The sequence below is a fragment of the Salmo salar genome, chromosome ssa09 (genome assembly GCF_905237065.1).
Source record: "Salmo salar chromosome ssa09, Ssal_v3.1, whole genome shotgun sequence".
NCBI classification, from domain to species: Eukaryota; Metazoa; Chordata; class Actinopteri; order Salmoniformes; family Salmonidae; genus Salmo; species Salmo salar.
Window position 1 is genome coordinate 41777362 of NC_059450.1, and position 144179 is coordinate 41921540.

The 144179-nt window shown below is 46.1% G+C and overlaps 2 protein-coding genes across 2 annotated transcripts; both read right to left on the reverse strand.

The window, feature by feature from the left end:
* Positions 1-4193: 4193 nt before the first annotated feature.
* Positions 4194-5386, reverse strand: LOC123724127 (cilia- and flagella-associated protein 251). The gene is made up of 2 exons (XM_045687069.1): positions 5181-5386; positions 4194-4776 (listed from the first exon to the last, which is right to left on the reverse strand). Exons 1-2 carry the CDS (start codon positions 5194-5196, stop codon positions 4262-4264), a joined length of 531 nt encoding a protein of 176 aa, XP_045543025.1. The 5' UTR covers positions 5197-5386; the 3' UTR covers positions 4194-4261.
* Positions 5387-36905: 31519 nt separating this feature from the next.
* On the reverse strand, positions 36906-73609 carry LOC106575145 (thyrotropin receptor). The gene is made up of 11 exons (XM_045723680.1): positions 72963-73609; positions 72225-72296; positions 71918-71992; positions 67055-67129; positions 61315-61389; positions 54783-54860; positions 54361-54429; positions 53608-53685; positions 52083-52271; positions 38115-39408; positions 36906-37634 (listed from the first exon to the last, which is right to left on the reverse strand). Exons 1-11 carry the CDS (start codon positions 73169-73171, stop codon positions 37494-37496), a joined length of 2355 nt encoding a protein of 784 aa, XP_045579636.1. The 5' UTR covers positions 73172-73609; the 3' UTR covers positions 36906-37493.
* Positions 73610-144179: the final 70570 nt, after the last annotated feature.

Genomic DNA, 144179 nt, shown 5'->3' on the forward strand with positions numbered 1-144179 from the left:
GAGAGAGAGAAAGCAGAGAGGGAGAGAGAGAGGGAGCAAGCAGAGAGAGAGAGAGAGAGAGAGAAAGCAAGCTGGAGTCAGAGTGAGATAGAGAGAGGGCAAGCTGGAGTCAGAGAGAGGCAAGCTGGAGTCAGAGAGAAAAAGAGAGGGAGGGCAAGCTGGAGTCAGAGAGAGGGCAAGCTGGAGTCAGAGAGAGGGCAAGCTGAAGTCAGAGAGAGGCAAGCTGGAGTCAGAGAGAGAGCAAGCTGAGCGAGAGAACAAGCTGGAGTCAGAGAGAGAGAGAGAGAGAGGGCAAGCTAGAGTCAGAGAGAGAGAGGGCAAGCTGGAGTCACAGAGAGAGAGAGAGAGAGAGAGAGAGGGAGAGAGAGAGAGCAAGCTGGAGTCACAGAGAGCAAGTTGGAGTCAGAGAGAGAGCAAGCAGAGAGAGAGAGAGCAAGCAGAGAGAGCGAGAGAGCAAGCTGCAGTCAGAGTGAGATAGAGAGTGGGCAAGCTGTAGACAGAGAGAGGGCAAGCTGGAATCAGAGAGAGGGCAAGCTGGAGTCAGAGAGAGGCAAGCTGGAGTCAGAGAGATGGCAAGCTGGAGTCAGAGAGAGAGAAAGCAGAGAGGGAGAGAGAGAGGGAGCAAGCAGAGAGAGAGAGAGAGAAAGCAAGCTGGAGTCAGAGTGAGATAGAGAGAGGGCAAGCTGGAGTCAGAGAGAGAAAGAGAGAGAGGGCAAGCTGGAGTCAGAGAGAGGGCAAGCTGGAGTCAGAGAGAGAAAGAGAGAGAGGGCAAGCTGGAGTCAGAGAGAGGGCAAGCTGGAGTCAGAGAGAGAAAGAGAGAGAGGGCAAGCTGGAGTCAGAGAGAGGGCAAGCTGGAGTCAGAGAGAGGGCAAGCTGGAGTCAGAGAGAGGGCAAGCTGGAATTAGAGAAAGGGAAAGCTGGAGTACGAGAGAGACAAGCTGGAGTCACTGAGAGGCCAAGCTGGATTCAGAGAGATGCCAAGCTGTAGTCAGAGAGAGGGCAAAATGGAATCAGAGAGAGGGCAAGCTGGAGTCAGAAAGAGGGCAAGCTGGAGTCAGAGAGAGAGTAAGCTTCTGTCAGAGAGAGAGAGGACAAGTGGAAGTCAGAGAGAGGGCAAGCTGGAGTCAGAGAGAGGGCAAGCTGGAGTCAGAGAGAGCGTAAGATGGAGTCAGAGAGAGAGAGAGAGGGCAAGCTGGAGTCAAAGAGAGAGAGAGAGAGAGAGAGAGAGAGAGGGAGAGAGAGAGAGAGAGAGCAAGCTGGAGTCATAGAGAGCAAGTTGGAGTCAGAGAGAGAGCAAGCAGAGAGAGAGAGAGCAAGCAGAGAGAGCGAGAGAGCAAGCTGCAGTCAGAGTGAGATAGAGAGTGGGCAAGCTGTAGACAGAGAGAGGGCAAGCTGGAATCAGAGAGAGGGCAAGCTGGAGTCAGAGAGAGGCAAGCTGGAGTCAGAGAGATGGCAAGCTGGAGTCAGAGAGAGAGAAAGCAGAGAGGGAGAGAGAGAGGGAGCAAGCAGAGAGAGAGAGAGAGAAAGCAAGCTGGAGTCAGAGTGAGATAGAGAGAGGGCAAGCTGGAGTCAGAGAGAGGCAAGCTGGAGTCAGAGAGAGAAAGAGAGGGAGGGCAAGCTGGAGTCAGAGAGAGGGCAAGCTGGAGTCAGAGAGAGGGCAAGCTGGAGTCAGAGAGAGGCAAGCTGGAGTCAGAGAGAGAGCAAGCTGAGCGAGAGAACAAGCTGGAGTCAGAGAGAGAGAGAGAGAAGGCAACCTGGAGTCAGAGAGAAGGAGAGAGGGCAAGCTGGAGTCCAAGAGAGAGTAAGCTGGAGTCAGAGAGAGAGCGAGGGCAAGCTGGAATCAGTTAGAGAGAGAGAGGGGCAAGCCGGAGTCACAGAGAGATGGCAAGCTGGAGTCCGAGAGAGAGAGAGAGGGCAAGCTGGAGTCAGAGAGAGAGAGAGAGAGAGAGAGAGAGAGGGCAAGCTGGAGTCACAGAGAGCAGGTTGGAGTCAGAGAGAGAGCAAGCAGAGAGAGAGAGAGAGCAAGCAGAGAGAGAGCAAGCAGAGAGAGAGAGAGAGAGAGAGAGAGAGAGAGAGAGAGAGAGAGAGAGAGAGAGAGAGATCAAGCTGGAGTCAGAGAGAGAGAGAGAGGGCAAGCTGGAGCCCAAGAGAGAGTAAGCTGGAGTCAGAGAGAGAGGACAAGCTGGAGTCAGAGAGAGAGCGGGCAAGCTGGAGTCACAGAGAGAGTATGATGGAGTCAGAGAGAGAGAGGTCAAGCTGGAGTCACAGAGAGCAAGTTGGAGCCAGAGAGAGAGCAAGCAAAGAGAGAGAGAGCAAGCAGAGAGTGTGAGAGAGCAAGATGCAGTCAGAGTGAGGGCAAGCTGGAGTCCAAGAGAGAGTAAGCTGGAGTCAGAGAGAGAGAGAGGGCAAGCTGGAGTCAGAGAGAGAGAGAGAGAGAGAGAGAGAGAGAGAGAGAGGAGGGAGAGAGAGGGCAAGCTGGAGTCAGAGAGATAGAGAGAGAGGGCAAGCTGGAGTCACAGAGAGGGCAAGCTGGAGTCAGAGAGCGAGAGGGCAAGCTGGAGTCACAGAGAGAGCAATCTGGAGTCACAGAGATTTGGCAAGCTGGAGAGAGAGGGCAAGCTGGAGTCACAGAGAGAGCAAGCTGGAATCAGAGAGAGAGCAAGCAGAGAGAGAGAGAGAGAGAGCAAGCTGGAGTCAGAGAGAGAGAGAGAGAGAGGGCAACATGGAGTCAGAGAGAAAGAGAGAGGACATGCTGGAGTCAGAGAAATAGAGAGAGAGAGAGAGAGAGAGAGAGAGAGAGAGAGAGAGAGAGAGAGAGAGAGAGAGAGAGAAAGCTGTGTAATAGATGATTTATTCATAGCAGATGAATAGGTTCTATAGAAAGACAGTGTGTACTAGATGGTTAATTTATTACAGATGATTAGTGTTTATAGAAAGACAGCGTGTACTAGATGGTTAATTTATTACAGATGAATAGTGTTTATAGAAAGACAGTGTGTCTGCTAGATGGTTAATTTATTACAGATGAATGGTGTTTATAGAAAGACAGTGTGTACTAGATGGTTAATTTATTACAGATGAACAGTGTTTATAGAAAGACAGTGTGTACTAGATGGTTAATTTATGAGCGACTCTCCTTTATTTTTTTAAGTGTTCCACTCTGCTAGCCAGCACCTCACCTAAATAGGTGTGCGTTTCTTTCGCCTCTAGATGGTTTATTTATAACAGATGTGAACAGGAGCTTGTGGAAGTCAAGCCCCTTCTCAGAGCTCCTCCAGGGTGGAGCCGTTAGACCCTCCCCCTCAGCAGAGTGCCTGGGCCCTATTTGAGGAGAAGCCCTTTTCTCTCCCAATCCTCAGTTAAAAGGTAATGGCACCCACTGTCACTCACTAGCAATTTACTGTATATTGCACAGCAAGCGGCACCGGAGCGCCAAGTCTAGATCCATGAGGCTCCTTAACGGTTTCTACCCCCAAGCTATAAGACTGCTGAACCATTCATCAAATTATTATTATCTATGCATAGTCACTTTACCCCTACAAACATGTACAAATGACCTGGACTAACCTGTACCCCTGCAAATGACTCGTTACCGGTACCCCCTGTATAAAGCCTCGCTATTGTTATTTTATGTTATTGTTACTTTTTAATTGATTACATTTTTTACTTTAGTTTATTTAGTAAATATTTTCTTAACTTTTCAAATAAGCATTTACCAGTAAGGTTGTATTCGGCGCATGTGACAAATACAATTTCAATTGATATTGAAAAAGGGACTATCACTGTCACTCACTAGCATTGTGCTGTATATTGTTAAAGGGACTATCACTGTCACTCACTAGCATTGTGCTGTATATTGTTAAAGGGACTATTGCACACTCACTAGCATTGTGCTGTATATTGTTAAAGGGACTATTGCACACTCACTAGCATTGTGCTGTATATTGTTAAAGGGACTATCACTGTCACTCACTAGCATTGTGCTGTATATTGTTAAAGGGACTATCACTGTCACTCACTAGCATTGTGCTGTATATTGTTAAAGGGACTATTGCACACTCACTAGCATTGTGCTGTATATTGTTAAAGGGACTATTGCACACTCACTAGCATTGTGCTGTATATTGTTAAACGGACTATTGCACACTCACTGTGTAGACTTGCAAAAATAACATTTATTAGAAGTGCACAGGTTTTGGTCACAGGTTCTCCGTATCATGATGACTTAGTCACCTCCTCCTGTTTCTCTTCTTCCTCTTCCCTAACATCCCTCTCTTCTCTCTCCATCACTTTCTTCTCCTCCGTTGTTTTGCTTTGTTCTACCAATCACCTCAACACCACCGTCCTCTTCCCTCTCTCTGTCCATTCTTCCCTCTCCTTTGTCTCTATTGCTACCTTTCTCCATCTCACTCACGTCTTTCTCCTCCTCCACCTCCACCTCCTCCTCACTCCTCTCTCTTTTTACTCTTCTTTGTCCTCTGTCTTTATCGCTACCTTCCTCTTTCTTTCCCTCTTCCCCCTCTTCTCTTTCTTCCTCCTGTTTCCCTCTGGCATCTCCCTTGACAATGACAGACAGAGACAAGTGACGGTTGACATCTATCCAGTGCAGTAGAGGATGCTGGGTAACGGCGCCCTGTTCGACGGCAGCCACCCAGGAGTGTGTGTGTTGTTCTCTCTGCTTGTCTCTGAAGCGGTGCACTAACACGCATGACACAGTCAGCACCAACACACACACCGTAAGGGCCGAGAAGTAGCCGATGTACCACACATACCCACCTGGAGGGAGAGGAAAGAGTTTTAAGGATCACGGTACTTGATCTTTGATACATATCTCAAAAGATCTTCTCTTTAGAAAAATGAAAAAACATTGTTTATTGCTGGAGTGGCTGTATACGTAGTCTATATGACCAATGTTAAACTCACAGAATTGTCTTTTTGGTTATTTATAGACAACATTCTTGCTTACCAAAACTGCATTTAAACTAACAGACACTCTTGCTTACCAAAACTGCATTTAAACTAACAGACGTTTCATTGTTATTGGGTGTATCAGTGGCCCATACTAGTTTGCAAAGGTCTCGGGTAACGTTAGTGGATAGTCACTAGAACACAATACATCTCTGACTTTGTTGTCATTGTTTAGAAACATATAGTTGCTTTACTTTTACTTTTCAACTTACTCTTATGAAGTGTCATTGGATGGAGCTTCTGTACAGGTTCCAGCTGGCTCTAGACTGCAGCTCTCTGTTTCTGCAGTGAGATTGCACCTATCAAGGATCCAAGGATGGTTTGGTTGCTAAGGGACACAAACATTCTCAGCACAGAATGTGCATGTTTTGAAATACCCTTTAAATTGCATTCTGTTAGAACTATTCTATTTCTGGGACGCGGGCTGATGTTCTGATTCTCTCGTTAATAATCGTGGTGAAATGGCGTAATGGATTTATGAAAGGGAGTCATATATCTAAAAATCTGAGGCTGGTGTTACTAGACTTGGTTGAGTATTGTGATCTATTGGATAACTTCACTGTTATCTTATTTTTTGATTTTCAGAAAGCTTTTGATACCATAGTCACAATTTTATCTTTGATTGTCTTAACTTAAGCATTTGAAGTTTGGTCATTTTTGTTGTTGATGCTATTAGAACTCTGTATAATGGTGGCAATAGCTGTATCAAACTCTGTCATGGAACATCCTCAAGGTTGAACATATACAAAGGAAAACGACAAGGTTGTCCAATCTCACCTTTTTATTTTTGTTAGTATCTCAAATCTTATGCTCAATAGTTCATCAAAGTGAATTTGAAGGCATTACATTCCAGGCCAGAGAGATCAAGATATCCCAACTGGTGGATGAAACCTCGCTTTAAAAAAAAAAATGTTAGCTAGATTAGCATTGGATATTGTGAAGCAGTTCTCCATAATCTCGGGTTTGATATTAAATCTTTCCAAATGTGAAATGTATGTTCTGAAAGGAGCTGTTAATCCAGCAGTTTGTAACATCTCTGAAAAAGATACTGTAACCTACCTCGGTGTAAAGATCACCAAAATTCTTTAGGCTGTGAATTATCTTAATTTGAACCCTGTAACTGAATCTGTCAAAAAAAGATTCTCCTCATGGTTAGGGAGGGATTTAAGTCTTCAAGGAAGGGTGCTTTTATCCAAAGCAGAGGGGCTTTCTCGTGCATCCCATCTTTTTTCATCTATTGACATTCCCAAATCCACTTGCTGTACCTTAGATAGGCTTTTGTACAACTTCATATGGAAAAACAAGCCACATAAGATAAAAAGAGATGTTATCACCAACAGGGTTAATGGAGGGGGGGTCTATATCAACCAGCCCAGAGGAACAGGACATGGAGGGGGGGGGTCTATATCAACCAGCCTAGAGGACCAGGACATGGAGGGGGGGGGGTCTATATAAACCAGCCTAGAGGCACAGGACAAGGGGGGGGGCTTGGGTCTATATCAACCAGCCCAGAGGAACAGGACATGGAGGGGGGTCTATATCAACCAGCCCAGAGGAACAGGACATGGAGGGGGGGGGTCTATATCAACCAGCCTAGAGGAACAGGACATGGAGGGGGGGTCTATATCAACCAGCCCAGAGGAACAGGACATGGAGGGGGGGTCTATATCAACCAGCCCAGAGGAACAGGACATGGAGGGGGGGTCTATATCAACCAGCCCAGAGGAACAGGACATGGAGGGGGGGGTCTATATCAACCAGCCTAGAGGACCAGGACATGGAGGGGGGGGGTCTATATCAACCAGCCTAGACAAACAGGACATGGAGGGGGGGTCTATATCAACCAGCCCAGAGGAACAGGACATGGAGGGGGGGTCTATATCAACCAGCCCAGAGGAACAGGACATGGAGGGGGGGGTCTATATCAACCAGCCCAGAGGAACAGGACATGGAGGGGGGGTCTATATCAACCAGCCCAGAGGAACAGGACATGGAGGGGGGGTGTCTATATCAACCAGCCTAGAGGAACAGGACATGGAGGGGGGGGTCTATATCAACCAGCCCAGAGGAACAGGACATGGAGGGGGGGTCTATATCAACCAGCCCAGAGGAACAGGACATGGAGGGGGGGGGGTCTATATCAACCAGCCCAAAGGAACAGGACATGGAGGGGGGGTCTATATCAACCAGCCCAGAGGAACAGGACATGGAGGGGGGGTCTATATCAACCAGCCCAGAGGAACAGGACATGGAGGGGGGGGGGGTCTATATCAACCAGCCTAGAGGACCAGGACACGGGGGGGGTCTATATCAACCAGCCTAGAGGAACAGGACATGGAGGGGGGGGTCTATATCAACCAGCCCAGAGGAACAGGACATGGAGGGGGGGGGTCTATATCAACCAGCCTAGAGGACCAGGACATGGAGGGGGGGAGGTCTATATCAACCAGCCTAGAGGAACAGGACATGGAGGGGGGGGGTCTATATCAACCAGCCCAGAGGAACAGGACATGGAGGGGGGGTCTATATCAACCAGCCCAGAGGAACAGGACATGGAGGGGGGGGTCTATATCAACCAGCCCAGAGGAACAGGACATGGAGGGGGGGTCTATATCAACCAGCCCAGAGGAACAGGACATGGAGGGGGGGTCTATATCAACCAGCCCAGAGGAACAGGACATGGAGGGGGGGGTCTATATCAACCAGCCCAGAGGAGCAGGGCATGGAGGGGGGGTCTATATTAACCAGCCCAGAGGAACAGGACATGGAGGGGGGGGTCTATATCAACCAGCCCAGAGGAACAGGACATGGAGAGGGGGGGGTCTATATCAACCAGCCTAGAGGAACAGGACATGGAGGGGGGGGTCTATATCAACCAGCCCAGAGGACAGGACATGGAGGGGGGGGTCTATATTAACCAGCCCAGAGGAACAGGACATGGAGGGGGGGGTCTATATCAACCAGCCCAGAGGAACAGGACATGGAGAGGGGGGGGGGTCTATATCAACCAGCCCAGAGGAACAGGACATGGAGGGGGGGTCTATATCAACCAGCCCAGAGGAACAGGACATGGAGGGGGGGTCTATATCAACCAGCCCAGAGGAACAGGACATGGAGGGGGGGTCTATATCAACCAGCCCAGAGGAACAGGAAATGGAGGGGGGGGTCTATATCAACCAGCCCAGAGGAGCAGGGCATGGAGGGGGGGTCTATATCAAAAAGCCTAGAGGAACAGGACATGGAGAGGGGGGGGGTCTATATCAACCAGCCCAGAGGAACAGGACATGGAGGGGGGGGTCTATATCAACCAGCCTAGAGGACCAGGACATGGAGGGGGGGGGTCTATATCAACCAGCCTAGAGGAACAGGACATGGGGGGGGGTCTATATCAACCAGCCCAGAGGAACAGGACATGGAGGGGGGTGTATATCAACCAGCCCAGAGGAACAGGACATGGAGGGGGGGGGTCTATATCAACCAGCCTAGAGGACCAGGACATGGAGGGGGGAGGTCTATATCAACCAGCCTAGAGGAACAGGACATGGAGGGGGGGGTCTATATCAACCAGCCCAGAGGAACAGGACATGGAGGGGGGGTCTATATCAACCAGCCCAGAGGAACAGGACATGGAGGGGGGGTGTATATCAACCAGCCCAGAGGAACAGGACATGGAGGGGGGGGGGTCTATATCAACCAGCCTAGAGGACCAGGACATGGAGGGGGGGTCTATATCAACCAGCCCAGAGGAGCAGGGCATGGAGGGGGGGTCTATATCAACCAGCCTAGAGGAACAGGACATGGAGGGGGGGGTCTATATCAACCAGCCCAGAGGAACAGGACATGGAGGGGGGGTCTATATTAACCAGCCCAGAGGAACAGGACATGGAGGGGGGGGGTCTATATCAACCAGCCCAGAGGAACAGGACATGGAGGGGGGGTCTATATCAACCAGCCCAGAGGACCAGGACATGGAGGGGGGGTCTATATCAACCAGCCCAGAGGAACAGGACATGGAGGGGGAGGGGTCTATATCAACCAGCCTAGAGGACCAGGACATGGAGGGGGGGGTCTATATCAACCAGCCCAGAGGAGCAGGGCAAGGAGGGGGGGTCTATATTAACCAGCCCAGAGGAACAGGACATGGAGGGGGGGGTCTATATCAACCAGCCTAGAGGACCAGGACATGGAGGGGGGGGGGTCTATATCAACCAGCCCAGAGGACAGGACATGGAGGGGGGGTCTATATTAACCAGCCCAGAGGAGCAGGGCATGGAGGGGGGGGGTCTATATCAACCAGCCCAGAGGACAGGACATGGAGGGGGGGTCTATATCAACCAGCCCAGAGGAGCAGGGCATGGCGGGGGGTCTATATTAACCAGCCCAGAGGAACAGGACATGGAGGGGGGGGGGTCTATATCAACCAGCCCAGAGGAACAGGACATGGAGAGGGGGGGGTCTATATCAACCAGCCTAGAGGAACAGGACATGGAGGGGGGGGGTCTATATCAACCAGCCCAGAGGACAGGACATGGAGGGGGGGGTCTATATTAACCAGCCCAGAGGAACAGGACATGGAGGGGGGGGTCTATATCAACCAGCCCAGAGGAACAGGACATGGAGAGGGGGGGGTCTATATCAACCAGCCCAGAGGAACAGGACATGGAGGGGGGGTCTATATCAACCAGCCCAGAGGAACAGGACATGGAGGGGGGGTCTATATCAACCAGCCCAGAGGAACAGGACATGGAGGGGGGGGTCTATATCAACCAGCCCAGAGGAACAGGACATGGAGGGGGGGGTCTATATCAACCAGCCTAGAGGAGCAGGGCATGGAGGGGGGGGGTCTATATCAACCAGCCTAGAGGACCAGGACATGGAGGGGGGGGGTCTATATCAACCAGCCTAGAGGAACAGGACATGGAGGGGGGTCTATATCAACCAGCCCAGAGAAACAGGACATGGAGGGGGGGGTCTATATCAACCAGCCTAGAGGACCAGGACATGGAGGGGGGGGTCTATATCAACCAGCCTAGAGGAACAGGACATGGAGGGGGGTCTATATCAACCAGCCCAGAGAAACAGGACATGGAGGGGGGGGGTCTATATCAACCAGCCTAGAGGACCAGGACATGGAGGGGGGATCTATATCAACCAGCCCAGAGGAACAGGACTTGGAGGGGGGGGTCTACATCAACCAGCCCAGAGGTACAGGACATGGAGGGGGGGGTCTATATCAACCAGCCTAGAGGAACAGGACATGGAGGGGGGGGGTCTATATCAACCAGCCCAGAGGAACAGGACATGGAGGGGGGGTCTATATCAACCAGCCCAGATGAACAGGACATGGAGGGGGGGGGTCTATATCAACCAGCCTAGAGGACCAGGACATGGAGGGGGGGGTCTATATCAACAAGCCTAGAGGAACAGGACATGGAGGGGGGGGCCTATATCAACCAGCCCAGAGGAACAGGACATGGAGGGGGGGGGATCTATATCAACCAGCCTAGAGGAACAGGACATGGAGGGGGGGGGGTCTATATCAACCAGCCCAGAGGAACAGGACATGGAGGGGGGGGGTCTATATCAACCAGCCTAGAGGACCAGGACATGGAGGGGGGGGTCTATATCAACCAGCCCAGAGGAACAGGACATGGAGGGGGGGTCTATATCAACCAGCCTAGAGGACCACGACATGGAGGGGGGGTCTATATCAACCAGCCCAGAGGAACAGGACATGGAGGGGGGTCTATATCAACCAGCCCAGAGGAACAGGACATGGAGGGGGGGTCTATATCAACCAGCCCAGAGGAACAGGACATGGAGGGGGGGTCTATATCAACCGCCCGAGGAACAGGACATGGAGGGGGGGTGTATATCAAGCAGCCCAGAGGACCAGGACATGGAGGGGGGGGGTCTATATCAACCAGCCTAGAGGACCAGGACATGGAGGGGGGGGTCTATATCAACCAGCCTAGAGGAACAGGACATGGAGGGGGGGTCTATATCAACCAGCCCAGAGGAACAGGACATGGAGGGGGGGTCTATATCAACCAGCCCAGAGGAACAGGACATGGAGGGGGGGTGTATATCAACCAGCCCAGAGGACCAGGACATGGAGGGGGGGGTCTATATCAACCAGCCTAGAGGACCAGGACATGGAGGGGGGGTCTATATCAACCAGCCTAGAGGAACAGGACATGGAGGGGGGGTCTATATCAACCAGCCCAGAGGTACAGGACATGGAGGGGGGGTCTATATCGACCAGCCCAGAGGAACAGGACATGGAGGGGGGGGGTCTATATCGACCAGCCCAGAGGAACAGGACATGGAGGGGGGGTCTATATCAACCAGCCCAGAGGAACAGGACATGGAGGGGGGGTCTATATTAACCAGCCCAGAGGAACAGGACATGGAGGGGGGTGTATATCAACCAGCCCAGAGGAACAGGACATGGAGGGGGGGTCTATATCAACCAGCCCAGAGGAACAGGACATGGAGGGGGGGGTCTATATCAACCAGCCTAGAGGACCAGGACATGGAGGGGGGGGTCTATATCAACCAGCCCAGAGGAGCAGGGCATGGAGGGGGGTCTATATTAACCAGCCCAGAGGAACAGGACATGGAGGGGGGGGTCTATATCAACCAGCCCAGAGGACAGGACATGGAGGGGGGGTCTATATTAACCAGCCCAGAGGAGCAGGGCATGGAGGGGGGGTCTATATCAACCAGCCCAGAGGACAGGACATGGAGGGGGGGTCTATATCAACCAGCCCAGAGGAGCAGGGCATGGAGGGGGGGTCTATATTAACCAGCCCAGAGGAACAGGACATGGAGGGGGGGGTCTATATCAACCAGCCCTAGAGGAACAGGACATGGAGAGGGGGGGGTCTATATCAACCAGCCTAGAGGAACAGGACATGGAGGGGGGGGTCTATATCAACCAGCCCAGAGGACAGGACATGGAGGGGGGGTCTATATTAACCAGCCCAGAGGAACAGGACATGGAGGGGGGGGTCTATATCAACCAGCCCAGAGGAACAGGACATGGAGAGGGGGGGGGTCTATATCAACCAGCCCAGAGGAACAGGACATGGAGGGGGGGTCTATATCAACCAGCCCAGAGGAACAGGACATGGAGGGGGGGTCTATATCAACCAGCCCAGAGGAACAGGACATGGAGGGGGGGGTCTATATCAACCAGCCTAGAGGAGCAGGGCATGGAGGGGGGGGGTCTATATCAACCAGCCTAGAGGACCAGGACATGGAGGGGGGGTCTATATCAACCAGCCTAGAGGAACAGGACATGGAGGGGGGGTCTATATCAACCAGCCCAGAGAAACAGGACATGGAGGGGGGGGTCTATATCAACCAGCCTAGAGGACCAGGACATGGAGGGGGGGGGTCTATATCAACCAGCCTAGAGGAACAGGACATGGAGGGGGGGGTCTATATCAACCAGCCCAGAGGAACAGGACATGGAGGGGGGGTCTATATCAACCAGCCCAGATGAACAGGACATGGAGGGGGGGGGGGTCTATATCAACCAGCCTAGAGGAACAGGACATGGAGGGGGGGGCCTATATCAACCAGCCCAGAGGAACAGGACATGGAGGGGGGGGGGTCTATATCAACCAGCCTAGAGGAACAGGACATGGAGGGGGGGGTCTATATCAACCAGCCCAGAGGAACAGGACATGGAGGGGGGGGGTCTATATCAACCAGCCTAGAGGACCAGGACATGGAGGGGGGGTCTATATCAACCAGCCCAGAGTAACAGGACATGGAGGGGGGGGGTCTATATCAACCAGCCTAGAGGACCAGGACATGGAGGGGGGGGTCTATATCAACCAGCCTAGAGGAACAGGACATGGAGGGGGGGTCTATATCAACCAGCCCAGAGGAACAGGACATGGAGGGGGGTCTATATCAACCAGCCCAGAGGAACAGGACATGGAGGGGGGGTCTATATCAACCAGCCCAGAGGAACAGGACATGGAGGGGGGTGTATATCAACCAGCCCAGAGGACCAGGACATGGAGGGGGGGGGTCTATATCAACCAGCCTAGAGGACCAGGACATGGAGGGGGGGGTCTATATCAACCAGCCTAGAGGAACAGGACATGGAGGGGGGGGTCTATATCAACCAGCCCAGAGGAACAGGACATGGAGGGGGGGTCTATATCAACCAGCCCAGAGGAACAGGACATGGAGGGGGGGTCTATATCAACCAGCCCAGAGGAACAGGACATGGAGGGGGGGTCTATATCAACCAGCCCAGAGGAACAGGACATGGAGGGGGGGGGGTCTATATCAACCAGCCCAGAGGAACAGGACATGGAGGGGGGGGGTCTATATCAACCAGCCCAGAGGAACAGGACATGGAGGGGGGTCTATATCAACAAGCCCAGAGGAGCAGGGCATGGGGGGGGTCTATATCAACCAGCCCAGAGGAACAGGACATGGAGGGGGGGTCTATATCAACCAGCCCAGAGGAGCAGGGCATGGGGGGGGTCTATATCAACCAGCCCAGAGGAACAGGACATGGAGGGGGGGTCTATATCAACCAGCCCAGAGGAACAGGACATGGAGGGGGGGGTCTATATCAACCAGCCCAGAGGAACAGGACATGGAGGGGGGGGGGGGTCTATATCAACCAGCCTAGAGGACCAGGACATGGAGGGGGGGGTCTATATCAACCAGCCTAGAGGAACAGGACATGGAGGGGGGGGCCTATATCAACCAGCCCAGAGGAACAGGACATGGAGGGGGGGGGGTCTATATCAACCAGCCTAGAGGAACAGGACATGGAGGGGGGGGGGTTCTATATCAACCAGCCCAGAGGAACAGGACATGGAGGGGGGGGGTCTATATCAACCAGCCTAGAGGACCAGGACATGGAGGGGGGGTCTATATCAACCAGCCCAGAGGAACAGGACATGGAGGGGGGGTCTATATCAACCAGCCTAGAGGACCAGGACATGGAGGGGGGGGTCTATATCAACCAGCCTAGAGGAACAGGACATGGAGGGGGGGTCTATATCAACCAGCCCAGAGGAACAGGACATGGAGGGGGGTCTATATCAACCAGCCCAGAGGAACAGGACATGGAGGGGGGGTCTATATCAACCAGCCCAGAGGAACAGGACATGGAGGGGGGTGTATATCAACCAGCCCAGAGGACCAGGACATGGAGGGGGGGGTCTATATCAACCAGCCTAGAGGACCAGGACATGGAGGGGGGGTCTATATCAACCAGCCTAGAGGAACAGGACATGGAGGGGGGGGTCTATATCAACCAGCCCAGAGGAACAGGACATGGAGGGGGGGTCTATATCAACCAGCCTAGAGGAACAGGACATGGAGGGGGGGTCTATATCAACCAGCCCAGAGGAACAGGACATGGAGGGGGGGGTCTATATCAACCAGCCTAGAGGACCAGGACATGGAGGGGGGGTCTATATCAACCAGCCCAGAGGAACAGGACATGGAGGGGGGGGTCTATATCAACCAGCCTAGAGGACCAGGACATGGAGGGGGGGGTCTATATCAACCAGCCTAGAGGAACAGGACATGGAGGGGGGGTCTATATCAACCAGCCCAGAGGAACAGGACATGGAGGGGGGTCTATATCAACCAGCCCAGAGGAACAGGACATGGAGGGGGGGTCTATATCAACCAGCCCAGAGGAACAGGACATGGAGGGGGGTGTATATCAACCAGCCCAGAGGACCAGGACATGGAGGGGGGGGGTCTATATCAACCAGCCTAGAGGACCAGGACATGGAGGGGGGGTCTATATCAACCAGCCTAGAGGAACAGGACATGGAGGGGGGGGTCTATATCAACCAGCCCAGAGGAACAGGACATGGAGGGGGGGTCTATATCAACCAGCCCAGAGGAACAGGACATGGAGGGGGGGTCTATATCAACCAGCCCAGAGGAACAGGACATGGAGGGGGGGTCTATATCAACCAGCCCAGAGGAACAGGACATGGAGGGGGGGGGTCTATATCAACCAGCCCAGAGGAACAGGACATGGAGGGGGGGGTCTATATCAACCAGCCCAGAGGAACAGGACATGGAGGGGGGGTCTATATCAACCAGCCCAGAGGAACAGGACATGGAGGGGGGGTCTATATCAACCAGCCCAGAGGAACAGGACATGGAGGGGGGTCTATATCAACCAGCCCAGAGGAGCAGGGCATGGGGGGGGGTCTATATCAACCAGCCCAGAGGAACAGGACATGGAGGGGGGGTCTATATCAACCAGCCCAGAGGAGCAGGGCATGGGGGGGGGTCTATATCAACCAGCCCAGAGGAACAGGACATGGAGGGGGGTCTATATCAACCAGCCCAGAGGAACAGGACATGGAGGGGGGGGGTCTATATCAACCAGCCCAGAGGAACAGGACATGGAGGGGGGGGGTCTATATCAACCAGCCTAGAGGACCAGGACATGGAGGGGGGGTCTATATCAACCAGCCTAGAGGAACAGGACATGGAGGGGGGGCCTATATCAACCAGCCCAGAGGAACAGGACATGGAGGGGGGGTCTATATCAACCAGCCTAGAGGAACAGGACATGGAGGGGGGGGGTTCTATATCAACCAGCCCAGAGGAACAGGACATGGAGGGGGGGGTCTATATCAACCAGCCTAGAGGACCAGGACATGGAGGGGGGGTCTATATCAACCAGCCCAGAGGAACAGGACATGGAGGGGGGGGTCTATATCAACCAGCCTAGAGGACCAGGACATGGAGGGGGGGGTCTATATCAACCAGCCTAGAGGAACAGGACATGGAGGGGGGGTCTATATCAACCAGCCCAGAAGAACAGGACATGGAGGGGGGGTCTATATCAACCAGCCCAGAGGAACAGGACATGGAGGGGGGGTCTATATCAACCAGCCCAGAGGAACAGGACATGGAGGGGGGTGTATATCAACCAGCCCAGAGGACCAGGACATGGAGGGGGGGGGTCTATATCAACCAGCCTAGAGGACCAGGACATGGAGGGGGGGTCTATATCAACCAGCCTAGAGGAACAGGACATGGAGGGGGGGGTCTATATCAACCAGCCCAGAGGAACAGGACATGGAGGGGGGGTCTATATCAACCAGCCTAGAGGAACAGGACATGGAGGGGGGTCTATATCAACCAGCCCAGAGGAACAGGACATGGAGGGGGGGGGTCTATATCAACCAGCCTAGAGGACCAGGACATGGAGGGGGGGGGTCTATATCAACCAGCCCAGAGGAACAGGACATGGAGGGGGGGTCTATATCAACCAGCCTAGAGGACCAGGACATGGAGGGGGGGGTCTATATCAACCAGCCTAGAGGAACAGGACATGGAGGGGGGGTCTATATCAACCAGCCCAGAGGAACAGGACATGGAGGGGGGGTCTATATCAACCAGCCCAGAGGAACAGGACATGGAGGGGGGGTCTATATCAACCAGCCCAGAGGAACAGGACATGGAGGGGGGGTGTATATCAACCAGCCCAGAGGACCAGGACATGGAGGGGGGGGTCTATATCAACCAGCCCAGAGGAACAGGACATGGAGGGGGGGGGGTCTATATCAACCAGCCCAGAGGAACAGGACATGGAGGGGGGTCTATATCAACCAGCCCAGAGGACCAGGACATGGAGGGGGGGTCTATATCAACCAGCCCAGAGGAACAGGACATGGAGGGGGGGGTCTATATCAACCAGCCCAGAGGAACAGGACATGGAGGGGGGGTCTATATCAACCAGCCCAGAGGAACAGGACATGGAGGGGGGGTCTATATCAACCAGCCCAGAGGAACAGGACATGGAGGGGGGTCTATATCAACCAGCCCAGAGGAGCAGGGCATGGGGGGGGGGTCTATATCAACCAGCCCAGAGGAACAGGACATGGAGGGGGGGTCTATATCAACCAGCCCAGAGGAGCAGGGCATGGGGGGGGGTCTATATCAACCAGCCCAGAGGAACAGGACATGGAGGGGGGGTCTATATCAACCAGCCCAGAGGAACAGGACATGGAGGGGGGGTCTATATCAACCAGCCCAGAGGAACAGGACATGGAGGGGGGGGGTCTATATCAACCAGCCTAGAGGACCAGGACATGGAGGGGGGGGTCTATATCAACCAGCCTAGAGGAACAGGACATGGAGGGGGGGGCCTATATCAACCAGCCCAGAGGAACAGGACATGGAGGGGGGGGTCTATATCAACCAGCCTAGAGGAACAGGACATGGAGGGGGGGGTTCTATATCAACCAGCCCAGAGGAACAGGACATGGAGGGGGGGGTCTATATCAACCAGCCTAGAGGACCAGGACATGGAGGGGGGGGTCTATATCAACCAGCCCAGAGGAACAGGACATGGAGGGGGGGTCTATATCAACCAGCCTAGAGGACCAGGACATGGAGGGGGGGGTCTATATCAACCAGCCTATAGGAACAGGACATGGAGGGGGGGTCTATATCAACCAGCCCAGAGGAACAGGACATGGAGGGGGGGTCTATATCAACCAGCCCAGAGGAACAGGACATGGAGGGGGGTCTATATCAACCAGCCCAGAGGAACAGGACATGGAGGGGGGTGTATATCAACCAGCCCAGAGGACCAGGACATGGAGGGGGGGTCTATATCAACCAGCCTAGAGGACCAGGACATGGAGGGGGGGTCTATATCAACCAGCCTAGAGGAACAGGACATGGAGGGGGGGGTCTATATCAACCAGCCCAGAGGAACAGGACATGGAGGGGGGGGTCTATATCAACCAGCCTAGAGGAACAGGACATGGAGGGGGGGTCTATATCAACCAGCCCAGAGGAACAGGACATGGAGGGGGGGGTCTATATCAACCAGCCTAGAGGACCAGGACATGGAGGGGGGGGTCTATATCAACCAGCCCAGAGGAACAGGACATGGAGGGGGGGTCTATATCAACCAGCCTAGAGGACCAGGACATGGAGGGGGGGGGTCTATATCAACCAGCCTAGAGGAACAGGACATGGAGGGGGGTCTATATCAACCAGCCCAGAGGAACAGGACATGGAGGGGGGGTCTATATCAACCAGCCCAGAGGAACAGGACATGGAGGGGGGGTCTATATCAACCAGCCCAGAGGAACAGGACATGGAGGGGGGTGTATATCAACCAGCCCAGAGGACCAGGACATGGAGGGGGGGGTCTATATCAACCAGCCTAGAGGACCAGGACATGGAGGGGGGGGTCTATATCAACCAGCCTAGAGGAACAGGACATGGAGGGGGGGGGTCTATATCAACCAGCCCAGAGGAACAGGACATGGAGGGGGGGTCTATATCAACCAGCCCAGAGGAACAGGACATGGAGGGGGGTCTATATCAACCAGCCCAGAGGAACAGGACATGGAGGGGGGTGGGGGTGGTCTATATCAACCAGCCTAGAGGACCAGGACATGGAGGGGGGGTCTATATCAACCAGCCCAGAGGAGCAGGGCATGGAGGGGGGGGTCTATATCAACCAGCCTAGAGGCACAGGACATGGAGGGGGGGGGGTCTACATCAACCAGCCCAGAGGTACAGGACATGGAGGGGGGGGGGTCTATATCAACCAGCCTAGAGGAACAGGACATGGAGGGGGGGTCTATATCAACCAGCCCAGAGGAACAGGACATGGAGGGGGGGTCTATATCAACCAGCCCAGAGGAACAGGACATGGAGGGGGGTCTATATCAACCAGCCCAGAGGAACAGGACATGGAGGGGGGGTGTATATCAACCAGCCCAGAGGGCCAGGACATGGAGGGGGGGGGTCTATATCAACCAGCCTAGAGGACCAGGACATGGAGGGGGGGGTCTATATCAACCAGCCTAGAGGAACAGGACATGGAGGGGGGGGTCTATATCAACCAGCCCAGAGGAACAGGACATGGAGGGGGGGTCTATATCAACCAGCCTAGAGGAACAGGACATGGAGGGGGGGTCTATATCAACCAGCCCAGAGGAACAGGACATGGAGGGGGGGGGTCTATATCAACCAGCCTAGAGGACCAGGACATGGAGGGGGGGGTCTATATCAACCAGCCCAGAGGAACAGGACATGGAGGGGGGGTCTATATCAACCAGCCTAGAGGACCAGGACATGGAGGGGGGGTCTATATCAACCAGCCTAGAGGAACAGGACATGGAGGGGGGTCTATATCAACCAGCCCAGAGGAACAGGACATGGAGGGGGGGTCTATATCAACCAGCCCAGAGGAACAGGACATGGAGGGGGGGTCTATATCAACCAGCCCAGAGGAACAGGACATGGAGGGGGGGTGTATATCAACCAGCCCAGAGGACCAGGACATGGAGGGGGGGGTCTATATCAACCAGCCTAGAGGACCAGGACATGGAGGGGGGGTCTATATCAACCAGCCTAGAGGAACAGGACATGGAGGGGGGGGGTCTATATCAACCAGCCCAGAGGAACAGGACATGGAGGGGGGTCTATATCAACCAGCCCAGAGGAACAGGACATGGAGGGGGGGTCTATATCAACCAGCCCAGAGGAACAGGACATGGAGGGGGGGTCTATATCAACCAGCCCAGAGGAACAGGACATGGAGGGGGGGGGGTGGTCTATATCAACCAGCCTAGAGGACCAGGACATGGAGGGGGGGGTCTATATCAACCAGCCCAGAGGAGCAGGGCATGGAGGGGGGGGGTCTATATCAACCAGCCTAGAGGCACAGGACATGGAGGGGGGGGTCTACATCAACCAGCCCAGAGGTACAGGACATGGAGGGGGGGGGTCTATATCAACCAGCCCAGAGGAACAGGACATGGAGGGGGGTCTATATCAACCAGCCCAGATGAACAGGACATGGAGGGGGAGGGGGGGTCTATATCAACCAGCCTAGAGGACCAGGACATGGAGAGGGGGGGGTCTATATCAACCAGCCCAGAGGAGCAGGGCATGGAGGGGGGGGGGGTCTATATCAACCAGCCTAGAGGAACAGGACATGGAGGGGGGTCTATATCAACCAGCCCAGAGGTACAGGACATGGAGGGGGGGGTCTATATCAACCAGCCTAGAGGACCAGGACATGGAGAGGGGGGGTCTATATCAACCAGCCCAGAGGAGCAGGGCATGGAGGGGGGGGGGTCTATATCAACCAGCCTAGAGGAACAGGACATGGAGGGGGGGGCCTATATCAACCAGCCCAGAGGAACAGGACATGGAGGGGGGGTCTATATCAACCAGCCTAGAGGACCAGGACATGGAGGGGGGGGTCTATATCAACCAGCCTAGAGGAACAGGACATGGAGGGGGGGCCTATATCAACCAGCCCAGAGGAACAGGACATGGAGGGGGGGTCTATATCAACCAGCCCAGAGGAACAGGACATGGAGGGGGGGTCTATATCAACCAGCCTAGAGGACCAGGACATGGAGGGGGGGGGTCTATATCAACCAGCCTAGAGGACCAGGACATGGAGGGGGGGGGTCTATATCAACCAGCCTAGAGGAACAGGACATGGAGGGGGGGGCCTATATCAACCAGCCCAGAGGAACAGGACATGGAGGGGGTGGGTCTATATCAACCAGCCTAGAGGAACAGGACATGGAGGGGGGGGGGTCTATATCAACCAGCCCAGAGGAACAGGACATGGAGGGGGGGGTCTATATCAACCAGCCCAGAGGAACAGGACATGGAGGGGGGGGTCTATATCAACCAGCCCAGAGGAACAGGACATGGAGGGGGGTCTATATCAACCAGCCCAGAGGAACAGGACATGGAGGGGGGTCTATATCAACCAGCCCAGAGGAACAGGACATGGAGGGGGGGGTGGTCTATATCAACCAGCCTAGAGGACCAGGACATGGAGGGGGGTCTATATCAACCAGCCCAGAGGAGCAGGGCATGGAGGGGGGGGTCTATATCAACCAGCCTAGAGGAACAGGACATGGAGGGGGGGTCTATATCAACCAGCCCAGAGGAACAGGACATGGAGGGGGGGGTCTATATCAACCAGCCCAGAGGTACAGGACATGGAGGGGGGGGTCTATATCAACCAGCCCAGAGGAACAGGACATGGAGGGGGGGTCTATATCAACCAGCCCAGATGAACAGGACATGGAGGGGGAGGGGGGGTCTATATCAACCAGCCTAGAGGACCAGGACATGGAGAGGGGGGGTCTATATCAACCAGCCCAGAGGAGCAGGGCATGGAGGGGGGGGGTCTATATCAACCAGCCTAGAGGAACAGGACATGGAGGGGGGGTCTATATCAACCAGCCCAGAGGTACAGGACATGGAGGGGGGGGGTCTATATCAACCAGCCTAGAGGACCAGGACATGGAGAGGGGGGGGTCTATATCAACCAGCCCAGAGGAGCAGGGCATGGAGGGGGGGGGGTCTATATCAACCAGCCTAGAGGAACAGGACATGGAGGGGGGGGCCTATATCAACCAGCCCAGAGGAACAGGACATGGAGGGGGGTCTATATCAACCAGCCTAGAGGACCAGGACATGGAGGGGGGGGGTCTATATCAACCAGCCTAGAGGAACAGGACATGGAGGGGGGGCCTATATCAACCAGCCCAGAGGAACAGGACATGGAGGGGGGGTCTATATCAACCAGCCCAGAGGAACAGGACATGGAGGGGGGGTCTATATCAACCAGCCTAGAGGACCAGGACATGGAGGGGGGGGTCTATATCAACCAGCCTAGAGGACCAGGACATGGAGGGGGGGGTCTATATCAACCAGCCTAGAGGAACAGGACATGGAGGGGGGGGGCCTATATCAACCAGCCCAGAGGAACAGGACATGGAGGGGTGGGTCTATATCAACCAGCCTAGAGGAACAGGACATGGAGGGGGGGGGTCTATATCAACCAGCCCAGAGGAACAGGACATGGAGGGGGGGTCTATATCAACCAGCCTAGAGGAACAGGACATGGAGGGGGGGGGTCTATATCAACCAGCCCAGAGGAACAGGACATGGAGGGGGGTCTATATCAACCAGCCCAGATGAACAGGACATGGAAGGGGGGGGGGTCTATATCAACCAGCCTAGAGGACCAGGACATGGAGGGGGGGGGTCTATATCAACCAGCCTAGAGGAACAGGACATGGAGAGGGGGGTGCCTATATCAACCAGCCCAGAGGAACAGGACATGGTGGGGGGTCTATATCAACCAGCCCAGAGGAGCAGGGCATGGAGGGGGGGGGGGTCTATATCAACCAGCCTAGAGGAACAGGACATGGAGAGGGGGGGGCCTATATCAACCAGCCCAGAGGAACAGGACATGGAGGGGGGGTCTATATCAACCAGCCCAGAGGAACAGGACATGGAGGGGGGGGTCTATATCAACCAGCCCAGAGGAACAGGACATGGAGGGGGGGGGGGTCTATATCAACCAGCCTAGAGGACCAGGACATGGAGGGGGGGTCTATATCAACCAGCCCAGAGGAACAGGACATGGAGGGGGGGTCTATATCAACCAGCCCAGAGGAACAGGACATGGAGGGGGGGTCTATATCAACCAGCCCAGAGGAACAGGACATGGAGGGGGGGTCTATATCAACCAGCCCAGAGGAACAGGACATGGAGGGGGGGGGTCTATATCAACCAGCCTAGAGGACCAAGACATGGAGGGGGGGTCTATATCAACCAGCCCAGAGGAACAGGACATGGAGGGGGGGTCTATATCAACCAGCCCAGAGGAACAGGACATGGAGGGGGGGGTCTATATCAACCAGCCTAGAGGACCAGGACATGGAGGGGGGGGGTCTATATCAACCAGCCCAGAGGAGCAGGGCATGGAGGGGGGGGGTCTATATCAACCAGCCTAGAGGACCAGGACATGGAGGGGGGGGTCTATATCAACCAGCCTAGAGGACCAGGACATGGAGGGGGGGGGGGTCTATATCAACCAGCCTAGAGGAACAGGACATGGAGGGGGGGGGGATCTATATCAACCAGCTGTGAGGAGCAGAATGAAAGTTACCTGACAAGTACATCATGCTTTGTGACATTATGTTTGCTAGCTATCCCCAGTTAGATAATTAGATAATGCGTTTCATTCTCCCTGTGCACTCATCTGTTTCGGTAGTTGGCTGCTCCTTCTAAATGGCATATTCTAATCTGTTCAAAACTGTGGCAGCATGTGCAGCAGTGGTCATTCGTTTTTTTACATGCAAAAGTGAAATAGGTGGATTTACATAGCCATGGGAAGATGTGTGGGAACCTGCGCTACAGACGGCTATATCGGTCAGCTAATACAGGACTAGTGAAGGCCCAGTGCACTACTTTTGTGAATGTATTAAACATATTGTTAAGTTGCGCCAATTCGAATCTGGTATCAGAACAAAATAGTCAGCACATAGTAACTACTGCTTTCTTTGTACTTTAATTAATGCAAACACTTGAATGGTAAATGTGTGGCTCGAATATACGGGATCCCTATAACACCACGCAGGGCAGACAGAGAACTAGTAATGACATCACAAGTTCTTCCTTAAATACTGGACAGACTTAGTTTCCTCTCCATGAGGGCCTGTCATAGTAGAGGCTAGAATATGGTTTAGACTTATTCCAGCCTTTCGTTGGAGTGCAGGTTGGTCCCAACCTCTAGACGCACTCCTGTTTCCTGGCGTAGCTGTTGTCTCTGGCGGATGTCTCATCTTGTGACTGCACAATGCACAGTTCTCTAAAACCCTTACACCCCCCTGCATATACCTTTCACCCATATCCTGTTATTGCTATTATTCTACAGACAATCCTGTTTCTACAGCATCAGCATTCTTTCCACATGACCCACCATCACATGAGCCACTTCCTCTATCGTATAGCAGTACTCAATTATCTATAGTTTATATACTCATTATTATAGCATCTGTGTTATATTATATATGTTATGCAAACAAATTGTTATATTATATAGGATATGAACTCAAATAGTTGGTCAAACCCTAACAATATTGTTTATTAATTTTTTTATTCCGATTTTTCAGGGGGTGCTGCAGCACCCTCAGGACCGCTACTTCCTGAAGCTATGTTGTCTCTCCTGTCCCCCCAGGCCTACCTGACCATGCTGTCCCTCCTGTCCCCCCAGGCCTGTCTGACCATGCTGTCTCTCATGCATGACTCATTCATGTTGATTAAGACAAAAATAAAAATGCGTCACTAAATCGTCCCGTCGGATTGAAGGTTCAGTATTGTCTCAATTAATAGTTTGGCGTTCGACTCGCCATGTGCAGCATGTATGCACAGTTACAAGCCTGCTAGTTAGTGGCAGGTGGACGAGCAATATCCACCGTCATAGTACGGATGAAGACTGAGCTGGAATGTGAAGCTAACTGAAGCTGGTTAAAGTTAGAAAACCCTGAGTAGATGTAGCTTGCTTCGTAGAATACCACTCTGGGCTTTGAGATTATTGAAGTAAGTGCCCTTAGTAGAACAGTCACTACAGTCTGAGCCATAGAGTGGATTTCATGCACTGTATGGCTCATGATAGCTAACGTGCTTCTACAGTATGTGTTTGCTTCAGTGATCATTTGCCATCCACACAATTCTCAATAGATTTAAAAGGGGCTGATATTAGTTTGCATAATAGAGCTTTGAGGATCTTTTATCAAAGTGTTATATTGAAGAGCCCAGGCGGGGCTCCTTTCATGCAGAGTAGACCTTGAAACCTCAGGGGCGGAAATCCCGGGGGGGACGGGGGGGACACGACCCCCCCATCCTGGGAAAAATATGATTTGTCCCCCCCAATATATCACTGAAACATAACTATGTAATTTAAATAATATTAATAATACGCAATGAAAGCAATTGTGCTGATTATAGACACTTAATAGCGCGTTTTTAAGTTTCAAAAGATTGCGACCCCCCACCCTTTGCCTCACAATGGTTTGATCCACTGCCAGTTCCTTAGTTGGCAAGGTAACAGAGGGGTTGTATCTACAGTCTGAAAGGCACTCAATGAACGTAACTGACGTGAGGTTAATCTAGTCAATCGCGCACACACACTAGCTGAATATGCAGAGCTAGCGCGCAAATATTAACTATTAACCCCTGTGCGGCCTCCGTCCCATACGGGACGGACATCCAGCGAAAAATCCTATCACCATTAGCATAACAAAATTAAATATTTTTTTTTTTCAATTTATTTTTCAAATTATAGCGTTTTATAGATACACCTCTCCTGAATCGAACCACGTTGTCCGATTTCAAAAAGGCTTTACAGCAAAAGCAAAACATTAGATTATGTTAGAGGAGTATATCGTAAAAGTAGCCACATAGCCATTTTCCGACCAACCACATGCATCACAAATAACCAAAAAACAGCTAAATGCAGCACTAACCTTTGACAATCTTCATCAGATGACACACCTAGGACATCATGTTACACAATACATGCATTCTTTTGTTCGATAAAGTTCATATTTATATATAAAAACAGCATTTTACATCGGTGCGTAACGTTGACTAACTATTTTCCCTCAAATGCATCCGATGAAACAGCGCTACAATTTACTAAATTACTATTCGAAAACATTTTTAAAATGTAATATTGTCATTCTAAGATTTATAGATGAATATCTCTTGAAAGCACCTGTAATGCCAGATTTAAAAATAACTTTACTGGGTAATCACACTTTGCGATAAAAGGGGATGCGATACTCAGAACAATAGGCTAGCAATAGCAATAGGCTAGCCATCTTGGAACATTCGCATATGAAATCTAGTCATGTATACTATTGTCAATAATCCCTTACCTTTGATTATCTTCATCCTTAGGCACTTCCAGAAATCCCAGGTCCACAACAAATGTATTTTCGTTCGAAAAAGTTCAGCCTTTATGTTCCATTAGCTTGTTGTTGTTAGCGCGTTCTGAAGGCTGCACCAAAAGTTCCGACGTGCGCGGGGCTACTCTTTCAACAAAATGCATTTTTTTCTTATTTACGTTCGTTCAAACATGTCAAACGTTGTATAACATAAATCTTTAGGGCGTTTTTCAACCAGAGCTCCAATAAGATTCGAGGAGGACGATTGCATTGTGTTTCAAAACGTTTCGAAAGGGGAGGGTAACCAGGGGCGCCGGCGTCATAATGGTGATGACCCTCTCCGTGTGACCACGTTCCACAACGTGTCATTCTGTCAGTTTTCACAGTAGGAGACTCAAATCACTTTGTAAAGACTGGGGACATCTAGTGGAAGCAATAGGAGGTGCTCAATGAACCATAGCTCACGGTGTGATTAATAGGCAACGTGATGAAGTTGAGTTCGCAATTCAGAATTCCACTTCCTGTTTCGATCTGTCTCGGGGTTTTGACTGCCATATGAGTTCTGTTATACTCACAGACACCATTCAAACAGTTTTAGAAACTTTATGGTGTTTTCTATCGACAAGTATTAATTATATGCATATCCTAGCCTCTGAGTTTGAGTAGTAGGCCGTTTAAAATGGGCACTAATTTTTTTGAAAATGCGCTGTGGCGCCCCCTATCCTAGGCGACCGTCAAGAGGTTAAGCTAGCTAGTACCTATTCCATTTATGTGGCATCGTCAAAGATGGAATCTTTGCTATCGTCAATTTATTCCAAGATCAGCATGCAGATGATGTAAGTTAGTGCTTCAAAGTCCCTGTGATAAGGTTGGCGATAAACTGAAGTCCAAACTGAACAGAACTACACTCTCTTCTACCATTGTCTTAAATATATTTCATGGTCTCGTTGCAAAAGCTAAATTGTCGCAAGGGAACTTTTATTTATTTATTTTATTTCACCTTTATTTAACCCGGGTAGCAAAGATTATAGCAAACACAACTGAAACTGAATTGGTGCTCGCTAGCTTTGCAAATTCAGCTATTGTTGGAAGCCAGCCAATATGAAGGTGCCCCCCCTTCTCTACATGCAGATGAGCTTCCCTGAGACTGTTTCTGACAGTTCGTGCAGAAATTCTTTGGTTGTGCAAACACACAGTTTCATCAGCTGTCTGGGTGGCTGGTCTCAGACAATCCTGCAGATGTGGAGGTCCTGGGCTGGCATGGTTACATGATCTGCGGATGTGAGGCCGGTTGGACGTACTGAAAAATTCACTAAAACGATGATGGAGGTGGCTTGTGGTACAGAAATTAACATTAAATTATCTGATAACAGCTCTGGTGGACATTCCTGTAGTCATCATTCCAATTGGAACGCTCCCTCAACTTGAGACATCTGTAGCATTGTGTTGTGTGACAAAACTGCACATTTTAGTGTCTTTTTATTGTCTCCAGCACAAGGTGCACCTGAGTAATGATCATGCTGTTTAATCAGCTTCTTGATATGCCACACCTGTCAGGTGGATGGATTATCTTGGCAAATGAGAAATGCTCACTAACAGGGATGTAAATAAATGTGTGCACAACATTTGAGGGAAAAGCTTTTTGTGCTAATGGAAAATATATGCAATCTTTAATTTCAGCTCTTGAAACATGGGACCAACACTTTACATGTTGCGTCTATATTTTTGTTTAGTGTAGCTTTAAAAATGATAAATTCTCTCAGCCTCATTGCAAAATGTGTAGCATAAGATGAGCTATAAAACTGCTATCCTTTAAACTACAACTAGTTTGATGGTTGTAGCCATAAATTGTCCCATTAACAATCACCCACATTAGAAAACCTATTTCATTTCTAACTTCACATTTTTCTAGTATAGGCTACTTCTCATAATGAACAATATAAGCAAAATGCCTGTGATAAGTGATTGGTATGGTCTTGATAATTTTCGGTTTATTGTCCCAGCTTTACGCTGCAGACAGAGTTGTAATACGTTGATTAGAACATCGTTTTTCTTTTGGCTATACTTGGTAATATAATGAAAATTGCAGAATTTTTTTGTATTAATTCATCTCTTTTTAGGGATCATGCTTTGTAAAGTTTATTTTTTGTTTTACATGTACAATGTGCATCCATACTACTAATATTGACTCATTGACTCATTGTGAACGAGATACTGTATGAACAACAATTGAAATACTGTATATGCTGCACTGGACATTGTCTATAGGTCTACACACAGATGTGAACTGTTTTCACCTGCTGTTAGCTGGTTACTACTGTAGGTTACTTTCATCTTTCAGATGGTACATTGTGTGCAAAAAAGTGTTCTGTGTGCCCTAGTTTAAGCATCTCGAAACATCTCTTGCAGAGGGAATTTGGTTCTCAACAGCGCAATAAATCAAACTCAACAAATGTATCGATAAGGGGGATTGTTGCTGTTTAGGTTGGCACAATGTGTTCTTGTTACAATAAAACATGAGTTATTATATACTGTTAATAGCTTTTCTACTAGGATAGTTTTTTTCTAAAAAAGGTTTTGTTTATAACTGTATGAGACAATTCATTACATTTTGTACCTATAAAATAGAGTAAGTCCTGAGTGGAATGTTAGAAAATAGAATGTCTGTCTTAACGGTCTCTGAGACAGTAAAAATAAAGATCTTATTTTTGGGTAAATACAGATCTGGATGGAAATGAGTCCAGAGAATGACGTACAATAGAGCATTTTTAATTCTTATATTTCGACTTTTTCCACTCTTTTGAGACCTCAAAGATCGATTTTCTAACAAAAGCCTGTTGTATAAGCCAAGTACATTTCAATGGTTTTACAAAAACGTCAACTTCAAAGTAAATGAATCAACCACAATAACTGATGCAGTCTGGCAATTCTATGGAATTTCTGTTCTTCATGACAACTTCCTTATAGGTACTGTAATTGATTGTGCTCTGATTTTGTGTACTTGTACCCTGAATAGATGTATTCAGGGACATGGGATCAGTCTGTCATGGTAACAAGGTTTTGTGTTTTGTAATTTGCAACTGTTTATATTAGTAGTTGCAACCTGTACATTTTATTTGTTTATTCAACATTTATTTTGACAGGGAATTAATACTGAGACTAGTATCTCTTTTATAGAAGATAAATAAATACATCAAACATATACAAAATTACAAAATATATGAAGAAAAACAGACACATTTATCAACATAGAGGTCTCTGATCACTTCTCTGAACTGACCGAGGGGGGACAGAACATCTCATTTCAGAGAAATCTGTAAATTGTTCCAATAATAATCCCCCCCATGTGTAACCGATGTGAAATGGCTAGTTAGTTAGCGGTGGTGCGCGCTAATAGCATTTCAATCAGTGACGTCACTCGCTCTGAGACTTGAAGTAGGGTTTCCCCTTGCGTTGCAAGGGCTGCGGCTTTTGTGGCGCGATGGGTAACGATGCTTCGGTGGGTGTCAGTTGTTGATGTGTGCAAGGGTCCCTGGTTCGAGCCCAGGTTGGGGCGAAGAGAGGGACGGAACCTACACTGTTACATTGGTTGCTGCGGAAAAGGAGGAGGTCAAAGGGGGGGTGAGTGTAACCGATGTGAAATGGCTAGTTAGTAGCGCTAATAGCATTTCAATCAGTGATGTCACTCGCTCTGAGACTTGAAGTAGGGTTTCCCCTTGCGTTGCAAGGGGTCGCGGCTTTTGTGGCGCGATGGGTAACGATGCTTCGGTGGGTGTCAGTTGTTGATGTGTGCAAGGGTCCCTGGTTCGAGCCCGGGTTGGGGCGAAGAGAGGGACGGAACCTACACTGTTACACATGCAACACAATGAAGATATAATCTGTTCCTCTCCACAGACCCAACTGGAGAACTCAAGACCGCTAAAGAGGTACAGCATATTTGATGAACGTGTTGATACTTCAAACTGAAAAAAACAACTAAATATATATTTTTATTTTTAGTATTGCTTTTTCAGATTTTTGAACTCTCCACCAGTTGTTTTGGAAGAGTGGGTGCTCTGTATTAATATACAGTGTTATCTGAAATTATTGACAACTATTGACACCCTTAATAAAGATGAGCAATAATACTGATCTATATTGTTTGTTCAAATGCATGGGGGAAATTATATTTTTTTATACTAATATAATTGCTTCAGATAAAGAGAAGTTGTTTCACAAGTAATACATTTTTGCTCAAAAAGGTAGAGGTCAAAATGATTGACAACCCTAAATATTCTTATAAATACAATAGTCAAAAGTTTATTTGATCCCATATTCCTAGCACGCAATGACTACATCCAACTTGCGACTACAAACTTTTTGAATGCATACAGTTCGTTCTGGTTGTCTCAGATAGTTTTGTGCCCAATAGGAATGCATGGTAAAGGTATTGTGTCATTTTGGAGTCACTTTTATTGTAAATAAGTATATAATGGTTCTAAATACTACATTAATTTGGATGCTACTATGATTACTGATAATCCAGAATAATGATGAATAATGATGCGTGATAAAGTTAGAGGGTCAAAGATCATACACCCATGACATGCTAACCTCCTGTTATTGGAAAGGGCGAGAGGTTAGCATGTTGTTACGAGATGTCGCCAAGCCAATAGATGGCGCTGCTGTTATGTGTATCTGTCTGTCGTAGACAGGGGATAATAACAAACATAGAATGCCAAACGACTTAACCTGTCATTACTGTGGTTCAGTACATGCCAAAGTCAAATGCCCAGCATACGGTGTCACCTGTAAAGCATGTGGCAAATGAAACCATTTTGCCAGAGTTTGTAAACAAGCACAACACAAACCTCAACTCAATCTATTAGAGCAGGTATTCCCAGACTGGGGGGGTACGCGCAATGCTGTCGGGGGTACGCCAAATAAAAATGTGATTCACATTCCCCAAAAAATCTTCACATTTTCAAACAGTCCATTTATATATTTTCCAAAGGGGCTGTACATTTTGGTGAGGTTTTTTTCTCGCCTGAGTAGCCTCGTTTCACTGCCAAAAATAAAATGTAACCATCTAGTGTTCAGCGAAATAACAACACAATGTCAAATACAGGTAGCCTAGTCAAATAATTAACATCCAATCACATTAACCGTTACTCTCTCGTGGGAAACATTTAGAAACGAAACATGACAATTTGAAAAATAAGGATTTTTTTTTAGCGAGAATAAAGAAGACTTTTGAGAAGTAAGACATGTATAAAAGCAACAGATACCATTAATAGGAAGGGGCTAGAAGCGTCTTATATGATGAGCTACCGAGTGGCTAGGACAGACAAGCCCCATACTATTGTAGAGGACTTAATTCTTCCTGCTGCCGCGGATATGGCTGAGACAATTCTGGGGGAAATGGCCCCAAAAACTATACAGACAATGCCTTCATCAAACAACAGTGTTTCACGACACATCAGTGACATGGCAGGAGATGTTTTGAAACAATTACTGCTTCGCATACAAGCCAGTGAATTATATGTTACAGCTGGATGAGTCAACAGACATGGCGGGCCTGGCACAGCTCCTGGTATATGTTTGTTACGTTTGTGGGGGGTCAATTAAGGAATACATCTGCAAACCACTGGAAACCAGGACAACAGGAGAGGATATTTTTTAAGTACTGGACAGCTTTGTGACATCAAATGGATCTTGGTGGTCAAGCTGTGTTGGCATCTGTACTGATCGCGCAAAAGCCATGACAGGGAGACATAGTGGAGTGGTAACGCGCGTGCAAGCAGTTGCTCCCTACGCTACTTGGGTACACTGCAGCATCCTCTGAGAGGCTCTTGCTGCCAAGGGAATGCCTGACAGCTTGAAAGACTTTTTGGACACTACAGATACTCGTGTATTTCCTGCATTATGCAATGATATGGGCAGCGACCATGTAACATTTTTATTTATTTTTTATTTCACCATTATTTAACCAGGTAAGCTAGTTGAGAACAAGTTCTCATTTACAACTGCGACCTGGCCAAGATAAAGCAAAGTAGTTCGACACATACAACAACACAGAGTTACACATGGAATAAACAAACATACAGTCAATAATACAGTAGAAAAAAGTCTATATACAGTGTGTGCAAATGAGGTAAGTTAAGGGAGGTAAGGCAATAAATAGGTCGTAGTGGCGAAGTAACTACAATATAGCAAATTAAACACTGGAGTGATAGATGTGCAGAAGATGAATGTACAAGTAGAGATACTGGGGTGCCAAGGAGCAAGATAAATAAATAAATACAGTATGGGGATGAGGTAGTTGGATGGGCTATTTACAGATGGGCTATGTACAGGTGTAGTGATCTGTGAGCTGCTCTGACAGCTGGTGATTAAAGCTAGTGAGGGAGATATGAGTCTCCAGCTTCACAGAAGTGTGCAGGTTATCAAGGGGCAAAGTATTGAAACGTTTCTTTTTAATTGAGAGACAAACTTAAAGTTTTCTTTACTGAACATAATTTTCACTTGTCTGACCACTTGCATGATGACGAGTTTCTAACACGACTGGCCTATCTGGGTGATGTTTTTTCTCGCCTGAATGATCGGTATCTAGGATTACAGGGACTCTCCGCAACTATATTCAATGTACAGGACAAAATTGAGGCTATGATTAAGAAGTTGGAGCTCTTTTTTTGTCTGCATAACAAGGACAACACACAGGTCTTTCCATCATTGTATGATTTTTTATGTGCAAATGAACTCAAGCTTACGGACAATGTCAAATGTGATATAGGAAAGAACCTGAGTGAGTTGGGTGCGCAATTATGCAGGTACTTTCCCGAAATGGAGGATACAAACAACTGGATTCATTATCCCTTTCATGACCTGCCTCCAGTCCACTTACTGATATCTGAACAAGAGAGCCTCATCAAAATTGCAACAAGCTGTTCTATGAAAATTGAATTTAATTAGAAGCCACTGCCAGACTCCTGGATAGGGCTGCACTCAGAGTTTCTTGCCTTAGCAAATCGCGCTGTTAAGACACTGATGCCCTTTGAGAGTGGATTCTTGGCCCTCACTAGCATGAAAACTAAATACAGGTACATACTGTGTGTGGAAAATGATTTAAGACTGAGACTCTCTCCAATACAACCCAACATTGCAGAGCTATGTACATCCTTTCAAGCACACCATTCTCATTAACCTGTGGTGAGTTATTCACAATGTTCGATGAACAAATAAGGTTTTATATGTAAGATGGCTAAATAAAGAGCAAAATTATTGATTATTATTATTTATGCTCTGATCCTGTCACTTCTCACGAGCCGGGTTGTGACAAAAACTCACACTCAAAAACTCACACAAACGTATCATATAGTGTGTGCGAGGCAGGCTTACAATGATGCCAAAAAACATCATTTGAGAGTGCGCTGACCCTGGTGCTAGAGGGGGTATGCAGCTGGAGGTTGAATGTTTGAAGGGGTACGGGACTATAAAAAGTTTGGGAACCACTGATGTAGAGGAAGATAATGAGTCAAATGACCAAACAACAGATGCAATAGAAGGTTGAACAATAATGTGTTACATCTCACAGGTTAATTCTGTGAGAGACCAGGCAAAACATTTTTTTTTTTAATTAACCTTAAGCTAGCTCCACTCAGTGATGAGCCATTGACATATGACCCCAGCCATAGAATGAAATGTCAACTAGACAGAGCATCAAAAGTGAATGCCATAAGCTATGGCAACCTACTGTACAGCGAGTCATGCAAGACGACTGTCACGGACGTCATAGGAACATTCGGACCAAAGTGCAGCGTGGAATCGGTTCGACATCTTTTAATTATAGGTGAACAGCACAAAAATCCAAACAAAACGTAACGTGACGCTACTGCAGTGCTCACAGGCACTCACACATAAACAAGATCCCACAAAACATAGTGGGGAAATGGTTGCCTAAATACGATCCCCAATCAGAGACAACGATAAACAGCTGCCTCTGATTGGGAACCATACCAGGCCAACATAGAAACAGAACGACTAGATAGAAACCCCCCCCCCCCAGTCACACCCCGACCTAACCAAAATAGAGAATAAAAAGGCTCTCTATGGTCAGGGCGTGACCACGACAATCCAGTTCTCCAACCCAGCAAAGCTACACTCAAGCTATATGATGGCACACTGATAAAGCCAACAGGAGAATGCAATCTCAAATCAGATAATGATGGAAAAATGTTTCATATAAAATGTCAGGTTATGGAGACATCCCAGCTTCCTCTGCTGTCACCTGACACGTGTGAACAGCTCAGCCTACTACATGTGAACCACAGCCATGTGTTACATCACGTCGACACCCCAAGCACCACATCCACTGAGGTCATCATTTTGAGGCTGTAATCGAACCCAGAAATGGTGATGGTCCAGATACTCAACTAGTCTAAAGAAGGCCAGTTTTATTGCTTCTTTAATCAGGACAACAGTTTTCAGCTGTGCTAACATAATTGCAAAAGGGTTTTCTAATGATAAATTAGCCTTTTCAAATGATAAACTTGGATTAGCTAACACAACATGCCATTGGAACACAGGAGTGATGGTTGCTGATAATGAGCCTCTGTACGCCTATGTAGATATTCCATAAAAAAATCTGCTGTTTCCAGCTACAATAGTCATTTACAACATTAACAATGTCTACGCTGTATTTCTGATCAATTTTATTTTATTTTAATGGACAAACAAATGTGCTTTTCTTTCGAAAACAAGGACATTTCTAAGTGACCCCAAACTTTTGAACGGTAGTGCTACTCTGAGACACACCAGCACCAGGCAAATATCAGGCCGCCTGTGAGATACTCCAGAGACTTTTGTTTAATCTAAAAGATTCTATATATAAGAGGGTAGCCTACTTATTGACTTAAAAGTTGATGCTTATTGAAAGTACTTTAAATAAGAACACAGTTATATGTTTTTGTTACCAGTGTAATGTTTTCACTGGCAAGGGTCTAACCCCAGTTCTCCTGTTTATGAGTTTATGAGGAGTTATCTTCATTTGTTGTGTGAAGGAAGACGTTATGAGATGTTGCCAAGCCAATAGATGGCGCCGCTGATATGTGTATCTGACTGTGATACCATATAGTACGAGTGAGCCAAGTTAGGCATTACTTACTATGCACTGAATGGAGATGTATGCATGCTACACAGTGATGTTAATCAACATTAACGCGCTCTTGTATAGAATAAAGACCATACAAAACACATGTCTTGGGGGGGTATGATTTTTGAACCTCACTTTCTCACCTTCACTTTCTCACCTGTGTTCATAAAGGGAAGGATTGGGAAATTTATTACGCACTTCTCTGTAGTTTGTATTGAGACTTACCTTATGAAAGTACATAACAGGATTTGCAGGCGTGGTTCCATTTTGCATGCCGAATAAATGGCATTCAACTGCTGAAAACCCTCCCACTTGCTGGCCAACAGATTTTCTCGTGGAGTTTTCATTCAGTAGGGATTTCAGTACATTTATTTTAAGCCATCCCTTTAAATACGGTATACATTTTAATTTGAATGTTGTCAACACACACAACATTTTTGGGGGGAGAATGGGTTCAAAAAATAGGGATCAATGAAAGAATGCCATCTATGCATATTTGTCTCTGTAGACACTGATTTTGTACATTATTTAGGGACATTTTAGGGTTAGGATAGTATGTATAATTCATGAAATAAAACTGGCTTTGAGATCATTTACGCAAGAAATATATTGATGAATAAAAAACACAGTGGTTTGATTCATCCTGAAAGTTATCATATTCAAATTCAATCCATATAATATTGGAAGGTGGATCAAAAATGTAAATTGGGGTTGAACAATAGTCCTATAAATCTACCCTAATTCTCACCAATCATGGAACTGTATGGCAACGTTCCAGTCGTTGTGAACCGTTAGCCAGGTTCCAGGTTTAACCTGCTATGTGGTGGTCTGAGTTCCATAATGATTCAAAATGGGCTACATGTCCTAAATTACTACACAACGTTAGCCTAATATAATCCACTAATGCTAGTGAGCCTCAGGAACAATGACACAGACGTGACAGAGGAAAGAAAGGTTAAAGGTATGATGCTAAAGGTACAAATTGAAGAAGACCTCTCCATCACGGTTGACAACTCCAGTGTCGCCCTCCCAGAGTGTAAAGAACCTTGGCGTGACCCTGGACAACACTGTGTCGTTCTCTGTAAAACATCAAAGCAGTGACTCACTCCTGCAGGTTCATGCTCTACAACATCCGTAGAGTACGACCCTACCTCACACAGGAAGCGGTGCAGGTCCTAATCCAGGCACCTGTCATCTCCCGTCTGGACTACTGCAACTCACTGTTGGCTGGGCTCCCTGCTTGTGCCATCAAACCCCTGGTTTTCAACTTTCTAAAGTTCTCTCATGTCACCCTGCTTCTCCGCACACTCCACTGGCTTCCAGTCGAAGCTCGTATCCACTACAAGACCTTCTGGCTCTGACTCTACTGATAGCTACATTATTGAGTAAAAATGTCATTTCTATGCCTGTGATATGTATGTGGTTGTCCCACCTAGCTATCTTAAGATGAATGCACTAACTGTAAGTCACTCTTGATAAGAGTGTCTGATAAATAATTAAAATGTAAATGTAAGTAAAGTGACCGTTACAAATGTATGTGGGTATTACTGAGGGTGGCTCCCGATAGTGGCCAATATTTAACATGACAAAAAAAGCCTGGGCATAGACTATAATTAAAACGTTTTGAAGCGGATACATCGACTCTGCAGGTTTAGCCCTACAGAAGCCTATAGCTTTGCTGTCAATTTCATCCATGTAAATTATGAGGGCACACAATTCAAATTCCACGTGGTACGAGAGCCCCCGTAAAGCCCCTGCAAAAATTCAATACCGAACACACTTAGTTAGACAGTCCGAGGATTCATGCTGGTTCTCTACTACACACCTCTAGTTGGTTCTCTACTACACACCTCTAGGTGGTTCTCTACTACACACCTCTAGTTGGTTCTCTACTACACACCTCTAGTTGGTTCTCTCCTACACACCTCTAGTTGGTTCTCTACTACACACCTCTAGTTGGTTCTCTGCAATGTTCCTCAAACAAGGTGAGTAGCACCTCTGCTTCAGTTTCATTCTTGTTAACTCAGAAATGCAATATACAACATGAATTTAAAAACATACACAATATTTAAATTAAAGGGGCATTTCCATTCCATGTCCAATTCCTCAATTTACAATTCCTGGTTGGTCATCATGACCATTCAAGCTTAGATCACGGATAAAGACTAAGGGCTCAATTCAATCCATATTGTGGAAGTATCGCGAAAGATACACATTAAAATTTAAAGGCAATGTACCCGCGTTCACAGAGACCGCATTCACTATAAATGCTGCATATGTCGGCTCATACAAAAATTACCTTTACATTTGAATGCAGACCGTCCGTGATACTTCCGCAATATGGATTGAATCCAGCCCTTAATTGGGACCTGAAACATGGTTTTGTCTGTCTGACAGGTACGGGAACCACCGTTCAACTGGAAAACCAACAAAATCCAGCCTCTCAGCTGTGGTTGTATTCCTCCCTGGTGCTTGGCATCATGTTGGGACCCTCCAGTTCGATGACCTGCTCCTTGGTGTCTTGACGGTTTCTGCCTCTTGTGGAGCTCCAGGATCTGGAGTATGTGGGCTCCAAGACGGGGGACCCCTTGGCGCCTCTTGCCCCCTGTGGGGCTGCCCACGTTGGACTGCGCTCCTCAGAAGAGCTGGGCCTGACGTTGACACAGCCCCAAGCGGCTCAGCAGAATCAAGACGTCCCCGTGGAAGGCTCGCGTCAGGATACCGTACAGGAAGGGGTTGGCACATGAGTTCAATGGGTAAAATAGCACCAGCAGCACCTGGAAGAGATAGACAGATAAAAAGATGAGTCAATAAATGAGGATGATGATGAGCAGATTTATTAAGTTGATGATGAAGATGAGAGGATTGATGATGATGATGATGATGATGAGAGAATGGATGGATGATGATGGATGACGCTGATGGTAAAGAGAGGATGGATGATGATGATGATAAGATGGATGGATGATGATAGGATGGATGGATGATGATAGGATGGATGGATGATGATAGGATAGATAATGATGAGAGGATGGATGGATGATGATAGGATGGATGGATGATGATAGGATGGATGGATGATGATAGGATGGATGATGATGAGAGGATGGATGGATGATGATAGGATAGATAATGATGAGAGGATGGATGGATGATGATAGGATGGATGATGATGAGAGGATGGATGGATGATGATAGGATGGATGGATGATGAGAGGATGAATAAATGGATTAAAAAAAGGAGTGATGTGGAGGACCTTGGAGTCGGTGACGGTGATGAGTGGGTGGTGCAGCGCAGCAGACAGGCCATAGAAGGAAATGGGTGCCAGACACAGGAAATTGGTGAAGATAAGCACGGCCATGCGTTTGGCCATGCTGGCGTCCCCTCGGCTCGACGGGTGCTGTGGGTTGTGCACCATGCAGTAGATGTGTACGTAGCACACGCTCACCAACAAGAATGCGAGCACGTTCAGCATTAGCAGGGTGACAACGTAGACCATGGCCGCGGTTGAGTCTGTGTCCATGGGCAAGCAAATGCTAACCCTCTGGTAGCTGCTAACACCAGCTAGCGGTAGCACAGCTAACACCAGGCACATCAGCCATCCGGCTAGCATTAGCACCACTATGTGGCGTAGTCGCACTTTCCTCTCGGGCCTCATGGCGAAGGTGATGGCGTGCCAGCGCTGGAGAGTAATGGCAGTCAGCGTGTAGACCGACAGCTCGCTGGCGAACACTGTGAACACCCCAGCCAGTTGGCATCCGGCACCAGTCTGCCAGTCGATGGCATAGTGGTGGTACTGGGAGCGCGTGTAGAGGTCCACAGACGCGATGAGCAAGAGGTACACGCCCATGAAGAGATCTGCCATGGCCAGGTTGCACAGGAGGAAGCGGGTGATGGTCAGTTTGTAGTGGCTGGTCAGCAGGATGAACAGGACCAAGAGGTTAGCCAGAACGGCAAGCAAACTAACCAGCCAAACAGACACCCGCAGGAAGCCCAGGCTCATCACGTCCTCACAGGGGTTGAAGGCATCGGGCAGAGGGGTGCAGGGGACACCCTGGTCTTCTCTGTCGTCATCGCACAGGGTGTAGTCAAAGCCTTCGTCTGGGCCCTCCGTAGGGAATACTATGTAGAAGCACTCACCGGAGGGGGGACAGCTGTAGTTATCGTAGTAGTATTGGTAGTCGTAGGGGAAGGGGCTGCTGCTGGTGGGATGATGGTGCTGGGGGTCTCGGGGGGAGAGGTTGCTGCTGGTGGGATGAAGGTGCTGGGGGTCTCGATGGGAGGGGCTGATTCTGGTGGAATGATGGTGCTGGGGGTCTCGGGGGGAGGGGCTGCTTCTGGTGGGATGGAGGTGCTGGGGGTCTCGGTGGGAGGGGCTGCTTCTGGTGGGATGGAGGTGCTGGGGGTCTCGGGGGGAGGGGTTGCTGCAGGTGGGATGAGGGTGCTGGGGGTGCTGCCCCTCGTAGGCCTCAGAGGGGGATCCAGAGGGCCTAGTTGATCGCTGTCGTCTTGTAGATCTGGTCAGGTTGCAAATGACGGACTCCACGTGTCTAGAAGATGAAATATCTACATGAGCATGGTCCCATACAATGAGGTTAATAAGTTAAATCAGTATAGAATCGTTCCACCTCAAAAAGCACAAGAAGGAAGTTTCCGACACCCATCAGATTTGTGGTGGAAGATTACAAAATTAGTCATGCTAACCCGTTTTTTACTACATAAAGAATTGTCTCTTGTTATACAATACCAGTCAAAAGTTTGGAGACGCCTACTCATTCAAGGGTTTTTCTTAATTTGTACTATTTTCTACATTGTAGAATTATAGTGAATACATCAAAACTATGAAATAAGGCATATGGAATCATGTAGTAACAAAAAAAGATGAAACAAATCAAAATATATTTTAGATTTTAGATTCTTCAAGGTAGCCACCCTTTGCCTTGATGACAGCTTTGCATACTTTTGGCATTCTCTCAACACGAGAGCCACCAAATCTGGCAGGAAATGAGCTGGCAACCAAAGGGATGCTGGTATCAAATCCTAGCTGTAATTGCTTACTGTTGTTCCCTTGAGCAAGGCATGTAACCCCCCCCACAACAAAGCTGCCTGAGTGTCCAGTGTGGCAGCCCCCTGCACCTCTCCAAAAACCAGTCTACAGTTGATGTCGGAAGTTTACATACACTTAGGTTGGAGTCAGTAAAACTCATTTTTCAACCACTCCACAAATTTCATGTTAACAAACTACAGTTTTGGCAAATTGGTTAGGACATCCAATTTGTGCATGACACAAGTCATTTTTCCAACAATTATTTAAAGACAGACTTTATCACTTATAATTCACTGTATCATAATTCCAGTGCGTCAGAAGTTTACATACACTAAGTTGACTGTGCCTTTAAACAGCTTGGAAAAATCAAGAAAATGATGTCATGGCTTTAGAAGCTTCTGATAGGCTAATTGACATAATTTGAATCAATTGGAGGTGTACCTGTGGACGTATTACCTTCAAACTCAGTGCCTCTTTGCTTGACATCGTGGGAAAATCTAAATAAACCAGCCAGGACCTCAGAAAGTCTGGTTCATCCTTGGGAGCAATTTCCAAATGCCTGAAGGTACCACGTTCATCTGTACAAACAATAGTACGCACGTATAAACACCATGGGACCACACAGCCGTCATACCGCTCAGGAAGGAGACGCGTTCTGTCTCCGAGAGATGAATGTATTTTGGTGCGAAAAGTGCAAATCAATACCAGAACAACAGCAAAGGACCTTGTGAAGATGCTGGAGAAAACAGATACAAAAGTATCTATATCCACAGTAAAACGAGTCCTATATCGACATAACCTGAAAGGCCGCTCAGCATGGAAGAAGCCACTGCTCCAAGACTACGGTTTGCAACTGCACATGGGGACAAAGATTGTACTTTTTGGAAAAATGTCCTCTGGTCTGATGAAACAGAAACAGAACTGATTGGCCATAATGATCATCGTTATGTTTGGAGGAAAAAGGGGGAGGCTTGCATGCCGAAGAACACCATCCCAACTCTGAAGCACAGGGTGGCAGCATCATGTTGTGGGGGTGCTTTGCTGCAGAAGGGACTGGTGCACTACACAAAATAGATGTCATCATGAGGACGGAAAATGATGTGGATATATTGAAGCAACATCTCAAGACATCAGTCAGGAAGTTTAAGCTTGGTCGCAAATGGGTCTTCCAAATGGACAATGACCACAAGCATACTTCAAAAGATGTGGCAAAATGGCTTAAGGACAACAATGTCAAGGTTTTGGAGTGGCCATCACAAAGCCCTGACCTCAATCCTATAGAAGATTGTGGGCAGAACTGAAAAAGCGTGTGCAAGCAAGGAGGCCTACAAACCTGACTCAGTTACACCAGCTCTGTCAGGAGGAATGGGCCAAAACTCACCCAACTTATTGTGGCAAGCTTGTGGAAGACTACCCAAAACATTTGACCCAAGTTAAACAATTTAAAGGAAACGTTACCAAATACTAATTGAGTGTATGTAAACTTCTGACCCACTGGGAATGTGATGAAAGCAATAAAAGCTGAAATAAATCATTCTCTATGACATTTCACATTCTTAAAAAAAAAAAGTGGTGATCCTAACTGACCTAAGACAGGGAATTTTTACTAGGACTAAATGTCAGGAATTGTCAAAAACTGAGGTTAAATGTATAGGTGTATGTAAACTTCCGACTTCAACTGTATAATCGATTACTAGAGATTTGATGAAGTAATGATGGAGCTAAATGATTAATAATGTACTAACTTGCGCACGCAGACATAGACGTACATCGGGTGGGAAAATAATAAATACAAGTTTTCTGAGTTGGTCCTCTTTATGGATCATTTGATAAGAGATAAAGTTAACGCTTTAGATGATTGTCTAAATTCTTATGGGATTATTTTCTGTCCAGGTATTACATTTAGAGAAAACTGCCCTTAAAGCCTAAAGAAAAGATGATCTGCTTTTATTACAAGGTGCAAGATCTGGATTTGAGTCAATGGATGTTGATTTAATTTGTTTGACTGCTAATCTATTCCTTTTGCGCATGTGAGAATCTCTGCGGGTAAACGCTTGGACCTTTAATTAAGGCTATTTTTCAGGGAATTGTGTCGTTATTATGTGCCTGACGTTACGACTACAGACAATTGTAAATTGGGTTATTTGCAGGATTTCTTCGTCATTTCAATAGCATTGGGTCTATGGTACTTAATACAATCTGGGTTAAAGATTGTAATTCAACTATTGGTATGTTTTTCTTGGATACATGCGGCCGCCAGTGTTTGATTAAGATATAAACTGAACGTTTTAACAACTTGTTTAGTTCAAATTGAAAGATTCATTTATTCAACATAAATAGCGAGACAATTTCGATTTTGTCCCACTCCTCTTTGCAGATCTTCTCCAAGTCATTAAGGTTTCGAGGCTGATGTTTGGCAACTCGAAACCTTCAGCTCCCTCCACAGATTTTCTATGGGATTAAGGTCTGGAGACTGGCTAGGCCACTCCAGGACCTTAATGTGCTTCTTCTTGAGCCACTCCTTTGTTGCCTTGGCCGTGTGTTTTGGGTCATTCTCATGCTGGAATACCCATCCACAACCCATTTTCAATGCCCTGGCTGAGGGAAGGAGGTTCTCACCCAAGATTTGACGGTACATGGCCCCGTCCATCGTCCCTTTGATGCGGTGAAGTTGTCCTGTCCCCTTAGCAGAAAAACCCCCCCAAAGCATAATGTTTACACCTCCATGTTTGATGGTGGGGATGGTGTTCTTGGGGTCATAGGCAGCATTCCTCCTCCTCCAAACACGGCGAGTTGAGTTGAGGCCAAAGAGCTCCATTTTGGTCTCATCTGACCACAACACTTTCACCAGTTGTCCTCTGAATCATTCAGATGTTCATTGGCAAACTTCAAACGAGCATGTACATGTGCTTTCTTGAGCAGGGGGACCTTGCGGGCACTGCAGGATTTCAGTCCTTCACGGCTTAGAGTGTTAACAATTGTGTTCTTGGTGACTATGGTCCCAGCTGCCTTGAGATCATTGACAAGATCCTTCCGTGTAGTTCTGGGCTGATTCCTCACCGTTCTCATGATCATTGCAACTCCACGAGGTGAGATCTTGCATGGAGCCCCAGGCCGAGGGAGATTGACAGTTCTTTCTGTTTCTTCCATTTGCGAATAATCGCACCAAATGTTGTCACCTTCTCACCAAGCTGCTTGGCGATGGTCTTGTAGCCCATTCCAGCCTTGTGTAGGTCTACAATCTTGTCCCTGACATCCTTGGAGAGCTCTTTGGTCTTGGCCATGGTGGAGAGTTTGGAATCTGATTGATTGATTGCTTCTGTGGACAGGTGTCTTTTATACAGGTAACAAACTGAGATTAGGAGCTCCCAGCTCATTACCTGTATAAAAGACACCTGGGAGCCAGAAATCTTTCTGATTGAGAGGGGTCAAATACTTATTTCCCTCATTAAAATGCAAATCAATTTATAACATTTTTGACATGCGTTTTTCTGGATTTTTTGTTGTTATTCTGTCTCTCACTGTTCAAATAAACCTACCATTAAAATTATAGACTGATCTTTTCTTTGTCAGTGGGCAAACATACAAAATCAGCAGGGGATCCAATACTTTTTTCCCTCACTGTACATGGTCTGCTGGAATAACATATTGAGAATGGTGTTGTATTTACATAACTGAATCAAAGAAGAGACAGTTACCTAAATCTAATGAATTCTAATAATGGGGGAGAGGTTATTGCGATAGAGTTATGCCTACCGAAATGTGTTTGTTTTATTTTTATGGATTGACTGATGTATTTTATATATTTGGCGCATTACATGTTATTTTTAAAGTCTTGGACATTTCATAAGTGTGAATTAGTGGTTAGTGATCATTGGGAGCAATTGATGTAAACTTAACGAGTGCTGACAGAATGTGAATGGTGATATGTTATTAGTGGGGTTTTTAATAGCGCTCTAATGATGTGATATTTTAGTAATTTGAAAAGCTGAGGTTTCAATACAAGGTTAAATGATGAGTAGAGGGATTGAGCCTTGAGATTGTACAAAAGATTACCTGCGGTTGAAAGCGAGCAGGCAGTGGGACATTTGAACTAGATGTATGAGAAACATTCTTTGACAGTTGCTGATTATTGTTGCTTGGTTTTATAGTTTAGGTAACACCAGTGAATTTGAGCAGGAAGTTAATGTATTCTAACATTATAATATGTTTCCATTACGTGAAACAATTTCCTGTCATTATAGATTGGATTGACTTTGAGTTTATTTGTATTTGTACAGGGACAGTGCACATTAGTCACAGTTGTGTGTGTCTGATGGCAGGTTATTCCAGACATGGGAACTTCTCACAGAGAAAGCATATTGACTAAAGGTGCTTTTCCTTAAGGGGACTATACAGTCACATCTCATGGCAGACCTTGTGGACCTGCTTCCCATAGGTTTGGGTTTTCTGTTTAACAAAAGTACTGGGAGGAGGGGGAGCCAGGCCATTTAGGATCTTGAATACAAGACATGCGTCAGTGTACTTTCCAATTCAGGAGTTCATGCTTTCTGAGAATGTAACAGTGATGATGGCTACTGGGCTTCCTATCGAGCCCTTTGAGAGCCTGTTTGCAGACAGACTGAAAGAGTTTCAATGTTGTACCGCAAGCTTGGGCACAACTAGTCCAGCAGTATGTTAAGTGGGGGAGTATCATAGATTTGAAGTACAGTTTTGCTACCTCTGTAGTCAAACAATTTCGTATTTATTGGAAATTAGCTAGGTTGAATTTGGTTATTTGAGTTACATTTTTCATCTGCTTTTTAAAAGAGAGGTTGGAATCAAGTATGATGCCAAGGTACTTAAAATCAGATACCACCTGGAGCTTCTCCCCTGACACATAGACATCTGGCTCAGTGGCATCACTTGTCCTCTTTGTGAGAAACATGCAAACTGTTTTTTTTTACATTGAGATGCAAACATGAGTCCATGAGAGCCACTTTGGAACCTGGACCATTACATTAGTGAGTTATTGTGCAGCTTGTTTTTTGCTCTTTGCATGCACATATGTCACTGTATCATCTGCATACATTTGAACTTCAGACCCAGTACAGACAGAATGCAGATCATTAATGTACAGGCTGAACAGTATTGACCCTTGGGGCATGCCCACATCATCGCTAAGAGTGGGCAACAGTTAGTTTTTATTAAATGCCTGGGTGTCACGTCCTGGCCAGTATAAGGGTTAATTGGTATTGTAGTTTGGTCAGGACGTGGCAGAGGGTATTTGTTTTATGTGGTTAGGGGTGGTGTTTTTCTAAAAAGGGCATTTGATTTAAGTATTCCGGGGTTTTTGGGCACTGTTCCTTGTTTACGTATTTCTATGTTGATCTAGTTAGTTGTATGTCTATGTTTGGTTAATTGGGGTGGACTTCCAATTGAAGGCAGCTGTGTGGTGTTGCCTTTGATTGGAAGTCCAATATTAGTTGGGTGTGTTTGTCTGTTTAATTGTGGGAGATTGTTCTGTGTATAGCATCAAGCCTTACAGGACTGGTTATTGTCGGTGTGTTTCTTTTGTATACGTGTTTATTTTGGGTTTTCCTTCTTTCCATATAATAAAGAAGATGAGTTTACACATACCTGCGGCATTTTGGTCCTCCTTAACCAACGACAACCGTGACACTGGGAACAAATATCACTGATTCCTTACGCTCAGAAATGTACTGTATTTGCGACAGAAAAAAATTAAGTATTACATTTAGTAACTGTACCAGGATAATGTTATATGGTTACGGAAAAGAGAGACCAGTCTTATAATATAATATGGGAGTGAATTGTTAGACTCGGTGGCGAGATACATGTTGCCGTGTCTAAGGGTAGAACATGCTAAATTAAGCGCGCATAAACATTGAGGTAGACTAAAACAAACGATTTAATGATTTGAGGGAGTTCAGTGGATTTATCATTATTATCCGGTTTTGTTTGTCGTTGAAACTTTTGGGTTGCTGAATCGGTGTAGTAGAGGGAATGCTAACAAAATGTTTTGTGTTTTTTTCTGGGAAAATGGGGGTTTCATTGTCTCTCTTTGAAATGTTTCCCGGGGCTATGGTCTTGGAGAGAGCAGGGAGTGAGATTGAGGCCGAAACTACCAAATGAAATAAGGCCTAGCCATTTTTGTGTGTTTTTACCTTAAGGTTTGCAAATACCCACACACAACACACTTGTTATGACTATTTGTTGGTGTTTTTAAAATACTATGTTTGATTTACTGTGTGTTCTATTTCCTTTGGGTTTAGTGAGTTTCCATTTGTCTTAGTGCCAAGGTATCTTAAAGGGGCACACACAGAAATGTTTTTTGTTTTCTGAATTTTAATTAAACACGTGAATTCTTTTCATAAAGAAACGTACTAGAAACCTGGGATACGAGATATATGAAATGTATGTCTTTGAAGGGTTTGTATGACCTCTGACCTCTGTCCTGACTTTCCAGTGTGGTTTGATCACCCTCATTGGAAAGCCATTTGGATAATGAATTTAAGGTCATTTGTAATGTTAATAATTATGATGAAGTTTATAGTTCTTAGCCATATTTGTGATTTGGACCAATGTGAAGAAGGATAGGGCGTTGCCTTTGACTAAGGGCCTTAAGTCTATTTTCCTATGACCGTATTGGTACAATTATTTTTCTTTATGGAGTTCTTAAGGGTAGTGATTTTAATTTGATTTTGTTATTTTAAATTATGTTGTTTTATTTTCTGACCAGTAGTAGTGTTTTTTTTTATACATTTCTCACATGGGGAGTTATGTGTCAAAATGGGGGAGGGAACTGTCCTCTGAGGTTTTGGATTGAAGTTTACACGCCTTGAGTGATATATAGGAGTGTATTGAGTGATATGTGAAGAAGAGTATTTTTGTGTTGTTTGTTCTGTTCTGTTTTGATACAAATCTCACCAGATTAGGTCTGCTGGATTGTTGGGATTTCTCCAGTTGGGTTATAGGTCTAACTTCCTGATCCTGTGGCTCTGCGATGAAGTTGACAGTGTGATGGGGAGTATAAGCCAATTTGCAAAAATACATTTTATAGAATGTGTTGTTATTCTCTTTGACACATGTTTAGACATTGGTATTAAGAATAATTGGTAAAAGTAATTATCATATAGTTAATGCTTGTCTGGATTTCCTGAATCAAAATGTAACTGAACTGAACAGTTTTTCTGATCTGTCCTCTCAAGGTTATCATGAAAGGTGACGTCAGTCAGTGTGTTAATGCATGTAAGAGATAATTGGACCGAAAAGTGTGTGTTCCTCAAAAACCCCTCTAACGGGCTGAAGAAAAGCGACAAAGGCGTTCAATACGGCCCTGTCCGCACCACTTCTACCAAGAGACCTGAGTCCTCAGCCAGCAACCAGTGTACAGCATCCGATCGGAGCTATCAATTGCTTTTCTCTCATGTCTTTTCTCTCAGGAGTGTGACAGAAGTCCACGTGGATTGGGCATGGGGAGAAATCTGTTCCAAACGTCTCTTATGTTGCTGGTATACTGGTTGATGAATGGACAAAACATAATGGGTGGTGGCGGCCCAGGTGAGACATTGAAATTGGGACATTATCATGGGCCATCCACTTTGAACTGTAAAGCTATCAGAAGAAGACAATGAAGATGCCAGAAGAGTGAGTGCCTGAAGGGGAGATATCAGGTTGATTGTAGAGTTCTACACACTACATACAATTATAGTCATTTAGATTAAGAATGCATTAAGATATGATCTGTATTATAATCGTGATAAGAAAGTTAATAGTAGAATTATAGAATAATTATACTGGATGCTAATATAAATGTACATTCTGCCAATGTTGATGTGTGTTAAATTGAGGGTTTTTGACTTTGAGTGATAGGACCAATTTGAATCACTGAGCAATGTCATTCTAAATATGGGTTGGATAATGAATTGGGTTTTTGATTATGATTTGGAAATTGAATGATTTTTAAAACTGAAGGATTGATTTGAGTTTAGTATGATAACCTGTTAGGGACAGGTATAGAGTGGCGCGAATTACAAATACCTCAAAAATGCAAAAACTTCAATTTTTCAAACATATGACTATTTTTCACCATTTTAAAGACAAGACTCTCCTTTATCTAACCACATCGTCCGATTTCAAAAAGGCTTTACAACGAAAGCAAAACATTAGATTATGTCAGGAGAGTACCCAGACAGAAATAATCACACACCCATTTTTCAAGCTAGCATATATGTCACAAAAACCAAAACCCCAGCTAAATGCAGCACTAACCTTTGATGATCTTCATTAGATGACACTCCTAGGACATTATGTTATACAATACATGCATGTTTTGTTCAATCAAGTTCATATTTATATCAAAAACCAGCTTTTTACATTAGCATGTTTTGTTCAGAACTAGCATACCCACCGAAAACTTCAGGTGAATTTACTAAATTACTCCCGATAAACGTTGACAAAAAACATAACAATTATTTTAAGAATTATAGATACAGAACTCCTTTATGCAATCGCGGTGTCCGATTTTAAAATAGCTTTTCGGTGAAAGCACATTTAGCAATATTCTGAGTAGATAGCCCGGCCATCACGGCTAGCTATTTTGACACCCACCAAGTTTGGCACTCACCAAACTCAGATTTACTATAAGAAAAATTGGATTACCTTTGCTGTTCTTCGTCAGAATGCACTCCCAGGACTTCAACACCCAATGTTGTTTTGGTTCCAAATAATCCATAGTTATATCCAAATAGCTCCGTTTTGTTCGTGCGTTCAGGTAACTATCCGAAGGGTGACGCGCCGGCGCGTTTTGTGACACAAAATTTCAAAATATTCCATTACCGTACTTCAAAGCATGTCAAACGCTGTTTAAAATCAATTTTTATGCAATTTTTCTCGTAAAATAGCGATAATATTCCAACCGGGAGACATTGTATCCGTTCAAACACTGAAAGAAGAAAATGGAGTCGTCACATGCACGCGCGCACCAGTGCCATTGTCCTCAGAAGTACCACTCTCCAAAACCCCTACTGTTTTTCGCCCAGAGACTGCAGAGTTATCATTCAACATTCTGGCACCTTCTGAGAGCCAATGAAAGCCTTAGAAAATGTCACGTTACAGCAGAGATCCTGTATTTTCGATAAAGAGGCTACAGAAGGCCAAGAAATGGTCAGACAGGGCACTTCCCATATAGAATCTTCTCAGGTTTTGGCCTGCCATATGAGTTCTGTTATACTCACAGACACCATTCAAACAGTTTTAGAAACTTTAGGGTGTTTTCTATCCAAATCTACTAATTATATGCATATTCTAGTTTCTGGGCAGGAGTAATAACCAGATTAAATCAGGTACGTTTTTTATCCGGCCGTGAAAATACTGCCCCCTATCCCTAACAGGTTTTAATAACTATTATGAGTGAAGCAATTCATGTATTATGGATTGATTGTTTTGATTGTTGTTAAGAATTAAATATGTAATATGTTATTAATTAAACACTATTCTCAGCATTCCCTGGTGAATGGAGAGGGTGAACTCTGATCCGGAGAGTGAAACTGATCCTAATCTATTTCGTCTATAGGCATTGCCATATAAGTAGTGGAATCATGATGCTTATCTTGGGTCATGTTCATTAGGCACCAACGGAATACATTTTACTTAAACCAGGAGTCACTACCTGGATTTGTCCAACAAGATATGCTAATTTTGGTTTCCGGGATAGAAATAGTTATTTCCACCATACCATGCTGATCCATTGGAGTGTGATAGATAACTAAAGCTTATTTTATTAAACTCCATTGTTGCATGCACTGCATTAAATATGTGCTTTTCACTGTCTATGAAGATATAGCTTTGAATCTCATAAACTGTATGCATCTTTAGTGTTTCTTCATGGGTTCGTGCAGGTGACTGTGTATCATAACCTCCCCAGACAAATTGGTAGAGTGCTTAGAATAAGTGTTGGAGGTTGAAATGGGAGACAATGCTAAGTTTCTTGGGAGGAGGCTAAGCCAGTGCTATAGCAGCTGGTCATGTGCAGGAACCCATACAATGAGTTATTGCTTTTATGCTTCTTGGTTAATGTAGAATGTATGCATTTTCTACATGTGAATGAATGTTCTTAAATCTCGAAATGTTCTTTTAAGTTGAGAGGACTCTCAAAACGGGGGAATGTGAAAGCAAAATTGCAAGATTATGTTAAAAATACTTTTATTGCATCAAATGGTTGTTTTATTGCAACAGAATAAGGGGTTGTTAGAACGCTCATCTGTGTGTGTTCTACTGAGGATGGGCCTCTGGGAGATTTACCATGTCTTTGGGGATACCGCATTCTGGTGCATGAGTTAATGTTTCTGTTCTATACAGTAATCAGGGAGAGATGGCTCCAGTATGGAGTTGGGGGGGAAGACACTGGTCTCTACACAATGAGTTCTCATCTTTTTTACAGCAGATTCTGTCTGCTGTGAATTATAAGTATCTTTCATACAAATCTTAACCTTGTGACCCATTCCATACATCTGTTGTTGTGTCATGTAAACTGAAGGAGGATGGACTTTGCTATAAAATGCTGTGGCTCAAACCAGCTGGTTGAGTTCTCAGTGATCACCTCCAGGTGTGATTACCGACTAGCTGGTTGAGTTCTCAGTGATCACCTCCAGGGGTGATTACCGACCAGCTGGTTGAGTTCTCAGTGATCACCTCCAGGTGTGATTACCGACCAGCTGGTTGAGTTCTCAGTGATCACCTCCAGGGGTGATTACCGACCAGCAGGTTGAGTTCTCAGTGATCACCTCCAGGGGTGATTACCGACCAGCTGGATGAGTTCTCAGTGATCACCTCCAGGTGTGATTACCGACCAGCTGGTTGAGTTCTCAGTGATCACCTCCAGGGGTGATTACCGACCAGCTGGTTGAGTTCTCAGTGATCACCTCCAGGGGTGATTACCGACCAGCTGGTTGAGTTCTCAGTGATCACCTCCAGGGGTGATTACCGACCAGCTGGTTGAGTTCTCAGTGATCACCTCCAGGGGTGATTACCGACCAGCTGGTTGAGTTCTCAGTGATCACCTCCAGGGGTGATTACCGACCAGCTGGTGGAGTTCTCAGTGATCACCTCCAGGTGTGATTACCGATCAGCTGGTTGAGTTCTCAGTGATCACCTCCAGGTGTGATTACCGACCAGCTGGTTGAGTTCTCAGTGATCACCTCCAGGAGTGATTAAGGACCAGCTCCATTACTGCGCTAATTAAATAATACAGTTTGATTGTTTTGAAGAAATGTTAAAAGTCAATTTTTCTTGATTACAATAATTCCACCACAAATGACTCCTCATTCTTAATGTATAGGAAAAGAGGAGAGGTATATGGATATGGAGAGGCTGGCTCTATAGTAGTCAATGAGCTGGATACATGTTGCTTGATGACACCTTCCTGCATAATGTAAGGTCGGGATAAATAATTCATCCATGGACACTGGGACTTAATGTTTAATTAGAGCAGGGCTGCCCAACCCTTTTCCTGGAGAGCTATTGTCACTTAGTTTTGCTGTTCCAAACCTTATCTAGCACACCTTTCTAACATTCTAATGTTTAACTGGTTGATAAACTGAATCAGGTTAGTTATTACTGATGCTGGATTGAAAATCTACAGGAGTGCAGCTCTCCAGGAAACAGGGTTGGGAAATCCTCATTTAAAGCAACTAACAAAATATGATATCCACACATCCACTGATTTCAAAGGTCAAATAATATGTACGGCAAAAATATAAAAGAGGACTTTTATACACTTTTTCACACATGCTCCCATGTGTGTTTTACTAAAAAACTGTTTTGTAACGTTTAAACCACACTTGACAGCATCTGTAGATCGTAGTGAGTTATTTTAAGAGTTATTTTGTTCTCCCTATTCTGAGTACCCAATTCAGCATCCCCCAACACACACACACACACACACACACACACACACACACACACACACACACACACACACACACACACACACACACACACACACACACACACGTGTACACAGACACACACACACACACACACACAGACACATGCACACACACACGTGTACACACAGACACGTGCACACACACACATGTACACACATCGGTGAAAGAAGCGGTAAACAGGAGCGTGGGAAACTGGTCTGTTGTATAAAAGTTATTTATTTCTTACCCTCTCCTCCTCTTCACTTTGCTCAGTCCACAGCAGTGACTGGGGTAGGTGAGCTCAGCACTCTGCAGATGCTGGAAGGCCCTCAGGGGGGGTAGTTTCTTGAGGGCCCAAGTGTTTTTAGCTTTCAGTTTCTGAACAGCCTCCAGACCCATTGTGGGTAAGGAGTTCACTCTCGATTCGGAAACGTCTCTGGGGGGAACAGAAGAGGGGAGCGGAATTCACTTTCTATTCTCAGCTCACAACAAAACCCAACAACAATGATGTGTTTTGGTTGTTTCCAGTTTGAATGTGAAATCTCCTGTGTTTTCCTGCACTTCATTTTTTATTGTTGTACATTTTACCCCTTTTTGTTCCCCAATTGCGTGACATCCAATTGGTAGTTACAGTCTTGTCCCATCGCTGCAACTCCCATACAGACTTGGGAGAGGCGAAGGTCGAGAGCCTTGCATCCTCAGAAACATGACCTTGACATGCCGCACTGCTTCTTGACACACTGCTTGCTTAACCCGGAAGCCAGCCGCACCAATTTGTAGGAAGAAACACCGTACAACTGGCAACCGAAGTCAGCGTGCACTGTGTCCGGCTGCCAAAAGGAGTCGCTAGAGCACGATGGGACAAGGACATCCCAGCCAGTCAAACCCTCCCCTAACCGAGACGACGCTGGGCCGAATGTGTGACGCCTCATGGGTCTCCCTGTCACGGCCACCTGCAACACAGCCCGGGATTAAAAACCAGATCTGTGGTGACAAGTCTAGCACTGCGATGCAGTGCCTTAGACCGCTGCGCCACTTGGGAGGCCACTTCCTGCACTTTTGAATGGAAAACTTTTCAGACAAAGTTGAATAAAAAGGCTCCTGAAAGGGATTAGGGGACTTTGGCACAGTTGCATGGCTTGATGTCTTTCCAACATCTTTCCGATTTCTTAAAACCTCTACGGGATCGGTGTCCCCCCTGCGGGACGGTTGAGCTAACGTAGGCAAATGTGATTAGCATGAGGTTGTAAGTAACAAAACAAATTCCCAGGACATAGACATATCTGATATGGACAGAAAGCATAAATTCTTGTTACTCTAACTGCACTGTCCAATGTACAGTAGCTATTACAATGAAAAAACACCATGCTACTGTTTGAGGAGAGGGCACAATTATGAACTTGAAAATGTATTAATCAACCAATTAGGCATATTTGGGCAGTCTCGATACAACATTTTGAACAGATATGCAATGGTTCATTGGATCAGTCTAAAACGTTGCACATACACTGCTGCCATCTAGTGGCCAAAATAAAAATGACGCCTGGGCTGGAATAATACATTATTGCATTTCTCTTGCATTTAAAAGATGATGGTACCAGATCTAATGTGTTATATTCTCCTACATTAATTTCACATTTCCACAAACTTCAAAGTGTTTCCTTTCAAATGGTATCAAGAATATGCATATTCTTGCTTCAGGTCATTTTAGGCGAAAATTGAAAAAAATGGTCGGATCCTTAAGAGGTCAAGAGTAAAAGCCTTTCACTCACAGAAGAGTTGGCCCGCTGATCACGCCAGAAAATGTCCTCTCGTCCAACCGCACCAGATCCACATTCCTATAGAGGTACCTAAATAGAAAAGATGGACAGAACGTGAAAGAGAGGAGAAGAGTGTAGAATGGAAGAAAGGGTTATTAATGTAATGGAGAGAAGAACAGCTTCTGCTAAGCTAATACTGCTAAGCTAATACTGCTAAGTTAGCACACTGATGCCGGCTTCACAAAGACAGTGAGAGTAAACAGTTGTGTCACACTTTACTTAAAGCCTGCAGTTATAATAATTTATAACCCCTGCCATTATAATGCTTTATAACTCCTGCAGTTATAATGCTTTATAACCCCTGCTGTTATAATTCTTTATAACCCCTGCCATGATAATGCTTTATAACCCCTGTCATGATAATGCTTTATAACCCCTGCCTTTAAACCAATAGTTTTATTTCTGCCAGTAAGAGTTTCTGTCAGTAAAATACTCAGGCAAATTGTCTAAAGAGATCTCCAGATAGTCTTTTTCATATCCCCCCCCCCCCCTCCCCTTCCGCAAATCACATTGTCACTACTCACCTCTTCACCATGCTAGCTGTTGTGTGCTGAGCGTTCTGGCACAATAATAGTTGCCATGCATCACCCAGGTGGGTGCCACACATTGGTGGTGGATGAGGTGAGATTCCCCGTTACTATTTAAAGTACAGTTGGTTGAAAGGCGCTATATGCATCCATTAGTATTACTACTATTACTACATACACTTCCTCCAGTCTGGTTCCATTGAAGGCGTAGGGTTGGATGTCCGTCAGACCGTTGCTGTTCAGCATCCTGCCAAACAACACAGCAGCTAATGGGGATCCATAATAAATACAAATACAAATACAGGTGTTGACTAGAGTTACAGCATCGTCTTTCATCTTCCTAGTTTCTTCTGTTACATACACAGCCATCTGGCCAGAGAGATATACTGTAGCTAGGTTGCACTGACCTGTTAAACCCTGACATGATGTAATAGTAATTCTCTGAGAGAACATTTGTGATACCACCTACTAGGACAGAGCTGTTGAGTTGGTATGTTAACGACCAGAGGAAATGGATCATCAAATAGGCCAAGCTCCAATCATACACATAGTATGTACAGCAGACTCAAAACCAGATTAAACAATCCACAGTTCACTTACAGGGTGATTTCATTCTCTGAGATCCCATTGAATGAGTTGGCAGGAATTTCTCTGATGAAGAGGTTATCCACAATTTCCCTGAGATAGAGAGAGAAAGAGAGAGAGAGATAGAGAGGGAGAGAGAGAGAGAGAGAGAGAGAGAGAAAGAGAGAGATAGAGAGAGAGAGAAAGAGAGAGAGAGAGAGAGAGAGAGAAGAGAGAGAGAGAGAGAGAGAGAGAGAGAGAGAGAGAGAGAAATGACGAATGACATACAATCAATGTCTGTTGGTGAATGTCTGTTCTGATTATTATCTACCAGTCCCAATGGCCAATCTTTATTGAGCTAGTAATGCAACAATGTTATTGATGCAATGACTGGAAACATTGTTTTAAATCACTGGCTCAACTACAGATTCTATTCTTTCACAAAGAGGAAATTCCATGGTGGACGGTGAACAGAGGGGGGATAGAGCTTGGAATTAGAATAGTAGAATGGTCATCAACCTACTTATGACGGGATAAATGTGGCGGCAGGTAGCCTAGCCCCAAGCCGACTAGGTAAAAAATCTCTCCTGTAAGTCGCTCTGGATAAGAACATCCGCTAAATGACTAAAGTGTAAATAAAGGTCAGCCATTTTGGTCAACCATGGTTTTTTCAAATGCACTCTGTTTGTTAGCTAGCTTGCCAGACAGTTTTAGGATCATAACATTTTGCACGTCGGAAAAGAGTAGGCTACCTTCGCTTCAATTAGCTCAATTAGCTGTATAAACTATATTTATATTATATGACAATATTAAGTTGACAATAATTATATTATACCACTTCTGATACATCACTTTTATTCTCCTGCATAGTAAAATCAGGATTATGCCTCTACTGCCATTCATTCCAACTTGACCTGTTTGGATTTCTCCCTGACCAATATGAGGGTTTATGACATAGCCCCTCTAGTAATTTAATAGGATCTCTACGGGATAGAGATACTCCTGGGTCTCAGCACCACGGCCTTTATTTTACCTGTCTACAATTGGCTTAAGTGGCTGGAGTAGCAAGACATTAAGACATCGGGTCTAGAGGTTGACACAATGGGAGTAAAAATAGAATTCTTGTAAAAAAAAAAATCCCGTATGGTCATGATCCCGCAACAGGTCTATACTTTCTTGTCCGTCCAGATAAAAATCACTCCCATCCCATCAGAAATAACTTTCTCTGTAGCTGCTCCTCTGTCCCCGCTCTGCGTGCAGAATCAAGAACCAAGACTGTTCTCAGAGCAGATCTGGTTGTAGCTAGATACATTAAGTTCAAGTGGCGTCGTGGACAATTTTGACATTTTAGCTAGCCCTAACCCTTTTCTTAACCTTAACCTAATGATCCTAACCTGCTGCGTATGTTCTCCTAACCTGCTAGCAAGATGCTAATCAAAACCGGCAGACCCTGACAGAATAGTGAGTAACCATAGCAACTGCTCTGTTTGGCTGCTGCTCACTAATCACAAGACAGTAGCCTGCCCTGCACACACAGCTGATAACAAACACATTACCAGATTTTGGCAATGAAGGCAGCCCTCTTATACTTACTCAGTCAGATGAACTCATGATATGGACATGTGCAATTGTCTCCGAGTGCATTTCGAAGGAACAATTAGGCTTGACCGGCAACGTTGTTGGTATTAGAACAGCTAGCTACGGCGCTTCAGGGCGCTGTTACTTGATTAAACCGCTGCTGCGTACTCGGTTCCTTCATGCCAAAGACAACTGTAATACATTTTGTTAAAACATTACTCTTTCTTTGAAATGTCTTTAATGTTAGTGATGGGTCCTTGGCTGCAACAAGACGCTGCAACATTCACTGACGTAAATTAGTGACCGGCTATAACTTGAGTGAGGAGCGAGAGTGAGCCGAAGGAAGGGGAGGGGGGAAATTACCATTATTTTTTTTTTTCGATTTGTATTAAATCCACTATATTAGGCCTACACAGTTAATTTGTTTAAAAAAAATGCTCCACACATGACATACAGTATTTCTACACCCCCCCATACAGTATTTCTACACCCCCATACAGTATTTCTACACCCCCATACAGTATTTCTACATCCCCCCATACAGTATTTCTACATCCCCCCATACAGTATTTCTACAACCCCCCATACAGTATTTCTACACCCCCATACAGTATTTCTACATCCCCCCATACAGTATTTCTATATCCCCCCATACAGTATTTCTACACCCCCATACAGTATTTCTACATCCCCCCATACAGTATTTCTACATCCCCCGCATACAGTATTTCTACACCCCATACAGTATTTCTACATCCCCCCATACAGTATTTCTACACCCCATACAGTATTTCTACATCCCCCCCATACAGTATTTCTACACCCCATACAGTATTTCTACATCCCCCCATACAGTATTTCAACACCCCCATACAGTATTTCTATATCCCCCCCATACAGTATTTCTACACCCCCATACAGTATTTCTACATCCCCCCCATACAGTATTTCTACATCCCCCCATACAGTATTTCTACACCCCCCCATACAGTATTTCTACACCCCCATACAGTATTTCTACATCCTCCCATACAGTATTTCTACATCCCCCCATACAGTATTTCGACACCCCCCATACAGTATTTCTACACCCCCATACAGTATTTATACACCCCCATACAGTATTTATACATCCCCCCATACAGTATTTCTACACCCCATACAGTATTTCTACACCCCATACAGTATTTCTACATCCCCCATACAGTATTTCTACACCCCCATACAGTATTTCTACATCCCCCATACAGTATTTCTACATCCCCCCATACAGTATTTCTACATCCCCCCCATACAGTATTTCTACACCCCATACAGTATTTCTACATCCCCCCCATACAGTATTTCTACACCCCATGCAGTATTTCTACATCCCCCCATACAGTATTTCTACATCCCCCCATACAGTATTTCTACATCCCCCCATACAGTATTTCTACACCCCATACAGTATTTCTACATCCCCCCACACAGTATTTCTACACCCCCATACAGTATTTCTACAACCCCCATACAGTATTTCGACCCCCCCCCCTCAGTTTATAACTATTCCTGTACTGCCCATTACTGTGGACTGATGATCCTGCCATCTCCTATCCCGATCTTGAATCTAAAACTTCACACGGATGGGGACCATACTGTTAGGTGATGGGGACTATACTGTTAGGTGATGGGGACCATAATGTTAGGTGATGGGGACCATACTGTTAGGTGATGGGGACTATACTGTTAGGTGATGGGGACTATACTGTTAGGTGATGGGGACTATGCTGTTAGGTGATGGGGACCTTAATGTTAGGTGATGGGGACTATACTGTTAGGTGATGGGGACTATACTGTTAGGTGATGGGGACCATACTGTTAGGTGATGGGGACCATACTGTTAGGTGATGGGGACCATACTGTTAGGTGATGGGGACCATAATGTTAGGTGATGGGGACCATACTGTTAGGTGATGGGGACTATACTGTTAGGTGATGGGGACTATGCTGTAAGGTGATGGGGACCATACTGTTAGGTGATGGGGACTATACTGTTAGGTGATGGGGACTATACTGTTAGGTGATGGGGACCATACTGTTAGGTGATGGGGACCATACTGTTAGGTGATGGGGACTATGCTGTTAGGTGATGGGGACCTTAATGTTAGGTGATGGGGACTATATTGTTAGGTGATGGGGACTATACTGTTAGGTGATGGGGACTATACTGTTAGGTGATGGGGACCATACTGTTAGGTGATGGGGACCATACTATTAGGTGATGGGGACCATAATGTTAGGTGATGGGGACCATACTGTTAGGTGATGGGGACTAAGCTGTTAGGTGATGGGGACTATGCTGTAAGGTGATGGGGACCATACTGTTAGGTGATGGGGACCATACTGTTAGGTGATGGGGACCATACTGTTCGGTGATGGGGACCATAATGTTAGATGATGGGGACTATACAGTTAGATGATGGGGACCATACTGTTAGGTGATGGTGACCATACTGTTAGGTGATGGGGACTATACTGTTAGGTGATGGGGACCATACTGTTAGGTGATGGGGACCATAATGTTAGGTGATGGGGACCATAATGTTAGGTGATGGGGACCATACTGTTAGGTGATGGGGACCATACTGTTAGGTGATGGGGACCATACTGTTAGGTGATGGGGACTATACTGTTAGGTGATGGGGACCATATTGTTAGGTGATGGGGACCATAATGTTAGTTATGGGGACTATACTGTTAGGTGATGGGGACTATGCTGTTAGGTGATGGGGACCATAATGTTAGGTGATGGGGACCATACTGTTAGGTGATGGGGACCATACTGTTAGGTGATGGGGACTATGCTGTTAGGTGATGGGGACCATACTGTTAGGTGATGGGGACTATACTGTTAGGTGATGGGGACTATACTGTTAGGTGATGGGGACCATATTGTTAGGTGATGGGGACCATAATGTTAGTTATGGGGACTATACTGTTAGGTGATGGGGACTATGCTGTTAGGTGATGGGGACCATAATGTTAGGTGATGGGGACCATAATGTTAGTGATGGGGACTATACTGTTAGGTGATGGGGACCATACTGTTAGGTGATGGGGACTATGCTGTTAGGTGATGGGGACCATACTGTTAGGTGATGGGGACCATACTGTTAGGTGATGGGGACCATATTGTTAGGTGATGGGGACCATACTGTTATGTGATGGGGACCATACTGTTAGGTGATGGAGACTAAGCTGTTAGTGATGGGGACCATACTGTTAGGTGATGGTGACCATACTGTTAGGTGATGGGGACTAAGCTGTTAGTGATGGGGACCATACTGTTAGGTGATGGGGACCATACTGTTAGGTGATGGGGACCATACTGTTAGATGATGGGGACCATACTGTTAGATGATGGGGACCATACTGTTAGGTGATGGGGACCATAATGTTAGGTGATGGGGACCGCACTGTTAGGTGATGGGGACCGTACTGTTAGGTGATGGGGACCATACTGTTAGTAATGGGGACTATAGTCTAATAATAACAAGATGATACCTTTTATTGATAATTCATTTCCTATAAATAACCCTTTCTTCTGATCCCCATCATTTGTCTCATCGCAGAACTCTACCTATCTCTGTCTGCATGCGGTTCACACACACACCACACACACACACACACACACCACACACACACACAGACACACACACACACACACACACACACACACACACACACACACACACACACACACACACACACACACACACACAGAGAGAGACAGATAGACAGACAGCCATTCACATTAAGGGAAAAAACAGCGCACAAAGGCTGGGCAATTAAATGTCCATTTGGGCAGTTTTTCTCAATGGAGAAGATTATGTGTTGATATTTTTCCCTTTCATTTCTTATGTTAGCAAGGACAGAACATTTGAGTCATGTTCTACTGAAAGCGTGGTGGTGGTGGTGGTGATGGGGGTGGTGGTGATGATGGGGATGGTGTTGATGGGGGTGATGGCAGTGATGATGGGGGTGGTGGTGGTGGTGATGATGGGGTGGTGGTGGGGATGATGGGGTGGTTTTGATGGGGGTGACGGCGGTGATGATGGGGGTGGTGGTGGTGATGATGGGGATGATGGGGATGGTGGTGGTGATGATGGGGATGGTGGCAGTCATGTTGGGGTTGGTGGTGATGGTGACGATGGTGGTGATGTTGGGGGTGGGGATGTTGGGGTTGGTGGTGGTGGTGATCATGGGGGAGACGGTGGTGGTGATGATGGAGGTGGTGATGGTGTTGGTGGGGGGGATGGCGGTGATGATGGGTGTGGTAGTGGTGATGATGGGGATGGTGGCGGTGATGATGGGGTGGTGGCGGTGATGATGGGGTTGTGGTGGTGGGGTTGGTATTGGTGGTTGTGTTGGTGGTGGGGTTGGTGGTGGTTGTGATGATGGGGTGGTGGTGGTGGTGATGGTGGTTGTGATGGTAGTGATGATGATTGGGGGGGTGATGGTGGTGATGGTGGTGGGGGTGGTGGTTGTGATGGTGGTAATGATGGGAGTGGTGATGATGGGGGTGGTGATGATGGTGGTGATGGTGATGATGGTATTGGTGGTGATGATGGTGATGGTGGTGATGATGGTGATGGTATTGGTGGTGATGATGGTTAAGGTGATGATGGTGGTGATGATGATGGTATTGGTGGTGATGATGGTGGTGATGATGGTGATGGTGGTGATGATGGTGGTGATGATGGTGAGGATGGTATTGGTGGTAATGATGGTGGTGATGATGGTGATGGTACTGGTGGTGGTGGTGTTGATGGTGGTGGTGGTGATGATGGTATTGGTGGTGATGATGGTGGTGATGGTGGTGGTGATGGTGGTGATATTGGTGGTGGTGATGGTGGTGGTGGTGGTCGTGGTGGTGGTGATGATAATTGGGGTGGTGGTGTGGGGGTGATATAATAGAAAAGCTCAGCCGAAAGGACCAAACACTTACAAGATGAAGTCGTCCTGGCTGGAACGGATCTGGCCCAGAGCAGGGAAGGAGGGCAGGCCAGTGTTGAAGATACCCCTGCAGTGGAACAAATACTGTATCAGTCTCCATCAGGGCTAGGCTACCCATAGAGATCCAATATAAACCAAGATGGCCGTGGTGTAGTCGCCCGGATGACAATTTCCATTCTAGGGTTTTATCTAGTGTTCTGTGAGTCAACCCTACAGGTATGACCAAGGTCTTGGAGTGACACGGCAGGGTTTATTTACAAACGAGCACCATGCACACGTAACTCTGCTAATGACTTACCAACTGAGCTAATTGATCAACATCTGTGATTGGCTAAAATCCACCTAACTGGGCATGCAAGCTCAAGCTAATAACTTCACATTAATTATCTCTAGCACCATATACCCAGTTTCTCCATCGATAAAAAAAAGTGATTGTCTACATTATGTACAAAAAATATGGTAAAAAAAAAAAAAAACGACAAGACTGCGAAACAACATTTTATTTAACAAACTCCCTTGCACTGACTCTACGCACACACACTGGTCTCTACCCATACTATCACACATACTTACATTTTTTTATGTGAATAAGGTCCGAAGCTGCCATGACAGTTAATGGTTGCATCAAAATAGATTCTTAGTCAACTTACCTGGTAAAATAAGGGTAAATAAATTAAATGAAATAATTTCCCCCACTTACAGGTACTTTAAGTTTGTGAGGTCCTTGAATGCCTCTGGGTCAATGTAAGACAGGCTCCTGATACTCCTTATTTCTCTGTGACAAACACACACACACACACACACACACACACACACACACACACACACACACACACACACACACAACATTCACCACATACAGTGCCTTGCAAAAGTATTCACCTCCCTTGGCATTTTTCCTATTATGTTGCCTTACAACCTGGAATTAAAATTGATTTTTGGGGGGGTTTGTATCATTTGATTTACACAACATGCAAACCACTTTGAAGATGGAATATATTTCTTATTGTGAAACAAACAAGACATAAGACAAAGAAACTGAAAACTTGAGCGTTCATAACTATTCACCCTCCAAAGTCAATACTTTGTAGAGACACCTTTTTGCAGCAATTACAGCTACAAGTCTCTTGGGATATATCTCTATCAGCTTGGTACTTCAAGCCACTGGGATTTTGCCCATTCTTCAATTCAAAACTGCTCCAGCTCCTTCAAGTTGGATGAGCTCCTGCTGGTGTACAGCAATCTTTAAGTCATACCACAGATTCTCAATTGGATTGAAGTCTGGGCTTTGACTTGGCCATTCAAGACAATTAAATGTTTCCCCTTAAACCACTCGAGTGTTTCTTTAGCAGTATGCTTAGGGTCATTGTCCTGCTGGAAGGTGAACCTCCGTCCCAGTCTCAAATCTCTGGAAGACTGAAACAGGTTTCCCTCAAGAATTTCCTTGTATTTAGCGCCATCCATCAATCCTTCAATTCTGACCAGTTTCCCAGTCCCTGCCAATGAAAAACATCTCCACAGCATGATGCTGCCACCACCATGCTTCACTGTGGGGATGGTGTTCTCAGGGTGATGAGAGGTGTTGGGTTTGTGCCAGACTTAGTGTTTTCCTTGATGTCCAATAAGCAATTTTTTTGTCTCATCTGACAAGAGTACCTTCTTCCATATGCTGGGGAGTCTTCCACATGCCTTTTGGCGAACACCAAACGTGTTTGCTTATTTTTTTCTTTAAGCAATGGCTTTTTTCTGGCCACTCCTCCCTAAAGCCCAGCCCTGTGGAGTGTACGGCTTAAAGTGGTCCTATGGACAGATACTCCAATCTCCACTGTGGAGCTTTGCAGCTCCTTCAGGGTTATCTTTGGTCTCTTTGTTGCCTCTCTGATTAATGCCCTCCTAGCCTGGTCCATGAGTTTTGGTGGGCGGCCTTCTCTTGGCAGGTTTGTTGCGTCATATTCTTTCCACTTTTTAGTAATGGATTTAATGGTGCTCCGTGGGATTTTCAAAGTTTCTGTTATTTTTTTTATAACCCAACCCTGATCTGTACTTCTCCACAACTTTGTCCCTGACCTGTTTGGAGAGCTCCTTGGTCTTCATGGTGCCGCTTGCTTGGTAGTGTTGCTGACTCTGGGACCTTTCAGAACAGATGTATATATACTGAGATCATGTGACAGATCATGTGACACTTAGATTGCACACAGGTGGACGGTATTTAATTAATTATGTGACTTCTAAAGGTAATTGGTTGCACCAGATCTTATTTAGGGGCTTCATAGCAAAGGGGGTGAATACATACAGAAGCACCACTTTTCCGTTTTTGTTTTTTTATGATTTTTTAAAAAAAAAGTCTTTTTTTCATTTCACTTCACCAATTTTGACTATTTTGTGTATGTCCATTACATGAAATCCAAATAAAAATCAATTTAAATTACAGGTTGTAATGCAACAAAATAGGAAAAACGCCAAGAGGGGTGAATACTTTTGCAAGGCAATGTATGCTGCTGCTATAGCTCAGTCTATTGTCAATCCTGTTGCCACCTATATTTACATATCTTCCTTAATTACCTCGTACCCCTGCACATCAACTCGGCACTAGTACTCCCTGTATACAGTGGTGTAAAGTAATTAAGTAAAAATAATTTCAAGTACTACTTAAGATATTTTTGGGGGTATTTGTACTTTACTATTCATATTTTTTACAACTTTAACTTTTATGTCACTACATTCCTGAAGAAAATAATGTACTTTTTACTACTTACATTTTCCCTGACACGCAAAAGTACTTGTTACATTTTGAAGGTTTAGCAGGACAGGAAAGGGGTCTAATTCACACACGTATCAAGAGAACATCCCTGGTCATCCCTATTGCCTCTGATCTGGCAGACTCACTAAACACATGCTTTGTTTGTAAATTATGTCTGACTGTTGGAGTGTGCCCCTGGCTATCTGTAAATGATGTCTGAGTGTTGTAGTGTTCCCTTGGCTATCTGTAAATAAATAGAAACTAGACAATGGTGCCGTCTGGTTTGTTTAATATAAGGAAGTTGATATGATTTATACTTGTACTTTTACTTTTGATACTTAAGTATATTTAAAACCAAATACTTTTAGACTTTTGACTCATGTAGTATTTTACTGGACGACTTTTACGGTACTTGAGTCATTTTCTATTAAGGTATCTTTACTTTTACTGAAGTATGACAATTGGGTACTTTTTCCACCACTGCATGTATATAGTCATGTTATTACCTCGTACCCCTGCACATTGACTCAGTACTGGTACTCCCTGTATATTACCATGTTATTACCTCATATCCCTGCACATCGACTCGGTACTGGTACTCACTGTATATAGCCATGGTATTACCTCGTATCCCTGCACATTGACTCGCAGTGGTGGAAAAAGTACCCAATTGTCGTACTTGAGTAAACGCAAAGATACCTTGAAGGAAAATGACTCAAGTAAAAGTGAAAGTCACCCAGTAAAATACTACTTTAGAAAAAGTCAAAGTATTTGGTTTTAAATATACTTAATTATCAAATGTAAAAGTATAAATAATTTCTATTTCCTTATATTAAGCAAACCAGACGGCATGAGTTTCTTGTTTTTTTAAATTTACGGATAGCCAGGGACACAGTTCAACAGTCAGACATAATTTACAAACGAAGCATTTGTGTTTAGTGAGTCTGCCAGATCAGAGGCAGTAGGGATGACCAGGGATGTGCTCTTGATAAGTGTGTGAATTAGACAATTTTCCTGTCCTGCTAAGCATTCGTATACCTGCACATCATCTCAGTACTGGTACTCCCTGTATATAGCCATGTTATTACCTGGTACTCCCTGTATATAGCCATGTTATTACCTGGTACTCCCTGTATATAGCCATGTTATTACCTGGTACTCCCTATATATATAGCCATGTTATTACCTGGTACTCCCTGTACATAGCCATGTTATTACCTGGTACTCCCTGTATATAGCCATGTTATTACCTGGTACTTCCTGTATATAACCATGTTATTACCTGGTACTCCCTGTATATAGCCATGTTATTACCTGGTACTCCCTATATATATAGCCATGTTATTACCTGGTACTCCCTGTACATAGCCATGTTATTACCTGGTACTCCCTGTATATAGCCATGTTATTACCTGGTACTTCCTGTATATAGCCATTTTATTTTCGTTATTGTTATTCACTGTGTATTTATTCCTGGTGTTTCTATTTTTATTTGTTTCATCTTTATCTTTAACTCTGCGTTGTTGGAAGGGGACCCGTATTGCCTGACGACTCAAACTGAATTAATCTGCTGCACTATCATCCGCTAAATACTTCAGTCTGAGGCTGACGTCATTTAAGTTGTTTGTGGTGACGTCAGAATAAGGGGCGTTGTACACATAGAATTAGGAATTAGAATACTAATAATGAGTAATTGAATAGGATCTCTATGGTTGTACAAAACAAAGTCATCAGCGATTGGATCATTTCTAACCAATTAGAGTATCAAAGCCAATGACACATTTCTAAAACAGTGTTTCACCCACGTACGTTTTGGCTCTGGCCCATCCCATCGGTTTCTGGGACCAATCAGACGGTCTAGAATGGATTTCCATTCTAGATATTGTCGGGGAGGTACTCAGATCCAGACTCATTGCGGATAAGAAACTAATGTCTGTGAGCGTGGCGTAGGAGTTTGTTTAGCCAGGCAACCGTAAGTAAGCATTTCACTGTGAGTCTACACCTTTTGTTTACAAAGCATGTGACAAATACAATTTGATGTGATTTGATGAAAAGATCCTAAGAAAAGTTACATCTATGATGTCATCAGGAGTACCCCTTTAACGAAAAAAACCTGAAGTAATTGCAGCGTTCCAAGAATTCCTGCACACCACTATAATCAACAATTTGTCATTCAGCCACTTATACTAACCGGTAAATTATATATGATAAAGTATAATTTACTTTATGTATAGAGGTGCTGCCAAGACAACCATGGGACCAGGTAGCTCAGTTGGTAGAGCATGGAGCATGGTGCGCACATGAAAGTAAGTTGCTTGGGATAAAAGTGTCTGCTAAATGGCATAAATGATTAAATAAAATGATTATAAATTAGGTAGCCTAAGTGAAGCCTGAAACTAATGCATCGTCCTCTAAAAGGACAGGAGAATACCAACATGAACAAGACAACACTTCATCGCTGAAAGGGCTCCTGGGAGACATTCACTAAGTGACTGGACCATTGATTATTTTAGCCATAACACAGTTCTCTGCTTCTTCCTTTTCTTGAACACGTGTGGAAGTTTTTACTTGACTTTTATGGAAGCACCTGAGTTTTTACTTGACTTCTATTGTAGCAGAGGTGGTTTGCATCTTTCTTAAGGGGTAATGGACCTTATTCACAGCAGAATGTTCTACCATAAACAGCTGGTGTGGGTAGCTGATAAACGGTTGGGTCTTTTTAAAAACCATCACAGACTACAATGTTTTTTACGAGTATCCAAATACAAATAATAATCGTTGCGGTGTGAAGCGGTTTTCGATCTGCAGGGTTTATGCATGGCAGCACATTGATTCTTACCCCATAAAAAATGATGAACGTCAAACATTTTTTTATGTGAATAAGGTCCGAAGCTGCCATGACAGTTAATGGTTGCATCAAAATAGATTCTTAGTCAACTTACCTGGTAAAATAAGGGTAAATAAATTAAATGAAATAATTTCCCCCACTTACAGGTACTTTAAGTTTGTGAGGTCCTTGAATGCCTCTGGGTCAATGTAAGACAGGCTCCTGATACTCCTTATTTCTCTGTGACAAAACACACACACACACACACACACACACACACACACACACACACACACACACACACACACACACACACACACACACAGCAAATGAATGTGATGCGCACACAATTGAACAACAACCAACACCACATCACACAGTCCAAAATGTCCATAATGTTACTATGTTACCATGTTCTATGTTACCATGTTACCATGTTCTATGTTACCATGGTAACATGGTAACATAGAACATGGTAACGTGGTAACATAGAACATGGTAACATTGAACATAGAACATGGTAACATAGAACATGGTAACAAGGTAACATAGAACATGGTAACATAGAACATGGTAACATAGAACATGGTAACGTGGTAACATAGAACATGGTAACATAGAACATGGTTACATGGTAACATAGAACATGGTAACATGGTAACATTGAACATAGAACATGGTAACATTGCACATGGTAACATAGAACATGGTAACGTGGTAACAAGGAACATGGTTACATGGTAACATAGAACATGGTAACATTGAACATAGAACATGGTAACATTGCACATGGTAACATAGAACATGGTAACATGGTAACATAGAACATGGTAACATAGAACATGGTAACGAGGTAACATAGAACATGGTAACATAGAGCATGGTAACAAAGAACATGGTAACATAGAACATGGTAACATAGAACATGGTAATGTGGTAACATAGAACATGGTAACATAGAACATGGTAACATAGAACATGGTAACGTGGTAACATAGAACATGGTAACATAGAACATGGTAACGTGGTAACATAGAACATGGTAACATAGAACATGGTAACGTGGTAACATAGAACATGGTAACATAGAACATGGTAACATAGAACATGGTTACATGGTAACATAGAACATGGTAACATAGTAACATTGAACATAGAACATGGTAACATTGCACATGGTAACATAGAACATGGTGACATAGAACATGGTAACGTGGTAACATAGAACATGGTTACATGGTAACATAGAACATGGTAACATTGAACATAGAACATGGTAACATTGCACATGGTAACATAGAACATGGTAACATGGTAACATAGAACATGGTAACGAGGTAACATAGAACATGGTAACATAAAACATGGTAACATGGTAACAAAGAACATGGTAACATAGAACATGGTAACATAGAACATGGTAATGTGGTAACATAGAACATGGTAACATAGAACATGGTAACGTGGTAACATAGAACATGGTAACGTGGTAACATAGAACATGGTAACATAGAACATGGCAACGTGGTAACATAGAACATGGTAACATAGAACATGGTAACATAGAACATGGTAATGTGGTAACATAGAACATGTTACCTTGTTACCATGTTCTATGTTACCACGTTACCATGTTCTATTTTACCATGTTCTATGTTACCATGTGCAATGTTACCATGTTCTATGTTCAATGTTACTATGTTACCATGTTCTATGTTACCATGTAACCATGTTCTATGTTACCACATTACCATGTTCTATGTTACCATGTTACATGTTACCATGTGCAATGTTACCATGTGCAATGTTACCATGTTCTATGTTACTATGTTACCATGTTCTATGTTACCATGTAACCATGTTCTATGTTACCACGTTACCATGTACTATGTTACCATGTTCTATGTTACCATGTTACCATGTTCTATGTTACCACGTTACCATGTTCTATGTTACCACGTTCTATGTTACCATGGTCTATGTTACCATGTTACCATGTTCTATGTTACCATGTGCAATGTTACCATGTTCAATGTTACCATGTCGCCATGTTACCATGTTCTATGCTACCATGTTGCCATGTTACCATGTTTTATGTTACCATGTTCTATGTTACCATGTTGCCATGTTACCATTTTCTATGTTACCATGTTGTCATGTTCTATGTTACCATGTTCTATGTTACCTTGTTGCCATGTTACCATGTTCAATGTTACCTTGTTGCCATGTTACCATGTTCAATGTTACCATGTCGCCATGTTACCATGTTCTATGCTACCATGTTGCCATGTTACCATGTTTTATGTTACCATGTTCTATGTTACCATGTTATCATGTCACCATGTTACAATGTTCTATGTTACCATGTAACCACATTTCCATGTTACCATGTTCTATGTTACCATGTTACCATGTCACCATGTTCTATGTTACCATGTTACCATGTTCTATTTGACCATGTTACCATGTTCTATGTGACCATGTTACCATGTTCTATGTTACCATGTGCAATGTTACCATGTTCTATGTTCAATGTTACTATGTTACCATGTACTATGTTACCATGTAACCATGTTCTATGTTACCACGTTACCATGTTCTATGTTACCATGTTACCATGTTACCATGTTCTATGTTACCACGTTACCATGTTCTATGTTACCATGTTACCATGTTCTATGTTACCTTGTTACCATGTTACCATGTTCTATGTTCAATGTTACCATGTTACCATGTTCTATGTTACCATGTTCTATGTTACCATGTTACCATGTTCTATGTTACCTTGTTACCATGTTCTATGTTACCATGTTCTATGTTCAATGTTACCATGTTACCATGTTCTATGTTACCATGTCACCATGTTCTATGTTACCATGTTCTATGTTACCATGTTCTATGTTGCGATGTTACCATGTTCTATGTTGCCTTTTTGCCATGTTCTATGTTACCATGTTCTATGTTACCATGTTACCATGTTGCCATGTTACCAAGTTACCATGTTACCATGTTGCCATGTTACCAAGTTACCATGTTACCATGTTCTATGTTACCATATTACCATGTTGCCATGTTACCATGTTACCATGTTCTATGTTACCATGTTGCCATGTTCTATGTTACCATGTTGCCATGTTGCCATGTTACCATTTTCTATGTTGCCATGTTACCATGTTTTATGTTACCATGTTCTATGTTACCATGTCACCATGTTATCATGTTCTATGTTACCATGTTACCACATTTCCATGTTACCATGTTCTATGTTACCATGTTACCATGTTCTATGTTACCATGTTCTATGTCACCATGTTCTATGTTACCATGTACTATGTTACCATGTCACCCTGTTCTGTGTTACCATGTTCTATTTTACCATGTTCTATGTTACCATGTTCTATGTTACCATGTTAAAATGTTCTATGTTACCATGTTCTATGTTACCATGTTCTATGTTACCATGTTAAAATGTTCTATGTTACCATGTACTATGTTACCATGTCACCCTGTTCTGTGTTACCATGTTCTATTTTACCATGTTCTATGTTACCATGTTCTATGTTACCATGTTAAAATGTTCTATGTTACCATGTTCTATGTTACCATGTCACCATGTTCTATGTTAGCATGTTACCATGTTCTATGTTACCATGTTACTATGTTCTATGTTACCATGTTACCATGTTCTATGTTACCATGTTACCATGTTCTATGTTACCATGTTGCCAGTGCCAAACACATTTCTACCAAACTGGAATGTAATCATAATCACCCAGGAAGAGAAAAGATTGGGTTGGATCAGTAATCCTCGCCCCTGTTTTGGTAAAAAGCTGAAGGATGGGGCTAGAGAAATGTAAACACTCTCAAATTCATAGACAGAGCTACGGATGCAAGGACTGACCATCCATGATATCCAAAGTATAGTTTTAACCATGTTCTGAGGCTATATAGTGTTTGTTTACATTTAATATGTTTACAAACATTGGGGTAAAACAAGCTTCTATTTTGGGTTCTGATGGGGTACAACAGCTGAACTAAGCTCATGAGACATTTATAAGTTATGTTCACTAAGAATCAATGGGTACATATCATTAACTTAGAAGTCAAAAAAAGGATGTAGCAGCTGTATATTGCCTCTTGAGAAGACACATTTCAGTCGAATGTAGTCAGTTGTGCAACTGAGTAGGTATCCCCTTTCCCTTTCCTTAAGCCACAACCCAGAGTCTGTGCATGTCTACCGTGGCTGTCTGGGAGACTGCAACCATTCAAACCACAACAAAAACAGCTATGTACAGGGCCGGACTAACCAAATCTGGGGCCCTGGGCATTAACATTTTAGAACCCCGTACTCTTTAGAACCCCGTACTCTTTAGAACCCTGTACTCTTTAGAACCCCGTACTCTTTAGAACCCCGTAATCTTTAGAACCCCGTACTCTTTAGAACCCCGTACTCTTGGCGGCAGAAAGAAATGTTTGCTGTTTTAAAACTAAATTCCTGCAATTCTACACATTTTGCCTTTGGGCTGAGAGATAAATGTGCTTATATTTCCTGTAGATTTACACATTTCGACATGGCTTATGCCTTTTTCTTATGTTATCTGAGTGACTGAAACATTATAACAAAATCAGTGGATGTCACCTGGGGCCCCGGGGCATGCAATCCGGTCGGTAATCCGGGCCCTGCCTCTGTGCCAGCCGTTGAGAATTCATGTAAATGCATGCATCCAATAATTATTCAGTCTCTCGTTTGGTCATGTAATTTGATATTTCCCCGTCTAAACCTTTTAGGCTAAACAACGATTCAGGCACCTCCTGTTCCAATTCCAAACCACATGGTTGGGCTAAAAGAGCCTCCAATTCCAAACCACATACCGTTGGGCTAAAACACAAACTCTGGATGGTAGATTGGAGGCTCTATATGCGCTGCAACCCTAAACTGAGGTAGATAGATATATGAGATAAGAGAGAGATGGGTTTCCGAAGAAAAAAGAGAGACTGTGGCGGGGCCGCCTAACCTACTGTACTTACATGTGGATAGCCTTGGGCAGCTTGTGAAAGGAATGTCTCTCCAGACTCGTCAGACTTTCATCATCTGAGATGTAACTGATTGGGAAAATATAGAATGGAAATGTAGAACTTTTTCACTGCAAGAACAGATTGGATAGTAGTACATTGTAAACAGCTACATCTATATCCGTCCCTGGCTGTTCCCCTGTAGGCCCTATGGAAGTGTATGGAAGTGAGATAATCAATGACGGGCTGTTCAGTTCTATGATATTATACTTTTACTACTACAGATATAACATAGTAGCATATGTTACAAACAATAACCTACATGTGAGAGATGTTGATCAAGTTGGCGAAGGCATCCTGAGATATGGAGGTCAGTCTTGTCTCCACAAGCCACCTGTTGTGATAATACATCGATAATCTGTTGCATTTGTATAGTGCTTTTCATTTCATTTGTGTTGTGCGTGTAAAGGTATCCATTCTAGTTTTCACATCTCTATAATATCCCTGCAACCCATTATTATACCGCATTAGCTTTTTTTCTTTGTTCTAATTTAGTTATCTGCAAATACAAAGTAACTATTGCCTGACCTGTCACATCCATAGACATTATATAGATAATATAAACATATTCTGGGGCTATGGGATGATGGTTACTGGTCAGTGTAGATCTGCAGAGAGAGAGAGGGATTGTTCTGTCGACATAGTATCCAATAGAAGCTGATTAATAATAATAATAATAATAATAATAGATTATACACATTTACAAGATGAGAATACCTTCTATGTATGTTGGGTAATGATAAAAACAGACAGCTGTGTTAAACCCATGAGATAAGAACCAATACGTAAATATAAACAATTCAAATCACCAGTTGAACAGATTTCTTGAATCCCAGACTGTAGTTTAAAACTAAATCCCACTACCAGGTATTATTCGTCGTATGTCAATTAAGTGAACTTCTCTTTTGCTGAGTTATTCCTTTAAATCAGCATCACTTCGACTGACTGACAGGGCAGGTAAAAAGAAACACTAGAAAGATACGGAAACGAGTGTACTTACAACTCTTTAGTGCTGGGATGGAATGCAGGTAGGACGTCAATTTCGAAGCATGACACTGTTTTCGTAATGTCCCATTTGGTGCAGTCGCAAAAAGTTGGGCAAACGTCGATGTTATCAGTTGTATCGACCGGTGAAGCGATGAAAAGTATAAACATACGAATAATCAGATTCATTTTCAGATATATTACTGAATGGATATCCTCGCTCATTATTTGGTATTGCGTGAAGCCTATGAACGCATATTCGGCACATTAAAGTTTAATTTCCAATGTCAAGGTATATTAAAGTTGTATTCGCCCGTATAGCATCTCATGAAGACATGTACTCCCAAGTTAAATCGATGTCAAATTTGATAGAGATGCGGTATGGGGGCGTTCCGTTCATATGAAACTTGCGTGCGTTGAACATGGCTGAATCACACCGTATGGGGAGGGTGAGTTATTTGTACTTTTCTGTGCGTGGTACTGTAGGTAATTTATTGGGGATATACAGTTCCAATAATATTTTAATATTGGACAGATTGTAGGATCTGGGGACAGGAGATTTGTAGATTTATACGAACCATCCAGGCAAGATTTCCCGATGACGATGCATTGTACAAAATAACGGCTGTAGACGTCACACACGTTTCCCAAAACACCACGTAGTGCACTCGATACAAACTGAAATAAACCTGTGTCGTTACAAGAGCTGTCCAATGCTGACAATGATTCTGGAATAAAGGCTAAAGAGTTATCTGTAGCTCTTTAGAGTATAGCTATTCAAAGTTATCTTTTTTTTTATATTCTTTTTTTTTTTTTACATAGAATAAATGTTCTGTAGCCTGTTATGTATTTGTCTGTACTATATGTTTGCAATGTGCTATGTATTGTAAGTATTTTCTCGTGCTATTTTCTATGCAATGTTTGATTTATGTGAACTCTGAATTTCTTCAGTTTGTGTAAACTGTGAGCAAGAATGAATGAAATCTAAATCGAAAATATCAACATGAGCTAAAACTAGAATATGATGACAACGGTTTTCGTAATTGCTCAACAAATCGTTGTAGCCTAATGGCAGGCAGGAATTGAGCCTCATGTAGGCCTACAGATATTATACAATTGAGTCATACCAAATTATTAAACATGAAGTAGCAAGTTGCGTGTTGCCATGAAACCTAATATGTTGACCTTTAAGCTACTGGTTAGGCTACAGTGAAATGGGTGACCTTTTAGATGATAGTAGCCTATAAGCCCTATAGAAACAAATATTGAAGTGGCTCAGGTGTAGCCGTATGACTTAATACTAGGTTGGTCTATCGATTGCACATACAATATATATATACAAAAGTATGTGGACGTCCCATCAAATTAGTGGATTCGGCTATTTCAGCCACACCCGTTGCTGACAGATGTATAAAATTGAGTACACAGCCATGTAATCTCCATAGTCAAACATTGGCAGTAGAATGGCCTTGAATGAACGAATGAATGAATGAATGAATGAATGAATGAATGAAGAGCTCAGTGAAAGGATGCCACCTTTCCAACGAATCAGTTGGTCAAATTTCTGTCCTGCTAGAGCTGCCCTGGTCAACTGTAAGTGCTGTTATTGTGAAGTGGAAACGTCTAGGAACAACAATGCCTCAGCCACGAAGTGGTAGGCCATACAAGCTAACGGAACGGCACTGCCAACTGCCAAAGAGCATAGCATGTGAAACTCGTCTGTCCTTGGTTGCAATACTCATTTCCGAGTTCCAAACTGTCTTTGAAAGTAATGTCAGAACAAGAACTGTCCGTCGGGAGCTTCATGAAATGGGTTTCCGCACACAAGCCTAAGATCACCATGCGCAATGCCAAGCATTGACTGGAGTGGTGTAAAGCTCCAGGGTCCAAAACATTGGACCCTGGAGCAATGGAAACGCGTACTCTGGAGTGATCTGGCAGTCCCACTGACGAATCTGGGTTTGGTGGATGCCAGCAGAACGCTACCTGCCGGAATGCATAGTGCCAACTGTAAAGTTTGGTGGAGGAGGAATAATGGTCTGGGGCTGTTTTTCATGGTTTGGGCTAGGTCCCTTAGCTCCAGTGAAGGGGAATCTTAACGCTACAGCATACAATGACATCAGCATGACAATTCCCCCGTGCACAACGCAAGGCCCATACAGAAATGGTTTGTCAAGATCAGTGTGGAAGAACTTGACTGGCCTGTCCAGAACCGCATCAAACACGTTTGGGATGAATTGGAATGCTGCCTGCGAGCCAGGCCTAATCGCCAAACATCAGTGCCCAATCTCACTAATGCTCTCGTGGCTGAATGGAAGAAAGTCCCTGCAGCAATGTTCCAACATCTAGTGGAAAGCCTTTCCAGAAGAGTGGAGGCTGTTAAAGCAGCAAAGGGGGGACCAACTCCATATTAATACCCATGATTTTGGAATGAAATGTTTGACGAGCACGTCTCCACATATGTAGTGTATTTGAAAGTGATGTCAATATTTAGCCTAATAATCTAGCTATTATATTTCGGATATTTCGGATTTCCTTTTTTTTTTTTAAATGCATCCTTGCTTTGCTTGTTTATAACATTGCAAAACGTTTAGGCTATTTATATGAAGTCTTCTAGGATCATTGGTCACAAACATCTTCATTCTGTCTTTAGTGTGTAAATTGATGTGGGAGGGCAAACGATGATCTAAGTACACACTTAGCTGTTCTATTAGTGGTCTGAGGCAGGCATAAGGAGAGATTTCAAGTGCAGTGTTAATAAAGATGGTTTTGGGAAATGGCTCGGATAGTTAAAGATGCTCTTATGAAGGTTCTAATGATAAACTTAGAAAGATGCTTTTGGGAAACCGGGCCCAGATATCACGAGGTGACATTCTGTTTTGCCATTGGTTTGTCCCATAGAGGTAGAAAGAGGGCTCCAGGTGCATTTAACACATTTTAGAATAGACCTTGCCATTGAGGGCTTCCACCATTTGAAAGTAGTCAACCCAGTGGGTATTTTTTGGGGTTGGTAGGCATCAGCCAATAATCAGAATACTGTCTCCTGCTTAAATTGGGTTGCCTATTGCCCCGTTAAAGACATTTACAGGCCATCTGCAGTAGCTACATCGATGTTTGGATTCATTATTAATTATATGCACCCATTGATTCTTGAAGAATAAAAAAACATATTTTACCTTAATTTAACAAGGCAAGTCAGTTAAGAAGAAATTCTTATTTTCAATGATGGCCTAGGAACAGTGGTTTAACTGCCGTGTTCATGGACAGAATGACAGATTTTTACCTCGTCAGCTCAGTGATTTGATCTTGCAACCTTTTGGTTACTAGTCCAACACTCTAACCACTAGGCTACCTGCCACCCCAAGAATATAGCCAAGCCTGTGACTGTGAATACTGAGTTTCGCGTTCGCTCCCGCCCAGCCCCTCTGGAAACCCCTTTCTCAAAGCTACAGATCACATTCTGAGCATGTTGTCTCTGCCATGTTGTCTCTGAGCATGTTGTTCCCCTATCTTCACTGGGATTCTCTGCCTCAAACCCTATTACAGTGTTTGGCTTACTGGTGCTCTTCCATGCCGTCCCTAGGAGGGGTGCGTCACTTGAGTGGGTTGAGTCACTGACGTGATCTTCCTGTCCGGGTTGGCACCCCCTCGGGTTCGTACCGTGGGGGAGATCTTCGTGGGCTATACTTGGATTTGTCTCAGGGTAGTAGGTTGGTGGTTGAAGATATCCCTCTAGTGGTGTGGGGGCTGTGCTTTGGCAAAGTGGGTGGGGTTATATCCTGCCTGTTTGGCCCTGTCCGGGTGTATCGTCGGACGGTGCCACAGTGTTTCCCGACCCCTCCTTTCTCAGCCTCCAGTATTTATACTGCAATGGTTTATGTGTCAGGGGGCTAGGGTCAGTCTGTTATATCTGGAGTATTTCTCCCGTCTTATCCGGTGTCCAGTTTGAATTTAAGTATGCTCTCTCTAATTCTTTCTTTCTTTCTGTCTTTCTTTCATTCTTTCTTTCCTTCTTTCTTTCTTTCTTTCTTGGAGGACATGAGCACTAGGACAATGCCTCAGGACTACCTGGCCTGAGGACTCGTTGCTGTCCCCAGTCCACCTGGTTGTGCTCCAGTTTCAACTCTTCTGCCTGCGGCTATGGAATCCTGACCTGTTCACCGGACTTGCTACCTGTCCCAGACCTTCTGTGTTCAACTCTCTAGAGACAGCAGGAGCGGTAGAGATACTCTGAATGATTGGCTATGAAAAGCCAACTGACATTTACTCCTAAGGTGCTGACCTGTTGCACCCTCTACAACCACTGTGATAATTATTATTTTATCCTGCTGGTCATCTATGAACATTTGAACATCTTGGCCATGTTCTGTTATAATCTCCACCCGGCACAGTGAGAAGTGGACTGGCCACCCCGCATAGCCTGGTTCCTCTAGATTTTTTCCTAGGTTCCGGCCTTTCTAAGGAGTTTTTCCGAGACACCGTGCTTCTACACCTGCATTGCTTGCTGTTTGGGGTTTTAGGCTGGGTTTCTGTACAGCACTTTGTGACATCAGCTGATGTAAGAACATTTACATTTACGTCATTTAGCAGACGCTCTTATCCAGAGCGACTTACAAATTGGTGCATTCACCTTATGATATCCAGTGGAACAACCACTTTACAATAGTACATCTATATCTTTTTTTTTTTGGGGGGGGGGGAGGTTAGAAGGATTACTTTATCCTATCCCAGGTATTCCTTAAAGAGGTGGGGTTTCAGGTGTCTACGGAAGGTGGTGATTGACTCCACTGTCCTGGCGTCGTGAGGGAGCTTGTTCCACCATTGGGGTGCCAGAGCAGCGAACCGTTTTGACTGGGCTGAGCGGGAACTGTGCTTCCGCAGAGGTAGGGGGGCCAGCAAGCCAGAGGTGGATGAACGCAGTGCCCTTGTTTGGGTGTAGGGCCTGATCAGGATCGGGCAGGGTCGTACTCTGCGAATGTTGTATAGCATGAACATACAGGATCGGGACACCGCCTTGATGTTAGCGGAGAACGACAGGGTGTTGTCCAGGGTGACGCCGAGGCTCTTAGCACTCTGGGAGGAGGACACAATGGAGTTGTCCACCGTGATGGCGAGATCATGGAAAGGGCAGTCCTTCCCCGGGAGGAAGAGCAGCTCCGTCTTGCCGAGGTTCAGCTTGAGGTGGTGATCCGTCATCCACACTGATATGTCTGCCAGACATGCAGAGATGCGATTCGCCACCTGGTTATCAGAAGGGGGAAAGGAGAAGATTAATTGTGTGTTGTCTGCGTAGCAATGATAGGAGAGACCATGTGAGGATATGACAGAGCCAAGTGACTTGGTGTATAGCGAGAATAGGAGAGGGCCTAGAACTGAGCCCTGGGGGACACCAGTGCTGAGAGCACGTGGTGCGGAGACGGATTCTCGCCACGCCACCTGGTAGGAGCGACCTGTCAGGTGGGACGCAATCCAAGAGTGAGCCGCGCCGGAGATACCCAACTCGGAGAGGGTGGAGAGGAGGATCTGATGGTTCACAGTATCAAAGGCAGCAGATAGGTCTAGAAGGATGAGAGCAGAGGAGAGAGAGTTAGCTTTAGCAGTGCGGAGAGCCACCGTGACACAGAGAAGAGCAGTCTCAGTTGAATGACCAGCCTTGAAACCTGACTGATTTGGATCGAGAAGGTCATTCTGAGAGAGATAGCAGGAGAGCTGGCCAAGGATGGCACGTTCAAGAGTTTTGGAGAGAAAAGAAAGAAGGGATACTGGTCTGTAGTTGTTGACATCGGAGGGATCGAGTGTAGGTTTTTTGAGAAGGGGTGCAACTCTCGCTCTCTTGAAGACGGAAGGGACGTAGCCAGCAGTCAAGGATGAGTTGATAAGCGAGGTGAGGTAAGGGAGAAGGTCTCCGGAAATGGTCTGGAGAAGAGAGGAGGGGATAGGGTCAAGCGGGCAGGTTGTTGGGTGGCCGGCCGTCACAAGACGCAAGATTTCATCTTTAGAGAGAGGGGAGAAAGAGGTCAAAGCATAGGGTAGGGCAATGTGAGCAGGACCAGCAGTGTCGTTTGACTTAACAAACGAGGATTGGATGTCATTGACCTTCTTTTCAAAATGGTTGACGAAGTCATCCGCAGAGAGGGAGGAGGGGGGAGGGGGATGAGGATTCAGGAGGGAGGAGAAGGTGGCAAAGAGCTTCCTAGGGTTAGAGGCAGATGCTTGGAAGTTAGAGTGGTAGAAAGTGGCTTTAGCAGCAGAAACAGAGGAGGAAAATGTAGAGAGGGAGTGAAAAGATGCCATGTCCGCAGGGAGGCTGGTTTTCCTCCATTTCCGCTCGGCTGCCCGGAGCCCTGTTCTGTGAGCTCGCAATGAGTCGTCAAGCCACGGAGCAGGAGGGGAGGACCGAGCCGGTCGGGAGGATAGGGGACATAGAGAGTCAAAGGATGCAGAAAGGGAAGAGAGGAGGGTTAAGGAGGCAGAATCAGGAGATTGGTTGGAGAAGGATTGAGCAGAGGGAAGAGATGATAGGATGGAAGAGGAGAGAGTAGCAGGAGAGAGAGAGCGAAGGTTGCGACGGCGCAATACCATCTGAGTAGGGGCAGAGTGAGTAGTGTTGGAGGAGAGCGAGAGGGAAAAGGATACAAGGTAGTGATCGGAGACTTGGAGGGGAGTTGCAGTGAGATTAGTAGAAGAACAGCATCTAGTGAAAATGAGGTCAAGCGTATTGCCTGCCTTGTGAGTAGGGGGGGACGGTGAGAGGGTGAGGTCAAAAGAGGAGAGGAGTGGAAAGAAGGAGGCAGAGAGAAATGAGTCAAAGGTAGATGTAGGGAGGTTAAAGTCACCCAGAACTGTGAGGGGTGAGCCATCCTCAGGAAAGGAACTTATCAAGGCGTCAAGCTCGTTGATGAACTCTCCAAGGGAACCTGGAGGGCGATAAATGGTAAGGATGTTAAGCTTGAATGGGCTAGTGATTGTGACAACATGGAATTCAAAGGAGGAGATAGACAGATGGGTCAGGGGAGAAAGAGAGAATGTCCACTTGGGAGAGATGAGGATTCCAGTGCCACCACCCCGCTGACCAGATGCTCTCGGAGTGTGCGAGAACACGTGGTCAGACGAGGAGAGAGCAGTAGGAGTAGCAGTGTTTTCTGTGGTAAATCATGTCAGCGCCAAGCGTCAGCGCCAAGAAGTCGAGGGACTGGAGTGTAGCATAGGCTGAGATGAACTCTGCCTTGTTGGCCGCAGACCGGCAGTTCCAGAGGCTGGAACTCCACGTGGGTCGTGCGCACTGGGACCACCAGGTTAGAGTGGCAGCGGCCACGCGATGTGAAGCGTTTGTATGGCCTGTGCAGAGAGGAGAGAACAGGGATAGACCGACACATAGTTGATAGGCTACAGGAGAGGCTACGCTAATGCAAAGGAGATTGGCATGAAAAATTAACTAAACAACTGGGGAAGCGAGAGAGCAGGGCCTCCTTCACTAACAATTCACTGAAACACTAAAACGCTAGAATATAACTTTTCTAGCTACCACTAGAAATGAAAATGTATGTAAACTACAGTGGATCAATGTTTCCAGGAATAGGCTCAAACTTAGTTTATTCCGCTAGATAACTTGGTACAGTATTCTTCCGTGAAAACCCACCTAGTGCACCGTGTCCTATGACGCCGTATCTAACTAGCTAACTAGCATGCTAGCATCCTATAACACACGGTTAGCACCAATACTTGGTAACAACAAGCTACCAATGGATCATTCGTGTCCGTGTCTAGTTCATAACGCAGAAGTAATTAAACGTTGGCTAGCTAACACAAAGTCAGTCCTGCTAGCTTCACAAGTGGACTACACATCTCGAATGTTCAGAAAGTTAAGCTTACGTTGCAAAAATCTTATTGACTAAAAATGATACAGCTAGCTGGTAGGGTTAGCTAGTTAGCAGTGGGGGTGTTGTAGACTATGTTAGAAAATGTAGCTGGCTAGCTAACCTCGATAGTTACTCTGTACTACGCCTTTATCTTGATACAAAGACAACTATATAGCTAGCTAACATTACACTAGTCAAATCGTTCCGTTGTAATGTATATAGTTTCTACAGTACTGCTAATTGGTAAAGTTGGCTAGCTAGCAGTGGCTGTGGTGTTGTGGTGTTGACGCCGTTTGGAAAACGGTGCGAACGAACGAATATAGCTGGCTAGCTAACCTTGTTAGTTCCTCAGAGCTACACCTTTATCCTTGATACAAAGACAGCAGATACAACTATGTAGCTAGCTAACAATACACTAATCAAATCGTTCCAATGTAATGTAATGAAATGTAATATTACCCGCGGAGCGAGGTGCAGCGAGGTGCAGCACGACCACTCGCTCCAGCATACGTTTTTATGGGCTTTACAAAGAAGGCCTTTACAAATACATTTGATTTGATTTGATGTTATTTTACACAGACATTTTCTTCTATGTAGCTGCTGCTCACACTCCACCTCCATCACTTTTCCCTCTTTACTCACCCTCTTCTGAGGTGGTGGAAAAAGTACCCAACTGTTATACTTGAGTAAAAGTAAAGATACCCTAATAGAATATGACTCAAGTAAATGTGAAAGTCACCCAGTAAAATACTATTTGAGTAGAAGTCTAAATTATTTGTTTTTTAAATATACTTAAGTATCAAAAATAAATGTAATTGCTAAAAGATACTTAAGAATCAAAAGTACAACTATACAAGTACAAATCGAAAACCATCAAGCGCTATGAAGAAACTGGCTCTCATGAGGACCGCCACAGGAAAGGAAGACCCAGAGTTACCTCTGCTGCAGAGGATAAGTTCATTAGAGTTAACTGCACCTCAGATTTCAGCCCAAATACATGCTTCACAGAGTTCAAGTAACATACACATCTCAACATTAACTGTTCAGAGGAGACTGGGTGAATCAGGCCTTCATGGTTGAATTGCTGCAACGAAATCACTACCAAAGGACACCAATAAGAAGAAGAGACTTGCTTTGTCTAAGAAACACGAGAAATAGACATTCGGCCGGTGGAAATATGTCCTTTGGTCTGATGATTCCAAATTTGAGATTTTTGTGAGATGCAGAGTAGATGAACGGATGATTTCTGCATTTGTGGTTTCCATGTGAAGCATGGAGGAGGTGGTGTGATGGTGTGGGGGTGCTTTGCTGGTGACACTGTCAGTGATTTATTTAGAATTCAAGGCACACTTAACCAGCATGGCTACCACAGCATTCTGCAGCAATACCCCATCCCATCTGGTTTGCACTTAGGGGGACTATCATTTGTTTTTCAACAGGACAATGACCCAAAACACACCTCCAGGCTGTGTAAGGCTGTTTGACCAAGAAGGAGAGTGATGGGGTGCTGCATCAGATGACCTGGCCTCCACAATCACCAGAATTCAACCTAATTGAGATGGTTTGGGATGAGTTGGACCACACAGTGAAGGAAAAGCAGCCAACAAGCACTTAACGTATCTGGGAACTTCTTCAAGACTGTTGGGAAAGCATTCCAGGTGACTACCTCATGAATCTAGTTGAGAGAGTGTGCAAAGCTGTTATCAAGGCAAAGGGTGGCTACTTTGAAGAATCTCAAATATAATATATATTTTGATTTGTTTAACACTTTTTTGGTTACTACATGATTCCATATGTGTTATTTCATAGTTTTGATTTCTTCACTATTATTCTTCAATGTAGAATATAGTAAAAATAAAGAAAAACCCAGGAATGAGTAGGTGTGTCCAAACTTTTGACTGGTATTGTATATATTTAAAACATCTGTGACGTGGGACAAGAATAGAGGAACAATGACATTTTCAAGAACAATAAGCGTTCCTAGTTGGTGTTCACAATCTCTGTCCAGAAGGTCCAGAAAGGGACCCACAATCTTGACAAATATGCTGGAGGTGTTAGTTCTCGAGGAGTTAGTCCTGGAGGAGTTAATCTGCTGGAGGAGTTAGTCCTGGAGGAGTTAGTCCTGGAAGAGTTAATCTGCTGGAGGAGTTAGTCCTGGAAGAGTTAATCTGCTGGAGGAGTTAGTCCTGGAGGAGCTAGTCCTGGAAGAGTTAATCTGCTGGAGGAGTTAGTCCTGGAGGAGTTAGTCCTGGAAGAGTTAATCTGCTGGAGGATTTAGTCCTGGAGGAGTTAGTCCTGGAGGAGTTAATCTGCTGGAGGAGTTAGTCCTGGAGGAGTTAATCTGCTGGAGGAGTTAATCTGCTGGAGGAGTTAGTCCTGGAGTAGTTAATCTGCTGGAGGAGTTAATCTGCTGGAGGAGTTAGTCCTGGAGGAGTTAATCTGCTGGAGGAGTTAGTCCTGGAGGAGTTAATCTGCTGGATGAGTTAGTCCTGGAGGAGTTAGTCCTGGAGGAGTTAATCTGCTGGAGGAGTTAGTCCTGGAGGAGTTAATCTGATGAAGGAGTTAGTCCTGGAGGAGTTAGTCCTGGATGAGTTAATCTGCCGGAGGAGTTAGTCCTGGAGGAGTTAGTGCTGGAGGAGTTAATCTGCTGGAGGAGTTTCTGCTAGCCATCTACAGAAGCAAGGGGGGGTGGCTGACTTCCATTCTGTGAGGATTTTGTTTTTTTCAGACACCATTCCAAACATCAGAGCTTGTTGTTCTTCGTAGGACGATCTTAGAACAGACTCTGAGCAGCCAAAGAGAGCAAGTTCTGGGTCAGGTTCAAATGGCCCTCTTATATATCTTTGAATTCCATTCAAAGGTGTTCCTCTGAGAAATGATTAAGTAGGGGGCAGAGCCAAAAAAGTTCTGAGTGAACCCTCTGAGGGTTTACATCTGTCACACAGTGGGGAGACCTGGGGGTAAAGTATATTTCATTTGGTTTTGGAGTAATGAAGTCTATGCATGACTTTGTGTTCTATCAATTAATATATGGCATTGATGGAACAGGAGTGAATTCTAGATAGGGCTTCTCCCTATAGATCATCGGATATGTCTATTTGTAACTCTTTACCCCAGGTGTCCCTGACTAGTAGAGGTCTCTGTGTAGTTGGAGAAAAAGGAGACAAACTGTGAGATGAGGTGTTTTGAGTTGGGAGAGTGCTGTAGAGATCATTAAACTAATGTTATATAGGGAGGGTATCAACATTTAGAATTTTCCCTTTGATATAGTGTCTGACTTCTAAATAATATGAAAAATGTGAATGGGAGAATTTGAATTTATTGATTAATTGGATGAATGGTGCTAATTGCTTAACTATGTATAAGTCTTCAGTTGCGGCCAGTCCCTTCTCCCTCCATTCAACAAACACCCAGACCGAGATGGAGAAAAATAATGATTAAAGCATATCGGGGATTAAAGCATATCGGGGATTAAAACACATCGGGGATTAAATCACATCGGGGATTAAATCACATCAGGGATTAAAGCATATCGGGGATTAAATCACATCGGGGATTAAAGCATATCGGGGATTAAAGCATATCTGGGATTAAAACATATCTGGTTTTAAAGCATATTGGGGATTAAAGTGTATCAGGGATTAAAGCATATCGGGGATTAAAGCATATCGGAGATTAAAGCATATCGGGGATTAAAGCATATCGGGGATTAAAGCATATCAGGGATTAAAGCATATCGGGGTATCAGGCACCTTATAAACATGCTAAATCTGGTTTAAAACATATATTTTTTAAATTCTCCAACCAAGTTGTTGCTCAGTTTGTTTGGGCACTGCTTTGGAGAAAAGCATGGTTAGAAGAGAGGAATTTGTTACAGACCTGACTTCCATATTTAGCCACAGGGGAGAAACCGTGTCCAATTTATCAGGGAAAGCCAGTTGCCAGTATGCTAATGCCCTGGCATTTGCCGTCTCCAGTAATAATGCCTAAAGATGGGTAGGCCTAAACCGACACTTTCCTTGGGCATTTGCAAGTGGGCTTTACAAATACGATGGGTTTGAAGATTCTGCCAAAGAAAAAGGAACCTGGGAAGATAAACCATTTGTTATTGTATTAATGCACCCCATCATAGAAAGAAAGAGGGAATACTCTCCAGTTCTCTAAGTTTTGTTTTAACTCACTGTAGTTAAACTTGAAGATGAGCTTTGGATTTCTAGGTATTTTTAGTCCCAGGTAAGTCATGCACATCTTTAAATGGTATCCTCTCTAGATGCAATAGTATCTGAGATACACATGTGATCACTTTTTCCCCAACTGATTGAATAGCCAGATAGTTTGCCAAATGAATTGATTAAGTCTGGTAGGCTAGGGACAGAGGCTACTGAGGTATAGAAGCACATTGTCTGCATATAATGAAATGTGGCTTTCTATGTTTCTTTAAGGCCTTGGATATTAGGATGATCCCTTATTTGTATCTCCAGGGGTTGAAGGACGACAGCAAAGAACAAAGGACTGGATAGATCTGCAGGACAGATCTGTGTAGTTCAAGGGGACTGGATTTGTCGCTGATGGTCAGAATAGAGGAAGTTGGGTAGGCATAGAGCATTTTGACCCAGGCGATAAATTAGTCGCCAAATCCAAACCAAGTGAGTGCTTCGAACATGTATCACCATTCTATTTGGTAAAACTCTTTTTTGACCATCTAGCGATATAATAGCCACCTTGGAACCTTTCCCATGATTTGCATATAGAATGTTCAGCAGCCTGCGCACATTAGAAAAAGAGAACCTGCCGGGGATAAAGCCTGTCTGATCCGGATGAATAGTGGTTGTTACAGGTTTGTTCATCCTATTAGCAAGCACTTTGGTGATTCTTTTAGTATCGAAATTAAGCAATGCTATTGGTCTATAATTTGCGGTATCTGTTACTTCTCTGCCTTTTTTTTATCATAAGGCAAATATTGGCTTCATGCAATGATTTCGGCAAAATATAATTTTCTGTTGAATCAGTGATCATCCTGAGTAAGAAGGGAGCGAGAGCTTCACTGAAGGTTTTCTAAAAATCACAGCTGAAACCATCAGGGCCTGCAGCTTTTCCAGGTGGCAAAGCTTTTACTGCCTCAATTATTTCCTTTGTTGTGAAATTTGAGTTCAATTCTTTTTTGGCACGATCATCAAGTTTTGGCAGGCTGAGGGAGTCAAAGAAGGCTGATACATCAGAACCAGAAGCATCGGATCAGAACCAGAAGCATTGGATCAGAACCAGAATCATCGGATCAGAACCACCAGAAGCATCGGATCAGAACCAGAACCATTGGATCTGGAAGACAATAACTATGAGTACAATTCTTTGAAGCAGTTGTTTAGGCAGCCTATTGGTTAGAGTGTTGGACTTGTAACCAAAAGGCTTCAAGATTGAATCCCTTAGCTGACAAGGTAAAAATCTGTTGTTCTACCCCTGAACAAAGCAGTTAACCCACTGTTCCTAGGCTGTCATTGAAAATAATAATTTGTTCTTAATTGACTTGCCTAGTTAAATAAAGGTAAAAATTAAAACGTCTCTGTAGGATCTGTCAGCAAGGTGCTGGCCTTAGACAGGACATGCTGGATTGCTCTATTTGCCTGCTCCCTTTACTTGTCTAGCCTAAAACCTTTCCGGGTTGTCCCCTTGTTCAAATCGTTTCTGTCTCAGCTTTAAATAGGAGGTTACTGACCTGAGAACCAAGAATAGAATTGTATTCATATTTCAATTTCAAAATATTGTTGTAGTCAACCTGAGAGTGTGAAGTTCTGTATGTCTCCTCCGAAGCTGGGAGCTTTTTTTCCTATCTTATCCAGTTGCATGCGATTCCATTTTTTTTTTAATGGCAGACTCATATGAAATAATATGACCTCTCATAACCACTTTAAAGTTTCCCACAGTGTTGAATCAGATACCACTCCTGTGTCATTAGTCTCGAGGAACTCATTCAGCTTGGCTGTCATGCAGTCATTGAATGCTTGGTCTGTGAGCAAGGAGGGGTTGAAACACCAACTGTAGTTCTGTTTTGGTAAAGAAACATTTAGGGACAGCATAATTGGACTGTGATCAGTTATTAAGGTGCTGTGGTATTTCGAATTGAGCACATTGGGTATCAATTTGGAATCTATTAGGAAGAAGACGATTCCAGAATAAGACATGTGAACATGACAGTAGAATGAGTAGTCTTTGTCTGTGGGATGTTGCAGTCTCCAGATGTCCACTAGATTCCTGGATTTGATTAGATTATTCAGAACCTGGACAGAGGTGATATTTGGTGCAGTATGTGTGGACAGTCTGTCAAGATACGGATCAAGGTAACAATTAAAATCGACTCTGATTATTAGATTAGTGCTACTCTGATCTGGGAGTCAATCAAGAACATTATTAAAGAAATATGGGTCATCAATGTTTGGGCCATAGACGTTCAATAGTGTGATAGGGAAAGAGTTAATGTTCCCTGATACTATGATGTACCTCCCACCCCCCCAACTGTTTCCCCGGAGAAACCCGGCTTCCCCACTGCTTACCCTAGAGAAACCCGCACTCCCCACTACTTACCCTAGAGAAACCCGCCTTCCCCACTACTTACCCTAGAGAAACCCACCCTCCCCACTGCTTACCCTAGAGAAACCCGCCTTCCCCACTGCTTACCCTAGAGAAACCCGCCTTCCCCACTGCTTACCCTAGAGAAACCCGCCCTCCCCACTACTTACCCTAGAGAAACCCGCCCTCCCCACTACTTACCCTAGAGAAACCCACCCTCCCCACTGCTTACCCTAGAGAAACCCACCCTCCCCACTGCTTACCCTAGAGAAACCCGCCCTCCCCACTACTTACCCTAGAGAAACCCGCCCTCCTCACTACTTACCCTAGAGAAACCCACCTTCCCCACTACTTACCCTAGAGAAACCCACCCTCCCCACTACTTACCCTAGAGCAACCCGCCCTCCCCACTACTTACCCTAGAGAAACCCGCCCTCCCATCTACTTACCCTAGAGAAACCCGCCTTCCCCACTGCTTACCCTAGAGAAACCCACCCTCCCCACTACTTACCCTAGAGAAACCCGCCCTCCCCACTACTTACCCTAGAGAAACCCGCCTTCCCCACTACTTACCCTAGAGAAACCCGCCTTCCCCACTGTTTACCCTAGAGAAACCCGCCCTCCCCACTGCTTACCCTAGAGAAACCCGCCTTCCCCACTGCTTACCCTAGAGAAACCCGCCTTCCCCACTGCTTACCCTAGAGAAACCCGCCGTCCCCACTGCTTACCCTAGAGAAACCCGCCCTCCCCACTGCTTACCCTAGAGAAACCCACCCTCCCCACTACTTACCCTATAGAAACCCGCCTTCCCCACTACTTACCCTAGAGAAACCCGCCTTCCCCACTGTTTACCCTAGAGAAACCCGCCCTCCCCACTGCTTACCCTAGAGAAACCCGCCCTCCCCACTGCTTACCCTAGAGAAACCCACCCTCCCCACTACTTACCCTATAGAAACCCGCCTTCCCCACTACTTACCCTAGAGAAACCCGCCTTCCCCACTGTTTACCCTAGAGAAACCCGCCCTCCGCACTACTTACCCTAGAGAAACCCGCCTTCCCCACTGTTTACCCTAGAGAAACCCGCCCTCCTCACTACTTACCCTAGAGAAACCCGCCTTCCCCACTGCTTACCCTAGAGAAACCCGCCTTCCCCACTGCTTACCCTAGAGAAACCCGCCGTCCCCACTGCTTACCCTAGAGAAACCCGCCCTCCCCACTGCTTACCCTAAAGAAACCCGCCCTCCCCACTGCTTACCCTAGAGAAACCCACCCTCCCCACTACTTACCCTAGAGAAACCCGCCTTCCCCACTACATACCCTAGAGAAACCCGTCTTCCCCACTGTTTACCCTAGAGAAACCCGCCCTCCCCACTACTTACCCTAGAGAAACCCGCCTTCCCCACTGTTTACCCTAGAGAAACCCGCCCTCCCCACTGCTTACCCTAGAGAAACCCGCCCTCCCCACTGCTTACCCTAGAGAAACCCACCCTCCCCACTACTTACCCTAGAGAAACCCGCCTTCCCCACTACTTACCCTAGAGAAACCCGCCTTCCCCACTGTTTACCCTAGAGAAACCCGCCCTCCCCACTACTTACCCTAGAGACACCCGCCTTCCCCACTGTTTACCCTAGAGAAACCCACCCTCCCCACTGCTTACCCTAGAGAAACCCGCCTTCCCCACTGTTTACCCTAGAGAAACCCACCCTCCCCACTGCTTACCCTAGAGAAACCCGCCTTCCCCACTGTTTACCCTAGAGAAACCCACCCTCCCCACTGCTTACCCTAGAGAAACCCGCCTTCCCCACTGTTTACCCTAGAGAAACCCACCCTCCCCACTGCTTACCCTAGAGAAACCCACCTTCCCCACTACTTACCCTAGAGAAACCCACCCTCCCCACTACTTACCCTAGAGAAACCCGCCTTCCCCACTGCTTACCCTAGAGAAACCCGCCCTCCCCACTACTTACCCTAGAGAAACCTGCCCTCCCCACTGCTTACCCTAGAGAAACCCACCTTCCCCACTGCTTACCCCAGAGAAACCCGCCCTCCCCACTGCTTACCCTAGAGAAACCCGCCTTCCCCACTGTTTACCCTAGAGAAACCCGCCCTCCCCACTGCTTACCCTAGAGAAACCCACCCTCCCCACTACTTACCCTAGAGAAACCCGCCTTCCCCACTGCTTACCCTAGAGAAACCCGCCCTCCCCACTACTTACCCTAGAGAAACCTGCCCTCCCCACTGCTTACCCTAGAGAAACCCACCTTCCCCACTGCTTACACCGGAGAAACCCGCCCTCCCCACTGCTTACCCTAGAGAAACCCGCCTTCCCCACAGTTTACCCTAGAGAAACCCGCCCTCCCCACTGCTTACCCTAGAGAAACCCGCCCTCCCCACTGCTTACCCTAGAGAAACCCGCCCTCCCCACTACTTACCCTATAGAAACCCGCCTTCCCCACTGTTTACCCTAGAGAAACCCGCCCTCCGCACTGCTTACCCTAGAGAAACCCGCCTTCCCCACTGTTTACCCTAGAGAAACCCACCCTCCCCACTGCTTACCCTAGAGAAACCCGCCCTCCGCACTACTTACCCTAGAGAAACCCGCCTTCCCCACTGTTTACCCTAGAGAAACCCGCCCTCCCCACTACTTACCCTAGAGAAACCCACCTTCCCCACTGCTTACCCTAGAGAAACCCGCCTTCCCCACTGCTTACCCTAGAGAAACCGGCCGTCCCCACTTCTTACCCTAGAGAAACCCGCCCTCCCCACTGCTTACCCTAAAGAAACCCACCCTCCCCACTGCTTACCCTAGAGAAACCCACCCTCCCCACTACTTACCCTAGAGAAACCCGCCTTCCCCACTACTTACCCTAGAGAAACCCGCATTCCCCACTGTTTACCCTAGAGAAACCCGCCCTCCCCACTACTTACCCTAGAGAAACCCGCCTTCCCCACTTTTTACCCTAGAGAAACCCGCCCTCCCCACTGCTTACCCTAGAGAAACCCGCCCTCCCCACTGCTTACCCTAGAGAAACCCACCCTCCCCACTACTTACCCTAGAGAAACCCGCCTTCCCCACTACTTACCCTAGAGAAACCCGCCTTCCCCACTGTTTACCCTAGAGAAACACGCCCTCCCCACTACTTACCCTAGAGAAACCCGCCTTCCCCACTGTTTACCCTAGAGAAACCCACCCTCCCCACTGCTTACCCTAGAGAAACCCGCCTTCCCCACTGTTTACCCTAGAGAAACCCACCCTCCCCACTGCTTACCCTAGAGAAACCCGCCTTCCCCACTGTTTACCCTAGAGAAACCCACCCTCCCCACTGCTTACCCTAGAGAAACCCACCTTCCCCACTACTTACCCTAGAGAAACCCACCCTCCCCACTACTTACCCTAGAGAAACCCGCCTTCCCCACTGCTTACCCTAGAGAAACCCGCCCTCCCCACTACTTACCCTAGAGAAACCTGCCCTCCCCACTGCTTACCCTAGAGAAACCCGCCTTCCCCACTGCTTACCCCAGAGAAACCCGCCTCCCCACTGCTTACCCTAGAGAAACCCGCCTTCCCCACTGTTTACCCTAGAGAAACCCGCCCTCCCCACTGCTTACCCTAGAGAAACCCGCCTCCCCACTGCTTACCCTAGAGAAACCCGCCCTCCCCACTACTTACCCTATAGAAACCTGCCTTCCCCACTACTTACCCTAGAGAAACCCGCCTTCCCCACTGTTTACCCTAGAGATACCCGCCCTCCCCACTGCTTACCCTAGAGAAACCCGCCTTCCCCACTGCTTACCCTAGAGAAACCCGCCTTCCCCACTGCTTACCCTAGAGAAACCCGCCGTCCCCACTGTTTACCCTAGAGAAACCCGCCCTCCCCACTGCTTACCCTAGAGAAACCCGCCCTCCCCACTGCTTACCCTAGAGAAACCCACCCTCCCCACTACTTACCCTAGAGAAACCCGCCTTCCCCACTACTTACCCTAGAGAAACCCGCCTTCCCCACTGTTTACCCTAGAGAAACCCGCCCTCCCCACTGCTTACCCTAGAGAAACCTGCCTTCCCCACTGCTTACCCTAGAGAAACCCGCCTTCCTCACTGCTTACCCTAGAGAAACCCACCGTCCCCACTGCTTACCCTAGAGAAACCCGCCCTCCCCACTGCTTACCCTAGAGAAACCCGCCCTCCCCACTGCTTACGCTAGAAAAACCCACCCTCCCCACTACTTACCCTAGAGAAACCCCACTACTTACCCTAGAGAAACCCGCCCTCCCCACTACTTACCCTAGAGAAACCCGCCTCCCCACTACTTACCCTAGAGAAACCCGCCCTCCCCACTGCTTACCCTAGAGAAACCCGCCCTCCCCACTGCTTACCCTAGAGAAACCCACCCTCCCCACTACTTACCCCAGAGAAACCCGCCTTCCCCACTACTTACCCTAGAGAAACCTGCCTTCCCCACTGTTTACCCTAGAGAAACCCGCCCTCCGCACTACTTACCCTAGAGAAACCTAACTTCCCCACTGTTTACCCTAGAGAAACCCGCCCTCCCCACTACTTACCCTAGAGAAACCCGCCTTCCCCACTGCTTACCCTAGAGAAACCCACCCTCCCCACTACTTACCCTAGAGAAACCCGCCTTCCCCACTACTTACCCTAGAGAAACCCGCCATCCCCACTGTTTACCCTAGAGAAACCCGCCCTCCCCACTGCTTACCCTAGAGAAACCCGCCCTCCCCACTGCTTACCCTAGAGAAACCCGCCTTCCTCACTGCTTACCCTAGAGAAACCCACCGTCCCCACTGCTTACCCTAGAGAAACCCGCCCTCCCCACGGCTTTCCCTAGAGAAACCCGCCCTCCCCACTGCTTACGCTAGAAAAACCCACCCTCCCCACTACTTACCCTAGAGAAACCCGCCTTCCCCACTACTTACCCTAGAGAAACCCGCCCTCCCCACTACTTACCCTAGAGAAACCCGCCCTCCCCACTACTTACCCTAGAGAAACCCGCCCTCCCCACTGCTTACCCTAGAGAAACCCGCCCTCCCCACTGCTTACCCTAGAGAAACCCACCCTACCCACTACTTACCCCAGAGAAACCCGCCTTCCCCACTACTTACCCTAGAGAAACCTGCCTTCCCCACTGTTTACCCTAGAGAAACCCGCCCTCCGCACTACTTACCCTAGAGAAACCAGCCTTCCCCACTGTTTACCCTAGAGAAACCCGCCCTCCCCACTACTTACCCTAGAGAAACCCGTCTTCCCCACTGCTTACCCTAGAGAAACCCACCCTCCCCACTACTTACCCCAGAGAAACCCGCCTTCCCCACTACTTACCCTAGAGAAACCTGCCTTCCCCACTGTTTACCCTAGAGAAACCCGCCCTCCGCACTACTTACCCTAGAGAAACCCGCCTTCCCCACTGTTTACCCTAGAGAAACCCGCCCTCCCCACTACTTACCCTAGAGAAACCCGCCTTCCCCACTGCTTACCCTAGAGAAACCCGCCTTCCCCACTGCTTACCCTAGAGAAACCCGCCTTCCCCACTGTTTACCCTAGAGAAACCCGCCCTCCCCACTACTTACCCTAGAGAAACCCGCCTTCCCCACTGTTTACCCTAGAGAAACCCGCCCTCCCCACTGCTTACCCTAGAGAAACCCGCCCTCCCCACTGCTTACCCTAAAGAAACCCACCCTCCCCACTACTTACCCTAGAGAAACCCGCCTTCCCCACTACTTACCCTAGAGAAACCCGCCTTCCCCACTGTTTACCCTAGAGAAACCCGCCTCCCCACTACTTACCCTAGAGAAACCCGCCTTCCCCACTGTTTACCCTAGAGAAACCCACCCTCCCCACTGCTTACCCTAGAAAAACCCGCCTTCCCCATTGTCTACCCTAGAGAAACCCACCCTCCCCACTGCTTACCCTAGAGAAACCCGCCTTCCCCACTGTTTACCCTAGAGAAACCCACCCTCCCCACTGCTTACCCTAGAGAAACCCACCTTCCCCACTACTTACCCTAGAGAAACCCACCCTCCCACTACTTACCCTAGAGAAACCCGCCTTCCCCACTGCTTACCCTAGAGAAACCCGCCCTCCCCACTACTTACCCTAGAGAAACCCGCCTTCCCACTGTTTACCCTAGAGAAACCCGCCCTCCCCACTGCTTACCCTAGAGAAACCCGCCTTCCCCACTGCTTACCCTAGAGAAACCCGCCTTCCCCACTGCTTACCCTAGAGAAACCCGCCGTCCCCACTGCTTACCCTAGAGAAACCCGCCCTCCCCACTGCTTACCCTAGAGAAACCCGCCCTCCCCACTGCTTACCCTAGAAAAACCCACCCTCACCACTACTTACCCTAGAGAAACCCGCCTTCCCCACTACTTACCCTAGAGAAACCCGCCCTCCCCAATACTTACCCTAGAGAAACCCGCCCTCCCCACTACTTACCCTAGAGAAACCCGCCTCCCCACTGCTTAGCCTAGAGAAACCCGCCCTCCCCACTGCTTACCCTAGAGAAACCCACCCTCCCCAATACTTACCCCAGAGAAACCCGCCTTCCCCACTACTTACCCTAGAGAAACCTGCCTTCCCCACTGTTTACCCTAGAGAAACCCGCCCTCCGCACTACTTACCCTAGAGAAACCCGCCTTCCCCACTGTTTACCCTAGAGAAACCCGCCCTCCCCACTACTTACCCTAGAGAAACCCACCCTCCCCACTACTTACCCTAGAGAAACCCGCCTTCCCCACTACTTACCCTAGATAAACCCGCCTTCCCCACTGTTTACCCTAGAGAAACCCGCCCTCCCCACTACTTACCCTAGAGAAACCCGCCTTCCCCACTGTTTACCCTAGAGAAACCCGCCCTCCCCACTGCTTACCCTAGAGAAACCCGCCCTCCCCACTGCTTACCCTAGAGAAACCCACCCTCCCCACTACTTACCCTAGAGAAACCCGCCTTCCCCACTACTTACCCTAGAGAAACCCGCCTTCCCCACTGTTTACCCTAGAGAAACCCGCCTCCCCACTACTTACCCTAGAGAAACCCGCCTTCCCCACTGTTTACCCTAGAGAAACCCACCCTCCCCACTGCTTACCCTAGAGAAACCCGCCTTCCCCACTGTTTACCCTAGAGAAACCCACCCTCCCCACTGCTTACCCTAGAGAAACCCGCCTTCCCCACTGTTTACCCTAGAGAAACCCACCCTCCCCACTGCTTACCCTAGAGAAACCCACCTTCCCCACTACTTACCCTAGAGAAACCCACCCTCCCCACTACTTACCCTAGAGAAACCCGCCTTCCCCACTGCTTACCCTAGAGAAACCCGCCATCCCCACTACTTACCCTAGAGAAACCTGCCCTCCCCACTGCTTACCCTAGAGAAACCCGCCTTCCCCACTGCTTACCCCAGAGAAACCCGCCCTCCCCACTGCTTACCCTAGAGAAACCCGCCTTCCCCACTGTTTACCCTAGAGAAACCCGCCCTCCCCACTGCTTACCCTAGAGAAACCCGCCCTCCCCACTGCTTACCCTAGAGAAACCCGCCCTCCCCACTACTTACCCTATAGAAACCCGCCTTCCCCACTACTTACCCTAGAGAAACCCGCCTTCCCCACTGTTTACCCTAGAGAAACCCGCCCTCCCCACTGCTTACCCTAGAGAAACCCGCCTTCCCCACTGCTTACCCTAGAGAAACCCGCCTTCCCCACTGCTTACCCTAGAGAAACCCGCCGTCCCCACTGCTTACCCTAGAGAAACCCGCCCTCCCCACTGCTTACCCTAGAGAAACCCGCCCTCCCCACTGCTTACCCTAGAGAAACCCACCCTCCCCACTACTTACCCTAGAGAAACCGCCTTCCCCACTACTTACCCTAGAGAAACCCGCCTTCCCCACTGTTTACCCTAGAGAAACCCGCCCTCCCCACTGCTTACCCTAGAGAAACCCGCCTTCCCCACTGCTTACCCTAGAGAAACCCGCCTTCCTCACTGCTTACCCTAGAGACACCCACCGTCCCCACTGCTTACCCTAGAGAAACCCGCCCTCCCCACTGCTTACCCTAGAGAAACCCGCCCTCCCCACTACTTACCCTAGAGAAACCGTCTTCCCCACTACTTACCCTAGAGAAACCCGCCTTCCCCACTGTTTACCCTAGAGAAACCCGCCCTCCCCACTGCTTACCCTAGAGAAACCCGCCTTCCCCACTGCTTACCCTAGAGAAACCCGCCTTCCTCACTGCTTACCCTAGAGAAACCCACCGTCCCCACTGCTTACCCTAGAGAAACCCGCCCTCCCCACTGCTTACCCTAGAGAAACCCGCCCTCCCCACTGCTTACCCTAGAAAAACCCACCCTCCCCACTACTTACCCTAGAGAAACCCGCCTTCCCCACTACTTACCCTAGAGAAACCCGCCCTCCCACTACTTACCCTAGAGAAACCCGTCCTCCCCACTACTTACCCTAGAGAAACCCGCCCTCCCCACTGCTTACCCTAGAGAAACCCGCCCTCCCCACTGCTTACCCTAGAGAAACCCACCCTCCCCACTACTTACCCCAGAGAAACCCGCCTTCCCCACTACTTACCCTAGAGAAACCTGCCTTCCCCACTGTTTACCCTAGAGAAACCCGCCCTCCGCACTACTTACCCTAGAGAAACCCGCCTTCCCAACTGTTTACCCTAGAGAAACCCGCCTCCCCAATACTTACCCTAGAGAAACTGCCTTCCCCACTGCTTACCCTAGAGAAACCCGCTTTCCCCACTGCTTACCCTAGAGAAACCCGCCTTCCCCACTGTTTACCCTAGAGAAACCCGCCCTCCCCACTACTTACCCTAGAGAAACCCGCCTTCCCCACTGCTTACCCTAGAGAAACCCGCCCTCCCCACTGCTTACCCTAAAGAAACCCACCCTCCCCACTACTTACCCTAGAGAAACCCGCCTTCCCCACTACTTACCCTAGAGAAACCCGCCTTCCCCACTGTTTACCCTAGAGAAACCCGCCCTCCCCACTACTTACCCTAGAGAAACCCGCCTTCCCCACTGTTTACCCTAGAGAAACCCACCCTCCCCACTGCTTACCCTAGAAAAACCCGCCTTCCCCATTGTTTACCCTAGAGAAACCCACCCTCCCCACTGCTTACCCTAGAGAAACCCGCCTTCCCCACTGTTTACCCTAGAGAAACCCACCCTCCCCACTGTTTACCCTAGAGAAACCCACCTTCCCCACTACTTACCCTAGAGAAACCCACCCTCCCCACTACTTACCCTAGAGAAACCCGCCTTCCCCACTGCTTACCCTAGAGAAACCTGCCCTCCCCACTACTTACCCTAGAGAAACCCGCCTTCCCCACTGTTTACCCTAGAGAAACCCGCCTTCCCCACTGCTTACCCTAGAGAAACCCGCCTTCCTCACTGCTTACCCTAGAGAAACCCGCCGTCCCCACTGCTTACCCTAGAGAAACCCGCCCTCCCCACTGCTTACCCTAGAGAAACCCGCCCTCCCCACTGCTTACCCTAGAAAAACCCACCCTCCCCACTACTTACCCTAGAGAAACCCGCCTTCCCCACTACTTACCCTAGAGAAACCCGCCCTCCCCACTACTTACCCTAGAGAAACCCGCCCTCCCCACTGCTTACCCTAGAGAAACCCGCCCTCCCCACTGCTTACCCTAGAGAAACCCACCCTCCCCACTACTTACCCCAGAGAAACCCGCCTTCCCCACTACTTACCCTAGAGAAACCTGCCTTCCCCACTGTTTACCCTAGAGAAACCCGCCCTCCGCACTACTTACCCTAGAGAAACCCGCCTTCCCCACTGTTTACCCTAGAGAAACCCGCCCTCCCACTACTTACCCTAGAGAAACCCGCCTTCCCCACTGCTTACCCTAGAGAAACCCGCCTTCCCCACTGCTTACTCTAGAGAAACCCGCCTTGCCCACTGTTTACCCTAGAGAAACCCGCCCTCCCCACTGCTTACCCTAGAGAAACCCGCCTTCCCCACTGGTTACCCTAGAGAAACCCGCCCTCCCCACTGCTTACCCTAGAGAAACCCGCCCTCCCCACTGCTTACCCTAGAGAAACCCGCCCTCCCCACTACTTACCCTATAGAAACCCGCCTTCCCCACTACTTACCCTAGAGAAACCCGCCTTCCCCACTGTTTACCCTAGAGAAACCCGCCCTCCCCACTGCTTACCCTAGAGAAACCCGCCTTCCCCACTGCTTACCCTAGAGAAACCCGCCTTCCCCACTGCTTACCCTAGAGAAACCCGCCGTCCCCACTGCTTACCCTAGAGAAACCCGCCCTCCCCACTGCTTACCCTAGAGAAACCCGCCCTCCCCACTGCTTACCCTAGAGAAACCCACCCTCCCCACTACTTACCCTAGAGAAACCGCCTTCCCCACTACTTACCCTAGAGAAACCCGCCTTCCCCACTACTTACCCTAGAGAAACCCGCCCTCCCCACTACTTACCCTAGAGAAACCCGCCTCCCCACTGCTTACCCTAGAGAAACCCGCCCTCCCCACTGCTTACCCTAGAGAAACCCACCCTCCCCACTACTTACCCCAGAGAAACCCGCCTTCCCCACTACTTACCCTAGAGAAACCTGCCTTCCCCACTGTTTACCCTAGAGAAACCCGCCCTCCGCACTACTTACCCTAGAGAAACCCGCCTTCCCCACTGTTTACCCTAGAGAAACCCGCCCTCCCCACTACTTACCCTAGAGAAACCCGCCTTCCCCACTGCTTACCCTAGAGAAACCCGCCTTCCCCACTGCTTACTCTAGAGAAACCCGCCTTGCCCACTGTTTACCCTAGAGAAACCCGCCCTCCCCACTGCTTACCCTAGAGAAACCCGCCTTCCCCACTGTTTACCCTAGAGAAACCCGCCCTCCCCACTGCTTACCCTAGAGAAACCCGCCCTCCCCACTGCTTACCCTAGAGAAACCCGCCCTCCCCACTACTTACCCTATAGAAACCCGCCTTCCCCACTACTTACCCTAGAGAAACCCGCCTTCCCCACTGTTTACCCTAGAGAAACCCGCCTCCCCACTGCTTACCCTAGAGAAACCCGCCTTCCCCACTGCTTACCCTAGAGAAACCCGCCTTCCCCACTGCTTACCCTAGAGAAACCCGCCGTCCCCACTGCTTACCCTAGAGAAACCCGCCCTCCCCACTGCTTACCCTAGAGAAACCCGCCCTCCCCACTGCTTACCCTAGAGAAACCCACCCTCCCCACTACTTACCCTAGAGAAACCGCCTTCCCCACTACTTACCCTAGAGAAACCCGCCTTCCCCACTGTTTACCCTAGAGAAACCCGCCCTCCCCACTGCTTACCCTAGAGAAACCCGCCTTCCCCACTGCTTACCCTAGAGAAACCCGCCTTCCTCACTGCTTACCCTAGAGACACCCACCGTCCCCACTGCTTACCCTAGAGAAACCCGCCCTCCCCACTACTTACCCTAGAGAAACCGCCTTCCCCACTACTTACCCTAGAGAAACCCGCCTTCCCCACTGTTTACCCTAGAGAAACCCGCCCTCCCCACTGCTTACCCTAGAGAAACCCGCCTTCCCCACTGCTTACCCTAGAGAAACCCGCCTTCCTCACTGCTTACCCTAGAGAAACCCACCGTCCCCACTGCTTACCCTAGAGAAACCCGCCCTCCCCACTGCTTACCCTAGAGAAACCCGCCTCCCCACTGCTTACCCTAGAAAACCCACCCTCCCCACTACTTACCCTAGAGAAACCCGCCTTCCCCACTACTTACCCTAGAGAAACCCGCCCTCCCCACTACTTACCCTAGAGAAACCCGTCCTCCCCACTACTTACCCTAGAGAAACCCGCCCTCCCCACTGCTTACCCTAGAGAAACCCGCCTCCCCACTGCTTACCCTAGAGAAACCCACCCTCCCCACTACTTACCCCAGAGAAACCCGCCTTCCCCACTACTTACCCTAGAGAAACCTGCCTTCCCCACTGTTTACCCTAGAGAAACCCGCCCTCCGCACTACTTACCCTAGAGAAACCCGCCTTCCCAACTGTTTACCCTAGAGAAACCCGCCCTCCCCAATACTTACCCTAGAGAAACTGCCTTCCCCACTGCTTACCCTAGAGAAACCCGCCTTCCCCACTGCTTACCCTAGAGAAACCCGCCTTCCCCACTGTTTACCCTAGAGAAACCCGCCCTCCCCACTACTTACCCTAGAGAAACCCGCCTTCCCCACTGCTTACCCTAGAGAAACCCGCCCTCCCCACTGCTTACCCTAAAGAAACCCACCCTCCCCACTACTTACCCTAGAGAAACCCGCCTTCCCCACTACTTACCCTAGAGAAACCCGCCTTCCCCACTGTTTACCCTAGAGAAACCCGCCCTCCCCACTCCTTACCCTAGAGAAACCCGCCTTCCCCACTGTTTACCCTAGAGAAACCCACCCTCCCCACTGCTTACCCTAGAAAAACCCGCCTTCCCCATTGTTTACCCTAGAGAAACCCACCCTCCCCACTGCTTACCCTAGAGAAACCCGCCTTCCCCACTGTTTACCCTAGAGAAACCCACCCTCCCCACTGTTTACCCTAGAGAAACCCACCTTCCCCACTACTTACCCTAGAGAAACCCACCCTCCCCACTACTTACCCTAGAGAAACCCGCCTTCCCCACTGCTTACCCTAGAGAAACCTGCCCTCCCCACTACTTACCCTAGAGAAACCCGCCTTCCCCACTGTTTACCCTAGAGAAACCCGCCCTCCCCACTGCTTACCCTAGAGAAACCCGCCTTCCTCACTGCTTACCCTAGAGAAACCCGCCGTCCCCACTGCTTACCCTAGAGAAACCCGCCCTCCCCACTGCTTACCCTAGAGAAACCCGCCCTCCCCACTGCTTACCCTAGAAAAACCCACCCTCCCCACTACTTACCCTAGAGAAACCCGCCTTCCCCACTACTTACCCTAGAGAAACCCGCCCTCCCCACTACTTACCCTAGAGAAACCCGCCTCCCCACTGCTTACCCTAGAGAAACCCGCCCTCCCCACTGCTTACCCTAGAGAAACCCACCCTCCCCACTACTTACCCCAGAGAAACCCGCCTTCCCCACTACTTACCCTAGAGAAACCTGCCTTCCCCACTGTTTACCCTAGAGAAACCCGCCCTCCGCACTACTTACCCTAGAGAAACCCGCCTTCCCCACTGTTTACCCTAGAGAAACCCGCCCTCCCCACTACTTACCCTAGAGAAACCCGCCTTCCCCACTGCTTACCCTAGAGAAACCCGCCTTCCCCACTGCTTACTCTAGAGAAACCCGCCTTGCCCACTGTTTACCCTAGAGAAACCCGCCCTCCCCACTACTTACCCTAGAGAAACCCGCCTTCCCCACTGTTTACCCTAGAGAAACCCGCCCTCCCCACTGCTTACCCTAGAGAAACCCGCCCTCCCCACTGCTTACCCTAAAGAAACCCACCCTCCCCACTACTTACCCTAGAGAAACCCGCCTTCCCCACTACTTACCCTAGAGAAACCCGCCTTCCCCACTGTTTACCCTAGAGAAACCCGCCCTCCCCACTACTTACCCTAGAGAAACCCGCCTTCCCCACTGTTTACCCTAGAGAAACCCACCCTCCCCACTGCTTACCCTAGAGAAACCCGCCTTCCCCATTGTTTACCCTAGAGAAACCCACCCTCCCCACTACTTCCCCAAAGAAACCCGCCATCCCTACTGCTTCCCTAGAGAAACCCGCCCTCCCCACTGCTTCCCCAGAGAAACCCGCCCTCCCCACTGCTTCCCCAGAGAAACCCGCCCTCCCCACTGCTTCCCCAGAGAACGCCCCACTGCTTCCCAGAGAATTGCCCTCCCCACTTCTTCCCCAAATGAAGCACTCTTCTCCCCATCTCATATAAATGAGGACTGCTGGGCATGATGGCTGGAACAAACCCAAAACTACACTAGCAAGCTAACAACAGTCAGACTTAACAGCCCTCCATGGTTGATGGAAAACAAATAAATACGTTACTGTTTATGAATAAACTTCAAATCCACTGTTTGCTCAGTCGGTGCCTTCGGAAAGTATTCAGACCCCTTTACTTTTTCCACATTCTAAAATTTATTTACTGAATTTTTTCCCTGATCAATCTACACACAAAACCCAAAATGACAAAGCGAAAACACATTTTTAGAAATGTTAGCAAATTATTGAAAAATGTAAAACTGAAATACCTTATTTACTTCTGTTTTCAGACCCTTTGCTATGGGACTTGAAATGGAGCTCAGGTGCATCCTGTTTCCATTGATCATCCTTCAGATGTTTCTACAACTTGATTGGAGTCCACCTGTGGTAAGTGATTTGGAAAGGCACACACCTGTCTAAATGTCTAAAAAATGTCTAAAAAAAAAAAAAAAAAAAAAAAATGTAAATGTAAATGAAGGTCCGACAATTGACAGTGCATGTCGGAGCAAAAACCAAGCCATGAGGTCGAAGGAATTGTCCATAGAGCTCTGAGACAGGATTGTGTCAAGTCACAGATCTGGGGAAGGGTACCAAAACATTTCTACAGCATTAAAGGTCCCCAAGAACACAGTGGCCACCATCATTCCTAAATGGAAGAAGTTTGGAACCACCAAGACTCTTCCTAGAGCTCGCCGCCCGGCCAAACTGAGCAATCGGTGGAGAAGGGCCTTGGTCAGGGAGGTGACCAAGAACCTGATGATCACTTTGACAGAGCTCTAGAGTTCCTCTGTGGAGATGGGATAACCTTCAAGAAGGATAAACCATCTCTGCAGCACTCCACCAATCAGGCCTTTATGGTAGAGTGGCCAGATGGAAGCCACTCCTCAGTAAAAGGCACATGACAGCCCGCTTGGAGTTTGTCAAAAGGCACCTAAAGACTCTCAGACCATGAGAAACAAGATTCTCTGGTCTGATCAAACCAAGATTGAACGCTTTGGCCTGAATGCCAAGCATCACGTCTGGAGGAAACCTGGGACCATCCCTACGGTGAAGCATGGTGTTGGTAGCATCATGCTGTGGGAATGACTAGTCAGGCTTGAGGCAAAGATGAACGAAGCAAAGTACAGAGAGATCCTTGATGAAAACCTGCATCAGCCTCAGGATTGAGGCAAAGATGAACAAAGCAAAGTACAGAGAGATCCTTGATGAAAACCTGCTCCAGAGGACTCAGGACTTTAGACTTGGGTGAAGGTTCACCTTCCAACAGGACAACGACCCTAAGCACACAGCCAAGACAACACTGGAGTGGCTTCAGGCCAAGCCTCTGAATGACCTTGAGTGGCCCAGTCAGAGCCAAGTGTGTGCAAAGCTGTCATAAAGGCTTCTTTGAAGAATCTCAAATATAAAATATATTTTGATTTGTTTAACAGTTTTTCTGGTTACTACATGATTCCATAATGTTTTATTTCATAGTATTGATGTCTTCAATGTCTTTTCTACAATGTAGAAAATAGTAGGCCCTGGCCACTAGAGGGAACTGTCAGCAAGCAAATGGTCAGTCCTGTGAGGATCTCACCAAGTCCAGTAGGTTTATTATAAGATCTCTGTAACCTGACCACAGAAAAAGTTGTCCATCACCTCCATGTCAGCCAGGGACTTTAGAAACCAATGCTTTGTTCTCTTTGTAAAACCTCCCAGGCCATTTCTAATAGTGCAGTATTATGACAGTATAGCTTTCTCCATTCCAGTGGATTCTAGTTGGGATACGTTTACTGTCCCATATTCTCATCATAACCATTGGGTCGAGATGGAGAAACACAAACTGATCTTAGATCAGTGTTAATGTCTAAAGGAAACTTCATCATCCTCCCTCCAATTAGTATGACTTAGAGCCTGTTCCTATGACAAGGGGTGTATTCACTAGGAACCAAACAGAACTAGACGGAACCAAACAGGAAGGGACCTACCACTACATTAACACAGACCACCACTACACTAACACAGACCACCACTACATTAACACAGACCACCACTACACTAACACAGACCAACACTACACTAACACAGACCACCACTACACTAACACAGACCAACACTACACTAACACAGACCACCACTACATTAACACAGACCACCACTACACTAACACAGACCACCACTACACTAACACAGACCACCACTACATTAACACAGACCACCACTACACTAACACAGACCACCACTACATTAACACAGACCACCACTACACTAACACAGACCAACACTACACTAACACAGACCACCACTACACTAACACAGACCAACACTACACTAACACAGACCACCACTACATTAACACAGACCACCACTACACTAACACAGACCACCACTACACTAACACAGACCACCACTACACTAACATAGACCACCACTACATTAACACAGACCACCACTACATTAACACAGACCACCACTACATTAACACAGACCACCACTACACTAACACAGACCACCACTACACTAACACAGACCACCACTACATTAACACAGACCACCACTACACTAACACAGACCACCACTACATTAACACAGACCACCACTACATTAACACAGACCACCACTACACTAACACAGACCACCACTACATTAACACAGACCACTACTACACTAACACAGACCACCACTACCATAACACAGACCACCACTACATTAACACAGACCACCACTACACTAACAGAGACCAACACTACATTAACACAGACCACCACTACATTAGCACACATCCACTACACTAACAGAGACCACCACTACGTTAACACAGACCACCACTACACCAACACACATCCACTACACTAACACAGACCTTAATGTTTTTCTCAGTTGTTTACACACTGAAACTGGCCCATGAGGCACAATGACCAACACCTATACCTCATTTAGCAGAACCAGACACCAAATCTGCAATACTACTGGCACATGTTTTGCTTCACACTCAGATTGCAATTCAATAACAAACATTTGGCAAAACACAACACACAATTCTCTACCTTTGGCACAACATTCACAACTAAAATGTATTGTGTGTAACTGAAAATCAACACTGTTTTTGTAGAACTGAAAGACGAGCACCAAGTGGTGGTAGAAGGCGTCTATTTACAGACGAACAGGAGGCTGTCATTGTGCAAATGGTAGTTGAAAATAATGCCGTAAGACAACGGGAATTCCAACAACAGATTATTGAAAACCCTGCCATCTTCCACAACATCCAAGTGAGCTTATCAATCATAGCCCGCATTCTGAAGAAACACAATTTCCGGATGAATGAATTCCCAAAGAGTGAAGGATAAATGGTATGAATATGTGCAAGTAAGTAATGTACTAGTATTACTCTCTAGAAACATTAGAGACTCATTGATGTTGCCAGTGAACTTTATTATACAGCAATTACAGTATTTACTGTCATTTCAGAGAATCATGGAGTTGAATGCGAGTCCCATCCCCCAGGAACTTATATTCATAGATGAGGCTGGATTCAATTTAGCGAAGACGAGGAGGAGAGGAAGGAACATCATTGGTCAACGTGCCATCATTGAGGTACCTGGCCATATTGGGGGAAATGTCACCATAAGCACAGCTATGATCCACAATGGGGTCCTCATTGCCATGCCACCCTTGTACAATACAACACTGCCCATCTCTTTAATTTCCTGAACACCTTACATGACAATCTTTTTCAGCCAGAGCAGAGAGGGCTAGGTGATCCTGAGCAGCAAATGTACAATTGAAGTCGGAAGTTTACATACACTTAGGTTGGAGTCATTAAAACTAGTTTTTCAAGCACTCCACAAATTTCTTGTTAACAAACTGTAGTTTTTTCAAGTTGGTTAGGACATCTACTTTGTGCATGACATAAGTCATTTTTCCAACAATTGTTTACAGGCAGATTATTTCACGTATAATTCACTGTATCACACTGTATCCAGTGTGTCAGAAGTTTACATACACTAAGTTGACTGCTCCTTTAAACAGCTTGGAAAACGCCAGAAAATGATGTCATGGCTTCAGAAGCTTCTGATAGGCTAATTGACATAATTTGACTCAATTGTAGGTGTACCTGTGTATGTATTTCAAGGCCTACCTTCAAACTCAGTGCCTCTTTGCTTGACATCATGGGAAAATCTAAAGAAATCAGCCAAGACCTCAGAAAAAAAATGTAGACCTCCACAAGTCTGGTTCATCCTTGGGAGCAATTTCCAAATGCCTGAAGGTACCATGTTAATTTGTACAAACAATAGTACTCAAGTATAAACACCATGGGACCATGCAGCCGTCATACCACTCAGGAAGGAGACGCGTTCTGTCTCTGAGAGATGAACGTACTTTGGTGCGAGAAGTGCAAATCAATCCCAGGACAACAGCAAAGGACCTTGTGATGCTGGAGGAAACAAGTACAAATTATCCACAGTAAAATGAGTCCTATATCGACATAACCTGAAAGGCCGCTCAGCAAGGAAGAAGCCACTGCTCCAAAACCGCAATAAAAAAGCCAGACTATGGTTTGCAACTGCACATGGGGACAAAGATTGTAATATTTGAAGAAATGTCCTCTGGTCTGATGAAACAAAAATGGCCGTAAAGACCATCATTATGTTAGGAGGAAAAAGGGGGAGGCTTGCATGCCGAAGAACACCATCCCAACCGTGAAGCACGGGGATGGCAGCATCATGTTGTGGGGGTGCTTTGCTGCAGGAGTGACTGGTGCACTTCACAAAATAGATGGCATCATGAGGACGGAAAAATATGTGCATATATTGAAGCAACATCTCAAGACATCAGTCAGGAAGTTAAAGCTTGGTCGCAAATGGGTCTTCCAAATGGACAATGACCCCAAGCATACTTCCAAAGTTGTGGCAAAATGGCTTAAGGACAACAAAGTCAAGGTATTGGAGTGGCCAACAAAAAGCCCTGACCTCAATCCTATATAAAATTTGTGGTCAGAACTGAAAAAGCGTGTGCGAGCAAGGAGTCCAACAAACCTGACTCAGTTACACCAGCTCTGTCAGGAGGAATGGGCCAGAATTCACCGAACTTATTGTGGAAAGCTTGTGGGAGGCTACCCGAAACATTTGACCCAAGTTAAACAATTTAAAGGCAATGCTACCAAATACTAATTGAGTGTATGTAAACTTCTGACCCACTGGGAATGTGATGAAAGAAATAGAAGCTGAAATAAATCATTCCCTCTACTATTATTCTGACATTTCACATTCTTAAAACAAAGTGGTGATCCTAACTGACCTAATACAAGGAATTTCTACTAGGACTAAATGTCAGGAATTGTGAAAAACGGAGTTTAAATGTATTTGGCTAAGGTGTATTTAAACTTCCGACTTCAAGTGTATGTTCTATTTTGGGACAATGTAAGTTTCCATCGGGCTGCTCAGGAACGCAACCGGTTCCATGACCATCCAAGGTTTACATTTCTCTATCTCCCACCATATTCCCCATTTCTCAACCCCATTGAGGAGTTGTTTTCAGCATGGCGGTGGAAGGTGTATGATCGCAAACCCCGTGAACATATGACCTTTCTCCAGGCAACAGAGGAGGCCTGTGGTGGCATTCCAGTCCTGTCAGGGGTGGATGCGTCATGCCAGAAGATATTTCCCCCGCTGTCTGGCCAAGGAGAATATCACCTGTGATGTTGATGAAAATCTGTAGCCGGACCAAAACACATGACATTAATGATTTTGTTTTCACAATGGAGTATTTTGTTTCTTGACTTATGATTTAGATTTTACTGTATTTTGACAGTTTCTTTATCTATTCTGTACAATTGATCTAACATACAGTACTGTAGTACAGATAGGCCTATTTTTCTTCCTTTGCATATGCAAAATAAATTGACTGTATGTTCGCATTTTTACTGTATGTGTGCTTACATTATGGTGTTTGACATGTATTAAGTCATGGTGAAATATAAAACTAACATTTTTGCATTTGTGTTCCTTTCTTGTTTGAATACACACAAACAATATACAGTTTAATAACAACAAAATCGCATTCTTTACACTGAAATAGGTTCTGATAGTAGTGTTTTGAATACGTCACATTAGTGTGATCTCCGTTGTCACTAAGTTAGATTCATTTGATGTGTGTCTCATTTGTAAGCAGAGTTTCATTTTCAGCAGGGAGAACATGATTTTGATTGCTGTGTTTCATTTTGAAAGATGTTTGGAGAAATTGGCTAACAGTTTTATGTTTTGTGTTCAGAGTTTTGAGTACTTGCGATGTAGTTTCAACAAATGTGTGTTAACAATTGGGAAAAACTGTAACACAGACCACCACTACATTAACACAGACCACCACTACATTAACACAGACCACCACTAGATTTCACAGACCACCACTAGATTTCACAGACCACCACTAAGGACAACATGCTCCAGTCACTCGCCGGCCCAATCCCAAACGGACCCCTAGACCTTACACCTGATGCACTTGTGGTGATCTGACAAGATTTGATTGCTATAAGAAATAACTTCCAGCCTATCAGAGGGCAAAAGGTGGAGCTATTAACATAGGACATAAGGTCAAGGGAACCATTTGGGACTAAGGGTGTCACTTTACAGAGGTCTAGCTGATCCTAGATCTGTGCCTCACTGTCTCTCAACCTCCCCTTTATTGGGTGTCTCATTGACAGGAACTTGTATGACGTGTGTTGAGGCATTTATTTACCATTTCACCCTGGCAGTATGACGTGTGTTGAGGCATTGATTTACTGTAGCGCGTGGGGGGGGGGGGCATCAGCAGGTAGTGCCAGGGGAGGCTGGCGTCATTTAACCAACCCTGTGTCATCTGGTCTTGCGTTGGTTGGCAGGAGCACGTTGACTATTAATGTCCCAGACGTCTAGACAAAGAGCCAGGTTCGCTCCAAGTGTGTTCAACTGTCACATGCAGAGAAAATCTGTTTTTCGAACTGGATGGACAGAATTCGTATTTGTCTGGTCAATAGTGTCACTCTCCTGCTGGTTACTGACCGTCTGCTCAGCTAATCTCTCTCTATAGGACCTGACCCTGGGTCTGTTGTGGCTACGGTACAGGCTAATCTCTCTCTATAGGACCTGACTCGTGGTCTGTTTTGGCTACGGTACAGGCTAATCTCTCTCTATAGGACCTGACCCTGGGTCTGTTGTGGCTACGGTACAGGCTAATCTCTCTCTATAGGACCTGATCCTGGGTCTGTTGTGGCTACGGTACAGGCTAATCTCTCTCTATAGGACCTGACCCTTGGTCTGTTGTGGCTACGGTACAGGCCAATCTCTCTCTATAGGACCTGACCCTGGGTCTGTTGTGGCTATGGTACAGGCTAATCTCTCTCTATAGGACCTGACCCTGGGTCTGTTGTGGCTACGGTACAGGCTAATCTCTCTCTATAGGACCTGACCCTGGGTCTGTTGTGGCTACGGTACAGGCTAATCTCTCTCTCTATAGGACCTGACCCTGGGTCTATGGTGACTACGGTACAGGCCAATCTCTCTCTATAGGACCTGACCCTGGGTCTGTTGTGGCTATGGTACAGGCTAATCTCTCTCTATAGGACCTGACCCTGGGTCTGTTGTGGCTACGGTACAGGTTCATCTCTCTCTATAGGACCTGACCCTGGATCTGTTTTATAGACTTCAGCATCACAACAGAGAGAGAGATATCCACCCGTCATGTATCCATACATTGGCAGACCTTCAGGATTTCATCTGACTAGCTCTACAGCAGTGTATGTCTGAAGAGTTTATATGATACAGTACAGACAGAAATTCTGTCTCAATGTTACACCGCTTTACAGTAATTCACCTCAGCCTTCATGTTTATAAATGTTCATTCTTCCCCCCTGTTTATGATACAACTCTATAAAGGGCATTCAGCTTTAATCTAATAATCCATGTGCCTGTCAGATGCCGGCCGGACACAGACTGTCTCGTTGTGTACACCGCTGCTATAAAGCCATCTTGACTTCACACAATGGCGAGTCACCCCCACCCCTCATGTCATCACCAACCCCCATTCTGTCCTTTGTGACCTTTGACCTTTAGAAGACAACAGTCATTTCATCTCCCAGACAAGAAGGTGACCTTGTCTGCTGGCTGAGTGCAGCCAGGTTCCAGTTCTCCATTGTACGCTCAGGCATTTACGCTTTGCTTCAGACGAGACCTTGCAGTCTACTTATCCTCCCCTCCTCCTCCTTCGGTCCCCTTCGGTCCTCCAGGGTCTATTGTGAGTGGAATGATTGGTTTGTTCCCTGTCTCCTGGCTAAGACTTGGACAAAAGCTTGGGTGATTGAGTTTCAGGAAGTAGAGAGAAGGTTATCTGAAGAATACCTCCAACCTTTCACTGGAGGTCAGGGGGTTATCTTTGAATAAGAGGGAAATAGAAGGAATGAGAGAAGGGAGGGAGGAAGACGCCGGTGTCTCAGTTTGAAGGCATTCTCAAGCTTGTGTATTTTTATTTTCTACCATGTCTCAGTTATGAAAGTCAGAGTTAGTTGTTGATATGAAGAGACTTCCTTTAAAAGAGTGCCGTGTTATGAAAGTCAGAGTTAGTTGTTGATATGAAGAGACATAAACTCAGCAACAACAAAAAATGTCCTCTCACTGTCAGCTTAGTTTATTTTCAGCAAACTTAACATGTGCAAATATTTGTATGAACGTAACAAGATTCAACAACTGAGACATAAACTGAACAAGTTCCACAGACATGTGACTAACAGAAATGGATTCATGTGTCCCTGAACAAAGGGGGGGTCAAAATAAAAAGTAACAGTCAGTATCTGGTTTGGCCACCAGCTGCATTAAGTACTGCAGTGCATCTCCTCCTACTGGACTGCACCAGATTTGCCAGTTCTTGCTGTGAGATGTTACCACACTCTTCCACCAAGGCACCTGCAAGTTCCAGGACATTTCTGTTAGAGAAAGACAGTGGCCCTAGCTACTGAAAGGGCCCTAGCCCTCACCCTCCGATCCAACAGGTCCCAGATGTGCTCAATGGGATTGAGATCCGGGCTCTTCGCTGGCCATGGCAGAACACTGACATTCCTGTCTTGCAGGAAATCACGCACAGAACGAGCAGTATGGCTGGTGGCATTGTCATGCTGGAGGGTCATGTCAGGATGAGCCTGCAGGAAGGGTACCACATGTGGGAGGAGGATGTCTTCCCTGTAACGAACAGCGTTGAGAGCTCAGTCCGATGATGCTGTGACACACCGCCCCAGACCATGACGGACCCTCCACCTCTAAATCCGCTCCAGAGTACAGGCCTCTGTGTAATGCTCATTTCTTCGACGATAAACGCGAATCCGACCATCACCCCTGGTGAGACAAAACCGCGACTCGTCAGTGAAGAGCACTTTTTGCCAGTCCTGTCTGGTCCAGCGATGGTGGGTTTGTGCCCAACAGCGATGTTGTTGCCAGTGATGTCTGGTGAGGACCTGCCTTACACAGGCCTACAAGCCCTCAGTCCAGCCACTCTAAGCCTATTGCGGACAGTCTGAGCACTGATGGAGGGATTGTGTGTTCCTGGTGTAACTCAGGACGTTGTTTTTGCCATCCTTTACCTGTCCCACAGGTGTGATGTTCGGATTTACCTATCCTGTGCAGGTGTTGTTACACGTGGTCTGCCACTGCGAGGACTATCAGATGTCCGTCCTGTCTCCCTGTAGCGCTGTCTTAAGCATCTCACAGTACGGACATTGCAATTTATTGCCCTGGACACATTTGCAGTCCTCATGCCTCCTTGCGGCACGCCTAAGGCACGTTCACGCAGATGAGCAGGGACCCTGGGCATCTTTCTCTTGGTGTTTTTCAGAGTCAGTAGAAAGGCCTTTTTAGTGTCCTAAGTTTTCATAACTGTGATCTTAATTGCCTACCGTCTGTAAGATGTTAGTGTCTTAACGAACGTTCCACAGGTGCATGTTCATTAATTGTTTATGGTTCATTGAACAAGCAGTGTTTAAACCCTTTAAATGAAGATCTGTGAAGTTATTTGGATTTTTACGAATTATCTTTGAAAGACAGGGTCCTGAAAAAGGGACATATCTTTTTTTGCTGAGTTTACTTTAATATAGTGCAGTGTTATGAAAGTCAGAGTTAGGTATTGATATGAAGAAACTTCCTTTAAAAGTGAAGTGCTTTGTGATAGTATATGAAGCTGTAAACCTTTTTTGAGTCTTTGAGAGTTTTTTTACTCTCATTTTTTATTCACTGTGTCTATGTTATGCTGCGACCTATTGAGATACTGCAGGATATTCAGATTATCTGATGACTTGTATAACAGAAAAGATTGTTTGGTATTTTATCCTTTTTAACCATTAGTCACAGTATTTATAAAATGTCCGCCCACCATTACCCTTATCAAAAGTAAACTTTTGTCCAATATTACTGTAACATCTCAACTGTGAAAGAGATCCTCATTTCTTCTGAAATGACTACAGTGGTTCACCCTTTGTTGGAGAAATATGCAGTTGAAACAATAAATCACTCACCCCACCTGGGTTTTGGTAAAAAGCTGAGGGATAGGCTTGGAGAAATGGAACCACTCTCAAATTCATTGACAGAGCTATGGATGCAAGGACCGACTGTGATATGTGGTTGTCTCGCATGGCTATCTTTTATGATGAATGCACTAGCTGTCGGTCGCTCCTGATAGGAGTGTCTGCTGAATGGCTAAATTGTAATGTAGAGGCAGTGCTATGTATATTTATCTATATTATGTATTTTGTTTGTTCAGTTTCTTGTTTGGACACCAGGAAGAGTAGCCGCTTCCTCGGCAGCAGCTAATTGGGGATCCTAATAAATACTAAATACCATCAATGATATCAGCATTATAGTTTTAACCATGTTTTGAGGCTAAGCAGTGTTTGTTTACTCTTACAGTGTTCACAAACATTGGAGTAAAACATGCTTATTTGGGGTTCTGATGGAGTGTGACAGCTGAACATAAGCTCATTTCTAAGTTATTTTCTTTAAGAATCAATGGGTATATACTGTATCATTAATTTACATTTACATTTATGTCATTTAGCAGACGCTCTTATCCAGAGCGACTTACAAATTGGTGCATTCACCTTATGATATCCAATTTATACATAACAAAAACATGGATGTCCTGTAGCAACTTTCCCCTTTAACAAGATAGTTTGTCACAAAATCACAGTTTGTTAGGGTCCCAAACTTTCTCATTGATTTGAGATTGAGGCATAGACAACACAATTTAATTCAGAAGCATCTTTTGAACTGAAGTAAAGAGGTTGTTTTTTGGGATGATCAACACATATACGGGACACAAGTTTGTGCTGAACAAAGCACTACTCATGTCCATAGAATAAAAGTGAGCAATGAGAGGAGAGATAGAATAGAAAAGAGAGAAGAAGCCTTAGTTCCATTGACCTCTTGGTTTGCTCTACTTCTTTGCCCTCCAGACAGACAGAGTCCCTCCATCGATTACCGTCACTGTTCTCTGGATGTCCCATTCCCGCCCCCGCCCCTTGCCCCCATGTCAGATGTACCCTCTATAAAGTCCTGACTGACAACACACTCAACGTCTGCCCAGGTTTAATATTAACTTTATTAATGTCTCATCTAAGCTGGCACTGTTACTGACAACCAGTGCCCCCTGGGTTGGTTGGAAAGGAGATGAGGGCGCTCAACCAACATGAGTCAAGGTGCAAACCAAAAATGACATCATCATTAATAAGGAAAAGGCCAAACGCTCGCTCACCATTCATTATGTATTACTTTATTTAAACAACTTTTAAGAGCTTGAATTTCCAGCATTCAATTGGGGTGGCTGGTAGCCTAGTGGTTAGTGTGTTGGGCCAGTAACCCAAAGTGTTACTGGATCAAATCCCTGAGTTGACAAGGTAAGAATCTGTTGTTCTACCCTTGAACAAGGCAGTTAACCCACTGTTCCCTGGTAGGCTTTCACCATAAATAAGAATGTGTTCTTAACTGACTTGCTTAGTTAAATAGAAAATATATTTGTTTTTGGCACATAACCTTTCACAGAGATAGGCCACCGGGCCAAGTTCAGACTTCTTTACCCTCTTCCCTCTCTGTTTCTCTTTCACTGTATTCTCTAACTCTTCACACACACACACACACACACACAAGCTGCTCTCTATTTTTAATGAGAAATATTTGAGTGTAACATCTCTGGAGAGATTATCATCTGTCTCTGGCAGAGAGTCAGGAGGAAAGGGGAGGGGAGAGGAGAGGAGAGGACAGAAGGGGACAGGAGAGGAGAGGAAAAGAAAGGAGAGGACAGGAGAGGACAGGAAATGAGAGGACAGGAGAGGAAAGGAGAGGAGAGGAGAGGAGAGGAGAGGAGAGGAGAGGAGAGGAGAGGAGAGGAGAGGAGAGGAGAGGAGAGGAAAAGAAAGGGAAGGAGGGGAGTGAAAAGAGAAGTAGGAGAACCATTCTGTACCCCACGTCCTCTCTAAAACCTTCCACCCCACAAAACAGCATTCATTTTATCATGGCTGCACTGTGGGATTTTTTTTTAACCTGTTTCAGACCAGTTGACCTGTTCCCTGTCACAGAGTCTCTCACAAGGTTAGGTTAACCCCATTGGCTATAAGCAGTTTACCGTTAAGGTGTGTGCGTGTGTGTGCGCGCGCTTGTGTGTGCTTGCATGCGTGCATGTTGGAGTCTATGCGAGTGTGTGCGTGTGGAACAATTATAGTGTGTAACTATTTGAAAAGGACTCACCTGATGACACCCTCATGGTGGTAAGGAAACACTACGTTCAGTGTACAGCAGAGTGGACGGGGGATCTGTTCTAGCCTGCACTAAAGCTATACCCATGATTTAGCTAATGATCCTATCAATTTCAGTCCATCTCAGTTAAAATAAGTCTAAACCATTTAGTAGGCCCAACTGTTAGAATTAACATTTAGTTTGCCCAACTGTTAAAATTAACATTTAGTTTGCCCAACTGTTAGAATTAACATTTAGTAAGCCCAACTGTTAGAATTAACATTTAGTTTGCCCAACAGTTAAAATTAACATTTAGTTTGCCCAACAGTTAGAATTAACATTTCGTTTGCCCAACTGTTAAAATTAACATTTAGTAAGCCCAACTGTTAAAATTAACATTTAGTAAGCCCAACTGTTAGAATTAACAATTAGTAAGCCCAACTGTTAGAATTAACATTTAGTAAGCCCAACTGTTAGAATTAACATTTAGTTTGCCCAACTGTTAGAATTAACATTTAGTTTGCCCAACTGTTAGAATTAACATTTAGTTTGCCCAACTGTTAGAATTAACATTTAGTTTGCCCAACTGTTAGAATTAACATTTAGTTTGCCCAACTGTTAGAATTAACATTTAGTTTGCCCAACTGTTAAAATTAACATTTAGTTTGCCCAACTGTTAGAATTAACATTTAGTTTGCCCAACTGTTAAAATTAACATTTAGTAAGCCCAACTGTTAAAATTAACATTTAGTAAGCCCAACTGTTAGAATTAACATTTAGTAAGCCCAACTGTTAGAATTAACAATTAGTTTGCCCAACTGTTAAATTTAACATTTAGTTTGCCCAACTGTTAGAATTAACATTTAGTAAGCCCAACTGTTGAATAAACATTTAGTAAGCCCAACTGTTAGATTGAACAGTAACTGTGTCCTTCGTATTACACTAACCTTCAAAGTTTCCAAATACGCATAGAAAAAAAACACGGGAAAATAAACCCACATTTAATAATATGTCTTCAAAACTGTATGGGAAAATAAGATATTAATATTTTCATGGGATATACATCTCAAAGAGATCTTGTTTTTCTCCTGATCTCAAGGAGAACCCATTTAGGTATGAAGTGTGTCTTTATCTGCACAGTTCATTATCATTTTGAAAAGGACTCTTTAAAGTTATACAAGGTCGCACTTAAAGCCCCTTGATTAGCATTAGTTTCCTTTTTTAAATGTTTTTATTTTTTTATTTCACCTTTATTTAAACAGGTAGGTCTGGTTGAAAACAAGTTTCTCATTTACAACTGCGACCTGGCCAAGATAAAGCAAAGCAGTGCAACAAAAACAACAACACAGAGTTACACATGGGATCAACAAACGTACAGTCAATAACACAACAGAAAAATCTATGTACAGTGTGTGCAAATGTAGTAAGATTAGGGAGGTAAGGCAATAAATAGGCCATAGAGGCGAAATAATTACAATTTAACATTAACACTGGAGTGATAGATGTGCAGATGATGATGTGCAATTAGAGATACTTGGTTGCACAAGAGCAAAAAGATAAATAACAATTTTGGGCATGAGGTAGTTGGGTGTGCTATTTACAGACTGGCTGTGTACAGCTGCTCTGATAACTGATGCTTACAGTTAAAGGGAGATATAAGACTTGAGTTTGATTTTTGCAATTTGTTCCAGTCATTGGCAGCAGAGACCTGGAAGGAAAGGCGGCCAAAGGAAGTGTTGACTTTGGGGATCATTGCTGGAGCGTGTGCTACGGGTGGGTGTTGCTATGGTGACCAGTGAGCTGAGATAAGGCGGGGCTTTACCTAGCAAAGACTTATAGATGACCTGGAGCCAGTGGGTTTGGCGGCGAATATGTAACGAGAGCCAGTCAACGAGAGCATACATGTCACAGTGGTGGGTAGTATATGGGGCTTTGGTGACAAAACGGATGGCACTGTGATAGACTACATCCAGATTGCTGAGTAGAGTGTAGGAGGCTATTTTGTAAATGACATCACCGAAGTCAAGGATCGGTAGGATTTTTTACGAGGATATGTTTGGCAGCATGAGTGAAGGAGGCTTTATTTGTGAAATAAGAAGCCGATTCTAAATTCAATTTTGGATTGGAGATGCTTAATGTGAGTCTGGAAGGAGAGTTTACAGTCTAACCAGACACCTAGGTATTTGTAGTAGTCCACATATTCTAAGTCAGAACCGTCTAGAGTAGTGATGCTAGTCGGGTGCGGGCAGCCATTGGTTGAAGAGCATGCATTTAGTTTTACTAGTATTTAAAAGCAGTTGGAGGCCACGGAAGGAGTGTTATATGGCATTGAAGCTCGTTTGGAGGTTTGTTAACACAGTGTCCAAAGAAGGGTCAGATGTATACAGAATGGTGTCATCTGCGTAGAGGTGGATCAGAGAATCATCAGCAGCAAGAGCGCCATCATTGATATATACATTGAAAAGAGTAGGCCCGAGAATTGAACCCTGTGGCACCCCCATAGAGACTGCAAGAGGTCTGAACAACAGGCCCTCCGATTTGACACACTGAACTCTATCTGAGAAGTAGTTGGTGAACCAGGCGAGACGTCATTTTAGAAACCAAGGCTATTGAGTCTGCCAATAAGAATGCGGTGATTGACAGTCGAAAGCCTTGGCCAGGTCGATGAAGATGGCTGCACAGTACTGTCTTTTATCGATGGTGGTTATGATACCGTTTAGGACCATGAGTGTGGCTGAGGTGCACCCATGACCAGCTCGGAAACCCGATTGCATTGTGGAGAAGGTACGGTGGAATTCGAAATGGTCGGTGATCTGTTTGTTAACTTGGCTTTCGAAGATTTTTTAGAAAGGCAGGGCAGGATGGATATAGGTCTATAACAGTTTGGGTCTAGAGTGTCTCCCCCTTTGAAGAGGGGGATGACCGGCAGCATTCCAATCTTTGGGGATCTCAGACGATACGAAAGAGAGGTTGAACAGGTTAGTAATAGGGGTTGCAACAATTTTGGTGCATAATTTTAGAAAGAGAGGGTGCAGATTGTCTAGCCCAGCTGATTTGTAGGGTTCCAGATTTTGCAGGTCTTTCAGAACATCAGCTGTCTGGATTTTGGTGAAGGAGAAGTGGGAGGGGGGGGGCTTGGGCAAGTTGCTGCGGGGGGTGTAGAGCTGTTGGCCAGGGTAGGGGTAGCCAGGTGGAAAGCATGGCCAGCCATAGAAAAATGCTTATTGCAATGATCGATTATCGTAGATTTATCAGTGGTGACTGTTTCCTAGCCTCAGTGCAGTGGGCAGCTGGGAGGAGGTGCTCTTATTCTCCATGGATTTTAGTGTCCCAAAACTTTTTGGAATTAGTGCTACAGGATGCACATGTCTGTTTGAAATAGCTAGCCTCAGCTTTCCTAACTAACTGTGTATATTGGTTCCTGACTAACCTGAAAAGTTGCATATTGCGGGAGCTATTCGATGCTAATGCAGAACGCCACAGGATGTTTTTGTGCTGGTTAAGGGCAGTCAAGTCTAAAGTGAACCAAGGGCTATATCTGTTCCTAGTTCAACATTTTTTAAATGGGGCATGTTTATTTAAGATGGTGAGGGGAGCACTTTTAAAGAATAACCAGGCATCCTCTACTGACGGGATGATGTCAATATCCTTCCAGGATACCCGGGCCAGGTCAATTAGAAAGGCCTGCTCGCTGAAATGTTTTAGGGAGCATTTGACAGTGATGAGGGGTGGTCGTTTGACCGCGGACCCATTACGGACGCAGGCAACGAGGCAGTGATCGCTGAGATCCTGGTTGAAGACAGCAGAGGTGTATTTAGAGGGCAAGTTGGTCAGGATGATATCTAAGATGGTGACCATGGTTACGGATTTAGTGTTGTACCCGGTAGGTTCCTTGATAATTTGTGTGAGATAGAGGGCATCTAGCTTAGACTGTAGGACAACTGGGATGTTAAGCATGTCCCAGTTTAGGTCACCTAACAGTACGAACTCTGAAGATAGATGGGGAGCAATCAATTCACATATGTTGTCCAGGGCACAGCTGGGGGCTGAGGGGGGTCTATAAGAAGCAGCAACGGTGAGAGACATATTTCTGGAAAGGTGGATTTTTAAAAGTAGAAGCTTGATTTGTCTGAGCACAGATCTGGATAGTATAACAGAACTCTGCAGGCTATCTCTGCAGTAGATTGCAACTCTGCCCCCTTTGGCAGTTCTATCTTGACGGAAAATGTTGTAGTTGGGGATGGAAATTTCAGAATTTTTGGTGGCCTTCCTTTGCCAGGATTCAGACATAGCAAGGACATCAGGGTTGGCGGAGTGTGCTAAAGCAGTGAATAAAACAAACTTAGGGAGGAGGCTTCTGATGTTAACATGCATGAAACCGAGGCTTTTACGGTTACAGAAGTCAACAAATGAGAGTGCCTGCGTAATAGGTGTGATTCTGGGGGCTGCAGGGTTAACCTCTACATCGCTAGAGGAGCAGAGGAGGAGTAGGATAAGGTTATGGCTAAAGGCTATAAGAACTGGTCGTCTAGTGCATCCGGAACAGAGAATAAAAGGAACATATTTCTCGGCATGGTTGAATAGATTGATGGCATAATGTACAGACAAGGGTATGGTACAATGTGAGTACAGGGGAGGTAAATCTAGGCATTGAGTGACAATGAGAAAGGTTTTGTCTCTAGAGGCACCAGTTAAGCCAGGTGAGGTCACAGCATGTGTGGGGGTGGGACAAAAGAGAGCTATCTAAGGCATGTTGGGCAGGGCTGGGGGCTCTACAGAGAAAACAGACAATAATAACTTACTGAAACAGCAGTAGACAAGGCATATTGACATTAGGGAGAGTCATGTGTAGCCGAGTGATCGTAGAGTCCAATAAGCAGCAATAGGTGAGTCAGGTAACTGTTCGGTAGTCGCTACTACGCTAGGCGAGCTGGAGACACAGCGATTCAGAAAGCAAGTGGGCCGGGGCTAGCAGATGGGCCTTCGGCAACGTCCCAACAGAAAAGCCTGTTGAAACCACCTCGGTAGACCAGTCGTGATGGATCGGCGGGGCTCCGTGTCGGCAATAAAGGGTCCAGGCCAATTGGCAAAAGAGGTATTATAGCCCAAGAATTACCTGGTAGACCTCTTCGGCTAGCCGGGAGATGGGCCTAGCTCAAGGCTATCTCAAGGCTAACTGGTGCTTGCTACAGGACAGAGGTGTTAGCCAGCAGTAGCCACTCGATTGCAGCTAGCTAGCTGCGATGATCCGGTATAATGGTCCAGAGCTTTCGGCAGGAATCCGGTGATGTGGTAGAGAAAAAGCAGTCCGATATGCTCTGGGTTGATATCACACTGTGCAGACTGGCAGGTATTGACCGAGCTGAAGCTGACTGGTGTCCGAGGTAACGGTGAAGACCGCTAGCAGTGGCTAACTGACTACTAGTAGCTAGTTAGCTGGCTAGCTTCTGATGGGGGTTCCGATTCTAAAGTATAAAAATAGCAGATCTGTACCACATTGGGTGAGGCAGGTTGCAGGAAAGTATATTCAGTTCGTAGATGGAAAGGGAGATTTAAAATATATACTAAATAAAATGAGGAAAACGACTATTTACAACGGGACAAGACGGGACAAGACAAACACACGTCCAACTGCTATGCCATCTTTCAATAGTTTCACATTTTCCCTTTCAACTTGATTGCATTCATAAGGCATGAGAACTGTCCTACTGATTGATATCTGATTGGATCATCTGATTGGATCAGCTTCTCAAGGGAATGTGATAGCGTGTATCTGAGACTATTTGAGGTTTTGAGAGAACCTGACATTTTTCTAAATGATCTCAATTAGTACACTTTCTTTCTTTCTTTCTTTCTGTCTGTCTGTCTGTCTGTCTGTCTGTCTGTCTGTCTGTCTGTCTGTCTGTCTGTCTGTCTGTCTGTCTGTCTGTCTGTCTGCATGCCTTTCTCTCTCTCTGTCTGCATGCCTTTCTCTCTCTCTGTCTGCATGCCTTTCTCTCTCTCTGTCTGCATGCCTTTCTCTCTCTCTGTCTGCATGCCTTTCTCTCTCTCTGTCTGCATGCCTTTCTCTCTCTCTGTCTGCATGCCTTTCTCTCTCTCTGTCTGCATGCCTTTCTCTCTCTCTGTCTGCATGCCTTTCTCTCTCTCTGTCTGCATGCCTTTCTCTCTCTCTGTCTATCTGCATGCCTTTCTCTCTCTCTGTCTCTTCTCTCTCTCTCTCGCTCACTCACTCACTCACTCACTCACTCACTCACTCACTCACTCACTCACTCACTCACTCACTCACTCACTCACTCACTCACTCACTCACTCACTCACTCACTCACTCACTCACTCACTCACTCTGGAATTCTCTAAACACTACTCTCTCCCCTTGTGTCTCTATGTCCATCCATCTGTCCATCGGTGGATGTGATAAGCCACACCACAGACACATGATCATGTTAATCCCTATCTCTGCACCTGACAGTTCTCAGAACCTCATTGGTTACCATGAAAAAGCCTAAATCCTCTAAAACCATTCCCAAATCTGTCCTTTACAGGCCCTCCCTCGTAATCTGCTCTTACCCTGCTGCTCACATAGTCCCTGATTTCATTTGTAGACCACACAAAGCGCTGGTTGTACACCGTAGCCTTTCACCTATAGATGTGGATAAGAGAGAGAAGATTAAAGTTCCAACAAAATGTCAAATTTGATCTATTTCTGTATGGTAGTCAATGGGGTGAACTAGACAGTTCACAGGTGTCCGATTCATTGACTTTAGTGTTTCACAGGGAGGGAGGAAGTAGGAGTATGACAGTACTGATGCAGTGCAGCACAGAGGTAATGTTTCCTATCTCTCCTTGTCACAGAGGATCCTATTGTTTAATGTGGAGTATTGTAGACTTAACTGAAAGACGAAACGGCTTTTGTGATACTGAAATACCAAAGACATGACGCGCAGATTACAACATTTCCAAAAAGGCATCAATAGATTAAAATGAAATCTTCTTTAATCCAATCAGTGCTGTGTTTTCTCTCTACTACAGCTCTCTGTTTCTCTCTCTCTATCTCTCTTTCTCGCTCGCTCTCTCTCTCTCTTTCTCTCTTTCTCGCTCGCTCTCTCTCTCTCTTTCTCGCTCGCTCTCTCTCTCTCTTTATCTCTCTTTCTCGCTCGCTCTCTCTTTCTCGCTCTCTCTCTCTTTCTCTCTCGCTTTCTCTTTCTCTCTTTCTCTCTCGTGCTCTCTCTATCGCTTTCTCTTTCTTTTTCTCTCTCTCTCCTTCTCTCTCTCTCTTTCTCTCTCTCTTTCTCTCTCTGTCACTCGCTCGCTCTCTCTCTCTTTCTCTCTCCCTCTATCTCTTTCTCTAGATATCTTTCTCTCTTTCTCTCTTTCTCTCTCTATATCTTTCTCTCTCTCCCTCTTTCTCTCTCTCTCTCTTTCTCTCACTTTATCTTTCTCTCTTTCTCTCTCTCTCTCTTTCTCTCTCTCTCGCTTTCTCGCTTTCTCTTTCTTTCTCTCTCTTTCTCTCTCCCTCTCTCTTTCTCTATATATCTTTCTCTCTCACTTTTTTTTTCTCTCTCTCTCTCTTTTTTCTCTCTCCCTCTCTCTTTCTCTCACTTTGTCTTTCTCTCTTTCTCTCTCTCTTCTGTACAGTATGTCCAGTTCTTTAGGTATTTGCTTAGCGATAGATGCATTCGCAAACATTGCCACATACATTGATAAAATATGCCCCCCCGCAGCAAAGACCTTGAGTCATCTCACCTTAGCCCAATCTTTACATCTTTACATTTTGATGAACGACAGTGGTTGTTCCTAACCAAGAGACCAGTACCACCTAGTCAACAGATATGTAGGGGACCTCATGAGCTGTCCTGAACTTCTATGGGCAAGGTGGGACGTTTGTGTCCCACCCTAGTCAACAGCCAGTGGAATCGCGTGGCGCGAAATACAAATACCTCAAAAATGCTATAACTTCAAATGCTCAAACTTATGACTATTTTACACCATTTTAAAGACAAGACTCTCGTTAATCTAACCACATTGTCCGATTTCAAAAAGGCTTTATAGCGAAAGCAAAACATTAGATTATGTCAGGAGAGTACCCTGCCAAAAATAATCACACAGCCATTTTCAAAGCAAGCATATATGTCACAAAAACCAAAACCACAGCTAAATGCAGCACTAACCTTTGATGATCTTCAGATGACACTCCTAGGACATTATGTTATACAATACAAGCAGGTTTGGATCAATCAAGTTCATATTTATATCAAAAAACAGCTTTTTACATTAGCATGGGATGTTCAGAACTAGCATACCCACCGAAATCTTCCGGTGAATTTACTAAATTACTCATGATAAACGTTGACAAAATACATAACAATTATTTTAAGAATTATAGATACAGACTCCTTTATGCAATCGCGGTGTCAGATTTTAAAATAGCTTTTCGGCGAAAGCACATTTAGCAATATTCTGAGTACATAGCTCGGCCATCACGGCTAGCTATTTTGACACCCACCAAGTTTGGGGCTCACTAAACTCAGAATTACTATTAGAAAAATTGGATTACCTTTGCTGTTCTTCGTCAGAATGCACTCCCAGGACTTCTACTTCAACAACAAATGTTGTTTTGGTTCCAAATAATCCATAGTTATATTCAAATAGCTCAGTTTTGTTCGTGCGTTCAGGTCACTATCCGAAGGGTGACGCGCGAGCACATTTCGTGACAAAAAAATTCAAAATATTCCATTACCGTACTTAGAAGCATGTCAAACGCTGTTTAAAATCAATTTTTATGCGATTTTTCTCGTTAAATAGCGATAATATTCCAACCGGGCAACGTTGTATTCATTCAAAGGCTGAAAGAAAAAAATTGAGTAGTCTCGTGAATGCGCATCTCAGTCTCACTGTCCCCAGGCTGACCACTTACAAATTCTGCTGTTGTACTTTGCCCAGAGACAGCAGACACCCCATTCCACTTTCTGGCGGCTTTAGAGAGCCAATGGAAGCCTTAGAAAATGTCACGTTACAGCACAGATGCTGTATTTTTGATAGAGATGCAACAGAAGGACAACAAATTGTCAGACAGAGCACTTCCTGTATGGAATCTTCTCAGGTTTTGGCCTGCCATATGAGTTCTGTTATACTCACAGACACCATTCAAACAGTTTTAGAAACTTTTGAGTTTTTTCTATCCAAATCTACTAATTATATGCATATTCTCGTTTCTGGGCAAGAGTAGTAACCAGTTTAAATCGGGTACGTTTTTATTATCATCAAGTGAATTGATACCTATTGTGTCAAAAGCGATTTAGAGACGTTGAACGGAAGTGACGAGTGTGCTGATATAATGGCTATATAACAAGCATCATACTCTATGATTCAGTGCAATATGCAAATTATTCAAAAGGTATGCATATAAAACAAGAAGGTTTTGCATATTCATACAATAATTAAGAGTAGGCAGAGTGATCGTGTCAGGCGAAAATTATATCAAACGTTTTACCATTGCAACATTTGATGTACAGTCCCATTCACTGTGGTTGTCTGAAGTGTGTTACCTATAGCGTTTACAGCCGACGATGCCTCATTGCAATTGGTTATTACCCATAGCTGCAGGAAGTAGGGGTGCTGAGGGTGCTGCAGCACCCCTTGAAAATCGTAATTAAAAAATATGATTTTTATATACAGTACCAGTCAAGTTTGGACACACCTACTCATTCAAGAGATTTTTCTTTATTTTTGCTTTTTTCTACATTGACAATTTCCAGATTGACTGACCATGTCTAAAAGTAATGATGGACTGTTGTTTATCTTTGCTTATTTGAGCTGTTCTTGCCACAATAAAGGAAAGAAATACCACAAATTAACTTTTAACAATGCACACCTGTTAATTAAAATGCATTCCAGGTTACTACCTCATGAAGCTGGTGGAGAGAATGCCAAGAGTGTGCAAAGCTGTCATCAAGGCAAAGGGAGCTACTTTGAAGAATCTCAAATATAAAATATGTTTTGATTTGTTTAACACTGTTTTGGTTAATACATGATTCCATATTGATACATGATTCCATACATGATTCCACAGTGTCTCCTGACCCCTCCTGTCTCAGCCTCCAGTATTTATGCTGCAGTAGTTTGTGTCGGGGGGCTAGGGTCAGTCTGTTATATCTGGAGTATTTCTCCTGTCTTATCTAGTATCCTGTGTGGATTTAAGTACGCTCTCTCTAATTCTCTCTTTCTTTCTTTCTCTCTCTCTCTCGGAGGACCTGAGCCCTAGGACCATGCCTCAGGACTACCTGGCATGATGACTTCTTGTTGTCCCCAGTCCACCTGGCCGTGCTGCTGCTCCACTTTCAACTGTTCTGCCTATGGAACCCTGACCTGTTCACTGTGATTATTATTATTTGACCATGCTGGTCATTTATGAACATTTGAACATCTTGGCCATGTTCTGTTATAATCTCCACCCGGCACAGCCAGAAGAGGACTGGCCACCCCTCATAGCCTGGTTCTCCTCTAGGTTTCTTCCTAGGCTTTGGCCTTTCTACTGAGTTTTTCCTAGCAACCGTGCTTCTACACCTGCATTGCTTGCTGTTTGGGGTTTTAGGCTGGGTTTCTGTACAGCACTTTGAGATATCAGCTGATGTAAGAAGGGCTTTATAAATAAATTTGATTTGATATGTGTTATTTCATAGTTGTGTTGTCTTCACTATTATTCAACAATGTAGAAAATAGTTTAAAAAAAAAAAAAAAAATTCAATGAGTAGGTGTGTTCAAACTTTTGACTGGTACTGTACATATTTTTATAATTTTTTTGTCTCACAAATGTGTGCACTGGGCTTTTAATAGTCCTTCTGCAGCGCCAGCGCGGGCCAAAATATCTGTCAAGAAAATAGAATCGCAGCACCCCCAAACTATTTCCAGTGGCTATGTTATTACCCATCATTTGCAACAATGTCAGTGAGCGTCATCACCATCTTTGCTTTGTGTTACCTCAAACTGTCATAATGACCAGCTGAGATCATCTCTTTTGAGTTTGTCCTTAAATCTACACTAACCTAAGATGGGAGATTTTTTTGCTAACACTTCATTTCACACACAGTGTCATCACACGTTATGACACAGTCATAACCATGTCATAAGATGTCATAACAGCTGACATGACTTGTCATAACCTGTCAAAATATGGTCATAACACTTTCCTGATCCATATCATTACACCTGTTTTGACATATACTGTGCCTTGCAAAAGTATTCATCCCCCTTGGCGTTTTAACTATTTTGTTGCATTACAACCTGTAATTTAAATGGATTTTTATCTGGATTTCATGTTATGGACATACACGAAAAAGTCCAAATTGGTGAAGTGAAATGAAAAAAAATAACTTGTTTCAAAAAATTGGTGGTGCGTGCATAAGTATTCACCCGCTTTGCTATGAAGACACTAAATAAGATTTGGTGCATCCAATTACCTTCAAAAGTCACATAATTAGTTAAATAAAGTCCACCTGTTTGCAATCTAAATGTCACATGATTTCAGTATATATATATACCTGTTCTGAAAGGCCCCAGAGTCTGCAACACCACTAAGCAAGGGGCACCACCAAGCAAGCAGCACCATGAAGACCAAAGAGCTCTCCAAACAGGTCAGGGACAAAGTTGTGGAGAAGTACAGGTCAGGGTTGGGTTGTAAAAAAATATCCAAAACTTTGAACATCCTACAGAGCACCATTAAATCCATTATTAAAACATTTAAAGAAAATGGCACCACAACAAACCTGCCAAGACAGGGCCACCCACCAAAACTCACGGACCAGGCAAGGAGGGCATTAATCAGAGAGGCAACAAAGACACCAAAGATAACCCTGAAGGAGCTGCAAAGCTCCACAGCGGAGATTGGAGTACCTGTCCATAGGACCACTTTTAGCCGTACACTCCACAGAGCTGGGCTTTACAGAAGAGTGGCCAGAAAAAAGCCATTGCTTAAAGAAAGAAATAAGCAAACACGTTTGGTGTTCACCAAAAGACATGTGGGAGACTCCCCAAACATATGGAAGAAGGTACTCTGGTCAGATGAGACTAAAATTGAGCTTTTTCACCATCAAGGAAAACGCTATGTCTGGCGTAAACCCAACACCTCTCATCACTCCGAGAACACGATCCCCACAGTGAAGCATGGTGATAGCAGCATTATGCTGTGGGTATATTTTTCATCAGCAGGGACTGGGAAACTGGTCAAAATTGAAGAAATGATGGATGGCGCTAAATACAGGGAAATCCTTGAGGGAAACCTGTTTCTGTCTTCCAGAGATTTGAGACTGGGATGGAGGTTCACCTTCCAGCAGGACAATGACCCTAAGCATACTGCTAAAGCAACACTCGAGTGGTTTAAGAGGAAAAATTTAAATATCTTGGAATGGCCTAGACCTCAATTCAATTGAGAATCTGTGGTATGACTTAAAGATTGCTGTACACCAGCGGAACCCATTCAACTTGAAGGAGTTGGAGCAGTTTTTCCTTGAAGAACGGGCAAAAATCCCAGTGACTAGATGTGCCAAGCTGATAGAGACATACCCCAAGAGACTTGCAGCTGTAATTGCTGCAAAAGGTGGCTCTACAAAGTATTGACTTGGGGGGGTGAATAGTTATGCACGCTCAAGTTGTCTTATTTCTTGTTTGTTTCACAATGAAAAATATTTGATACAACCCCCCCCCCCCCCAAAAAAAAAAATACATTTTAATTCCAGGTTGTAAGGCAACAAAATAGGACAAATTCCAAGGTGTGTGAATACTTTCGCAAGCCACTGTATTGCGTTAGAGTGTCAAAGCCCACATTTATTCAAATGTATTTTGTCAAGAAGTTTCCTTTCGTTTGAAAGTTTGTTTATTAAGTCCTTTGTTGTTGTAATTAATTCATTACAGTCATGTATTTTTAATCATATTTTAAATAACTTGCAGAAAATACACTTTATGACGCTGTCATGAAGCATTATGACCATCATAATCATGTAAGCCAGATAGGCCTACCACGAACATGCGCTAAAGTCAGTCATATGTCAAAACCAGGGTGCATTCCTACTCCTAAAATCTGCTCCTGCATTCATCCCAGTCATCAGCAACAGAGAAACAGACATATTATGACATGGTTATGACTGTGTCATAACATGTTGTGACGCTGGGTGTCAAGTAAAGTTTTACCGTTTTTATCTTTCTTCTTAAAACAAGTTTCAACCGGATTACTTAGACTTTTTCTGAAATTGCTATGTGGATATGGGCCCAGCACTCCTCCTATGAGATGCTTTGTGGATACGGGCCCAGCATTCCTTCTCTGAGACGCATTGTGGATACGGGCCCTGAACAGGGAAAACTAGGGCCTGGTTATATATTTCAAGGTCAGCATGACCTTGGACAGTCCAGAGCTTAGGTTGGCAACCACAATCCATCCACATCCTGTCCTGATCCTGTGAAAGAAAGAAAGTATACCACATGAGACTGGGCAGTTTATTTTCATCATGCTATGTAACATTACATCATTTTAGGTTACTCCTACTCCATCCACTCTCCACCACGACAAAGGTTACTAAGTTACTAATACTTCATTGAAAGATCTTGACCCACTTTGGAAGCCATTAAGGTACTAGATATTAGACTTGTTGATGAGGGTGTGTTATCAAAAATGAAATAACAATCTTGGGGTAACCAAGAGATTGCAGAGGTTGAGCAGTAACTAGAAGGTTGCTAGTTCAAGTCCCGGGCAAGGCAGAGCGAGCTACAGCTAGTTCAAGATCCGGGCAAGGCAGAGCGAGCTACAGCTAGTTCAAGATCTGGGCAAGGCAGAGAGAGCTGCAGCTAGTTCAAAATCCGGGCAAGGCAGAGCGAGCTACAGCTAGTTCAAGATCCGGGCAAGGCAGAGCGAGCAACAGCAAGTTCAAGATCCGGGCAAGGCAGAGCGAGCTACAGCTAGTTCAAGATCCGGGCAAGGCAGAGTGAGCTACAGCTAGTTCAAGATCCGGGCAAGGCAGAGTGAGCTACAGCTAGTTCAAGTCCCGAGCAAGGCAGAGCGAGCTACAGCTAGTTCAAGTCCTGGGCAAGGCAGAGCGAGCTACAGCTAGTTCAAGATCCGGGCAAGGCAGAGCGAGCTGCAGCTTGGTTGTTACTTTGGTAGCAGTTTGGAAAGCAGTTTGCCATGTATTATGGGTGCACATTGGCAATGGCAAGCTTATGGTAAAAGTCTTACTTTGCATTATAATATAAAGCAATTGTACACAAGAGGCCGTGGTAAACGATCTTAGCATCGCTTCGTACATACGACCTCAGCACAGCCATGCTAAGAAAGCGGTTTACCTCAACCTTGAGTGTACAATTGCTTTTCTGCAATGGGTTACCAACGTAATATTAAAACAATGAGTCACATATTTTCATTAAAAACTTTAGTTTGATGAATGTATTCATACAATTCATCCTTCCACAAGGATATAATCCCGACAAGTCTAGACACCCGTTCTATTGGCATCGTTGCCTGCCAAGCCGACTGGTCATCCATTCGATGACCAGGTTGCCATGCCAAACAAATATGGTTGCTTTGCAGGCTCATCCCCCTTGCTTGCTAGCCAACTGTCACGCCCTGACCTTAGAGATCCTTATTATTCTCTATGTTTGGTTAGGTCAGGGTGTGACTCGGGTGGGAAAGTCTATGTTTTCTATTTCTTTGTTTTTGGCCGAGTGTGGTTCCCAATCAGAGCCAGCTGTCTATTGTTGTCTCTGATTGGGGATCATATATAAGTTGTCATTTTCCTTTTGGGTTTTGTGGGATCTTGTTTTCTGTTTAGTGTCTGTGCCTGACAGAACTGTGCGCTTTCACCTTTTGGTATTTTGTTTTAGTGTTTGGTGAATAAAATAATCATTAACACTTTCCACTCTGCGCTTTGGTCTACTCTTCCTACCACCAACGAGAGCCATTACAGAAGATCCCACCAAAAAGCAGTCCAAACAGCATGGCCAGGATGAATGGACATGAGAGGAAATATGATCCTGTGTGGCTCAGTTGGTAGAGCATGGTGTTTGCAATGCCAGGGGTGTGGGTTCAATTCCCTCCGGGGACCAGTATGGGGGAATATATATTTTTGAAATGTATGAAATGTATGCATTCACTACTGTAAGTCGCTCTGGATAAGAGCGTCTGCTAATTGACTAAAATGGAAATGGAAATGAAATAATGACTGGAGAAGGGCCCTGGACGCGGATTGGAGAGTATCGCCATTCAAGGGAGGAGATGGAGGCAGCAAGAGAGGGACGGCGACGATACGAGGAATTAGAACAACAACGGAAGCCCAAGAGGCAGCTCCCCAAAACATTTGGGGGGTGGAACACGGGGAGATTGGCGCAGTCAGGGTTTAGACCTGAGCCAACTCCCTGTGCTTACCGTGGGGAGCGTGTGACCGGTCAGGCTCTGTGTTATGCGGTGATGCGCACTGTATATCCAGTGCGCATTCACAGCCCGGTGCACTCGTTGCCGGCTCCCCGCATTTGCCGGGCTAGGACAGGTTGTGACGGCTCAGCACTCCTGGTCTCCAGCACGCCTCCTCGGTCCAGGATATCCTGCGCCGGCTCAACGCACGGTGTCGCCTGTGCGCCTTCACAGCCCAGAGCGTCCTGTGCCAGCACCCCGCACTTGCCGGGCTAAAATGAGCATCCAGCCAGGACGGGTTGGGCCAGCCCTACGCTCCAGACCTCCAGTGCGCCTCCCCAGCTCGGTACATCCTATGCCTGCTCCACGCATCCAGTCTCCAGTGCGTCTCTCCAGCCTGGTACGCCCTGTGCCGGCTCCACGCACCAAGCCTCCAGTGATGATCCATGACACGAAGCCTCCAGTGATGATCCATGGCACGAAGCCTCCAGTGATGATCCATGGCACGAAGCCTGCAGTGATGATTTATGGCACGAAGCCTCCAGTGATGATCCATGGCAAGAAGCCTCCAGTGATGATCCATGGCCCGAAGCCTCCAGTGGTGATCCATGGCCCGAAGCCTCCAGAGCCTACAGCGACGGTCTGCAGTCCGGAGCCTCCAGCGACGGTCGGCAGTCCGGAGCCTCCAGCGACGGTCGGCAGTCCGGAGCCTCCAGCGACTGTCCCAGTCTGGAGCCTGCAGCGGCGGTCTCCAGTCCGGAGCCTGCAGCGACGGTCTCCAGTCCGGAGCCTGCAGCGACGGTCTCCAGTCCGGAGCCTCCAGCGATGGTCCCCAGTCCGGAGCCTGCAGCGACGGTCCCCAGTCCGGAGCCTCCAGCGATGTTTCCCAGCGATGGTTCCCAGGCTTTGCAGGCTCATCCCCCTTGCTTGCTAGCCAACTGTCACGCCCTGACCTTAGAGATCCTTATTATTCTCTATGTTTCTTTGTTTTTCTTTGTTTTTGGCCGAGTGTGGTTCCCAATTAGAGGCAGCTGTTTATCGTTGTCTCTGATTGGGGATCATATATAAGTTGTCATTTTCCTTTTGGGTTGTGTGGGATCTTGTTTTCTGTTTAGTGTCTGTGCCTGACAGAACTGTGCACTTTCGTTTTCGCCTTTTGGTATTTTGTTTTAGTGTTTTGTGAATAAAAGAATCATGAATACTTTCCACGCTGCGCTTTGGTCTACTCTTCCTACCACCAACAAGAGCCGTTACACCAACTGCATAGCTAACAAACAATTACTTCAAACTGAATCTGGAGAGACAGCAAACTAGCTATAGCCTTAAAAATGATGCTGATGCATGATTTCGCCAGTGTCAGACAAACTGCCTGTCTCGTCCTGACACATTCTCTATGGGAAAGTGGAGATCGCATTTAAAACAAACAATGTTGCAAAGGTCGGAGAGGAAGACAGTACAAACCCCCATTGTTGCAAACCACATGTAAGCCTCCAAGCAAGGGCAAATAATGTGTTTAATAAAATCCTTAGTGGTTTTCTTTAGTAATTTGATCTGCTATCAAGAACAGCGCAGTTATGTTTCAGATGGAACCGTAAAGAAGCATTTTTGGGTCATACCCATGCTAAACATTTTTTTTTAGACCGGCTTAGAACAAGACTCAACCAATCAATTGTTTTGACCAACCTGACATTTAGCAGACCATTTTATCCAAAGCGGCTTATTATATCCTCACCACTTCCCCTCCTCCCCCTCACCACTTCCCCTCCTCCCCCTCACCACTTCCCCTCCTCCCCCTCACCACTCATCCTCCTCCCCCTCACCACTTCCCCTCCTCCCCCTCACCACTTCCCCTCCTCCCCCTCACCACGTCCCCTCCTCCCCCTCACCACTTCCCCTCCTCCCCCTCACCACTTCCCTTCCTCCCCTCACCACTTCTCCTCCCCCTCACCACTTCCCCTCCTCCCCCTCACCACTTCCCTTCCTCCCCTCACCACTTCTCCTCCCCCTCACCACTTCCCCTCATCCCCCTCACCACTTCCCCTCCTCCCCTCACCACTTCCCTTACTCCCACTCACCACTTCTCCTCCTCCCCCTCACCACTTCCCCTCATCCCCCTCACCACTTCCCCTCCTCCCCTCACCACTTCCCTTACTCCCACTCACCACTTCCCCTCCTCCCCCTCACCACTTCCCCTACTCCCACTCACCACTTCCCCTCTGCCCCCTCACCACTTCTCCTCCTCCTCTCATCACTTCCCCTCCTCCCCCTCACCACTTCCCCTCCTCCCCTCACTACTCTTTCTCCTCCCCTCACCACTTCCCCTCCTCCCCCTCACCACTTCTCCTCCTCCCCTCATCACTTCCCCTCCTCCCCCTTACCACTTCCCCTCCTCCTGCTCACCACTTCCCCTCCTCCCCCTCTTCCTCCAACCCTCAGCACTTTCCCTCCCCCCACCACTTCCCCTCCCCCACCCAAAACGACTCTCATTATAACCTCTAAAACAAAACAGGGACAGAACAAGTGGGTGATTCATGGCTGGAGCGAGGCATTGGCAACGGCTTTCATCATTCGATTCCCATGGCCGAGACAGAGACAAAAGGGCGATTGTAACAATCACTTGTCTCTTCTTGCTCTGACGGACCTCACAGGCCCAGAGTGTTTTGTACTTTAGAGGAAGGATGAATACATATTCCAATTGATGTTGAATAACAAAGATGATTATGATCCCATCCTGTCCTCCCTTCTTCATTCTTTATCCAGGGTGTGGAATGAGGGATAGAGATGAGACAGATGGAAGATTAGAGAGGTGTCTATTAAGGTGTGTGTGTGTGGGGGGGGGGGGTAGTGAGTGAGTGAGACAGACAGTTTGTAAAAGTGGGACATCCACCTTATTTTAGGTGCCATTTGAGAGAGGAGAGAAAAGAGAGAACATAATGAAGACGTATTGGTGCAAGAAGGGTTGAGGCAGAGGGTGTCCTAAAATGTGCACATTACTTTGGCAGTGACCAGTCTGGTGGTGGTGATGATGATGATGACAAGTATTTTGCAGTGAAATATTTAGGACGAGCATTCCAGGACAGTTTGATAGAGCAGCTTGAATGAGATAAGAGCATGTTTGATAGAGAGAAGAGCACAGGGAGGAGATAGAGGGGGCGAGGGACCGAGAGAGCAAGAGAGATGGAGGTCTGTCAAAACATTTGAAAGGTCTCATGTTTTACGAGACACCTCTGGTCTGTGCATGTACTCTCCCATCCTGCCTTAACTTTATTTTACAGCTAAAAATAGGAAACATCTCCTCTCATCTTCTATCACTCTGTCCCATGGCAGATGGATTCCTCAGATTCCTGGAATGATGACAGCTGCAGAGCAGTCCCACTGTGGAACTAGCTATGACTAATGATTGCCACTGTGGAACTAGCTATGACTAATGATTGCCACTGTGGAACTAGCTATGACTAATGATTGCCACTGTGGAACTAGCTATGACTAATGATTGCCACTGTGGAACTAGCTATGTGTAACGGTTGTCGTCGGGAATGGAGGACCAAAACGCAGCAGGAATGTGGATGCGCATCTTGTATTTATTTTTAAATAAAGTGAACACCAAAATAACAAAAACGAAGAACTCACGAACAACAAAACAGTCTTGTCAGGCTCACACACGCAAAACAACAACAGTTAGCAGGCTAACATAAAGCAGTGCTAAAACAACAACCCACAAACCCCAGGTGAAAAACACACTCCTAATATATGACTCCCAATCAGGAACAACGATACCCAGCTGTTCCTGATCAGGAGTCACGAGACTAACACAGAAACAGACATACTAGAAAACACATACAGACTTCTTCTGCCACGTCCTGACCAAAATACTACACAACTACTCCCTCTGCTGGTCAGGACGTGACACTATGACTAATGATTCCCACTGTGGAACTAGCTATGACTAATGATTCCCACTGTGGAACTAGCTATGACTAATGATTCCAACTGTGGAACTAGCTATGACTAATGATTCCCACTGTGGAACTAGCTATGACTAATGATTCCCACTGTGGAACTAGCTATGACTAATGATTCCAACTGTGGAACTAGCTATGACTAATGATTCCAACTGTGGAACTAGCTATGACTAATGATTCCCACTGTGGAACTAGCTATGACTAATGATTCCAACTGTGGAACTAGCTATGACTAATGATTCCCACTGTGGAACTAGCTATGACTAATGATTGCCACTGTGGAACTAGCTATGACTAATGATTCCCACTGTGGAACTAGCTATGACTAATGATTCCCACTGTGGAACTAGCTATGACTAATGATTCCCACTGTGGAACTAGCTATGACTAATGATTGCCACTGTGGAACTAGCTATGACTAATGGAATAGGTACTAGTTGTCTCTTAACAGGGTTGGGTTCAATGCCATTTAAATTACAGTCAATTGAGAAAGTAAAACCAATTACAATTGCAAATGTTCCTCACTGAAAAACATTGGAATTTAAATTTCAGTCTACTTCCTGATTTGACTGGAATTGAAATGGAATTGACCCCAAACCTGGTATCTAACCAAAAAGACAACTGTAATGGTTATTAAGATTGGGGTATGATTTGGTGTAATCTGGTCCCAGATCAGTGATTGAGGTTAACTTCTGCTTCGAACACACAGTACCTGGCACACATGAAAAGGATTCAGTTCAACTTACGTTGCGGTGAGTTTTATGTAATCAGCTTCTGTATTAGCTCTTGAGATTTTGGTGTTTCAGTAGCAAAGCGTTAGTAGCGTACGCTCTGCCAAATCTTACTTTTAGCACTTACTCTTTTCTCAGAGTTCAACAGAAGGATTTTGGATCAAAAGGTTAAATTGTTGCACAGAAGTGATTCAAATGGAATTCAAAGTGGAATGAATGCTTTATTTAGAAAACACACAGACTAGGTTTTAGGCACACGTCTGATTGAGTTGGATTCATGTGTTTGACCTGTAGGGCCTCTTTAAGCATAATCTCATGTCTGGAACATTCTGTCCAAGTTCAATGAGATCGGGACACACACACACACACACACACACACACACACACACACACACACACACAGAGAGAGAGAGAGCCTGCGGTCTAGTCTCTCCTTGTTCTTCATTAGACACAAATTAGACGATCACAACACAAGCACCTCAAGGGATGAAGAAGAGGGATTAAGAAGAGGGATGCAGAAGAGAGATGAAGAAGAGGGATGCAGAAGAGGGATGAAGAAGATGGATGAAGAAGAGGGATGCAGAAGAGGGATGAAGAGGGATGCAGAAGAGGGATGAAGAGGAGGGATGCAGAAGAGGGACGCAGAATAGGGATGAAGATGAGGAATGCAGAAGAGGGATGCAGAAGAGGGATGAAGAAGAGGGATGAAGATGAGGAATGCAGAAGAGGGATCCAGAAGAGGGATGCAGAAGAGGGATGAAGAAGAGCGATGCAGAAGAGGATTGCAGAAGAGGGATGCAGAAGAGGGATGCAGAAGAGGGATGAAGATGAGGAATGCAGAAGAGGGATCCAGAAGAGGGATCCAGAAGAGGGATGAAGAAGAGCGATGCAGAAGAGGATTGCAGAAGAGGGATGCAGAAGAGGGATGCAGAAGAGGGATGCAGAAGAGGGATGCAGAAGAGGGATGCAGAAGAGGGATGCAGAAGAGGGATGCAGAAGAGGGATGCGGTGGCTAGAAAAGGAAACTGCTGAACAGTCAGTTGTAAAACATACACTGTACAGCTAGCTATCAGAACAAAACTATAAACACAACATGTAAAGTGTCTTGAAGCTAAAATTGGGATCATGTGTACTGTGCCCTTTTACCAGACAAACAATAGTAACAGAGAGCAATGTACAACACGGCGAACTTAGCAAAACTAGTAATTTGTGGTAAATGCACGGGGGCCAGTATAGAACAAGAAGGCCCGCACATTGTTAAAGCTCCCAATTCACTGCTTTATTGACAACGATTCCATCTGAAACAAATCTTCTATACTAATATTCTTTATTAGCTCAGCAGCTATGTTTTTAAGGATGTGCGCAGGACCACAAACTTTTATTCAATTCAGGGGGACCACCATTTTTATGCTCTCCCATCCAAATACATTACGAAAGTGGATACATCATTTGTTGACGTCAATACAAAAAACAACCATTAATTTCACTGTTTGTATCTGTTTGTCTCGTTACTAAGAAGACTGCTGGCCAATAACATATCCCTTTGCATACCTGTAATGTGAATATGGAGTGATCCATCACTATGTGATGGCAGAGCCACACCCAGATATCTGATGACTCTCTGATGGTCTCCATCCATACCAGACCTGCGTTCAAATACTACACTGAACAAAATATAAACAAAACATGCAACGTCTTGGTCCCATGTTTTCATGAATTGAAATGGAAGATCCCAGAAATGTTCCATATGCACAAAAAGCTTGCCAAGATAGTCTATCCACCTGACAGGTGTGGCGTATCGAGAAGCTGATTAAACAGCATGACAATTTCACAGATGCACCTTGTGCTGGGGACAATAAAAGGCTACTCTAAAATGTGTAGTTTTGTCACAAAACACAATGCCACAGAAGTCTCAAGTTTTGAGGGTTGGCATGCTGACTGCAGGATTGTCCACCAAAGCTGTTGCCAGAGAATTTCATGTTAATTTCACTACCTCCAACGTTGTTTTAGAGAATTTAGCAGTACATTCAATCAGCCTCAGAACCTCAGACCACGTGTAACCATGCCAGTCCAGGACCTCCACATCCGGCTTCTTCACCTGCGGGATCATCTGAGACCAGCAACCTGGACAGGTGATGAAACTGTGGGTTTGCACAACAGAAGAATTTCTGCAAAAACTGTCTGAAATCATCTCAGGGAAGCTCATCGTCCTCACCAGGGTCTTGACCTGACTGCAGTTCAGTGTCAAAACCCATTTCAATGGGCAAATGCTCACCTTCGATGGCCATGCTGGAGAAGTGAGCTCTTCACAGATGAATCCTGTTTTCAGCTGTACCGGGCAGATGGCACACGTGTATGGTGTCATGTGGGCGAGCGGTTTGCCGTGGAAGAACTGTGACATTTTCAGCTTCCAGCATTCCCCCTCTCCCCCTTTCCCCCCATTCCTCCATACAGAATATTTCCAGATCCTTGATATCCTTAGGTCCTGTGCTTATGGACTGCCCTCTCCAATTCAAACCACTAGATTTTGCAGTCAATTAACCATTTCTTTATGGATTTTGTTGTGTGCTTGGAGTCGTCTTGCTGGAAGATCCACTTGTGCCCAATTTTCAGCCTTCTGGACAGAGGCAACCAGGTTTTTGGCTAAAATGTCCTTGTACTTGGTAGAGTTCATGATGCCATTGACCTTAAAAAAGACCCCAGGACCAGTGAAAGCAGAACAGCCTCATAACAACATATGCTACAGTAGGTATGAGGTTCTTTTCTGCATATGCATCCTTCTTTCGACGCCAAACCCACCGCTGGTGTGCACGGCCAAAGACCTCTATTTTAGACTCATATGACCATAGCACCTCAAATCAAATCAAATTTGACTTGTCACATGCGCCAAATACAAAAGGTGTAGAACTTACATTGAAATGTTTACTTAAAAGCCCTTAACCAACAATGCAGTTTTAAGAAAAATAAGAGTGAAGAAAAATATTTACTAAATAAACTAAAGTAAAAAATTAAATAGCAACAATAAAATAACAAAAAGGAGCCTACAAACAGGGTGTACCGGTACAGAGTCAATGTGGAGGCTATATACAGGGTGTTACGGTACAGAATCAATGTGGAGGCTAAATACAGGGTGTACCGGTACAGAGTCAATGTGGAGGCTATATACAGGGTGTTACGGTACAGAATCAATGTGGAGGCTAAATACAGGGGTACCAGTACAGAGTCAGTGTGGAGGCTATATACAGGGTGTTACGGTACAGAATCAATGTGGAGGCTAAATACAGGGGTACCAGTACAGAGTCAGTGTGGAGGCTATATACAGGGTGTTACAGTACAGAGTCAATGTGAAGGCTAAATACAGGGTGTTACGGTACAGAGTCAATCTGGAGGCTATATACAGGGTGTACCGGTACAGAGTCAATGTGGAGGCTATATATATACAGGGTGTTACGGTACAGAGTCAATGTGGAGGCTAAATACAGGGTGTTACGGTACAGAGTCAATGTGGAGGCTATATACAGGGTGTACCGGTACAGAGTCAATGTGGAGGCTATATATATATATATATACAGGGTGTTACGGTACAGAGTCAATGTGGAGGCTAAATACAGGGGTACCAGTACAGAGCCAATGTGGAGGCTAAATACAGGGGGTACCAGTACAGAGTCAATGTGGAGGCTAAATACAGGGGGTACCAGTACAGAGTCAATGTGGAGGCTATATACAGGGGGTACCAGTACAGAGTCAGTGTGGAGGCTAAATACAGGGGGTACCGGTACAGAGTCAATGTGGAGGCTATATACAGGGGGTACCAGTACAGAGTCAATGTGAAGGCTATATACAGGGGGTACCGATACAGAGTCAATGTGGAGACTATATACAGGGGGTACCGGTACAGAGTCAGTGTGGAGGCTATATACAGGGGGTACCATTACAGAGTCAATGTGGAGGCTATATACAGGGGGTACCAGTACAGAGTCAATGTGGAGGCTAAATGCAGGGGGTACCAGTACAGAGTCAATGTGTGGGGGTACAGGTTAGTCGAGGTAATTGAGGTAATATCTATATGTAGGTAGAGGTAAAGTGACTAATAACCAGAGAGTAGCAGCAGTGTAAAGGAGGGGGTGGAGGGACAATGCAAATAGTCTGGGTAGCCATAATAAATAATCATTCTCACGATGGCACATTGATAATAGTCAGTGACAAGTATCAAAGCTAAGCAGGGCTGGGCTTGGTTAAATCCCTGGATGCCAGACCAAAGAAAATAACAAATCTGATAGTGGATGTAACATTGAAGATCTGACGTTGTTTCAAAGTTACTAATTACACATTTATAAACAAGGTTTGTCTATGTTGAAAATTAGTTAACATGATGACATAATCCTGTGGTTGAAATTCCACCCTCAAAACAACAGTTTTTCATATCCAATGTATTTTCCACGTAAATTTCACATCACAATACGTTGACAAATTACTTTGAAACAACGTTGATACAACCAGTTTGTGCCCAGTGGGTTGTTGCATACAGTGGTGGAAAAAGTACCCAATTTTTATACTTGTGTAAAAGTAAAGATACCTTAAAAGAAACTGACTCAAGTAAAAGTGAAAGTCACCCACTGAAATCCTACTTGAGTAAAAGCAAAAGTATAAATCATGTCAAATTCCTTTTATTAAGCAAACCAGACAGCACGAACAAACAACGCATATATGTTTAGAGAGTCCCCCAGATCAGAGACAGTAGATGACCAGGGATGTTCTCTAAGTGCCTGAATTAGATCATTTTCTGTCCTGCTAAGCATTCAAAATGTAACGAGTACTTTTGGGTGTCAGGGAAAATGTATGGAGTAGAAAGAACATTATTTTTTTTAGGAATGTAGTGGTGTAAAAGTAAAAGTTGTCAAAAATATAAATAGTTAAGTAAAGTACAGATACATCCCAATAACAATTTAAGTAGTACTTTAAAGTATTTTTACATACGTTCAGAAGGACAACTGTATCTTTGATGTGTCTGGGTGGTTTATTACATAATCTACACTATAATCATTAACTTGACCTTAAAAGAGATATTCAATGTCTGGTCTGTTATTGTTGGGCTCTCGAGTGGCAAGGTGGTCTAAGGCACTACAGCTCAGTGCTAGAGGTGTCACTACAGACCCTGGTTTGATTCCAGGCTGTATCACAATCAGCTGTGATTGGGAGTCCCATAGGGCGGCGTACAATTGACCCAGCATCGTCCGGGTTAGGGTTTGGCTGGGGTAGGCCGTCATTGTAAATAAGAATTTGTTCTTGGGGATCCACAGTGAGTACAGCTATTCAGTCCCAGTCCTGGGGACCCACAGGAAGTAGATCTATTTAGTCCCAGTCCTGGGGACCCACAGAGAGTAGATCTATTCAGTCCCAGTCCTGGGGACCCACAGGAAGTAGATCTATTCAGTCCCAGTCCTGGGGACCCACAGAGAGTAGATCTATTCAGTCCCAGTCCTGGGGACCCACAGGGAGTAGATCTATTCAGTCCCAGTCCTGGGGACCCACAGGAAGTAGATCTATTCAGTCCCAGTCCTGGGGACCCACATGGAGTAGATCTATTCAGTCCCAGTCCTGGGGACCCACAGGAAGTAGATCTATTCAGTCCCAGTCCTGGGGACCCACATGGAGTAGATCTATTCAGTCCCAGTCCTGGGGACCCACATGGAGTAGATCTATTCAGTCCCAGTCCTGGGGACCCACATGGAGTAGATCTATTCAGTTCCAGTCCTGGGGACCCACAGGGAGTAGATTACAGCCTACTGTTCGAGTCCAATCAATGTAAATTCAGGAAATAAAATGGTTCAAGTCCAGTACTGACACAAGTGTCCATCAAAGCTCTAGATTAATCAAGTGTATAAGTGCTGATCTGGGACAGGAATGGAACCCCAGGATCAATACTGAAGGATCCTGCTCTAGACAATTAATGGCTTGATGATCATGTGATCGTTTTAAATGTGTGTTATTGCTAGTATGTAGGTGCGGACTGTCCATCTGGCATGTCAGGCAAAATGCCAGATGGGCTGGTCCACATGTCTGTCCCATTGTCTAACTTGTTTTTTTTTCGGCACAGATTTCTCTCCCCAGTCAGCCCCTGCTCGAATGGGACAGACATGTGTACACCCTGTGGGTCCCCAGGATCAGGGTTGAACACTACTTCTGTAATCCTGAGGTCTGGCTGAGAGACAATAATGTCAGAGCTGGTTAGGACCAGCTTTACTAATCCAAGTCTGGAGCAGAGCCGAGACCAAGCAGAGACCTGTGTGTGGGGCAGACTATAAACAGACCTGTGTTTGGGGGGGGGCAGACTATAAACAGACCTGTGTGTGTGTGTGGGGGGGGGCAGACTATAAACAGACCTGTGTGTGTGGGGCAGACTATAAACAGACATGTGTGTGTGAGGCAGACTAGAAACAGACGTGTGTGTGTGGGGCAGACTAGAAACAGACCTGTGTGTGGGGGGCAGACTAGAAACAGACCTGTGTCTGGGGGGCAGACTATAAAAAGACCTGTGTGTGTGGGGGGCAGACTAGAAACAGACCTGTGTGTTTGGGGGCAGACTAGAAACAGACCTGTGTGTGGGGGCAGACTACAAACAGACCTGTGTGTGGGGGGCAGACTAGAAACAGACCTGTGTGTGTGTGTGGGGCAGACTAGAAATAGACCTGTGTGTGGGGGCAGACTAGAAACAGACCTGTGTGTGTCGGGCAGACTAGAAACAGACCTGTGTGTGTGGGGGGCAGACTAGAAACAGACCTGTGTGTGTGGGGGCAGACTAGAAACAGACCTGTGTGTTTGGGGCAGACTAGAAACAGACCTGTGTGTGGGGGCAGACTAGAAACAGACATGTGTGTGTGTGGGGGCAGACTAGAAACAGACCTGTGTGTTTGGGGGCAGACTAGAAACAGACCTGTGTGTGGGGGCAGACTATAAACAGACCTGTGTGTGTGGGGCAGACTATAAACAGACATGTGTGTGTGTGTGGGGGGGGGGCAGACTATAAACAGACCTGTGTGTGGGGGGTGGGCAGACTATAAACAAACCTGTGTGTGTGTGGGGGCAGACTATAAATAAACCTGTGTGTGTGAGGCAGACTAGAAACAGACGTGTGTGTGTGGGGCAGACTAGAAACAGACCTGTGTGTGGGGGGCAGACTAGAAACAGACCTGTGTCTGGGGGCAGACTATAAACAGACCTGTGTGTGTGGGGGGCAGACTAGAAACAGACCTGTGTGTTTGGGGGCAGACTAGAAACAGACCTGTGTGTGGGGGCAGACTACAAACAGACCTGTGTGTGGGGGGCAGACTAGAAACAGACCTGTGTGTGTGTGTGGGGCAGACTATAAACAGACCTGTGTGTGTGGGGCAGACTATAAACAGACATGTGTGTGTGTGTGTGGGGGGGGCAGACTATAAACAGACCTGTGTGTGGGGGGTGGGCAGACTATAAACAAACCTGTGTGTGTGTGGGGGCAGACTATAAATAAACCTGTGTGTGTGAGGCAGACTAGAAACAGACGTGTGTGTGTGGGGCAGACTAGAAACAGACCTGTGTGTGGGGGGCAGACTAGAAACAGACCTGTGTCTGGGGGGCAGACTATAAACAGACCTGTGTGTGTGGGGGCAGACTAGAAACAGACCTGTGTGTTTGGGGGCAGACTAGAAACAGACCTGTGTGTGGGGGCAGACTACAAACAGACCTGTGTGTGGGGGCAGACTAGAAACAGACCTGTGTGTGTGTGTGGGGCAGACTAGAAATAGACCTGTGTGTGGGGGCAGACTAGAAACAGACCTGTGTGTGTCGGGCAGACTAGAAACAGACCTGTGTGTGTGGGGGCAGACTAGAAACAGACCTGTGTGTGTGGGGGCAGACTAGAAACAGACCTGTGTGTTTGGGGCAGACTAGAAACAGACCTGTGTGTGGGGGCAGACTAGAAACAGACATGTGTGTGTGTGGGGGCAGACTAGAAACAGACCTGTGTGTTTGGGGGCAGACTAGAAACAGACCTGTGTGTGGGGGCAGACTATAAACAGACCTGTGTGTGTGGGGCAGACTATAAACAGACATGTGTGTGTGTGTGGGGGGGGCAGACTATAAACAGACCTGTGTGTGGGGGTGGGCAGACTATAAACAAACCTGTGTGTGTGTGGGGGCAGACTATAAATAAACCTGTGTGTGTGAGGCAGACTAGAAACAGACGTGTGTGTGTGGGGCAGACTAGAAACAGACCTGTGTGTGGGGGCAGACTAGAAACAGACCTGTGTCTGGGGGCAGACTATAAACAGACCTGTGTGTGTGGGGGGCAGACTAGAAACAGACCTGTGTGTTTGGGGGCAGACTAGAAACAGACCTGTGTGTGGGGGCAGACTACAAACAGACCTGTGTGTGGGGGGCAGACTAGAAACAGACCTGTGTGTGTGTGTGGGGCAGACTAGAAATAGACCTGTGTGTGGGGGCAGACTAGAAACAGACCTGTGTGTGTCGGGCAGACTAGAAACAGACCTGTGTGTGTGGGGGCAGACTAGAAACAGACCTGTGTGTGTGGGGGCAGACTAGAAACAGACCTGTGTGTTTGGGGCAGACTAGAAACAGACCTGTGTGTGGGGGCAGACTAGAAACAGCCATGTGTGTGTGTGGGGGCAGACTAGAAACAGACCTGTGTGTTTGGGGGCAGACTAGAAACAGACCTGTGTGTGGGGGCAGACTAGAAACAGACCTGTGTGTGTGGGGAAGACTAGAAACAGACCAGTGTGTGTGTGGGGCAGACTAGAAACAGACCTGTGTGTTTGGGGGCAGACTAGAAACAGACCTGTGTGTTTGGGGGCAGACTAGAAACAGACCTGTGTGTTTGGGGCAGACTAGAAACAGACCTGTGTGTTTGGGGCAGACTAGAAACAGACCTGTATGTGTGGGTCAGACTAGAAACAGACCTGTGTGTGTGGGGGGGCAGACTAGAAACAGACCTGTGTGTTTGGGGGCAGACTAGAAACAGACCTGTGTGTGGGGGCAGACTAGAAACAGACCTGTGTGTGTGGGGCAGACTAGAAACAGACCTGTGTGTGTGTGGGGCAGACTAGAAACAGACTTGTGTGGGGGGTAGGCAGACTAGAAACAGACCTGTGTGTTTGGGGGCAGACTAGAAACAGACCTGTGTGTTTGGGGCAGACTAGAAACAGACCTGTGTGTTTGGGGCAGACTAGAAACAGACCTGTATGTGTGGGTCAGACTAGAAACAGACGTGTGTGTGCGTGGGGGCAGACTAGAAACAGACCTGTGTGTTTGGGGGCAGACTATAAACAGACCTGTGTGTGGGGGGTGGGCAGACTATAAACAAACCTGTGTGTGTGTGGGGGCAGACTATAAATAAACCTGTGTGTGTGAGGCAGACTAGAAACAGACGTGTGTGTGTGGGGCAGACTAGAAACAGACCTGTGTGTGGGGGGCAGACTAGAAACAGACCTGTGTCTGGGGGGCAGACTATAAACAGACCTGTGTGTGTGGGGGGCAGACTAGAAAAAGACCTGTGTGTGTGTGGGGCAGACTAGAAACAGACGTGTGTTTGGGGTCAGACTATAAACAGACCTGTGTGTTTGGGGGCAGACTACAAACAGACCTGTGTGTGGGGGGCAGACTAGAAACAGACCTGTGTGTGTGTGTGGGGCAGACTAGAAATAGACCTGTGTGTGGGGGCAGACTAGAAACAGACCTGTGTGTGTCGGGCAGACTAGAAACAGACCTGTGTGTGTGTGGGGCAGACTAGAACCAGACCTGTGTGTGTGGGGGCAGACTAGAAACAGACCTGTGTGTTTGGGGCAGACTAGAAACAGACCTGTGTGTGGGGGCAGACTAGAAACAGACATGTGTGTGTGTGGGGGCAGACTAGAAACAGACCTGTGTGTTTGGGGGCAGACTAGAAACAGACCTGTGTGTGGGGGCAGACTAGAAACAGACCTGTGTGTGTGGGGCAGACTAGAAACAGACCTGTGTGTGTGTGGGGCAGACTAGAAACAGACCTGTGTGTTTGGGGGCAGACTAGAAACAGAC

Excerpts from the sequence above, each read along its gene's own strand:
- LOC106575145 (XM_045723680.1), bottom strand. The coding sequence starts at position 73,171 with ATGAGCGAGGATATCCATTCAGTAATATATCTGAAAATGAATCTGATT. Across the intron at positions 71,993-72,224 it reads TTGATCAACATCTCTCACAT|TTACATCTCAGATGATGAAA; the intron begins GTAGGTTATTGT and ends TTTCCCAATCAG. Across the intron at positions 39,409-52,082 it reads AAAGTGAAGAGGAGGAGAGG|ACACGTGGAGTCCGTCATTT; the intron begins GTAAGAAATAAA and ends TTCATCTTCTAG.